The sequence below is a fragment of the Dermacentor andersoni genome, chromosome 5, assembly GCF_023375885.2.
Source record: "Dermacentor andersoni chromosome 5, qqDerAnde1_hic_scaffold, whole genome shotgun sequence".
NCBI classification, from domain to species: domain Eukaryota; kingdom Metazoa; phylum Arthropoda; class Arachnida; order Ixodida; family Ixodidae; genus Dermacentor; species Dermacentor andersoni.
Genome location: NC_092818.1, coordinates 194,614,463 through 194,758,641, shown reverse-complemented (window position 1 = coordinate 194,758,641; position 144,179 = coordinate 194,614,463). Strand labels below are relative to the sequence as shown.

Genomic DNA, 144,179 nt, shown 5'->3' with positions numbered 1-144,179 from the left:
ATGACTGCTGGCATCTCTACTGGATCAAATGCATTTTCGTAATCCATGAAAGCCATATAGAAACGCTGTTTGTACTCTGCGGATTTCTCGATTTCCTGAATAATGACATGAATGCGATCCATTGTAGAGTATACCTTCCTGAAACCAGCCTGTTCTCTTGGTTGAGTAAAGTCCAGTGTTTCCCTTATTCTATTGGAAATTATCTTGGTGAATATTTTATATAATACTGGAAATAAGCTAATTGGCCTATAATTTTTCAATTCTTTAACGTCTCCCTTTTTGTGGATCAGTATAATGTTTGCATTCTTCCAGTTTTCTGGGACCCTTGCAGTGGATAGACACTTTGTATAGAAAGCCGCCACTTTTCCAAGCATTATGTCTCCTCCATCTTTGAATTAATCGACTGTTATTCCATCTTCTCCTGTCGCTTTTCCCCGTTTCGTGTCTTGCGAGGCCCTTCTGACTCATCGCTATTTCTAGGAGGAGTTTCTGTACCCTGTTCATTGCTGTTTCGAACGGAGTTCTCCTAAGTCCTCTGGGTACTGTACAGGTCAGTATAGAATTCTTCCGCTGTTTTTACTATACCTTCGAGATGGCTGGTGATATTACCCTACTTTTCTTTCAGTGCATATATCTTAGTTTTTCCTATGCCAAGTTTCCATCTCACTGATTTCATGCTGCGTCCATTTTTTACAGCTTCCTCAGTCTTTCTGACATTATACTTTAGAATATTCCTTATTTTCTCCTTGTTGATCAGTTTTGGCACTTCCGCAAATTCTATCTTATCTCTTGAGTTGGACACTTTCATTCTTTGTCGTTTCTTTATTAGGTTCTTTGTTACTTGGGAAAGCTTGCCTACTGGTTGCCTTGGTGCCTTACCTCCCACTTCAATTGCTGCCTTTGACGCCAGCCTAGTTACGGTTTCATTCATAACCTCGGTGTCATCTTCATCTCTTCGTTTTAAGGCTGCATATTTGTTTGCAAGTACCAGCCTTAATTTGTATTCTTTTATCCTTACTGCATCTAAGTTGTCCTGTTTCTTCTTGACCAATTTTACTCTTTCTCTGTTCAAATTGAGGTGAATCCTAGCCCTCACTATCCTACGATCACTGCACTTTGCTCTACCTAACACTTCACCCAGCGCTACTCTGGGATCGGCAAAAAGTATGAAATCAATTTCATTTCTTGTTTCACCATTAGGACTTTGCCAGGTCCGCTTTCTCTTGCTACACTTCCCGAAGAAAGTGTTCATTATTCGCAACTTATTCCTTTCCGCGAGTTATACCAGCACCTCACCTCTAGCGTTCCTAGAATCGACGCCATAGTTGCCAATTGCTTGTTCACCAGACTGCTTCTTCCATACTTTTGCATTGAAGTCGCCCATTACTAGGGCATAGTGAGTTTGCACTTTTGTGATCGCTAGTTCAACATTTTCATAAAACCGATACACTGTATCATCATCATGACTGGATGTTGGAGCGTAAGCTTGTACTACTTTTAATCTATACCTCTCATTAAGTTTGATTACGGCTACTTCTACCCTCTCATTAATGCTGAAGAATTCGTCAATGTTGCCCGCTATGTCCTTCTCGATTAGGAATCCTACCCCGTATTGCTTCTTATCTGGGAGACCTCTAGCAGAGGACATGGCCATTAGCCAGCCCTGGATCAGCTTCACCAGTTCTAATCTCACTAAAGACAATGATATCCCAAACAATATCTGATAGTTCCTCAAAGAGTTCTGCTAAGCTAGCCTCACTCGACAGCTTGTGCACTTACCCACAATATCTTTTGTAGAGGAACTGGGTGAGGACAGCGTTAAATAATGACACGAGTGCTAACGTATATATTCTGGCCGCTTCATCTACCTTGCTGCATATAACTGAACTCTAGTGCTGCGCTTTGTTGCACTGCTGCTACCCGACAATCCATGCCAGAATATGCCGACCAGAAAACCTGTGTTGAGTGGTAGCAGCGCAAGCTTGGCAGCACACGCCAATCCTTAGCTGCCCGCATAAGCAGATGCAGAGATTCAGACGGAAGGGTGTAATTAATGTATCGACAGCATTTGTGTAGTGACCTCTAGTATTGCCGCTACATATTGCAATCTGTTTTCACAATTAAAAGAAGGCTACATCTCTCCTGCCTTATGGCGAAAATATTTTTCTCGCATGGACAGTGTATCGTGCGAAGTTGATTCCATCCTCTTGAGAATGACAGGCCTCAGTAAAGCTGCACGCGAGCTTCATTGCATGTACAAATCTTTAACAATGGCCGCGGGCTGCACGCACTATGTCGAAGAGCATGCAGTCGCGCGAGTACCCATCGTGTTCAATGGAGGCCTGCCCGCAGTGCGGCGCACACGCTGCGTGATTCCAGGCGGAAGCGTCGGCGTCGAGCGACGAGTTATGCCTCCACTGTGTGAGCTCACCTATGCGGAAAAACGCATAATTTGCCGACGTTCACAACACATGTGTGTAGACATTATGGTTAGGCAACAAAACATATGACAAAGACCTGGACCACTTGTGTTATATGAGACGATGAATTTTCGCTCTTCGTGCTTTATTGGCAACAAACTCGCAGTGAACGTCAATAGTTCGTCTTTTTCATTAGATAGAATCGATTGAAACTTGCAAATGTAGTCCAAGCGGCCTACTAGAGCAGTCATCTATACAACAGCGCTCCTTGACAATATTGTTGTCTTTGATTCAAGAACGAGACCGTTCTCATTACTTTCTGCCTTATTTCGATATAGCGGGCAATGCAGGCTCTGTGTTCATCCAGTCGCAACTTAATTTACTTTTCCTTAATATAATCATTTCCACTTACCATGGCCAAGTACACGTCACATGGAAATTGTTTACTTAATGAAGCCAAGAGAGAGAACATTGCATGCCTTTAAAAGGTGGGTGGCTTTTACGTACTACGAGGTGCAGCGACATACACCGGATTCGGGAGCTTCGTGTGTTCTATAAATCTCTTACGATGCCCCTGATAACGTGCTACACGTTTCTGCATGTCTTTGTTTCCCGATTGACTGACTACATGTCCGCGATTCGTCTTTACGCTTTTCAGCTGCCTTCAACATCTATTCCGCAATGCCTCACGTGCGTTCTTTCGATCTGCAATGTTTGCAGGATTTGTGATCACCGCCTCGGTAGCTGCAATCGTCAGATGCGCACGGCCTACGTCCCATCACGAGCGCTGGGTATTCTCAGCGCATGCGGCTACGTTACGTCGTGATTATGCAATCGGTTGACTGAGCGTTTCAAAACTGATAGCGTCCAACTGTGACCGCGACTACGGCGCCCGCTCATTTAATTATTCAATTTTCCCTAATAACGGCGTTGGCTTTTGCCAAGGTAACGTCTCACACAGGCGCAAATCGAAATTTTTCTCATTTTCAGGTAGTCTCTCCGGTTTCCGATCAGTAAAGAAGTGAAAGAATAAATAAATAAATAAATAAATAAATAAATAAATAAATAGGTTATAAATAGTTTGTAAAACGAACGTATTTGCCTAAGAGGCCCGCTTTTCCCCACAATGCTTCTTGCTGAGCAGCTGATTTTAACAACATTGTAATTTACGCACGAGCATACACCTTAAAAACCGTGTGACACCTTCAAACTCCGCTTACTCCCTGGATATCGGTGAAAATGTGTATAATTTAGGATGATTGATGGTCTCTTGAAAGTTACGTACAGAACGCAGGAACGCTGTGCTTTCGAAACAAGTGAACTGTTATGAATGACATTTACAACGTTCGAAATAAAAAAAAAAGGTAAGCTTCTAGTGATCGTGTAGCGCACTAAGAGGGCGTAAAAAATGTTAAGAAAGAAGAACGCTAAGTAAAACTCTCGACTTACCCAACAAAAACCGATGCCGCCACATTGTGAAGCAGACACGTTTGAGAGATTAAAGCGCACAAAACTGATAAAAGGGGTATCAGTACATATTTTGTGAATGGGAGTTTTCGAAATTCGCGTAATTGAGACAGCAGTTTCACCTAATCTATGGTATTATACATTAATTCTGTCCAATTATTTACATCGCCTGTACATAGCCTCTGTTTGCTACACTGCAGTACCTATTTAGTTCCGCCATTACAAACTTGTAAACTTGATGGTTCTTCCTTCTTGATTTTGTAAATTTCGTTCTTCTTTCAGGAGATCTAACTGTGAAACTAAAATATTTCCAGACAGTCCAAGAATTTCATGTTTGTCTTTAACGCAACGAACCTTATTCAATGACGTTTCCGCGCTTCGCATGTATTTGAACAAAATGGACTTGACAAACAAAGCAGCTGAAGCCTCTCGACAGACGTGTACGTAGCGAGGCCAACGTAGTCCGACGCTCGTTATTGTACTCGGAGGCAGGGGTTGAATCAAACAGTGAGGCGTGAATGAGACTGCGCAAGACTGCTTTGTTCCAGAGGCTACACGCACGCCTCGTGGTCATTCAGGAGAGACAGCTCTTCACCGGACGCATCAAGCGTAATGGAGCCAAGGTCATTATGCAGGAAGGCTAAAGCAAGTTCACCGGACCCTGGCCAAACCTTTTAGCAATTGGAACACTTAGATTCACGTCGCGTGATTTTTAAAAGGACACTAAAAAGAAACCCATAATGAGTTTATCAAGCGATACCATAGTTCTTCGGAATTCTATCTTCGTTGCGTTCCGTGCAACAGGTTGACTTTGAGAAAAGAAATCGCTGCGGAGCCTTCGGCTAAACCTAGAGAGTTGGTGTCGCTCTCCGTCACGAAGCTTGTAGAGCTGACCGCTCCGTAGCGATGTAACTAAACGTCTTTGTTCATCGTTACGTCGGGACTCGTGGGCCGCTGCAAAGTGGAGTCTGCCGCATGATCCTGCCAACTCGGTGACCGTCTGTAATACCGGCCACTATTGGAAAAAACTCAAGGCCCTCAACCAAATTCTACTTTGGCAGTCGGTATACCTTGCTCTCTTTAAATGTGACAAATCTCATTCAAATCGTTTCAGTGGTTCTCTATTGAGCAAATGTAATTCTGCATCTTACATGTATTTAAATGGGGAGATGGGAGCTAATGTCTCTGAACTTCAACTCGAGATCTCTTATCTAAATTCATAGAAATAGAGAAATCGTTTTTCTCGGCAACCACTGCATTGATTTTGATGAGATTTGTTGCACTTAAAAGCAAAAGCAAAATGTAAAATCTAGTAGCTGTAGATAATAGACTTTCAATTTATGCCATTTTATTATATTGCAATTGCAAAATTAAAAAAGAAAAAATTAATGTATCAAGTTTACAGATGTGTAATTCTATAATGAAAAATTAACTATTCATCATCATCATCATCAGCCTGGTTATGCCCACTGCAGGGCAAAGGCCTCTCCCATACTTCTCCAACTACCCCGGTCATGTAGTAATTGTGGCCATGTTGTCCCTGCAAACTTCTTAATCTCATCCGCCCACCTAACCTTCTGCCGCCCTCTGCTACGCTTTCCTTCCCTTGGAATCCATTCCGTAACTCTTAATGACCATCGGTTATCTTCCCTCCTCATTACGTGTACTGCCCATGCCCATTTCTTTTTCTTGATTTCAACTAAGATATCATTAACTCGCGTTTGTTCCCTCACCCAATCTGCTCTTTTCTTATCCCTTAACGTTACACCTATCATTTTTCTTTCCATAGCTCGTTGCGTCGTCCTCAATTTAAGTAGAACCCTTTTCGTAAGCCTCCAGGTTTCTGCCCCGTACGTGAGTACTGGTAAGACACAGCTGTTATAAACTTTTCTCTTGAGGGATAATGGCAACCTGCTGTTCATGATCTGAGAATGCTGGCCAAACGCACCCCAGCCCATTCTTATTCTTCTGATTATTTCAGACTCATGATCCGGATCCGCAGTCACTACCTGTCCTAAGTAGATGTATTCCCTTACCACTTCCAGTGCCTCACTACCTATTGTAGACTGCTGTTCCCTTCCGAGACTGTTAAACATTACTTTAGTTTTCTGCAGATTAATCTTTAGACCCACCCTTCGGCTTTGCCTCTCCAGGTCAGTGAGCATGCATTGCAGTTGGTCTCCTGAGTTACTAAACAAGGCAATATCATCAGCGAATCGCAAGTTACTAAGGTATTCTCCATTAACTCTTATCCCCAATTCTTCCCAATCCAGGTCTTTGAATACCTCCTGTAAACACGCTGTGAATAGCATCGGAGAGATTGTATCTCCCTGCCTGACGCCTTTCTTTATTGGGATTTTGTTGTTTTCTTTATGAAGGACTACAGTGGCTGTGGAGCCGCTATAGATATCTTTCAGTATTTTTACATACTGCTCGTCTACACCCTGATTCCGCAATGCCTCCATGACTGCTGAGGTTTTGACTGAATCAAACGCTTTCTCGTAATCAATGAAAGCTATATATAAAGGTTGGTTATATTCCGCACATTTTTCTATCACCTGATTGATAGTGTGAATATGGTCTATTGTTGAGTAGCCTTTACGGAACCCTGCCTGGTCCTTTGGTTGACGGAAGTCTAAGGTGTTCCCGATTCTATTTGCAATTACCTTAGTAAATACTTTGCAGGCAACGGACAGTAAACTGACCGGTCTATAATTTTTCAAGTCTTTGGCGTCCCCTTTCTTATGGATTAGGATTATGTTAGCGTTTTTCCAAGATTCCGGTACGCTCGAAGTCCTGAGGCATTGCGTATACAGGGTGGCCAGTTTCTCTAGAACAATCTGCCCACCATCCTTCAACAAATCTGCTGTTACCTGATCCTCCCCAGCTGCCTTCCCACTTTGAATAGCTTCCAAGGCTTTCTTTACTTAAGTAAAGAAGTAATATTACAATTCTGTAAACTGCACCTAATACTACATCCAAGGAGGACAAAATTCATGTAGTATACACCGCTCTCATATGAGCCACAAATTTGTGAGTAAGGCAACTGCGAAACTCTAGTAAGCATTGTAACAGTTTGCTGCCGACGACGATGAAGTGTTTGCAAGCCAGAATGCTATTTCTCTAGGCAAGGGTGACGACCTTATCATACACTTCTGCCTTTCATTTATTAACGGTTTATTTCTCATCTTCGATTATTCATTTATGTTCCTTTTTATTACTTAGTTATTTATTAACTAATTTATTTCATTTTTCGATCATATTACTAAGTGGTTCGGGGCCTATCCCCCCACAGTGGGTTTGTGCCATTAACTGAGGCATCATCATCATCATCATCCCCTGTGATCATTGGCGCAAATTGCTTCAGATAGTAATTAATTATTTAAATAACTATTAAATAATTCAGACAGCTTTATTAATTTCAGCAGATTAAAGAAACTCTGACACATGACTTGATCGGATCAGCAATGGGATAATGAAGAAGAAATGGTCATAAATTTATTTTCTGTTTTAAAAGATTCCGCAAGAAAATCTCAATTCACTGTGCACTCCACTAAAAGCGGGTCTTCTAACCCTTGGTGGGGTTAGAAGACCCGCATTGAAATGAAAGTGGATGAAAAAATAACTTGCCGCAGGTGGGGAACGATCCGACAACCTTCGCACAACCTTGCGAAGGTTGTGGGATTTCTCCACCTGCGGCAAGTTGTTTTTTCATCGACTTTCATTTCCAATAATTTATCGCTTCTTTTTTTAATTTATTAGCCACAAGTAATTTCCCCTACGTTGTCCTTGATGTCAGTGTTTGTTGGCATCTGATAACACATCTAAACTGGTATTTTTCCATTCGGCTACCTGACTTCACACCTATCTTTCAGGCCGAATTATTGACAATTGCCTTAGCTTCACGCAAATTACCATCATCTCTGTCATCAGCCGTAATCTTTTAACTGATTGCCTGTCTGTCTGCTCTCCACTAACCACATCCAAATTGTCAGATTCCTTAGAAACTTTCTATTATCTTCTCCCAAGACATTTACGTCTCGTTCGTTTAATGTGGGCGCCAGGCCACAAAGGTCTAGCCTTAAACGATTATGCAGGTGCACTAGCAGTAGCATCCCACGATGGTCCTATAATCCCCATTTTACCTACGTCAGCAATACACTACTTAATATCGCGCAAGCATCGTTGGCAACATCTGATTTTCTGCATCTCAATTTTCCTTGGAATAACAAATGGTGATCCTCTAGGAAAATTGAAGTAACGATTACAAGACTACGGTGCCGAGTCCCCCCGCTAAACTTTTACCTTCACAGGTCTGGCCTGGCTATATCGCCTTTGTTCCCTTAATGCAATGAGAGTAAATCTCAGACTAACCCCAGTCCCCCCCCTTCCTCAGACGCCGCCAGGAAGCAAGGAATGGCCGCCGTCTGAGGAAGGGGGGGACTGGGGGTTAGTCTCCCGACCCCACCACCCCTAGACCCCATCAAGGACATAATAAAGTTATCTCTCTCTCTCTCTCTCTGCAACACTTCTTTTTGACTTGCCACCATTTTATTATTCAACGGAAAATATTTTTGGAAGACCCCTTCTAAAAGCTTGTCTTGAATTTGACTATTCCTGTAATTCTTTCCTTTGGGGCTGCCGTAATATGTCACAGCCACAGGAACGTTCGTGAAGCCCTCTGCATCTGTCTGCGTGAGACAAAACGAATTGCATGCTAGAATTCTTCTTCATAATTATATATGTAACACTTAGATAATTGATTATTCATATCCGTAACAGTAGATATTTTAAATCCCATCTGCAAGATGCTTATTAGATTTCACCCTAATTTATTAAAAAGAATTTATAATAGTTCTTTCACCACCCGATTCATGGCCGATCGCCCAGAGTGGGTTTATTTATTTATTTATTTATTTATTTATTTATTTTATTGTCATACTCTGAACGCCCGGGGGCATTACAGAGAGGAGTGGGGATAATTACAAACACATTCGTTAACAATATTCTTGAAGTTTGTGGTGTCAGAAATGGCAGTGATGGAGGCAGGGAGGCGGTTCCAGTCATTCGTCGTTCTTGGTAAAAAGGAATCAAAATAAACGTTGGCGCGACAAGTTGGAACTTCAACCTTAAAACGATGATCCGTGCGTGACGATATGTATGATGGCGAGGAGATTAGTTCATCCTTAAGTGTTTCGTTAGTGTAAAAAATCTTATGAAAAAAGCATAGGCGAAAGTATTTACGACGTAACTCTAGGTTAGGCAAGTCAAGGGTTAGTTTCATTGACGAGACACTTGCATGACGAGAATAAATCGAAAGAATAAAACGAGCAGCTCGGTTTTGAATGGATTCGATGGTATTTTTTAGCTTTAGAGTAAAAGGGTCGAAAATGGAACATGCATGTTCAAGTTTAGGCCTCACTAAAGATTTGTACAGAAGTAACTTGACAGCTGCAGTTGCCGACGAAAAATTACGCCGTAAAAACCCAAGCATGTGATTAGCGTCACCGTAAATGTAATTTATATGAATGTTCCATGTAAGATTGTGTTATGTAGATACCAAGATATCTGTATGATTTTTACAGGTATGTTGTTAATATTGTACGTAGGAAGGGTGGTATTTCTGACAGCACGGGAGACACGCATCGCCTTACATTTATTAGAATTGTGCTTCGTTTGGGATCTATAACACCATGATGTTACTATGCCAATGTCTGATTGAAGAGTATCGCAGTCACCAGAGTTAGAAATGACACGATAGAGAACACAGTCATGGGCGAATAACTTAATTGATGATTTAATTTGGTCTGGGAGGTCATATTTATAAATTAAAAATAATAATGGTCCCAGAACCGACCCTTGCGGTACACCGGAGGTTACTCGACCAGTGGAAGAGAAGCATTCGTTAGCATAAACAAATTGGGAACGGTTAGACAAAAAAACACTTGAACCAAGCAAGCACGTTAGGATCAATGTTGAGGTTACATAATTTAGTTAAAAGTAATTCGTGTGAAACAGTATCGAATGCTTTGGCGAAGTCTAAAAAAATGCAGTCAATAATAATGTTAGCATCCATCGCCTGGAATAAATCATTAGTGAATGACAAAAGCTATGTTTCGCAGAAATAGTGTTTTCTAAATCTGTGTTGGTAGGGGGTGAAAAATAAGTTTGACTCAAGAAATGAAACCAGTTGTGAGTAAGTTATGTGCTCCATTAATTTGCAGGGAACGCTGGTTAGGGATATAGGTCTGTAATTAAGTGGCGAGTACCGACTGCCGGACTTATGTACGGGAATCACCATCCCTGCCTTCCAGTCGTTCGAAAGGATGGTGCTTTAAAGTGACTGAGCAAAGATTTCGCTCAGAATTATAGATGAATAAGTAATAGTTCCCTTAAGAAATTTCGAGTTGATACCATCTACTCCACTGCATGCAGAAACTTTTGAGGTCTGTATCAACTTTACAACGCCATCAAGGTCAATGGTAATAGGAAGCATTGGAAAATAATGCACATCAGAAAAAACAGCACTTGCGCACAGCACAGAATCCGAAAATACAGAGATGAACGCGTGATCCAATACTTCACAACAGACACTGAGATCGACAGGTTCGTTGTTAAGATCACACAGTTCAATGGCACTAGATTTTTCACCGTTGACCACACTCCGAAATTTCTGTGGGTTGTCTTTCAAGAAAGAAGGCAAATTGGGCTCATAAAATGTTGTTTTAGACTCTGCTACAGCATTCTTGTAGTCGCTCAGTGCTATTGTGTAAGCATTCCAACGCTCATGATCGACAGTTATTTTTGCTCGTCGGAAAAGCCTTTTTTTTGTTCAGTAAACGTTTAAGACGCGAGTTTGACCAAGGTGCGCGAGAATTAGAATAATACGTTTTTGCTGGATGTACCGGTTAATCAAGGAGTTGGCTTTTTCTTTGAATACTGACCAGTTTTCTTCAACCGATCGAGAGTGGAATCTTGGAATGTAGTCAGTGATGAAAGTTTCTAGTTCGTCATTAATTGCGGCAAAATCAGCATTTCTGTAATCACGAATACCTTTGACGAGGTAACAGATGGGATGGTTAACTGCAAATTACACTGGATTATACAATGGTCGCTAATACCCGGTAGGTAAGTTAGAGGCGAAACAAATTCCGGGGATGTAGTGAGGATTAAATCTAGGATATTAGCCGAGTGTGCAGAACATCGAGTAGGCTTCAAAACAAGCTGGTGCCGGTTAAAATCGAGGCAAAGGCTGATGAATTCGGAATATTCAGAACAGCACTCTTGGGTTGAAGGGGGATCAGTATGCCAGTTAATGCCAAGAAAGTTAAAGTCCCCGAGGAGTATTAGTGGCGTGGAAGGGAACCGTAAAATTAGACTATTTAAGGCATCTTGAAGGTCTGAACAAAATGTGTTAGGTGAGGAAGGGGGCCTGTAAACGACACAAATGATAAAATTTTTGCGTTCGAAGCCTACGTGCGTGCACACTAGCTCTAATGGTGACGCAAGCTCAATTGCAGCAGTGGTAACCGAATTCCGAACACCGATAAGTACACCGCCACCACACCGCACATCACGGTCATGTCAATAGAAACGGTAAACACCTTCGCATTCCAAAATTTCACGGTCTTCAATTGCTTCGTATGGGAGTTCACAACTCCTGGGAAGAACTCGCGGAAGCGCACCTCATCAGCCAGATCGAGAGACTCAAGCTCGCGACCGCAGGCCGAGCCGTCCTCCGACGCAAGGGATACGTAACCAACCTAGAACATGATGGCGAACGTAAGGAAAAGATCACGTCGAAGCTCCGAGAATGTCTATAAGTTCTTCAGATACCTCGAAACATGCATCCAGAACAACATCGAGGCAGATGGCTCGCCAGGGTAAACGCCATCAGACACAAGCACCGTAACGACTCGCAGGCGCGCTACGTGGACGCTGCCAAGTATCCGGGCCGAAATGGCTTCGCCATCAGCGTCACAGACCACAAGGGTACGACACTGGCGTTGGCGACCATTCTCGCCAAACGCGCCTACACAGCTGAGGAGGCCGCTATACACTCGCCACCCATACAAGCGAGGATGCCACAGTGGTCTTCACCGACTCTCAAACAGCGGCACGTAACTATAGATGAAGGGCAGGATTTCCATAAAAGCGATCAACATACTGAAACGTGGCGACACTCCTCCCCCATACACCTGCATCATGTGGGTTCCGGGACACGAGGGACTCGAGGGGAATGAAGCGGCACACACCGCGGCCCGCGCAAGCGTCAACCGGGCCTCCCCGCACACGATTCTAGGCATGTCCCACCCACCCAAATCAGCGGAGGAAACTGAAACAATACCGCTAACTTACCAAGCACTACTGCAGCACTATCGGCTTGGACGCAGGGTATACCCTCCACCACATCCAAAGCTAACGAGAAACGAAGGCACCGACTACAGGCGACTCCAGAGCAATACCTTTACCCATGGAAGCTTACTGCATCATTTCCACCCGATGCTATACAGCTACACCTGTCAACACTGCAACGTGCCAGACAGCCTGGCGCACCTCCTACTGCAATGCAAGAAAACCCGAGAAACCATCACAGCGGAACAACTAATAGCAGCAGACGCAGACCCAAACGTCCTCGCTGAAACGAGGGAGGCTGCGATCTCCAAGTCGGACCTGGTGGACCAGCGCGAACTCATCGCCCGGGCCCGGAGGCTGATCCAAGCCAGAGGGTTCCAGGAATAAGGGACCCTCCCACCACGACTGACAAGTCACTGCTTCAAATAAAGGTTTCATTCTCTCTCTTCTCTCAATTTTGCTAGAAAGCCATGTCTCTGTCAAGATAACAATATCGGCACTGCACGTGTCGACGACAGAAGATAAAGCATCCCGTTTGTTGCATACGCTGCGAATATTTGAATACAAAAGGGAAATATTTTTTTTTGCCACTGGGCCATGACTCCGCTATGTTTGTGAATTGCTAGGGCCATCAGAAGGTGAATTTGGAACAGAATTTGTTGAACGAAGCCCGTTCTGTGTGGATTTCGCAGACTCGATCAGTTACCGGACAGTAAACGTAAGTTTTTTTGTCGATTTGTAGACGGTTAAGGCGTAGCATATATTTCTGTCCGCTAGCCTTTCCGAATTCAATCAACTTCTTATGTGACAAGCGTGTGGCGCGGCAGAAGTCTTCGCTAACAGAAATGCCAGAGCCTTTGAATTTTTTTTCGCTCAGTGAAAACCTTTTTCTTAAGCTTTGAGGGCGAGAATTTCACGATTATGGGCCGGTGTTTATTTACTGCGTATACGAACCGAGCCTGTGGGCACAGGAAATGGCTTCGTCTATTAAAGTTATCCGTAGTAAACTGGTAAAGCAGTTTCGAATTTTAGTTTTAGATTCGGACCAGTTCTCAGCTGGGACGTCAGGAATCCCGTAGAATATAAGGTTGCCACGGCGAGAGCGGTCTTCCAGCCCGTCCAACCGAGGAGTTATTGCTGCAGTTTGGTCTCGCACAGCTTCATCGACTACTCTCGGTAGATCAGCACCATTCTGATTTCCTTCACATGAGTCCACCAGGGATTCAACTGTTGCGAGCTTACTCGCTAAGCTGGAAACGTTTTCCTCAAGTTTTTGCTGATTAGCTCGGACCTCTGATAGCATCCCTATTACCTCGGTATCGCGTGCGTCACTTTTCGCCGACAAGGCGGCAATGGCGTCTAGAATCGCCTTTTCAGGACCATGGTTCGGTTCCACATTCCCAGCTAACATAAGCAATTTAACAACATATATACACTCAAAAAATCACAAAGAATCACCAGTGGGTCTGGGAAGAGCAGCAGACAGATATTACTGGATCGCTTAGCATGCAACGACGGGTGTTTACCAACTTGTACAAGAAACAAGAACGGATTTTTAAGCAGCTGCATGGCTGCCGCTCCGTCCAGCCCACTGCTCCATGCGCCATTGCGCCATTTTATTAGGGAAGAAGAACAAGATCTTCTTCTTTAGCTCAGCTGTTTTCGCCTGATTTCTGCGTATATCTTGGGGGAGTCGCCATGCATGGGTTCCGGCACGGGTGCAAGTTGACGTCCCCGCGCCTCTGCGGATTACAGCCGTCTTGCTTCGGGACCCACTTTACCCACCACAGTGCCAGGCTCTCGCTTCACTTTCGGGAAGAGTCAAGCAGTGAATAGCTCCACCGGCTGCACACGAAGTGGGGTCCGCCAACTTGTTTGCACGTCCCGTCGGGAAGCTGTTGCGGCCCATAGAAAGCGACGCACCCGATGCCATTGCACTTCAAAGAAAGCAGATGCATCTGTGACGAGCGCGCCACATCCTACAACTCCACCTCCTCTGCCCCCTAGTCCTGGCGGAGTCGAGTTTAACTCTAACAACAAGGTCGTGCCGGACAGCACCAAACTGAAGCTTGGCCCACGCAATCAAAGCTACTGCCACCGCCACAACTGAAGCCATAGCCGGTGCCTCAGTCGAAGCGACAGTTAAAGCCACAGCCGAAACCACAGCTTGGCCTCCTCCTTAAGAGGAAGCTTTAGCTCGGGTGCTCCTAAATAAATACATTGTAGAAGGTGAACTCGTTTTTCTCGGCAACCACTACACCAAATTTGATTAGATTTATTGAATTTAAAAGAAAAACTTGAATTCTACTGACTTCTGGTTTCGAATTTTTAATTTAGGTTGTAAATTCTTTATTAAAAATTGGCAAAAATCGCACATACTGTAGGAGTTGAGGAGGACGTCGGGATGAAAAACTTGGGAGGTTTATTTACATTATTTACAGTGAGAGTCAATTAACAGTCTTAGAGTCATTACGGGCCGGCAGCAACTCGGACGCTTCGGCCCGTGGCAAGAAGCTCGAAAGAGATGAATCAAGGAATGCTCTAGGAATGCTCTACGAATGCTCTCTTGCTGCTCCCGGTCTGTGTCTTTTAAGCCCTTCGGTGTCTCGAAGACACGTCACGTTCGGCCAATGGGAGAGCCCGCTCAGGTGACGCCATTTTCGGCCAATCGGCGAGCCCGCTCGGGTTTCGTCATTTTCGGCCAATGGTAGACGCCCGTGCTATGGAGTCACACCCGGCGAAGAGAGTCGCTGCTCCTGTGTTTGTCTGAGGGATTTCTTCTGCCTGCGGTCTTGCCTTGCTGACTTGCAATGCGCCGTCACAATACATGGATGGGGGCGACGCCGCCAGGTTTTCACGGCGGATTACAGCCGTCTTGCTTCGGGACCCACTTTACCCGCCACAGTGCCAGGCTCTCGCTTCACTTTCGGGAAGAGTCAAGCGGTGAATAGCTCCTCCGGCTGCACACGAAGTGGGGTCCGCCAACTTGTTTGCACGTGCCGTGCCTCAGGAATGTGGTATCCGTGTTTCTGCGCTCCTTAATTAGCTGTGGTGCGATTCGATGTGGTCTGGGAAACTCGAAGTAAGCTCAGGAAACGGTCCCGTATCTAACAATTCCCAGAAAACGAAACTATCATGTTTAAAACTCTAACTCAACAATGAAAAATAATATCACAATTCTGTGAATCGCATATAATAGTACATCTACAGCGGACAAAATTGATATGTTACACATGAATGTGAAAATATTTTGTATTATGGAAATATGGTTTTTTTCAGAACCCTTGTACCCCGCGTAACCAATTCACGTAAGATACAAATTGACATACCAAATTCGTCCGCTTCGACTCTTATAATAGATGCCGTTCACAGAACCGTGATATCTATTCTTGATGCAGAGCTATAGCTATTAGTTTGTAAACGTCGTGCTTCTATTTTTTTCGCACTTTCGAATTTTTCGATATATTTTAAACAAAATCCAGGCCCTAAATTGAAATTCCGCGTCCAACAGATACTAGAATTTAACTTTCGCTCTCAAATGCAACAAATTTCATTAAAGGCGATCAAGGGGTTATCTCGGAAAAGCGTTTCTGCGTTTTACATGTATTTGAATAGGTCGCGTCGGAGTTGTGCCCGAGCTAAAGCTTCCTCTTAAAAAATTTGTCGAGGGATCAAATGCATGAATAATAACTGCATTGCCATTGCCAAAGATGCTGCAAACGAATTCTTGAATGCTACGCACTGTCAAAACAAGTAAAATACGTATTTATTCATAAAAAAATATACTCCTATGTGCCAACATTGTGTCCAAAATAACTGATATCAATGCTTCCATGTATTTGTCTATTTAATAAGTAAATAAAACATCACACGAACTTTACAACTATATCAGTTCTAAACCAGCAAAGCAGTGCATGCCACTGATATGAAAAATGTAAAGGCCATGAAATGAACAAGTTAAGAATAAATATGTTAATGAGACTGTAATTCAATAACCTTGTTTACATTTTTGTACATGTGGAACGGCCAGTGAAAAATATAAATGAAGCTGTCATTTATGCCAATGTATTACGCACGAGCAGCTGTCACCGGTCGTGTATCGTGAGTAATGGCACCAAAATTATTGTCCCAACAGAGAGCACGTATACAAAGCCGTTGTGCAAAATATACAAGGGCGAGTCAAACCAAAGTGAGCCAATGCGAATATATGAGAAACGGGACACTTTATTTAAAAGTAGTCTCCATAAGCATTTAGAGATTTGTCCCATTGACTAACGAGTCGCGTGATTCCCGTCTCATAAAACTCCTTCGGTTTCTGCTTCAAAAAGTCTGCAACTGACTCTTTCACGTCATCGTCCGGCACGAATCTGTTTCTCTTTAGCTGTTTTTTCATTTGTCCCAAAATGTGGATGTCGCAAGGCGACAGGTCTCAGTTGTATAGCGGGTGTTGCAGCGTTTCCCATTTGAACTTTGCCAGTTTTGTATTAACCACATCAGTGACGTTGGGACGGGCATTGTAGTGGAACATATAAAAATTAAATTATGGGGTTTTATGTATGGTATGGTATGAATAACTTTATTTAGGTCCTGAGGGATCAGTCTGGGACTGATGCGGGCCGCTTCCACGTCGGTACAGAGAGTCCGAGCCCCTCTGCCGTCACACGGGCCCTCTGGACAGCCCTGAGTTGGTCCGCCAGCACTTCACTGTGCAGCATCCGCTGCCACCACTGTTCACCTCGAGAACCATCACCGGCCAACGCCAAGCAGCGCGCCAAAATCCCTTTCTGATTATGAGGCACGCCGTAGTGGAGGACTCCGGAAATTTCGACCACCTGGGGTTCTTTAACGTGCACCTAAATGGGAGTACACGGGTGTTCTCGCATTTCGCCCCTATCGAAATGCGGCCGCCGTGGCCGGGATTCGATCCCGCGACCTCGTGCTCAGCAGCCCAACACCATATCCAGGTCGTGGAACAACATGACACCATTCGTCAATTTTCCACGTCGTTTGTTCTTGATTGCTACATGCAGCCGATCCGGCGATTCCAAATATCGGAAACAATTGATAGTCTCTCAAGATTTAGCAAATTCTATCAGTAATGGCCCTTGACGATCGCAAAAAAAAAAAAAAAAAAAAAAAACGTCAACAACACCTTTCCGCCGGAAATGACGGTCTTTACTTTCTTTGTGGGAGGTGAATTCGATTTGTTACACTGTGAGCTTTGCCGTCGTGTTTCAGGCTCGTAGTAGTGGCACCATGGTTCGTCCCCGACCACAATTGCAGGCAAGAAGTCGTCACGACCCTCATTGCGATACCGGATCAGATGAGTCAAGGCAGCGCAGAACAGCTCCGTCTTGTGGCGGTGGTTCAAATTCTTGGGCATCTATTGCGCACACAAGAGCCGATAACCGAGATGCTCATGAATTATGGCGTGAACCGAACCGTGACTGATGTTCACACACACTGGCAGTTCATCAATCCTTGTCCTCCGTTCTTGTCTCCTCAGCTCATCAACCTTTCCAATTTCGTTGGTGGTGATTGCATGATGGCTTTGGCCCGGTCTTAAATCGTCTTTGCAACTTTCACGTCCGTCTTTCAACCGTTTACTCCAACGCTTCACAGCGGCCAATGAAATGCGATGTTCAACATACACGGCGGCCATACGGCGACTAATTTCTTTTTGGGAAACACCTTCAGCTGTCGAAAACCTCAAGGCACCACACTGCTCAACTTCTGAAGCGTCCATTACGTCACCCAACCATGTTCAACCCAATTTATGAGAGCATTAAAGAACATTTACCCTCACACCTGCGTGTCACTTTTGTAAATGAGAGATGCCTGTGTGCTACGCGCATGCCTCGCAGATAATGAACCGAACCATTATTACGCGGGATGGGTAGGCTCAATTTCGCTTGACTCGCCCTCATTCATCAGAAATGCGAAGATACAATGGAATATACAAATGCTTGATAAAGGGCAAAAAATTGTCACTGGAAAGAAAGTTCACTGCACGTATACACAAAACCTCGCAACAAGATATATTTAAATATACAGATAAGTCTCCAATAAATCTACGTGTCTAAAGAAAAATATCACTGTATATAATGGGTCAAACAAGGCAAATGAACATGTTGCCCAATCACAGATTAACAGAATCCTAGATCCCGCCCCCTTTCCCTCCACTCCCCCTGATGTATCGCGCGCGACGAAACGCGGCACGCTTTCTCCCCGCTCTTCTCCTTTGCGCACACCAGACTGAGCCACCACTGTCGTTCACCCATTCCACCCCACACCCCCCTACGCTTTCACTCGCGCATACAGCATGCGGCGCGCGGTCAAGATGTTATCGCCCTTGGACTTCATACGAAACATGAGGGCAACGGCGACAGCAGGAATGCGGAGTGTCCACATAATTGCTATCCCAATAATGTAATAAGAGTATCCGGCAAATGAAGCGTCCCGTGGACGTTTATTTTCAGCAAAACAAAAAGTAAGAAAATCGAACTTTGACCATGCGACAAATCGCTGCGCCGCAACAATGTTTCTTTCTTCCTTTTGTGGGGCGGGAGCACCGAAATAAAAAAAAAAACGCAAAGGAATGTAAGTTGGCCACAACCCAATGCCTACTTTGGGCACCTAATGTGGCTACCGAAGGAATATCGAAGAAGACGTGAGACGCTTGGTCCACCGAGAACCATGCGCATAGTGCTCGGTATCCTGCAGCGGCGAGACCAGACTTTCCAGAGAGGTTGCGCTCAAGCGAACGCGCTGCAAATCCACCGAGTCCTCCCAGTGATGGTGGTGAGCGACCATTGTTTCTTTTACTCGTCTGCTAGCGAGAAGGCGTCCAAAACTCTGCAAGGCGAAAATCCACTCGGCCAGAGAAAACCAAACCCCAAGTGCGCCGCGCGGTGGTCGGGGCAACACAAAAAAAAAAAAAAAAAACGCTTGCGCGCTGGCCGGTTCTCCCAGCCCGCGGGTAGGGTAGCAAGAATTAAAAAAATTGAAGAGGCTCAATGTGTCCTCGTGAATAAAAGTCAAACTAGAAAAAAACAAAAACGTAGTTACCGTGGTTGGCTTTAGTGTCTTGACACGGATGCCTTGGCGCAGGTGAAAAGAATGTTGATATTTTTTTCAGTGGCATGACGGCACAAATGAACCACCACAAAGCTTCGTCTCATCAGACCACGCGGCGTGCTTTGTAAACTTGTCTAATAGTGTGTTGATTTGGCTTGTCTCGTTGTATGTTCCGATGTACGACTTTAGGAAAGTCAATGCACCTTTGGCGTCAAATGTTTATAACAACATTAAACCCACAAAGTTCCACAATTTAAAATCTGCAGCACAACTTTGGAAATGTCAATGCCCCTTTCACATCAAAATTTTATTAGAACTTTATACCCATAAAGTTTCGGAATTGACATCCATGCGCTCCGTAGATTCCGCGCGATTCCGTGGTGAGCCCGTTCGCCATCCAAACGACCTTGAAACTTTGTGCTCGGATGGGGCTGCTTGCGTTATGTGACTCCCGGTACATGAGCGTTGCCGCGAAATCCAGCCCGAGTTAGCAATGTTCACGGTGAAATGTCTTTACGAGCGTGAAAAAGACATTCTAGACAAAATCCAGAATGATTTCCGGCGCCGGGGGTTGCTTTGGTCGACGGTGCATCGACAGCACGAAAAAATTTCGGGGGGGGGGGGGGCGGGGGGGAGGCTGAAGTCCCATAAGCCCCCGCCCCCCTGGTTACGCCCCTGATGCTTACAGGGTTTGAACAAGTTCCCTACCGAATGTTCTTGAAAGAAAAAAAGCGATGTAAAGGTTATATTTAATAGGATGTATAATGATATGTAATATATGTGCACTGGGCTTGACAACCAGCACTCCCACCAGTGTCGTGGCCTAGTAGAACGCAAGTGATACTCGACATGCAAATTAAACTGCTTTGTGTTTTTAAAGCGAAACTTTCTTTGCCTACTTTCCTGGGTTTGGCGCAGATGCCTCGCTGATGTTGGGTCGGTCGCTGTCTCGGCAAATATATTTGTGTATCATCAGCATTGTCATTATTAAAATTATTATTATTATGGCGAAAGCCTTAAACGGCTCATAGGACGAAAATTTGACTGTCCGGCGATATGGCACCAAAAGTGATGTAAATAAGCTAATGAGCTAAAAAGCTTAATTAGATAATTTTGTTAATTAGTCGATATATATATATATATATATACAGGGTGATACTAAGAACGGGTGGATGCCTAATTTTTTCATATATATATATATATATATATATATATATATATATATATATATATATATATATATATATATATATATATTTATTTATTTATTTATTTATATGGACCGCTATATAGAAATTCTGCACCCGCTTTCTCGAAGCGCGACTGAACCTCTAAACGCATATAAGTTACAGCAAAGTGCTGATTCACAATGGGCTAGCTGCTGGCTCGAGCTGTTGGTGTGGTCCTGGTGTTTTTTTTTTTTGTTTTTTTTACGCGCATTCTTTTCTCGTCCAGTACGCTGCGTGTGTCATAGCGCGAATTATGCATCTTGAAGGTCCGTACGCCACGCGGTGTAAAACTCTGAAATAAAGGCGATGTCCGGAAGTGCTGGGATTTTGTGCTTGCTTACTGTCGACCGATATGCATCCCATGTCTACGTGTATCGCTTCAATTGAAAATTCTCTATGGTTTCCTAATTGTAATCTACTTTTTTTTCGTTTACTTCAAGCTTTGACAGTATTTCTGGTCTTAAAGGGACACCAAAGGCAAATATGAAGTCAAGCTAAAGTGATAGATTAGTGCTCGAGAATCTCTAAGGCGTCGATATTATCGCGACCAGAGCCTTAATAATCGAGAAACTGAGGTGAATGCAGGACATGATTAGAGAGTCCCTCGGGACATTCAAGTACTTGCCCGATGACGAAAGCACTTCTTAGTTAAATTCTGTCACCAGTACTCAACCACTCTTTGCACAAATCATCCTTGTATTGTAATATAAGACGAAATAAAATGCTACTTGTGCAGTTCTATTTCATCTTTAGAAAAAGGAGCTAAGTGACATTATCCTTGAAAACGACGCGGGCGGTCGAAAGGCTTCGTTTTCGCTCGACTCCGAGCCGCCCACGCTTTCGCGTTTCAGCAGTTTCGTTATCGCGTAGTGCTGCGCTGGTTTTGCTGGCTCGCGAACATCGCACGGACTGCAAGTAGCAAAGAATTCAACTTCCATGTTATGTCGCGGGATGCCCGAACGGTCTACGCCGCTCATGACGCCACTTGACCAAAAAGCAGCTGCAGCGGCGAATTCACCGCTCTGCCATGCTCTGCCTTGGCTCAATGCCGCCGTCTGTCGGGCGCCGTTTTACTCACCGACGGCAGCAAAAGGTGGTAATGGCGTATGCAACGTCACCACTCCCCCAGTTGGGTGGCGGGAGATCTGAATTTCGAAAAAGGTAATCAGACCCTTCAGATGAATTTTTTTTTTCGTAAACTAAGTCCTTCCTTGGCCAAAACAAACGTTGCGAGGTTTCTGGAATGGAATTTAAACAATCCACGTCGACTTAGTATTTGCCTTTAGTGTCCCTTTAAACATCGCGGTGCATCTCCGAACGCGAGCCACGGTATCGTTTCACTTTTCCATAGTCCTCCGACTACTTGTACTTTTTAGCCCTCATAATGATTTGTGCAGCCCTTCTATTGCCTTTTACAACAAGTGCATCTCCGCGGCTTCTCAAATACATCGCTAGGTTATATCACCAACATGATATGTGCAAATTAATTCTAGAGGAAGGGTGTCCAGCAAAATAAATTTAGGGTGTAGGTGTGCAAGTCCATATTAACACCCATCTATGTGGGTGTTGGAAGGGTGTACACCCTATTATTGCTAGTGTGTATGGAAGGCAGGTTCGGCAGTACACGCCTTCAATTACTACTATGTACAGCGATCCACGCGTAACTCTCGCGTGTGCCAGAAGGTTCAAGCTCGGCTACCAAACGCACCGTCGAACAGCCGGCCTTGAAGCTTCGATGGGCACACACGCACGTATACGTGTGGATCACATTACATATTAGTAATTCACGGTGTATATTGCAAAACCTGTCTTCGCTGCACATATACAACCTAGCAAATGTCACTTTTGAGCATGTATATCAACACCAACGGTTATCACGATTTCCAGATCCACATAAAATGCAACACAGACTGGTACGATATATGGCATTTTCAAGAAAAATGTAAATATATTTATTGCATGCTGCAATACAGAGTACAATATATACATAAATCACATGAAATATAAACATGCACAATCACCAAACACATCGGTAAGTACAAGAACATGTACATTTCCCACAAAGGTATCTAAAATATATGTATTGTTATGGACGTTATAGTGCTCTCTTAAACGATCATTTAGGCACCTGCCTGTCCGTCCAACATATTTACTGCCTCAAAATAGGGGAATATGGTAAACCAAATTCGTTGCACATATCACAAAACGTTTTCTGTGCCCGACAGAGCAAGAACTCTGACGTGATTTGGGCGCGTTTACACACTTACAGAGAGTTAACGGAGAGTTACAGAGAGTTACAGAGAGTTAACGGAAACATTGGAGGATAGCGATAGTCATATCATAGAAGAAAAAAGCAGTGCTACATTTTAGATAGCGATAGTCATATTTAGAAGTAAGAAGCAGTGCTACATTTTCAGTAAGACTAAAATTTCACGCAAGGACCTCATTAAGAACAGAACAGCATTTGTCATGTGGGATCGATTCGCCAGTAGTATCAAAAAGGGTTAGTTTGTCATCATCATCAAAGTGTCATCATCCTCAAAGTGTGTGTGTGTGCGTGTGTGTGTGGGTGTGTGTGTGTGTGTGTGTGTGTGTGTGTGTGGACTAAGCATACTCGGAAGCGTGTTAATTAGGAAGTAGTCTTTAGCTGATTTGACAGCGTTGAGATAATCATCAGCGACGCGGTGGTAGGGTAACTATGATTGCTGTTAGAAGAATGCTTAGGGGATCAAAAACGATGCTTCTTTTTCTACTATTAGAAAGCCATTTAATATGCACATTATACCCCGGCGCCTTCGGGTTATGGGTAATAGTATGAGCAAGAACACATTTGTCTGCTAAATCACAAACCTTATAAACAAGCGTATTCTAATTAGTTTCTATACTACGATCGTGAAACCCGGATAGAAATATTTCAAGGAAAGCACAAAGCTCGTAATTGAGGAATGAAAGTGTGTTTTATTGTAGTTTCTAATGGCTTTGATTTTCTTAACTGACTTCCTGTGTAACAAGTTAATGTCAAACGTAAGCAATGAGGAGTCACTTAAGCTTGATCGATAAGTCATGTATCTCAGATAGAAAGTCAGGATACTACGATCGTGAAACCCGGAAAGAAATATTTCAAGGAAAGCACAAAGCTCGTAATTAAGGAATGAAAGTGTGTTTTATTGTAGTTTCTAATGGCTTTGATTTTCTTAACTGACTTCCTGTGTAACAAGTTAATGTCAAACGTAAGCAATGAGGAGTCACTTAAGCTTGATCGATAAGTCATGTATCTCAGATAGAAAGTCAGGACCAGCACTTAGTACGAGGTCAAGGGTGTTAGAAGTACTGTCCTTTATTTTAGTCGGCGGTGTGACAAGCTGTACGAGCGAAAAAAGAGTGCACATGTCCACAAACTCTGTTGCTAATGGTGACGCTGGACGGACAATTACTGGTTCATCAGAACATAAAATTCTGGGGAAATTGATATATTCGAGCAAAAAGAAAGGTAACGATGAGGGGCTAATTGACAGTGTGTTAATTTTATCATAAAGATTGTTTGTGAAACATGGTGAAGAGTTAGGGGATGGTAACGAACCCCCAATACAATTGTAACATTTCGAATTTTTACTGTGACAAACACATTCTCGGTATCGTTGTTTGTGCAAATTCAATGTGATGGGAGGTCATTATGTAGGGTCAGTAAGATGCCGCCTCCCTGTCTTGAAATGCGGTCCCACCAATGAATATAACAATGTGGCGCTTGAAAGACATCATGATTGTGAATGTAGCACGTAGCCATGAGTCTGTTACAGCGATGATGATAGGCTTACAAGCATGAATACCAGATGATGAAGAATCACGTTTGTCTAAAACACCGCGAATGTTAGTAAAACGCCCTGATAGATCAGGCAAAATAGGTCCACTACCCCTCACTATTTCTTATGTTCTGATACGCGCCTTGTCAGAAGACTCGGCACTTACCGATGATGAAAGGTAAGGGTTCGTCTCAATATCAGTTGCTGAAAGTGATGTGCGCGTAGTTCTGAGTGCCTTTGCTGTTCATGTTGGAGTATCATATAAGTAATGTTTCCTTTTGATCGTTCATTTTTTATGATGAAGCTGGAAAGGCGCTGTTCCTGGCTGTGTTCTGGCAAAGTCAATAAGCTTTTTACGGACGGCGCGTGTAGACCGCGAGGAGTCTTCGCTTGCACAATATTGGTACACGCGTGTGGTATTTGATTGTTTGAACGAGGCGCGTAGGCGCCATCACTCGAGAAAAGCGGAAGAAGAACGAACTGGGCTCGCACTGTGAATCTAACCTCACTATTTCTTATGTTCTGGTTACTGGAGCCGTGTCGTTGATAATAAGCGCATGCCCACTGAAATAGTCATTGCTACTTGTTTCGTGTTGTTCACGTAAAGAATACGATCGAGCCAAGTGTCAGTCAACACAGAACCCCCTTGCTTTATTTGCTCAACTATATATACGTTGTGGGCAGGAGAGGGAACACGTTTAAGATAGCTTTCGAGGGCATGTTCGTTGGTTCGATCGTTAGTGGGCATGCGCAGTAATGCCGAGTTGAACATGATGTGCATATCTTTATAAAACACGATACATCCTCTTTTCTGTATAAACACGAAAGTGAAAATATTATCGAAAGGTATTGCGAGGGGTTACGAACATTGCTTAAAATTGCTGCCGTATTGGAGGCGCTGTGGTGGTCTTCTTTGCCGTGTTGATCTCCTCAAAAGCGGACCTGTCTCATTTGATATCGCCGGTGCACCTCCGTTTGACGACGTATGTTCGTTTACAATGCCGTCGTTGTCGCTTTCGTCGTCCGTGGAATCTCCGGTGGATGACTCCATGCTGAAAGGTTCGGCTGTCGCAAGAAGGTGCTGCCGGTTCCGACGCAGAATTTTGCCGTCTTCTGTCTCTACTCGGTAGGACCTTGGTTGCTCCGCTCGCATCACTCTGGCTTTGGTATCCCATCGGTCTCCGCGCACTCGTACGACTTGTCCTTTCTGTAAAGGAGCCAGGGAGCGTCTCGGCTGTTCCGCCTGTCGATGCTTCCTCACAGACGTGCTGGGTACTTCCGCAAAATCCGGCAATGGTGTTCGAAGCCGTCGACCACATAGCAGTTCACCCGGCGATCTGCCGTCTTCCAGAGGACATGACCTGTAACTGAGCAATCCGAGCCAGAAGTCCTCTCTTCCTTCGGTTGTCTTTTTAAGGATTCTTTTTACCACCTGAACCCCTTTCTCGGCCAAGCCATTTGAGCGTGGAAACCGCGGGCTTGAAGTGACGTGCTTGAAATCGTATCTTTCTGAAAAGAGCAGAAACTCGCGGCTGGAGAATTGCGGTCCGTTGTCAGTGCACACTTCTTTTGGTATGCCGTGTCTAGCAAGTATTGCGCTTAGTTTATCAATCACACCGGCTGCTGACGTGTCCTGCAACTGCTCAACCTCGGGAAAACTAGACAACGCATCATACGCAGACAGATACGATTTTCCAGCGTACTGGAAGATGTCAACACCAATCCTGCACCAGGCATGCGCAGGCACTGGGCGGATAAGAAGGGGTTCGCTGCGTTGCTTGTAAGCGTGCTTCTGGCATACTGAGCATTTTTTAATCACATTTTCGACATCAGGGTTCATACCGGGCCAGAAAACCAAACGACGCGCACGTTCTTTGCACTTATTTAGTCCCATGTGGCCTTCATGGATTCTTCTTAACATTTCTTGGCGCATGCTGGTTGGCACCACGACCTTGCACCCTTTTAGTAGCACCCCACTTCTGACACCATGTTTCGTGTTGTTCACGTAAAGAAACGATCGAGCCAAGTGTCAGTCAACACAGAACCCCGTTGCTTTATTTGCTCCCCTCTCCTGCGTTGTGGGCAGGAGAGGGAACACGTTTAAGAGAAGTTCAAATCCTTGAAATAAATGATAGACGTCGATACTCTCGTTGTGAGGCCATTGGAGAAATTCAGAGCAGGACTCGGGGGTATGCTGGTATAACGGCACGTCAAACGATGTGTATGCAAAACTCAATCTCTGAGGCTGTTGCAGCTTCCGTAGAAAAGGCGCTGGAGAAAGCAATGGAGCGCATCATGACAAATCTCACCGACTCCCTTGTTCATGTGCTGTCCCCACAACTAGCTCCGTGGCTTCAACTAAGTAATAATGCCCATATTGAGGATCCGGTGTCGGATCTACCGCGGAGTCCACCAATTGAAATATCAACCGCGCAGCCATTCACAAATAACGAGTCATCAAAGCCATCAACTTCTGAGAAAATCGACCAAATCTGTCTCTCCGACACAGATGGGATGGAAAATCAAGATGTAGATATGGACCCCCGATCTCTTAAACGACAAGGTCACCGACAGAGAAAAAAACCTAGTTCTCCCACCAACTCCAAGGCAAAAAAGTACGTTACAGAGATTCCGACTAAGAAGGACTTCTTAAAAGAGAGCGTTTTAGGCCAAGCAGTTTCTACTGCTCGGATTTATTCACCATAGGAACTTTAACAGTAATTCAGTGGAACTGTCGTTCCATACTTACCGCAGCAACAGGTTTATTATATCTTATTTCTAAATATTCTCCAGATATTATTATTTTACAGGAAACTTGGCTTGTTGCTGGTCAGACTTTTCATCTCAATATTTTCCGTTGTTTTCGATTGGATCGCCTATCCCGAGGCGGTGGTTTAGTTTTGTTTGTCTCATCAAAAATCTGCCATAGAGCTACTATAACATACCAGATAATGTCCCCAGACTGTGAAATCATAGCACTGGAAATAATACTCCCTGGTTGCACACCTTTTTCTATAGTTAACACGTACTTCCCCGTTGGAGTGCAAGATACCCGCTATCTGGATACCTCTATTGCACGCAGTCAGAAGAGCATCATCCTGGTGGGGAGATTTTAATTCTCATCATGTATCGTGGGGTTTCCGAACGGACACTTGTGGCAAAAGCTTGTGGGATTGGGTCTTAACGAATCAGTTCCTTTGCTTAAATTTGAGAGCACATGCTTTCGTTCGGGGTCAGTCGCGATCTACCCTAGATCTTACGTTTGCTACCTCGAGCATGTCTGTCACCTCCTGGAAGACTGTAGACTCCGGAACTAATAGTGATCACCTCCCTATAATTTTTGAACTGCTTACCCCGTTAACTAGTTTAGATAGTAATGTGCGCTCTATTGTTAATTACGAAAAGTTTAAAAATGCATTAAAATCAGCTTTACAAGCTCAGGAGGGCATGGAGAGGGATATTAAAGCAATGAGCCTATGTTCCATTCTAAAACAGTCATCAAAAAAGCTCAGCTTGTTGTTCAATCTACTAATGGTGGATCATATTGTCCCTGGTGGAATTCTGACGGCGAGCGAGATTTTAGACATAGAAAAGCAGCGTGGAAGAAACTTTTATTTAACCAAAATCCTGTTATTTGGGCTAATTATACATATATAGCTACTACATTTAAACGAACAGTCTCAAAACCTGAGGAGGATTATGATTCCAAGCACTACACATACCTTTGGAAATCTTGCAATAAAAAGGCCCTGTTTAAATGTCTTCGATCTCGTAAAGTTATACCGGCGCCCGTGAATGTTGATTCTGGCGTTCTATCAGCAAAAGAAGTATCGGAATCACTTGAAAAAATTGCTCAAGGACTTTCGCGACGTTTCAAACGTAAATTGCCCTTAGTCCCAAAGAAACCTCCCTTGGCAGACGACTTTGAAACAGTAACAGCGACAGAGATTGAAAGCATTATTAGTTCGTTGCCAGCGTCAGCCCCCGGTCCAGATGGAATTACAACAGGAGTGCTAAACGTTTTATTTGATTATGCACCTCAGTACCTCCTAAACATAATAAATTTGTCTCTCAAGAATGCATGGGTTCCAAGAGAGTGGAGAGCAGCTAAAATTATACCACTATTAAAGAAAAAATCAGCTGGACTTGACTTAGACAGCATAAGACCAATTTCTCTTACTTCCAATGTCGTCAAATTAATAGAAAGCGTTCTTCACGGCCGTATAACAAATTTTATGCAGGATGATACCCTTCTCAGTCCTTGCCAGATTGGATTTCGTTCCGGCCACTCCATATGGTGCGCCCATGTAGATTTAGAGAGCCGCATTAAACTTGCTCGCCGCAAACGAGAATACGCAGCTTTGGTGACGCTAGATGTATAAAAAGCATACGACTGTGTAGAACATTGTATTATATTCGATAAACTTCAGTCTACAAATTTCCCAAAACATATAACCACTTGGATCTATGAATTTATAAGAGATAGAGAGTTTTATTGCTATCAACACGGTATTTCGACGTCCAAACACAAGCAGACATGAGGTGTACCACAGGGTTCCGTTCTTTCTCCTATAATATTTAACATTTTGCTAAGCACAATTCCTTTGTGTCCGGAAGTACATGTTTATGTTTACGCGGACGATATCGCATTTTTTACGTCCGCAAATAATATACAATCACTACAACAGTTGTTGCAGAATTACTTAGGAATGCTGGAGACATGGCTAGAGGGGTTATGTATGTCGTTAAATATTAGCAAAAGTGCGGTATTAGTATTCCCATTAACTGCACAGGTGCATATATCTTTACAATACCGACAGGAAATCATTCCTCAAGTTGACGAAGTCAAGTACCTTGGTGTCATTTACGATGGCAAACTCACCTGGCACAGTCACATTGAACATATTAAAACAAAGGCAGAACGGGCCGTAGCTATGCTCCGCCGGCTCAGCCACCGTCGCTCTGGACTACGCAGGGATACCTTACTGATGATCTATAAAATGTATGTTCGGCCCATATTAGAATTCGGCTGCGTGATATATCCCGGTGGCCCCGCTTACAAAATTAAACCTCTCATACTTTTAGAAAAAGAAGCTCTACGGTCATGCCTTGAGCTACCTAGATTTGTTGCCAACGCTGCTTTATATCAGGAAGCTCATATAACCACCCTAGATTGCAGATTCCGCATACTTACGGTTCAGACATTTTTAAAAATTTATGACTATTTAAAAAGACGTACGCAATATGCTTTTATCACTGAACCTTCTGAGTTTTTCCAAGTATCGTGGTCGAGATTCCACAGTCCTCAGACAGTATTCGTACAAGCACAGTTACAAAAATTAGATGTGTCCATACGCCAAGTTTACCATTCAAATGATGTCCTTACAGACCTCAAAATTGAGTTCGAGGACATATTTCCTAATCATGCTAAACTATTACCAAGGCGAGATTTATCTTACAGTATCTTACAGGGCCACCTACACCAGCTAACCACTGACAATGTAATAGCTACTGACGCTTCCGTTTGAAATGAGAAGGCAGGAGTGGGGATCTTCGCTGAATCTCTTCAATGGGCTTACTCCCTTCGCCTTCCGGACTTCACACCTATATTTCAGGCAGAATTATTAGCGATTATATTAGCGTTACGAAAACTCCCCAAAAAGACCCATTAGCTGTTATCGTGACCGACTCGCTATCTGTATGCACAACACTAACTGCATCTTTAAATTCAGCAATTCAAAGAACATTTCGTTCGATGGTACCTCTGTACTTACGAAAAGTATGTTTGCTTTGGGTACCGGGACATCATGGGTTGCACTTGAATCAAATGGCTGATTCACTCGCACGAGCATCCCTGAACGGCCCTATCATATCTGTTTTGCCGACATCAGCTTATGTCACCGCGGCTAGGTACAGAAATTTCGCTATATCTCAAAATTCTGCAATATCCATGCTAACACCGTGTTCTGAATTCCACCATTTTGGCTTCCCATGGAATATTAATTGGTGTCCTTAAAGCAATTGGAAGTATCTTTTACAAAATTGAGATGTCGTATACCTCCTCTAAATTTTTACTTACACAGGTCTGGTCTCGCTATGTCCCCTCTATGTTCTTTTTGCAGTGCACCTGAAACTATCGAACATTATTTTCTCTCATGCCGCCGCTTTCTAATACAAAGAAAACTATTAGAATACTCATTTACCAAACTTGGCCTATCGCTAACCTCGCGAAGCATTCTTTATTTGGGGCGACTTCACTGTGATCCAGCCACAGGGATGCTTTTCTTGCAGTTTACAATTTTATTACAGACACAAAAAGAATACCTTGCTGATTTTCTACAATTATCCATAGTTTCTATTATTTCATTTCTTTACGCTAACTTATTTTATGAAAATTCTTAACAATATTTTCATTGCAATTCTCAATTACAGTTCTATCGTCCCACGCTCCACTAAACAAATCTAGTTTCTCTATACTTCTAACCATCCGGAAAACCGCCTGCTTCTTGGCCAATCCCCCATAGTGGGTACGCGCCACTGTTGAGGACACAAGACAAGACAAGAACCTAACCGGTCAGCGCTGCAACCACTGTTGTAAATATAACCTGTAAATAGTTGCTCGTCTTACTGACTCGTCCTTCGCGTAACACTGTGGTGGACGTGGAACGTTCCCCGTCCTCGCCACGGAGCTCCCAAACGGCCGCACCGTCGTCTTCTCAGCTGTGGCTTCCGATGAAACCACTCTGTCGCCACCTACACCTGCGGCGCCAACCGCAACGTACGTTACGGGTCTTAGTCTCCGTGATCCTGGGACATTATCCGCCCAAAAATGACGTTGACGTCGACGACTGGCCCAGCATATATGAGCGTGTTAGCCAAAGCCACCACTGGAACCCTACCGTCATGCTTGCCAATGTGATATTTTATCTGGACGGGATACCGCGTGTCTATTTTCGCACCTATGAGGTTGAGCTCTCCAGTTGGGACATTTTCAAAGAGAGGCTTCGCGACCTATTCGGCAACCCGTCAGGTCGCCAACAGGCTACGCGAAAAGAGCTTGCCACCCGTGTCCAGTCGTCGACCGAATCGTGTGTCTCCTACATAAGGAAATGCACGCGCTTTGCCGGAAAGTCGACGAGCACATGACAGAGGGTGACAAGGTGGGCCATATCCTGAAAGGCATCACGGACGATGCCTTTAATTTGCTCGTCTATAACGACGTTTCTACCGTCGACGCCATCGTCAAAGAATGCCGCCGCTTCGAGGTAGCCAAAAGCCGCCGCGTCGTCCCACAGTTTTCCCGGCTCCCAAACACCTCTGCCACGTCCTCTTGCTCCGCTCTTACCGCCACACGACCATTTCAAGATAACGTTACACGTATCGTTCGCCGTGAGATTGGAGCGGCGAGTCTGGCCCCCCTTCATACACGACCCCTTGACGGTACCTTTGACCAAGCGCCCCCCCCCCCCTTACTTCCATTATTCAAGCAGTTGTGCGGCAAGAAATTGCAAACCTTGGCATCCCTACCGTCTGCTGTCTCCCGACCTGATTCGGCACCCATTCCCATGTCCACACCCTGTAATGACCAGTATTTCGCTCCCAGACCACGCAGTCCTGCTGAATGGCGAACTCCAGACGACAAACCGATCTGCTTCCGCTGCCACCGCGTTGGTCATGTATCCCGCCACTACCGCACCACCTGGATGCCGCCGTACTGGAGCTCATTCCCTGCTCCTTGCCCATACGTCGACGCTCTCCGTTATTCACCTCGCCGTTTGTACCCTACTTCTGATGCCCTTGACAGCCGCTCCTCCGTGCGATCGCTGTCGCCTCAGCGCCGTCGCTCCCTGTCGCCCCAACCTCGCCGCTTTTCCTCGCCAAACCGACGGACGGAAAACTAGGCCATGCAGCTCTTGGAGGTAGTGCTGCATCACGTTCGTCCTGTCCAAATCCTCCGTTGACGCTCCTCACCAACAAGATCCTAATTGAAGTAGACGTAGATGGTGTTCCGTTGACGGCATTAATTGATATTGGAGCCCAAGTGTCCATAATGAGCGCTAACCTATGTCGTCGCCTCAAAAAAGTTCTTCCGCCTGCCATCACTCGAGCCGTACGCGTCGCCAATGGCGCCGCTGTTGCCGTCAGGGGTATGTGCACTGCTCGCATAGGAATAGCTGGCCGCCAAGTTCCAGTCCTGTTCACCGTGCTGACCAGTTGCCCTCATGACCTAATCTTCGGGCTCGACTTTCTGACGACGCATTCTGCCCTCATCGACTGTTGCACCGGTACGCTGTGCCTCAAGCTTCCTCTTCTTTCAGACGTTCGTCCCGAACAACAGAACACCCTCTGCACTACAACGTTTGTTCGCTTACCTCCAAAATCTCTAACCTTCGTCGAATTGGCCTCAACGGCAACCGTGCCTTATGGCAACTATGTCGTCGCACCTATTCGCGATGTCCTCCTGGCGCGCGACATCTCTGTGCCACACTCCGTCATAACCCTTGCCGCTAATCGGATGTCTCTTCCCGTTATCAATTTTGGCTTGACCAAGCAAGTGTTACCTGAAGGCATAGCGGTGGCCACGCTCCGGTGAGTGACAGACGATAACGTCACTACTTTTGCAGCCGACGCGTCTCCAGATTTTCCTGATTACCCACAGGATGCCTTGAACTTCGACGGCCCATTACGTCCCATGGCCGCTCCGCACCTCGCACCTGACCAAGCAGCCGCCCTATATCGCATTTTGCTTTCCTACCGCGACATATTTGACACTGCCAATCGACCACTTGGTCAGACGTCCCTTGTTAAGCATCCGATAAACACTAGTGATGCTGTTCCCATACACCGCCGACCGTATCGTGTGTCCATGGCAGAGCGGCAAGTTATTCAGCAGGAAGTAAACAAGATGCTCGCCAGAGGCATTGTTAAGGCCTCGTCGAGTCCTTGGGCGTCGCGGGTCGTGCTCGTCAACAAGAAAGATGGCACGTGGCGTTTCTGCGTTGATTACCGCCACCTAAACCGAATTACTAAAAAGGACGTTTACCCTTTACCACGAATCGACGACGCTCTTGATTGTCTTCACGGTGTCAAATACTTTTCGTCCATCGACCTTCGATCTGGTTATTGGCAGATTTCCGTCGGTGAGGAAGACCAAGAAAAGGCCGCTTTCGTGACTAGAGATGGCCTCTACCAATTCAAGGTTATGCCGTTCGGTTTATGCAATGCCCCCGCCAAATTCGAACGGATGATGGACTCTCTGCTTCAAGGTTTCAAATGGTCAACTTGCCTTTGTTAGCTCGACGACGTCCTTGTGTTTTCTCCTACTTTTGAGACGCACCTTGAGTGCGTCGCAGCTATCCTTGACGTCTTCCTCAAGGCTTGGCTCGAATCAAACTCATCGACGTGCCACTTCGGGCGCCGACAGATTACGGTGCTAGGCCATCTCGTCGATGCTTCTGGAGTACAACCCGACCCGGAGAAGGTTCGAGCAGTAAAGGCTTTTCCTATACTTCAGTCTGTCAAAGACGTCTGGAGTTTTTTGGGGCTCTGTTCTTATTTCAGACGGTTCATGAAAGATTTTGCAGCAAGCGCTCGACCACTCACTGAACTTCTGAAGAAAGACGCGCCTTTTATGTGGGGTTCCCCTCAGGCTGTCGTGTTTTCACGCCTTATCACGAGTCTCACCAGTCCAATGGTCTTGGCCCACTTTGACCCGTCCGCACCTACAGAGGTGCGAGCCGATGCCAGTGGGCATGGGATCGGCGCCGTCTTATCGCAACGCCGACACAGACACGACAGCGTTATAGCCTACGCTAGCCGGCTCCTGACAACTGCAGAGCGCAACTATTCAATTACCGAGCGCGAATGTCTTGCTCTCGTCTGGGCTGTTTCAAAGTTCCACCCATATTTATATGGCAAGCCCTTCTCAGTAATCACAGACCATCATGCGCTTCGTCGCTCAAGGATCCCACTGGCCGGCTCGGTCGCCGGGCCCTCCGACTACAAGAATGTCCTTACACAGTGACTTACAAGTCGGGACGCCAACACCAGGACGCAGATTGCCTCTGTCGCTACCCAGTCGAAGACGCGACCTCTACGTCTGATACTGACATTAACGCCTATGTTTTCTCTGTTTTTCCACTGCTCCATGTCGCCGACGAGCAGTGCCGTGACCCGTCCTTGCGTATCATCATTGACCGCCTGGAATCGTCACTTGCCGACAGTTCCCTTCGCTTATTCACACTTGAAGATGGCGTACTCTTCCGCCACAACGCTCACCCCGATGGCCCTGCATTACTCCTTGTGATCCCTAAACACCTTCGCTTGGCTGTTCTCAACGAACTTCACGACCTCCCCACTGCCGGTCACCTGGGTGTGTCACGTACCTACGACCGGATCCGCGACGCTTCTTTTGGCCAGGGCTTGCTCGCTCCGCTCGAAGATACGTAGCTGCGTGTGAGAAATGCCAGCGACGCAAGGCATCATCAACGCTCCCTGCTGGGTATACCTTCAACCACTCGACATTCCCGCGGAACCATTCTTTCGGGTTGGTTTGGACTTACTTGGCCCTTTTCCTGTTTCTACCTCCGGGAACAGGTGGATCGCTGTGGCCACGGATTACGCCACGCTCTACGCCATCACCCGAGCGCTTCCTACAAGCTGCGCCATAGATGTAGCCGATTTTCTTCTATGTGACGTGATTTTATTAAATGGAGCAACGCGACAACTTCTCAGAGACCGTGGCCGGACATTCCTATCAAAAGTTATCGCGGACATCCTGCAGTCCTATGCCACGAGGCAGAAGCTATCCACGTCATACTATCCGCAAGCAAATGGCCTCACGGAGCGTCTCAATCGCACTCCCACAGACATGCTCGCGAAATATGCCTCTTCAGACCACACTGACGGGGACCTCGCTCTACCGTTTGTCACACTTTCTTATAATTGCTCGCGCCACGACACAGCCGGTTATTCCCCATTTTTCCTTCTGTTTGGCCGAGAACCAGCACTGCCCCTCGACACAACCGTCCCTGTTCACTGGGCACCGGCCAGTGAATATGCACTTGACGCCATCGCCCGCTGTGCCTACGCAAGAGAAATTACCCGTGACCGCCTTCTGAAATCCCAAGAGAGTCAAAGGCGTTTGTACGACCGGCGACACCGAGTCGTGCACTTCCCGCCTGGTTCTTTGGTGCTTCTATGGTGTCCGTCGCGTCAGGTCGGCCTGTCAGAAAAACTGCTGTCTCGTTACACAGGCCCATACCGAGTGCTTCGTGCCGTGGCTCCCGTCACCTACGAGATCGCCCCTGACGCCCCATCTGCTTCCCAGTCCAGTGATATCGTGCACGTTACACGACTAGTTGAAGCAGTGTCACCATCCCAGTGATGGCATTTAGACGCTCCGGGACGTCGCTTTTGCCGCCGGGGAGTTATGCTACACGCGTGTGGTGTTTGATTGATTGAACAATGCGCGTGGGTGCTATCACTCGAGAAAAGAGGAGGAAGAACGAACTGGGCTCGCGCTGTAAATATAACCGGTCAGAGCTGCAACCGTTGTTGTAAATATAACCTGTAAATAGTTGCTCGTCTTACAGACTCGTCCTTCGCGTAACAATATTTTTCTCATTTAGCTTGCATTGAACAAGTGTTACAGATTCATTTTGTTTTAAATCTTAAGTGCGAGCTCAACAATTATTGGGGGCGAGCTCCACCACTGGAAATGCTGTCGCAACCATCGGCATGAAGTGGCATGAGGGATCACGTGTACACAGCGGCCGCGTCGGCTGCTTCGGGAGTGCCGAAGCGAGCTGAAAACGAAAGTTTAAAGTCCCAGCTGCGCTGCGTTTCTGGTTAAGTGGTGAGGCTTTACCGCCTTGGGTGTCTGTTTGACAACATCTGAAAGTACTATAATAGGTAGTGGCTGCCTTTGGAGGCGTGCAGCATGGTAGGCTACTGCTCGGTGCCGCAGTGCCGGACGTACGCAATGGAGCCCGGTGTCAGCCTTATTCACACGTAGCCGCAGGACAAGGAGCTGCGTGAAGCTTGGCTCGCGAAACTTAGAACCGGCAGACAGCCATCGGCTACAAATCGGGTATGCAGCAAGCACAGACGCGAGGAAGATTTCTTCTACGGCGCCGGGACTGCGATGTTCGGTGAGTAGCAGAAAACGCGCACTGAGACGCTCGCCCGCGCCCGCTGCCCACATGTCATGATGGTTTGCTCTATGAACTTGTTGATGCTAGATAATGGCAAGTTCACTGGAACGGAAAGGGAGCGGTAAAACGCATATTAAAGGAAGGCATGTCATATGGTCATGTTTGTGTTATGAATCAATGCACTGGATCACGAAAAAAAAAAAGCAGGGAGAAATCACGCGCTGAAAAGACCGATAAACATACAGTGCGACGCAGCTTGAGAAATAGTATGTTAAATACTTTAGCTTCAAATGGTTATGAAAATTTAATCCGTACGCCAACAAGGATTACATTCGAAAGTGAAACATTGTTGGACTTGCTCATTACAAATGCTGACACTGAAAATGCTACTGCTGGGGTGATGTCACACGATCTTAGTGATCACCTTCCAGTATTTTTTTTATAAGAAAACACAACTTTAGAAAGAACAGGAAGCATGAGTATATCCTATCTCAAAGTATTACTCAAACACGTCTAGACAGCTTCAGAGACGAACTTCTACGGTGCGACATTAAACAAATTTTAGAAATAGATAACATTGAAATCGCGAATGGCAAGCTTATTGATGAAGTCTCTCGAATATATAAGAACCATTTTCCAGAAAAAAAGCTCAGGCTCGGTAAAAAGTTAAGGAAGCCGTGGATAACCCCCGAATTGCTAAAACGAATTAATTATAAAAATGCGCTCTATCCCAAGTTCGTCAAGACTAAGGATCCACGTATATTAAGGAATACAAGTCGTATAGAAACAAGCTAAATAAGGAACTAAAATTGCATAGGAAGTCCTTTTTTCATGCAGAATTCGAGGGTTGTTTGAACAAACCTGATACTTTATGGAAAAAGTTAAATCATGTCTTAAATCGTCGAAAATCAGCTCCGCGAATACAAACTCTAATACTTGGTGGAAATGAAGTATCGGGAAGTTCTCTTGCAAATGTTTTTAATCTTTACCTTGTAAACTTTTCTGGTGGTAGTGCGTCGTCTGATATTAGTGAATTTATGCCAAACAGAAATTCATCTTCACTCTTTCTTCACCCCTTTACTGAGCACGAGGTGACATCAGTTTTCCTTTCAGTAAAAAATAGCTCAAGTTGCGATGCAGAAGGCATGCAGGTTCGCCCTATTAAGTATGTGCTTGATATCATTTCCCCGTACATTACCTATATTTTTAATTTGTCTTTGTCAAGCGCTATCTTTCCTAAACGGATGCAAATAGCCAGAGTGTCGGTATTGTTCAAGAAAGGTGACGTTAATGATACTAAAAATTACAGACCCATTTCTATATTACCTGTTTTTTCGAAGGGTCTAGAAAAACTAATACTACTGCAGGTTTCAAAGTTTTTTTACAAGCACAGCCTAATTTCTCCAGCCCAGTTTGGATTTAGAAGACGACGGTCTACAGAATTGGCACTACTCCATCAAAAAGAAATTATTTTATCGCAATTTGAAATTAAGAACATTGTCGTTGGTATATATATTGATTTTACTAAAGCATTTGATTGCATCCTTCACTCGGTTCTACTTGATAAGCTTGAAACCTACGGTATTCGAGGGCACTGTGGAAGCCTTATAATATCTTATCTTGATAATCGCTATCAATATGTTGAAATAAACAATAGCCGCTCAAATTTGAAACATATCACCAGAGGCGTTCCTCAGGGTCGTATTCTTGGCCCGTTCCTGTTTATCGTATATATAAATGACTTAGTAAATATCTATAAAGATGCGAAATACGTAGTGTACGCAGACGATGCCAGTATATTTTTTTCATCACCTGACTCTAGTAGCCTTGAGAATAAAGCTAACACTGCTCTGAAAATTCTTCAGGTATGGTCAAAACAAAACTGTCTACAAATCAATATAAACAAAACAAAAGCAATTATCTTTAGGCCCAAATCTAAGCAAATAATCAGTTCCATCAACCTTGTTGATGACGATGTAAACATAGAAATTGTAGATAGCTTTAAAATACTTGGAGTTATTTTCACACAAAATATGCTTTGGGACATGCACATAGAATCAATATTGGGCAAATTATCTCGTGTAGTTGGCATGATGGTGCGGCTGCGACCTCTTTTACCTTACAGAATCAAGGTTCTTGTTTATAACACCCTATTTTTTTCTGCACTTTATTACTGTCTGCTCGTGTGGAGCACCACATCACGTACGAATCTAGAAAAGATACATATACTTCAGAAAAAAAATTTGCGAGTACTATTTAACCTGCCTTACAATGCCCACACATCAGACTTATTTCCGAAAGCAAATATAATACCCGTGTTTAACCTTTACAATTACAAGTTAAGTCAAGCTTTCAAACGGGAGGTAAAAGAGAACTTAAATTTTCTTCATCAGTTATCTAATCTCACCAGGAACACACATTCTTACATCACAAGTTGTACGGAACAGTGGAAGGTAGTCACTCCACGTGCCAATTATTCTACACAAAAGATATCATACACACTACCAAAACTTTTAAATTTGTTTCTGAAATCAAGTCTTGATATTTATATAACTGATGTACGAGCTTTACGTGAACACTTTGTCACTCAATCTTTCTTAAATAATTGAAGAGCGTTTTTCAGGTAATTTGTGTTTTCGCGTTTATTTTTTTTGCATATTTCATGTGTAGTCAATTGCTATGTATATATATACGAGGTGTGACACAAAAGAAACGAGACTAAGTGTGTAGCTTGAAAAAAGAGTGGAGTTGGCAACAACTGGTTTGGTGACGTAATCCCACACACCTCCTCTATTCATGCGTCCAGTTTCGACGGAATCAATCACGCCATTTGGGAGTGCTGCGTCATTGAGTGAACATGTGCAACTGCATTATGCCGGAAAAATGTCTGATGTAAAAACCTAACAGGGAATCAACATCAAGTTTCTTGCGAAACTTAAAAAATCAGCCACGGAAACATTTCAAATAATAACCAAGGCTTATGGAGATGTAACTTTGTCTCGTCCACGTGTGTTTGAATGGCATAAGCGGTTTTCAGGGGGAAGGGACAGCGTGGAAGATGACGAACATGCTGGGCGCCCAAGGTCAGCGATTACAGTCCAAAACATTGCCAAAGTTCGTGATGTGATCAGTGGTGACTGAAGATTAAGTGTTCGTGCAGTGGCGGAGTCGGTTCACTTGGATAGGAAAGCTGTTCGACGCATTATAACGGACGAATTACACATGAGGAAGATTTGTGCGAAGGTTGTTCCAAAAGTTCCGTCCGTTGACCAAAAAGAGTGCCATAAAGACGTGTGTGTGGACATGTTAGAACGCATTGCTAACGAGCCAGATTTGTTGGAATTTGTTGTAACATGTGATGAGACATGTATTTTTACCTGTGACCCAGAAAGTAAGTGCCAGTCAATGCAGTGGAGAACTCCAGGGTCCCCAAGACAAAAAAGCACGCATGTCAAAAAAAATTCAAGGCAATGTTAATTGTCTTCTTCGACATTAATGGAATTGTAATGATTGAGTGGGTTCCCAGTGGTCAGACTGTTAATCAACACTACTACACTGAAGTACTAAAAAGACTTTGTGAAAAAATTAGGAAAGAAAGGTCACGGTTGTGGAGTGATGAATGGCTGTTGCACCAGGGCAATGCACCCGCTCACACGGCCCTATCTGTGAAGCAGTTTCTGACCAGCAAAAACATTACTGTGATGGGGCATCCTCCTTATTCAGCTTATTTGGCTCCATGCGACTTTGTTTTACTTCCTAAAGTTAAATCTTCTTAAAGGGAAACCATTTTAGCTCAGTTGAAGAGGTTCAGGCAAAAACGGAGAATCTCCTGAAGGGCCTTCCAAGAACCTCGTTCCAGACCGGTTACCAGCAATGGCAGCACCGAATGCAGAAGTGTGTGAATGCTGAAGGGGACCACTTTGAAGGTGATAATGTCACAGAGAACTGATTCAGTTAGTACAATAAGTTATTGGACCAGTCTCGTTTTTTTTGTGTCACACCTCGTATATCTCCTGTTCAATCGCTGTTTGCCTTCTAAAGGAGGCTGCGGGCTGTAGTCAAGTCGCTTGCCTCTAAGCGACTTTTACCCGCAGACTCCTCCGTCACTGATGGAAATAAAGAAGTTATTATTATTATTATTATTATTATTATTATTATTATTATTATTATTATTATTATTATTATTATTATTATTATTATTACTATTAAATGTCCAAGAATTTAGAAGACAAAGAAAAAAAGATTAAATCTTCCCGACGGCACATCACAGTCGCCGTAGGCATCGAAGTCTCTATAATGAAATGATTTTTGAACAGTTCTGATAGGATCCACGCAACAATGGTTGCTAGTGTACAGTCAAATGCTCATATGCTGCGGCATAAAGCTCACGGCACGGTGCGAAAACGCGCTCACAGCGAAAGCGAAACGTTGTGCGCGGACATGCATGTAGACGCGCAGTCGGTCGCAGCGAACCCGTGCGATCGCTGCATTTAGGCTTCATTCTGTTAGACTCCATTTGGTTGTACAGACAGCCCACTATAAGCACATATTTCCCATAGCTAACTCTCAGCGTTTACCTACCTTTCAAGCAAGATGCCGGTTCGGAAGATTCCATCGCGGCGACCGCGCGCAGTGGCGTTCACTGTACGTATTCGGTAAAGTGATGGCGTCTGTAAACGATTCTGTGCTTTCCGTTTGCCCACGATTATTATATCGGCAATCAAAAACTTCCCTCGTTTTCAGAGTACTTGCATAAATGTCCAGGAGGGCTGCCGCGTGGTGTTTTTATTGGGCGCCGTAAGCGAAACCTATGAGGAGCGCGCCGCGTTAACCCTCATACTACGCAAGGGAGACGCTTCCGATAGATGGCGACTCTAGAGGCGGACGCTCCTGTGCTCGAGGCTTCAGCGACGTCGTTCGTAGCTAAGTGCTCTTTTATCTTTATTAGCTAGTGTTTCGAAGTGTTTTCTTTTGCATGGCGTAGGGGCGCAAATTTTGAATTCTTGGTAAGAGTAGTAAACGCACCGGCTTTGTCTAGGTCTGGCGGCTCCCCCGTTAGGCCTAGGTGGTAGGCGGGACCTATTTGATAGGCTTATTTCTTTCAGCTAGCTCTTCGGATTCTTACCTGGGGTAGGGAGTGCTAATTTTTTTATTTTTGTTTGGGATAGCGGTCGAGGTCGGCTTTGCTCGAGTGATTTGGCGAACTTGCTCATTGGGCCTAGGGACGTAGGCCAAGCGATGAAACCGAAGAACGTGAAGGCCGCGGAGGACGGGAAGAAAGTGCAGTGCGACGAGTGCCAGCGATGGTGCTTCCTCGACGAGACTAAATTCCAGAATTTAGCAGACGCGGAGGGGTCTAGCTTCACGTGCAGGTCGTGCGAGGGTGTCAGGGAAGCCGTCGAAAAACTGGATGGGACTTGGGCGGCTAAGTTCGAAGAGTTAAAGGCAGACCTGAGGGAAGAGCAGGAGAAGCGGGTAGCACTGCAGGCGAAAGTTGACAATTTCGTCAAGGTGGAGGCGGCCCAGGCCGCGCAGTTAGTAAGAACCGTGGCCGAGCTTGAGGAAGAGAAAGAAAGGAGCGCCGAACTGGAAAAGCGGCTCGATGCGCTTGAGACGCGGGCAGCGGAGAATGTCGGGTCAGAACATCAAAGCGGTGGCAAAAACTCAGAAAGTAGGGTAGACCCTACAGGCGAAGTGGGAGGCAGGGAGCCAGAGCAAGCGGTCGTCAGCTCGCCGCCGGTGAATCGGCGTAGTTATAGCGAAGCAGCGCAACACGCTCCGAGTGAGGCCACGCTGCAGCCACAGAGGTGCCGGCGGGCCCGAAGAGAAGGGCAGCGGACACAGGCTGGAGGCGAACGGTTCGCACGCAGAAGGGTCCTGGTGATAGGGGCGTCCAACGTGGGGAGGGCCGAACAAGGCGTGATGGCGAGAGTGAAGGCGGACGGGCGAGTACAAGTGGAGGCGCAAGCGGGAGCAACGACCAAGGCGTGGGAAGTGGTAGGGGACAGCACGGAGAATTACAGCTTGGTGATTATGCATGCTGGGCTCAATGACGTGCTTAAGGAGAGAAGCCAGGACCTTGAGAGGCACATTGAGACTGGGCTGAGTAAGCTTAGAGAGGCCTCCGGGAGAGTGCATGTGACCATATGCACTATCCCAGAGGTCCAGGGCCAGACTTACCAGAAAGAAAGGAGGGTGGTTGGGGCAAGTCGGGTCGTTAGGAGTCTGAGCGGACAACTCGGGCACAGCGTGATGGAGGTCAACAGGGACGTGTACGGAGCCGGCTCCTGGCCTTTTGTGCAGGATGGCATTCACTACAGTGGTGCCACTGGCAAAAGGATAGGGGGCAGGATGGGTCGCTAGGCAACAGCTGTTTTAGGGGGACCCAGATCCCTGAAAGAACTAGTGTAGGCGTGGACGATTCGAGGCAGGAGCCAGAAACAAGCAAGCATCGATACCGTAGGAGAGGCGACAGGAATAAGCACCAGAGCCAAATTAAGTCAGACATAGGGTTCATTAATGTGCAAGGTGGCAGAAATAGGCTAAAATGGGAGGAAATCGAAGAGCAACTAAGGCAGGAGAACTTAATGGTTTATGGGTTTGTAAAGACACATCTTAGGGACATGTAACAACTGCCCTGTAACCCTGATTATGCATGGGAATATTGCAACAGAGTGTAGGGTAGCAGAAAGGGCGGGGGAATTGGAGCACTCATTCATAAAAATACAAATAGGCAAAGGGTCAAACAGGAATGCAAGGAGCATTTATGGCTAAAAAGAAAAGTAGCAGGGGCGAAACACTTCTAGGATTTGTATACTTTTGGACAGGATCAAATGCTAAAGAGGAAAACAAAAAAATGTTGGACTGTACAGCAGCGGACATCAATGAGCTAGGAAAAGGATGTGAGATAATTGTAGTAGGATACATGAATGCGCATGTTGAAGATATGGATGGGTACACAGACTCCACAGGTAACATGCTGCTGGATATGTGTGAGAGGCATAACTTAGTTGTCTGTAACTCTACTGAGAAGTGTGACGGGATCATAACATGGGAGGTGGGGGGTCGACACTCGACAATAGATTATGCGTTAATGTCACATATGATGTGCGATAGATTAGAAGCCATGATTATAGATGAACAAGGCTCCAGAAGTATAGGTAGCGACCATAAACGTATCAAGTTGAGTTTTAAGAGGGAAACTAAAGAACGAACGACGCGTGAGAAAATGCCATATGGGATTTTTTACTCAGAAGACCAAGTGGAAATAGCGGCCAAACAAATTGAAGAGGAAATATCAGAGGGTACTGAAACTGATTGGACTTACCCAAAGTTAATGAGACTATTTGAGCGTGAGCTAGGTAAGGCGCGAGTCAGGAAAACAAGGCAAGGGATACGAAAACTCAAGAGCTGGTGGGAGGACGAGGTTAAGAAGGCCAGAAAGAAACGTCAGGAAGCCTCCAGGGAACACAGATATTCCAAAAGTAAAGGAGAACCTGAAGCAGAAGTAGAGAGGAAATGGGTAAACTACATAAAATGCAGAAGGGAAGCATCCTATTTCATCAACGAGAAAATCAAGACAAAAGGTTCCCAATGGCTGTCAGAAATAGACGATGAAAAAGATAAACAGGCAGCTAGGAAATTCTGGCAACATCTGAACTCCTTGGGTAATAGGACAAGCCTAGAGCAGAGGTATATAGTAACAGCTCAAGGTACTCGGTTAGAAGGAGAGGAGGCAATGGAGCATATAGGAACCATGATGAGGGAAAAATTTACAGAACAGAGAAACGGTACATGCAGTATTTCGGAGAGGGATAGCCCGGTCAATCCACTGCTTTCGCTTGAACAAAGAGAGTGGGAAAGGGCCGAGAAGAAGGTACCAAGTAGCACATCGGCAGGCCCGGGTGGTTTTCCAATTATGGAATTATGGAATTTTCCAATTAGGGAAAGGGGCACAAAGCTGACATAAATAACTACCGGCCTATAACAGCGACGTCAGTGGTTTACAGGGTGGTTATGCAGATTATAAAGGACAGACTGCAGGCATGGGTAGAGAACGAGGGGGTGCTTGGAGAGCTACAATATGGGTTCCGGAAGCATAGGAGGCTAAAAGACAATCTGTTCTCAATAACAGTGCATTGAAATAGCTGAAAAGGAACACAGACCTCTATGACTGGCTTTTTTGGATATCAAGGGAGCCTATGACAGTGTACTTCAAGAGGGCTTGTGGGGCATTCTGGAAACTTTAGGAGTGCAAGATGGAGTAACCAATTTCTTAAAAGATGTAACCGGGTGATTATACAATGGGAAAAGCAGGTTTCGGAGCCTGTAATGATTCGGTGAGGGCTTAGGCTGGGGTGTCCATTGTCACCTCTGATGTTTATGCTGTACCTACAAGGTTTAGAGGTCAAAATACAGCAAAGCAGGCTCGGCTTCAACCTATCATTTTTCAAACAAGGAAAATTGATTGAACAGTCATTACCAGGACTGATGTACGCGGATGATATTGTATTAATGGCTGACAATACAGAAGATCTGCAGGGATTGATGGACATATGTGGTACAGAAGGAGACATATTAGGCTTGAAGTTTAGCAAAGAAAAATCAGCAGTCATGATTTTTAATGATAACATTTGCGGTGAGCATAGAATACAGGAGGCCACGCTTGAGATATTCGATAAGTACAAGTATCTTGGGGTGTGGATAAATAATGGAATTAAGTATCTGACAGAGTACGAAAATATGTAACGGCTAAAGGTAACAGAAGTGCAGCGATTATGAAGAGTAGGGCACTGTGGAACTACAATAGGTACGAGATAGTACGAGGGATATGGAAGGGGGGAATAGAAGTGCAGCGATTATGAAGAGTAGGGCACTGTGGAACAATAGGTCAATAGGTACGAGGTAGTACGAGGGATATGGAAGGGGGTAATGGTGCCAGGCCTGGCTTTTGCCAACGCAGTTCTATGTATGAGAGCAGAGACCCGGCAACAGTTGGAAACTAGGCAACGTGGTGTGGGTAGGCTCGCTCTGGGAGCACATGGCAAGACACTAAATCTTGGGGTGCAGGGGGATCTGGGATGGTCTTCTTTCGAGGGCAGAGAGGCTAGTAGCAAAGTAGCATTTGAGGAGCGATTGAGAAAAATGGGGGAAATGCGGTGGGCTGGGAAGGTTTTCAGTTACGTATACACGAGGAATGTTGACACAAGGTGGAGGAAGCGAACTAGAAAATTGTCAGGCAAATACTTGGACAGCAGTGGGGGGACAGGTAAGGAATAATCCGTCAAGAAAAAGGTTAAGGAGACAGAGAGGGGTATGTGGAAAACAGATGCAAACCAAGTCAGCATTAGAGACATACAGGACGTTTAAGCAAGAAATAGCCAAAGAAAATATTTACGATAACTCTAAGGGAAGCTCATTGTTGTTTGAGGCCAGGACAGGTGTACCGCGGACTAAAACGTACCGAGCCAGATACCAGGAGATAGATTTGTTGTGCGGGGCGTGTGGAGAGGAGGAAACGGCTGAACACCTGATACTTGCTTGTAAACAACTTCACCCTGCAGTTGAATGTAACAGGGAACTATTCAAAGCTTTGGGTTTTAAAGACAGTGAAAGTAAAATAGACTTTGAACAGGTAGAAATAACTAAACGGAGGCTATCTGATTGGTGGATAATATCAGCGCAAAAGTAAAGGAGTAAATACATGGGTATGCATGCATATAGTACCATTCAAGGCTAGGTGGCGCGCGCCGCCGCCGCCCGATTCAAAGGGTTGAGCCTCAATCATCCATCCATCTATCCGACTCCGTAAGTCTTCACCCCCAATAGATAGACGACTGCTGGTCCCAGGCAATGGGCGCGCTCGATTGCTGTATGCGGCGGTGAGCAAGACACGTCGCGCAAGCAGTCTTTAATTTGCATTTCAGATTGTTCGCATGATTCATGACAGTCGGGTAAGAACTGGGAGAATCGCTTAAGGAACGGAAACACTAGAGTCGAGGAAATCCGGAATCAGCCCAGCTGGCCTCTTGGTAAAAGAAAGACAAAAAAAGGCGTGTAAAGCAAAGTCCACGTCAAAGATTACACCGTCGACGTACATGCGCGTAAAAAAAAAAAAAAAAAACGAAGAATAAAGAAGACGCGAATGAAACATCTCGCATGAATAATAGAGGGTCTGGAAAAACAACGCATTACTTCTTACGCCATCTGCTGAGTATTCGCTAACTTAAATGCGCGCGCGGGATATTTCGAATGTTCCCGCACGCCGCACGCCTTCGTCGCGCGCGTCGAGTTTGCGTGCTATATTTAAGCCACTCTTCAGGTAGGCTTGCACATTTTTTTTTCATAAAGCTAGCGCTCAGAATATGCCTTTTGATGGACACATAGGAACTTATTTAACAATATTTTACTTTTAGACGCAGGACACAAGCAGCTGTAAATTTGGTATCTCAGGGAGTGACCTTTTAGATTACAGTGACTTTTTCAGGGAATCTGCTGTTGCTTATTTCACCTTATTTAGGAACTAGTTTGTATTAACTTGCTCGAAGCAAGTATTCCAGGCGTCCTTTCGCCATCACAAGACTTTAAACGGAACGTTCGAAGACCGATGAGTGAAGATTTTGCGTGAACAGAATTGATTTTTCGTAAATTTGATGCAACATTCGTTAAATTGTAAAATGAGCCCAGATTCTTAAAACTTACGAAAAAGTCGGAAGAATTGATAGGGCTGCCGCACTGAGTTCTTGTTACTCCTCAGTTCCCCTTTGTAACGGCTCAATCGCTTATCAGGGCATTCAGGCCGCTCTCGCATAATTCAACCTGGGCGCATTATGACCTACCAAACTTGGCAGATGGCATGAAGGAGCCGTCGAGCCGGCAGTCATCGATTGTAATTACCGCGGCTCGCAGCTGCGCGCGCGGCGAATAAGGAAACGATGATCGCTCGGCGAGGGCGGGAACCTGCCTGCTCTCGTGTCGTGGCCGGATACTGGCTCTTCAAGGTCGGCCTGGCTGCGGCTGTGCGCGCGAGGCTGGAACGGCGGTGGCGGCAGCAGCGGCACACGCCGAGTCTGCTGCAGCAGGCGGCCACGCAAGCCACTCGCTCTTCGAAGCAGCTAGCAGCGAGTCGCTTGATCGCAGGAGTTGCCGCCGCCGCCGGAGACGCCGTTTCCCCCAGGTGTTGCCATGCAGGCCTGCCTAGGTGAGCCGTGCAACTCTTTCCCGACTCGGTCGTGTCGCGGTGACGTCACGGGTGATGCCATCGACGAAAGCATCGGATATTTGCGAGGGAATCAACAGTGGACCGTCTCCCCTTTGCCGGCGTAGTTGAGCGAGAGGGAAAACAAAATGGTTACTTGCGGCTGCTCGAGCGGCCGGAAACAAGAACTTTGCCTTGCCTATGTGTCGACACCGTCCACTGCACGAGCTGTGTGGGTTACGCAAGGCGTCGAAAGTGAGGCTTATTATGAATGGGAGATCCGACCTCTGCATCGGACGAATGTATGATCGAGTTGATTATGTAGGCGCGCCATCGGCAGGATGCGGGTCACGCTAGATGGCATATGCTGAAATAAATCATACTATGTTAAATTTCGCGCTCTTGACCAGCGCAGTCAGTTTAACGGGTTGAAGGAAATGTGGTATATTCACGTGTCGCTCATCGTAACCCCGGAATTCTCGTACGAGCGTCGCAGAATTTCGGCCAAGTGGAATCGAAAAAAGGTAACTTTTTCTCGTCGGCGACAGGCATTTTTAAGGTGTTAACAAGATGCCAGGAAATTCCGGCGAGGTGTGGCTGTAGTCGGTTCGCATGGTACTCAACTGCGCTCCTCATTCGAAAATCCCAGTCGAGATATCCTGAAGAGTACATTTGAGCATCTTTTTCCGTACTTTTCGTGTGAAGTAATACATGATCAAAAGTAATTTTCGTTGTTAAATCTGATTAGTCACTAGGTGTGTAGTGACGATGTACTTAACGAGGGAAAAAATCCCTTATTATTATTTCATGAGCCAGATTGCTGTTTTCCCAAACTTATTTACCTTCCACACTGTACTGCACCGAATGGCGTGAGAATGTCTGACCTAGTTTGGAAAAGAACCAACCCGAACGTCACTTGATGTACATCGATATCAGCTTTTGTTTTCTAGAAAACTGATTTCAGCACATGCCTCGTGCAGCGAAGTATGTTTACTAGCACTCTTGCATCTGTCGCATAATTAATATTAATATCGGATACTCTCTAGAGAATGAAGCCGAATATGATCCGACAAGTATGAGCCCTATAGGGTTTCTAAACATTCTTCAGGGGGCATTTGTCTCATTCTGACGGCCAGACGTCATACCAGGCAAATCATTGCGCTTTACGGCACCTAAGTGCAACCGTATCCTTGAACCCCACTATCGACCTGCTTTGTGCAGTCTGCGATCAAATTCTTTCATGAGCTGTTTTCCAATTGCCGCAGAAGCGCGTACGGCAGCTCCAACCTCCACGACCACAGGAAGAGCTACGTTAACATATTAAATAAGCATTTCCATTTTGTGCTGTCATGTTCAAGCAACTTTGTCCAAACGGGCGTTATATTTCACGGCGCCGTTCTCAAACTTACTTCTGGTTGTTTATGTTCTAACACAATAAATCCTCAAAAGAAAGTGCAGCGAAACGTACACGAAGTCTGTAGTATGCCAGCGCGTTTGTGTCAGGGCGAAGCCAACGTACTCTTCAGTCGGTCATTAGATGCAGGGCTAAATTAGGATATCCTAAATCTACCTCTACATAAAAATGCATAATTTCACCGTGGAGTCATCTAAGTAGCTGTAGCATTATAGCCGAAAGATATCATCAAAGTCAATTCGCTTCGCTTGTACGGCGTCCTTCGTAGCTCAAGTCTCGCTTCCTGGCATAAAGCGAAAGCAATCGTCTCTTTGAAGCACGAACGGACAAGCTTTTCATGGGCTCTGTGTGGTCTCATCCCAAGCCATTTTCGTAAGTTCTGTACCCGTCAAAGATTTTGCTGCGTGAGAAGTGTATAGTGACAGGGGATAAAAAAACTGGAAAGAGATTTATGTGCAACAAACTTGTAACACAAATGGTAGGCGCCGATTTTTATAGGCTTTCAAACACTGCTGTTGCGGTACTTGAAAAATTAAGGGAATATATGCACTGCCATGTAAAATCGTATGACAGAATACTACTGGCCGGGGACATTAATTTACCAAGCATTGATTGGCACACCTTTTCATTGCATTCTGCTCACAGTGTTGATAACACAATGTTTGATATTGTATTCACGTTTGACTTACTGCAAATGGTAAATAATTTCACGAGAGTACAAGGAGCCGTAGGCTCAATTCTAGACTTATTTTTGTAAGTGGCGCCATCCGAAATGCGATAACCTGTGAAGTCACAAACGTCATTTCTGATCACAAAGCTGTCCTGTTGAGCTTGTCAAATGTCTACCCTGATCGCCAAAACAGTGTTCATTTGTTTCAAATTTTTCTTGTGCTGATGATGAATCTATTCACGATATGCTTGCATTTTACTTCGATGACTTAAGAAACAGCACTTGTAATATAAATGACTTATGGCTTTCCTTTAGGGGAATTTTCTCTAAATTTATCCACCGTTTTGTTCCCAAAATTGCAAAAACATCTATGCACTGTAACCCATGGATTTCTCGTGAGACGTTACGCTTACAGCGAAGGCTTAAAAGGTTAAAAACGAAATCACGAACAAATGTAACCTTAAAATCTACTGTGGACGGCACTTCAGAACAACTCAAACAAAATATAATTTGCGACAAAGAAAAAAATTACGGTACGATCCTGCCTTCGCTTATTAAAGCGTCTTCCGAGAGATTCTGGCGCCAAATCACACCTAAATCTTCTTCCACCAGTGAGTTCATGATAGACGGCAAATGTGTAAGTGATGAGACTGTCGTTTGTTCTGCTTTTAACAAATTCTTCCAGTCGGTATTTACCAAAGATAATGGTTGCCTTCCCAACTTTTCTATATCGCTTCCTGTTATTTCTGAGAGCGGCGTTTTTAACTTGCTCTTGAACGTTGATACTAAAAAGTCATCAGGACCAGATAATATACTAATAATATAATATACTAGATAATATAAGCGTTATGCGGAATGGTGTGCTAAGTATCTGTACGTCGTATTCACCAGATCTTTACGCGATGGTTCACTACCGGATGACTGGAGGACGGCCAAAATCAAACCTTTACATAAATCCGGGAAAAAAGCACACATAGAGAATTACCGACCAAGATATCTTACGTCTATATCATGCAACATTTTAGAGCATATAATTCATAAACATATATTAGGTTTCTTAGAAGAACACAAGGTACTTGCAGATGTCCAACATGGTTTCAGACATAGGTTATCTACATGTACTCAATTAGTTGAGACTGTGCACGATCTCGCACAGGCGATTAATGAAGAGAAGCAAACATATATTGTGTTCATGAATTTTCGCAAAGCATTTGACAAGGTGTCACATAACGAATTAATTCATAAATTAGGGTATCATAAAAAATGAACAGATACTTACTTGGACCAGAGCCTACCTTACTAACAGACACCAATTCGTCATCTTAAACAATACTTCTTCTAACAATGCGGAGGTTGCGTCTGGAGTCCCCCATGGTATCCGTTTTGGGACTTTTATTTCTACTATTTATTAATGACATAGTCGTACAACTTTCAGTTTCCGTGAAACTTTATGCAGATGACTGTATTTTGTATAAAAAGATATCTTCTGTTGATGATCCGGTGCGTCTAAATAATGACCTGGCAAAGGTCATTGCTTGGTGCGAACAATGGCAAATGTCTATTAATGTTGAAAAACAGTTTTTATGAGAATCACACAAAAGGAAAAACCTCTTCAATTTGCATATAGTGTTGACAACGTATCTCTATTAGAGGTAACAGAGTACAAATATTTGGGCCTATGGATAACCAAAGAGCATTCCTGGACGAAGCACATAGATAGTGTTATTGCAAATTCTTTGCGTAAACTGTTTTTCTTGAGGCGCTCACTGAAATCATCTACGCCTAGTGTTCGTTTATTGGCGTACAATTCCTACATTCGTCCGTTGTTGGAATATGCCGTAATTATTTGAGACCCATTCACTTTAACCAATATTTAAAAAGTGGTACGTGCACGGCATAAGGTAGTTAGGTTTGTTTTCAATTCATAGGGCCGTGCGTCTGTTAGTGAGCCCGTAAGACGCAGTAGATTACCCCCGGTGACTGTGCCCAACCGTATCTGCAGATTAAAGTTCCTCTTTCACCTTGTAAATAGCCAATATAAGGTTAACACCTCCAAGTTCTTTACTTACTCATCAGGTTATAACACGAGACGAAGGCATACTTTATCAATAACCCCCTTGAACGCACGGAATAACTGTTTCAAATATTCTTTTTTTCCTATAGGACAATAACAGACTGGAATAATCTTAATTCTGAGATTTTTACCCAGAATTCCTTATCAATGTTTGAAAAATGCTTGCAAATGTTATGAATTTGTGTGCGTTATTTGCTTGTATGTTTTGATGTATTCTTCACCAATGTTTGAAAAATGCCTGCATACCGCATGAATTTTGTATGTGTTTACATGCTTGCATATTTCTGTGTATACCCACCCTAATATGATCTGATTTCAGATCGCAGTATCTATAAATAAATAAAGAAATAGTATAGCACTGGCGCTACGAAACCGAATACTCCAATTATACAAGAACACCACAAGTATGCGTAGCGGGGAGGCAAATATTTAAAGTATAGTGGTCTATAGGAATACAGAATAGCTAGAGAATTGGTCTGACAGAAAAATATCACTGCGAAAACTCGATCTCTAGTGGAGCTTGTCAGACAGTGCGTGAGCATTCGTCCTAGTCGCTATTATTGTTACGTTGTAGTGACCGTCAAGAACACAGTAGGAAAACTGAATGGCTAAACTTTCACTGGGCGAACTTGTGTCCTCAAAAGCAAGGGACAATGAAACCACAACGAAAGCGGCGAACACAGTCGGCAATCGTCGGAAATCTGATCTGCCGGTCAAGCCACAGAGAAAGACATCGTCAAGCGCGTTGGCTTTTATACATGAGTCATCAAAAGTTCCAGAGTAATCGCTGGTGCCCGCGTGTCTTCCACAATGTACTACACAATTCGCCTCGCGCGTACAATCAAATTACACTAGGTTCGGTAAGAACAGACGACGCATGGAACCATCGATAACGTTCCAGTAAGCTCCAATCACCCAGGCGCGGCTTGAGTTGAGCGATGACTTAATTTGTAAGTATAGGTGAAAGGATAAATAAGTACACGTGTCAATATATATGTATATATATGTACTGATACGCAGTCGGCAGAAGCTCTGATAGATACCCCCATAGGACCCCTTGGAGCGCATCGTGTCAAGCGTTACAGACAGGCGGATGGACGGATTTCCGAAGGAAGTAGCCCTACAAAGCTTACGTAATAAACTCCTGATCATAAAGGGCAATGTGGGCGAAAATTGCCAGGAGGACGTTATTTAGCACGGCATGGTGTCGGGTACAGGACACGCTGTCAGGTAAATGTTGACGTCACGCGGGCGATAGGTGTGCGCACGCGTGCACACACACACAAAAAAACGAGGGAAATAATTAAATTACGGGGTTTTACGTGCCAAAACGACCATCTGATTGTGAAGCACGCCGTAGTGAGGGGCTCTGGAAATTTGGACCACTTGGGGTTCTTTAACGTGCACCTAAATATAAGTACACGAGTGTTTTCGCATTTCGCCCCCATTGAAATGCGGCCGCCGTGGCTGTAAAATAGAGAAAAGGTTTCAAAGCTAAGATGCAGAAAGGTTAAGGGAGATGGTTAAAACTTGTCATCATAAGAACCACTAAGAAGTAAGTTTCCTTTTTCCGTTCGTCTATCTTCTTGCTTACTCGTACCAATAGACGGCTTCGCCGTCAGTCATGCTTAACGTGGGGCCTTGCGCTTTCTGCTTCTTCTTTTGTTTCTTTTGTCGTCATCCTGACAGATGGTTTTCCTGCCATATTTCCCGCAGGAAACAGCCGCGCAAAATGTGCATGACGTCTACGCAGCTCAGCAGTTATGCCCGTATAATAGCACACGGCACTTTCACGCGTTGTGAACGTATACTCGACACAGCTGCCATTGTCTGGGGCGAGGATGGCACTGCGACAGGCGTATATTAAAAAAAAAATGAAAGGCGTTCACCTTCACATCCACACTGACGTGGTGTCACAGCTGTACGGTACTGGCGTAGCAAACCGAGCAGACGGGCGGAGCAACTGCGTTCGAAGGCAGTTTCGTTTGAATGGCATGATGGGGTCAATTAAAGATGCCAAAGCTCTCATACGACAACGATATTTTTCTTTTACAGCGAAGCTATTTATGCGGACCCTTTGCCGTCATTGTCGGACTTCGCTAAAGAGGGGCCATGTGACCTGACGGCAGAGGAAAACGAGAGCTCAACAGGGGGAAAGGGATTGGAGTGACCCTTTCCCCCCGTGAGAATGCTATCTTATACGTGAATTTCATACGGTTGTCACACGGTGCATTTTCGGCGATCGAGCCAGATCGGCATCTAATTTATCGAAGATTGATTCCACCCTGCCGCGAAAGAAAATGTTATGCTGGCGTTTCGCAGCCGACGAACAGTGCCCGGCTATTGAAACGCGATACTAGGAGTGTGTGGCTGCCGGAACTTCTTGCGCCAGAAAGAAGTGCCGGCCACCACGTCAATCGTGAAAGCAATCCAACCAATCGCCAAAAGGATTGCAGCGCCCGCATAACCAGGGGTGGCCTTTGCGCGCAATATACGGAGCTTTGAATTTTTGCTTTCACACATTCCATCCCAGCTACAACTATGGGAAGACCATGAGTAGTGCGTACTCCTGGGGAAGACGCTGCCTGCCCCAAAAGCGAAAATGAGGTGAAAGAATGGTGAAACAAAAGATTCACAATATAGACTGCTTGCGAAGTTTGACTTGCATGGGGTAACACTCGGTGTAACTAACACAACTCCGTTATTCGACCATCTTCACGGACTGGAAGGGGCGGTGATATATTTAATTAAGAACTCTCACCCCGAAAACTGACAATGGTCATGTTGCTGAAACAAATAGCTTATTCTCGCCCAATTCTATATATTTATCTCTGTTATCCGGCTTTTCGAAAAACGAATATAAAGATAATAGAGCCCGTTACAATATTATTCCGAATCAGAACGTTTAAAAAGCCAGAGTGTTTGTCAGTTATTTATTAGCCATTGTTAGCCATATTATTAACTATGCTTTTCGTAAATTTGCCGTTTGCATTTGGCTGTTTATGTTGTTGATATCGTCATTGTCGTTTTTGTTTTACACAACCAAACTAAATTTACTTTATTGTACCTTCAAAAGCAAAGGTATTATAGAGGGGGGTGGATAAAAAGAACACAGAAACAACAAAATAAGGCAGTAAGTGCTAATGATTAAGGTCAAGTGAAGCCTGGAGCGATAATGTCGGTTATGGCGATACGATACTTTGCGTTGTCATCAATCGCAATAACCGTGCATGGAAGGTGGTTTCATTCTTGGAAAGTTCTGGGAATGAAATACACATAAGGATAGGCTCTAGTGCGACACTTCAAAATTCTTTTAACGAAAAAAAGTTTCCAGCGTCCTCACTGATCGAAAAAACGCACGACACATTCCTACTTCTCAAGACCATCACTTGCCCTGTATTCTTCTATACGTATATTTTTTTTCTCCCGGATGTTCACAGTCATCCACCCCGAAGGACTGCCGTAACAGGTGTATCGGTGCTCGCGAGGCAATGTCCTTGAGAAAGGTCGGTCATTGGCGCGAGGATGCGGTAACGCGCTGAGCCCGGTACCTTTCCGCGGAGCCACGCGGTCCGCCCCTCTCGCTGTTTCTTCCAAGTTATTCCCGTGACGCTACAGGTCGGAAACACCGCCGTGCGTACCGTGGTCACGTAACGTGCAGACTGTAATTGGGTCTTTGCGACCAGCGCCGGTTTTCGGTTTGCGCGTAGAGAGCTTCGGCACTCACCTCCTCGGAATGACCTGCTGTGCCGCGATTTTGTAGCGAAGCCTTTCTTTCTGCTATTCCTTTTCACGCAGTTCGCGCTTCGTCAGCAGTCAGAGTGACGCACCGCCCTCGTTATCAACGGCATCAGACGGCCGTGTGCGTTGGATGATAAGAGTGCATGGGTTCGAGCGGGAGGCATCGTGACAGAATCGTGGCGCTGGTGAATCGGGCTATGAAGCGGATGGCTCTCTTGAAACATGCTCAGATAATTGACGCGGGCTTAAAGATAGTTCAACGGAAGCCCCGAATCTCATTCGAGGAGCCTATTCGTTGTTCGACTCTGTTCAACTAAAATAACGTACAACTTACGCACGGTTTCATGTAGAAAGATGACTGACCGAAGAAAAACGAAAAAAAAAATACGGATCGTCACTCATCGGTCATGAAAATGCTTGGCGCTGTGCAACGATGGAGACAGTTTTTGTTTTTGTTTCAGACGGCAGCTGTAGATCTACATGTCTGGTCGAGCGGAGGCCAAATTGAAATTTGTCTATACGAAAGATTCATCCACCTCCACACGTGAGCGCTCAACTAAAAAAAGCAAATAGCAACCCGACTTTGTAGTTTAGCTCTATAAACGCATGTTATCGCTCTTCCATGATCAAGTCCGCAATGCGGGCGATTTTTTTCATTAATTTAGCGCACTCCACTCGCCTTAGAACCAAAGCAGACGCGACACGCTGTGCAAGGCACTGCTATAGAGGCGGACTGTACGTAACGAATGAGATGCGACTAATTAGTTGTCATCAATTACATCTTAAGATACTTTTGTTATTTCACGATTACTTTGTTTACACGGCAAAGCTCCCATGTAATTCAATTACTTCTTTTAGTAACCAATTACATTTAGCCAGTTACCTAATTGATGAGGAAGCTATAACAAGCGAGTCAGCTTTGATATCCTGAATTTGGCGGAAACTACTGTAGAACAAACGAGATCGCGCCTCGCAGCAGCCTCGCGAATGCGCATGTTCGGACAGGCAAACCAGAGGGCTCAGTATTTGTTTCTTCATCTTAACGTTCTGCGAGATGCTGGCTGATGAATTGAACAGGTGTCGATATGTCTCGAGAGCGAAGGCCACTTATATGACATTAATGCCAGATAATCCATAAGGAACCATTTTTTTTTTCAGCTTTTGATTGGCCCGACCGGGAGCGTCTTCTCCAAGTCCCAGCAATGATGAAGCGCTGCGCTTCATATAGAGGTTGTCCCACATAACTTGAGCTGAAGTTTTAAAAATGAAAGGCATTCGAGACAAGAGTTGAACCGAATACATGATGTTGACACTGGCCTAGAGTTACTCAGGCTGTTTTTTATTTTCCCCTTTACTAATGGGCTAGTTATGTTTAATTAATCATCTTTTTAAGTATTGGCTGCGTGCAGACCCCAAATGTGATATGCATAGTTGTAGAGCACCTTGAGAAACCTTTCAATAAATTGTTTCCGACACGATATACTTCACGTGGTCCTTTTTTCCGCGTTCCAAAGCCCGCGAAGTGTGAAAAAATACCACGTGATGGGGCGCTTGTGCACTGTTATTGTGCTGCTCTCAAGCGTACGATGGATGAACAAGGTCGGCTGCAGCGAGACTGGTTCGTGACAGGGCATTTGCACCGTCACGCGATAAGAGCCGCATGCCCAGATACCTACACCAGGCATAACGCCATCGCAGCCATAGCATAAATCCATCGCAATTACCTATGCGTGTAACGAAACCGGTCGTATCAATTTTTTTCCTGTCTTTTTTTCCACCAATACTCTAAACGTTTTGCTTATCTCGACTGCTGACCGGTTGGTACTTCTGTCCACTTTAAATCCATGCGCTCCTAGAATGTGCACATTGCCTCCGTGTCTTACTGCATGAATCCATTCGAATTCCATTAGGATGTGCCGAGTGGTCTCCGGATATTTGCTGCAGCATACACATGTCTCATCTTGTTGCGAATATTTGCTCCCGTATGTTTTTGTCCTTAGGCAACGAGCTCGAGCCTAGAATAGCCAGTGCTATTTGTGTTATCGTACAGAATTTCCCTTCTAATTTATTTATTTCCGTTCTTGTTAAACTCCATGGTACTTTTTTATTTCCATTCTTTCCATCCAATTCGCTGTGTCTGTTTCGCTCACTTTCTTTCTGATGACTCCTGGTTGCCTATATACACTTTCTATTACCTTGTACTTGGTTACCAACTTTCTTGACCTCTTCCTCCATTCTATGTCAACGCTTTACAAATACAGATACTTGTGCACTCTGGGCGCCCATTTATTTTCATCCATGATGCTGAGCCTTTCTTTGCTCTGCGCTTCTCTGACTTCAAAAGAGGTCAAGGAGGAGGAGGAGTAGATTTTAATGAAGATAAAGGAGGAGAGGTCGGCTTGGAGAGCGTGTTTCTAGCCTGCTACTCCTCACTGGGGAAATGGGAAGGGGGAAATACAGGTAAGAGTAGGTGGCAGGTGATTATGTTATGGTACAATGAGCTACTATATACACGTTGTCCAATATGCGGATGTGCACTGTAGACATAATACACGCAAAAGTGATCTTGTCCACACAAAAAGTTATCGCGGAAACACATTTCGCGCTGCCTGCACGTCTCACAGGTTCCAGATCCGATAGTCTAAACCAGCCTCACCTAGAAAGTTCAAGAGTGACTTTATGAAACGTTGGGCACGGTCAACTCTTCTTCACGCGCCCAAAATATTTTCTTCCGAAAAGGGGCGGGAGTCCAAGCAGTAAACACTAGACTTCAATGTTCTTCGTTCGGCCGCATATTGAAAGCACACGCAAAGTACGTGAGCTATTGTCTCGGGAGTGTGACAGACAAGTCAGGGTTCCGTGCTTGTCCGATCTTGTGAAGATATCAGTGAGTGTACGCCACTCCCAGCCGTAATCGATGGTTGAGTGTTTCCTGGCCTCTCTGCACCCGAGGTGGAAGCCGAAATCGTACGCCAGCGTCAAGTCTATGGAGGCACTCTTGCTGATGTTCGGGGTTGTCCCATTGTCACGGCATAGAGGTTTTGATGGGGTTATGGAGTAAGGCGTTGATGTCATACGGGAAAAATGAATATTTATAATGGTTCCGTCAGTGTGCGCCTTCTTTGCTTCCGCGTCAGCCTGTTCATTTCCAGCTATTCCACAATGCCTAGGAATCCACTGCAGCACGATGGTATGCCCGCATTGAGACGCCTCAGCAAGCAAACACTTGATATTATAAACCAGAGGACTATATGAGGTTCTGTGATTCATATAATTGCTGATGAGTTGCAGTGCTTATTTTGAGTCACAGAACACTTTCCACTTCTCGAGGCGTTGTTGTAGGATGCAGCGAATTGGTTCTCAAATTCCGGTCAATTCAGCGGCTGTAGACGACGTCCTGTGTCCTATCTTGAACCGTTGTGCGATCTCCTTTCCAGGTACCGTGTAAGCCGCCGTGGTAGAGGTCTGTGTCACAGAACCATCTACAAAAACATGTTCGGTATATCCAAACATGTAAGCAATGTAGGATAACGCGAAATTCTTGAGCCCAGCAAGCGGCATTTTCGACTTATTCGTTATTCCGGCGATTGAGAGTCTCACCGTTGGCTTTGCCATCGTCCAGAGTGGAACTTTTGGCATGCCATGCGGTTCAAAGCCCTACGGCAACAAGTCTTGCTTCGACAACACGGCTTCTGAGTAGGCGGCGACAGGCCGTATGCTTGTGACGTTCGTCATGGATGATTCCTGTGTCTAGACAGTTGCCTTAGATGCACTCGCAATGGCTCATGTTGCAGATAAACTCCAGCTTGGCACGCGCGTGCCTCTGCAATAGTACCCCAAGTAGACGCACATCGTGGTTGTCCTAGGCAAATTTTCAGTGCACGAGCCTGAGCACTTTCAAGTCTGCGTACTAACCCGAGAAAGTACAGGCGAACTGTAACGGAGGTAGCCAACAAGATGTGCCTGGTAGAGCTGCAGAAGAGATGATTTGGATGGCCCCCACAATTTTCCAGACATATGTCGAATGATTTGAGTAAAGCTGTCCAGCTTTTTTCTTAATGCAGAGATGTGATTCGGCCAAGATAAGTCACGGTCGATGATGACTCCGAGAAACTTGCACTGGGTTACCGAAGGTATAATCTTCTCATCAATCATAACGGGGTAGCAGGCCATTGACCTCCGTGTAAATGCCATGGTTACACTTTTTGTCGGTGAGAGCTGCAGTCCGCGACTGTTTAGGTGTGTCGACGTTATTGACACCGCATGCTGCAGTTTCGTTTGCACTTGCAAGCTCGTTAAGCTCGTGGTCCATATACAGATTTCATCTGCGTACACAGAGACCGAGACTGTGCCTGCGAGTTCTTTGACGAGTCCAAGGAGAACGAGATTAAATAAAGTTGGGCTGAGTACACCTCCTTGAGGCACCTCACGATAGATGGGATGGTTCCTTGTTTCACCGTCTAGAGTTGTAATAAATATCGATATCTCTTGAAGATAGCATACGGCCACCTATACGACCATGCATACGGCCACCGATGGCATATTGTTCAAGGGCATTTAACCCTTTCGCTGTCACTGACGTACCGGTACGTCATCGCGCTTCCCCCCCACGGTGTCACTGACGTACCGGTACGTTCTCTATCGTGCGTTCAAAATTTCGCGCCTGAGCGCAAAAACAGGCGCTCCTGGATTGTCCACGCCATCTGTTAACTCTTTCTACAAGTTCGTATATTCGCTCCGACCTGTGTTAACCCATGTATTGAAGAGTACGGTACGACTGCCACTCCCCACTTTCTCTTTGCTGAGTGGCGCGGTGGCTCCGCGTTCGCTGGATCATGCGTCGCGCGCGTGTGGTTATGGGTTCAAGGGTTGTTCTGTAATCTCCGCTGGTTTGAAGGTTTTTATTTTTCTTCTGATGGTGTGCCTGCTACGGCGCGTCAAGTTCAGGTGCACGTGCCGTTGCCTCTCCAAAAAGGGTGACTCGATTGCTGCTTTCGCTCTCTCGCCGCACCCTTGCTTCCGACCTGCAGCAGTAAACGTAAAGCCCTTCGAACTTTGTTTAGCCTTTTTTCATCTCCCTCTGTCTTCTTGATCACGCAACGTCCCATTTCTCTCCGTTGCGCGGGCGACTGAAAGCGCATCTTCCCTGCGCGCGGTTACTTTCGGATGGCTCGGCGCGCGGGACCTTCGTCTGCTCATGGGAGCGGTGGCTGAATTCCGATTCAGAATACGAGCCAAGCTCGGATTCGGACTCGGACAAAGTCGCTTGAGACGAAGAGGGTTCCGCATCGTCAGATTCGGATGTTGAACAGATTTTATAGTCAGGTTGATGATGATGATGATGTTTACTAACAACAGCTGCAGAACACTGAAATGTGCATATTGCATTGACTATGTTATTTGTATACCAATCATAATCAAAAATAAATTGCTATGTTCATTCCCTGTTATGCTCGTTCCCTGAAACCAAGCCGACACTGGGGGTGCGTCACAGCCAGAAATGTCCGACAGCGAAAGGGTTAAAATAGCACTATGTAGAACATTGTCAAAAGCACCCTTGATATCAAGAAGGACAGCAGCCGTAAATCGACGGCGACGTTTCTGATGTTCAACGGTTGTTACTAGGTCAATAACGCTGTCGATTGGCGACCTACCCTTTCGGAAACCTGTCAACGCGTCTGGATGCATAATACGCTTCTCTAAAAACCACTCGAGGGGCGTGAAGACCATGCGACTATGCAACTGGCAAGCGCCACAGGTCTGTAGGAAAGCGTAGCATGGATTGCCTTGCCTGGTTTCAATAATGCCACGATCTCGCTTGTCTTCCAGTGTGCGGGCATAGTTCCCGAGGACCAAGAGAGATTGTATAAAGGTAGGAGCTCTTCAGTCGCTCGAGGGCCTAGATGGCGCAAGCTAGAATAGGTAATGCCATCATGCCCAGGCCTACTTGAGTGTCTTCAAGAGGAAATCACTGCACGCAGCTCTTGCAGCGTGAATGGGAGACCGAGACGATCGTCCATTGTTGGAGGAGCCCACCTGAGTAGTGAAGCTAGTGCTGTTGTAGATCCTGAGAGGCACACGCGGAAATCTTCCGCGATTTCCTTCTCACTGCGCGTCTGGATGATAGCCAAGGCTCGGAAGGGACGTAGTTGTTGTGAAGAAGATCGTATAAGGCTCGTACAACATGCCATATTGTGGACAACGGTTTTCTCGTGCCCAGGCTGGTGCAAAAGGACCTCCAAAGTTGTCTGTCGAGCTTGTCTAAGCATTTTTGAACCTTTCTTTTTGCACACGGCGTGACGTCCTCAAGTCTGATATCAGTTTATTTCGCTTGTATTTCCGCTCGGCGCGACGTCGGACTGCCCGCAGCTCTTCATATATAACGTCAACGGATGTTCTTGAATTTGTTGTTTGGATGATGCGTGTTGTTGCGTGCATTGCTGTGGTAATGCGCTCTTCAATCTCTTTCGGAGAAATTATACAGTTGCAGGATTTTTCCAGCTTGTTTTGAAAAGCATCCCAGTCAGTGCGTCGCGTATGAGAACTTGGGAGTCTTGTAAACCATCTCAGTTTTACATAAGTGGGTAGGTGATCACGGCCATACGTTTCAGCATCTGTGCACCATGCAGCAGAAGACAAAAGGTATCCTGAAGTGATAGCTAAATCGAGACTGCTGCTGTACGTTGTACCACGGAGAAATGTTGGTGAGCCGTCGCTCAGGATGTCAAGACCATTGCTGGTTGTGAAGTCAAGAAGTTGTCTTCCTCGAACATTTGTGACCCTACTACCTCAAAGATGGCGGCGCGCGTTGAAGTCACCTACATTAATATAAGGTCCTTGGCTGGAATCAAGAACAAGGTTTAGGTGTCCAGAGTCAAATCTTCCCCTGGGAGAAATATAGCCACCGATGATGGAGATTGTCCGGCGCTTTAGCTTCAGCGTTATTGAAAAGTACTCGTTGCTGTTATGCAACGAGCATAACAGCAACGAGTATGTGCTGTTATGGAACTTGGTTTGATTTAGCGAATGCGCGAGGTCACATCGCACGCATAGTAAAACTTTGCTAGGATGTCCACTGGTCTCAGACGCGAATTGTTCGTATCCAGAGAATCTAAATGGCGATGTCATATTCGGCTCGCATATCGCGATAACTAGAAATCGATGCTTGAGCACTCTCTGTTTAAAATATCCCAAGCAACCCCGTAGACCTCGTGCGTTCCACTGAAATATTACGGAACGGTTTATCCTTTCCTCAAGTAATAACCTTGAAGGTGATGATGCCATTGTGTTTACTAGCTTTTATATAGCAGCAAGCACTGGTTCTAGTGCGTCGAGAATATGCACCGCAGCCTTGGCAACGGGCGTTTTAGCTCCTATAAGCAGCATTCGCACGGAACGAACAAAATAAATGTGCAAGGATTGCCTTGATTTGCCCGTGCAGCGATGGAGCCCCTGTCAACATGCACTGCCTCATTTGCTGTTTTACCTGGTTGTGGTTTTACCGTAAGCCTTAACTTCCAACCCTGACAAGATCTCTGACTTGAAGCACAGAATGGCATTTGCGAACGTTGACGTTGCCACCATTACTCCTATCCAGGTTCCACGCACCACCTCATATTTATTGTGGCCCCAAAGTTCTCCGTTTCGTTATTGCTGCATGCAGCTTCCTCTTTATTTTCAGATTTTCTTGGTGGGTGCTTGAGTATGTCTTTCCTTCGCTGATGTATACGCCGATGTGCACGCCGATGTATACGCCGCTGATGTATGCCGAGGCATTTATATTGCTTGACTGTAGGTATGGCTTGCTGTTGAACTGACATCACGTGGCTAAGCTCGCGGCGCACCGCGTGGTGGTAGAGCCTGCAAATTGAACCAGATGTGTCGACTGAGTAGGTTCGTTCCATATTATATTTATAGTAGGACAGTCCGAAGATCGAATATGTCACCTTGCGTTATACAACAGAACGCCAGAGCCATTGTGGCTTGCGACCCGCGCTTTCGTATTCTATGGAAATATATAAATTATTGCATTCATATTTGGGCATAACTGACGCAGCTTAAGCTTTCCTAACATTAGGTTTGCTAATGCCGTCATATTCTATTGCCATAAGCGATAAAGTAAAAGAAAACATGCAATGTTGCCTAGAAGAAGGGGTGAAATGGCCCTTAAGGTTTCTCTAACCCAAACTGAATGTCTATAACCTTGTCGAGTTGGCGCGAGTACAAATATGGAGGCATTATATTCATGCTCACTGTCGTCTCTCGTAGACAGCGTGTTGTTACAAGCTGAACGTGACGCCGACACCCGCATATACGAAGGAGGCGCAAAAATAGAAGCCGGAGAGTGGTTATGTCAAATATGCGTTGTATATTGCAGGGACACTAAATAGAGAAATGATTACACCTGTATGAGAAAATTACCTATTTACCATACCAAAGGCGCCACTGTTACTGCGAGAAGGCGCTTGGTGAGCCAGAAAAGGCGCAAAAAGGAAAGACAGAGGGCGACGCCACGTTGAAGTTCCCGCATCAGATTGCCGTGACGTCGTTGATTTTGACGCCGTCTGCTTGGACCTTGTTAATTCTTTATCGGTAAGAATGAACTGCATTGTGTAACTTCTTTATGTGTTCTCGGATAATTCGAAGCACTTGTTTTTACATATGCAACTGTACACACGTTCGTTTTCTGTCGGTTCCTGGACTCATGTACAAAAGTTTATGTTAATGCTAGCTGACTGCTTTCTTTTGCTGTACTTTTGTGTCACATTTTGCACAAGCTTTCTGACAATATCTTTCTCTGCCAAGCGAGAGGAGTAGCCGGTGCCACCTAAAGGCGCCAACCTCTCCTATTACAATATTTCGAAAAAGAACCAAGAAAAAAATGCCTAAGCTTTAACATGACAAGTTTTGGGGACCTTTACGGAGCCAACGCTGCTCAAATACGAAAAAAAAAAGATAGTTCGAAATTCCCGACCTCACACTGACATCAAGAATGGGCAGACGCTATGCTGTTTCTTCCTTTTCTTTCGGCGCGAAATTCAATTAACGGAACTTTCACCTTAATTTTCTCTTCTAAAGTGAATTCATTATTGCTAAATTCATGAAATTAGAGTTATTCAAGTAATACTTTATGAGGGTAAAGCGATTTAATGTTCCTTGTTTTTGTCCCTTTAATATACCCCCAGACCTGTGCAAATCATTGTATCCTCAATATTCATTTCCGTAGTCGGATTGCAAGCGACCTGATTAAACATGTTTTGTCACCGTGTTCGGCCTTGAAATTTCTGTACGTTATCTGTTGGCTCCGCAGTTACGGTCAAAGCTTGAAAGGGTATCCGTGCGATTTGTACGACGCCGACGGCGTTAATAGGGGTAATATTGATGTGAGTAACATTGCAGCCTCGCCAGTTCACCTATGTGGAATTATTTGCACGCTTCATGCGATTCTGGACGTGGTTCAACCCTTGATTCATGACTTTTTGCGTCGCTTACTTCCCGTTTGACTTTTCTCACCACTGATTTACTTTTTCTTTTTTTCTCTTGTTTCTCTTGTGTTTTTCGCGTATGGCTTCAATAAGGAGTGAAGCGGTACACAATCGGAGTTTTGACAGCTGACATTTTCTCCCTCCTGACGCCGAGTTACTCTTTAGTGTTAAGCAAATGCCAAAGCTTCACGAAGGAGCAGTTTGATCGAAAACAACTTCTGAGACGGCAACCTTCCAGGCCACCCACATAAGATAGAGTCTCACAAGGTTATCGCATTTGCAAAAACGCGGGCTGCAGAAAAGGTGCAACTTTATCAATAAGGCAACGATTAGTTTATTGATTTTATAGGGACACACACCTCTGGTGGTGCTTCAATGGCGACGGCGTTCTTCTTCAGAGCAAGAAATCGCGACTTAGATTCCCGGCCCCAGCGGCCACATTTAGGCGGATTCGAAATGCAAAAGCACTCATACAACGCGCTTAGGAAGCACGTTAAGGAGCCTCCGATGGTCGAAGTTATTCAGTAGCCCTCCATAACGGCGTCCTTCATAACTGGCTGTTTATTTTCGTAACGTTAAGTACCACAGAAAGCATTGACATTAGGGACTTAATTTCATCAGTATACCGCTCTAAAGACTTGCATAGTTCGCAATTTGTACTGGGCCCATTCAGAAATGGCTTCGTAAATGCCCACTGAAAACGTTTCTAATCGGCGTGCTCTACTTAAATGGTTTGTGTATGGCACAATACTTCCATGTTTATGGTATACTTCTTACGTACATTACGTGGAATTGCAACAGAATCCAATTCCGTAACCACAGAGTGCAAAACACATGGAGGTATACTGCAGAAGAGTACGCATTTGGGCTGGTTGGTTCATGATTACGAGCAATAAAAACAGCGCTAAACAACAGGACGAGTGAAGGGACACAGACAACAGCGCTGTGTATATTGTACATGGAGGTATATTAGCAAAGTGGATTGTTGGGGCAGCTTTACATATTTGTAATTTAAATTGACAGCGAACATAAATTGACAGCAGCAAGAAATGACACAGGAAAGCTTCTCCTTTCCTGAGCCTTCTCCCTTTCCGTTACCCCCTGTCATTGCTTCGTGGCTATGGTGTTGGGCTGGTAAGCACGAGGTCGCGTGATCGTATCCCGGCCACGGCGGCCGCATTTCGATGCGCGCGAAATGCGAAAACACCCGTGTACTTAGATTTAGGTGCACGTTAAAGAACCTCAGGGGGTCCAGATTATTCTGGAGTCCCTCACTATGGCGTGTCTCGTAACCAGATCGTGGTTTTTGCACGTAAAACCCCATAGTTGTTTCCCTTCCCGTTGATCTGTTCTCATTTTAAACTTCCAATGCGATCGTACACCGGGTGGCATACACCGGGTGGCATAGACGTTTCAGTATAATTACTTTATTATTGGACCTGTGCATGAGCTAGAATTATCGACAGGCACGCTTAACCGCGAATATGTAAACCGTGCAACGTGCGAAAAATTTTTTGAGACGAGTCCAGCCCAGATTCTCCCTCCCCTATGTGTAAACAGCTGTTATAGTAACGTACTTCAACTTAGATGCCAACACTAGCCTATTCGGAAATTCCAGGATTATCAGTGCAGTAGATACTTCCATTTACGTCGTGCTTCGTGAATGTGAAACTCGACGATTTCCGCTACGAACCTAATATAGAAATAACTGAATGTGTGTCAGATATTGTGAACAACCTGAAAAGAAAAAAGAACGCTGTGGAGGCCTTTGCAAGACTCCAACAAGTGTTTAAAGAGGTGTGTGCTGCGCACGGTTGATCATGTGACACCCTTATAGTTCACGGCCAGAAAACTACAGCTACGGCCGTACCGACGGCAGGAGAAGTCGAAATGACGCACGTCAGTTGACGCCAAGAGAATTCTACACGGTGAATTCTTCCTCATAAACCGAACACTGGTTTCCTCATAGTGAACCACTGTCAGGAAGTGACGTATATATAGCGCTCAGAACATTGTGCGACAACAGGATTTGCTGTTGCACCAGGCGCGACAAAGCACCGTACCCCTCACCATTATCGTCGCCATAGATTTCATTACTAAAGCCAACGTAGCCGCCGGCTCCAACGCTTTGTGCTCGCTTGACATTGCTTCGCATATCTATTTTGCGCTCGCCCTTCTGCAAATGATGATGTTCAAAGTACCTTCATTTTGGCACCGTTGAGTCGATCGAGAACCAGCAATGCTCGCCACCCTCGTAAAGAAAGGCATTTCCAGCGCCTTTACAGAAACAAAAGACTCGCTCGCTGGATTGGCGAAAGCGTGCGATTGGCCTGCTCATCCAGGTATATGGCAGCGAAATTGCCGAGGCTGCTATTTTGTATAGACGAGAGTTCCAGTCGTATATATAGATGTAAAATCACAACTCTATCTTTATCTGAAATTTACGAAAGCTGGACTGAACTGAAGCAAACTGAATTGGCCTTGTGTGAATTTTGCGTCCTTCTTTGTTGGTCGGCGTTGAAACAGCAAATTCTCGGTTGCCGTCAGAAGCCGATACTGTGGAGTTCTGTTCACATCGTGCTGGTGGCTTTTTCTTCCCGTACCAGAACTATCGCTGATATTTTCCAGCTTTGTTACTTGAAGAATTTTCTAACTTCTTTCTGCTCTCGCGAAGCAAGCCTTTCCTGGGTGACATTAAATCTGATAACCTCCCAAGAAAGGTTATTGCGAATTATTAGCTTCTTGTAGTGTCCTCGTCGACGTTATCGTACGCAACTCAAGATAACTGCAGTGTGCCACCCCGAAGATAACTTCTGAAGAAAGAAGACTGGGCAGAGTTGTGTTCATGACTGTACGCAGTCTGTTTTGAGGAGCCTTTGCTCTGCCTTACCTGGGGATTCTAAACTTCAGTCTCAGGAACCATTCCATCTTGTGTTTCGATGGGGGACAAATGTTTGTGTGTTAGGCAGTTGCACGGAGAGGCTGCTTTTAGATTTTTACATTAACGCAATTTCTAAAGGTTAACGGCAGCCAGATCCCATGCAAATAACCCGTGTTTAATTTAACACTAAGCTGGATTAGTAGGCAACGCTTTTTCAATACAGTAACGGACAGTCACACCGACAGCAAAGAACTGAAGAAACAGAAAAGACGCCACATAGAGAGACGAGCACCGACGCCACATTGAGGCTCCGGCACTCGCTCCCGGTGACATCATAAACTTTAACCGCGTTTTTCAAATAGGCGTTTATTGAGAAAAATGATTACACCACGTTCTAAAGGAACAACAAAAAAATTCTGGAGTCCGCGTCCCAAAACCAGGATATGATTATGAGTCATGCAGTAGCGCGAGACTCCGGAACTACTTGCGGTTATGTAACGTCCACCCAAAATAAACACACGAGCATCTTTGCATTTCGTCTCATCGAAATATGGCCGCCGTGGCCCCGATAGAATCTGCGACTTCATCAGCACCACACACTGGCCTACAACGACGTGTGGAAACTTACCAAGCAGACGCACCAAACTGCGGGAAATAAAGGCATAGGAGCCTTTGCTTTACTGCTTTAATAAAAGTGCCACTTTTTTCACTGCGTGATTCCGCAGAGAAGAGAGCCGACTACCGGCATATTCGTAGGCATATCTCTTTCTACACTACTACTCCTCAGCCTCACGTTGTTTATGCTTTGCATGCTGGTACAGTCGATGCGTCCGCCACTTCTACACACGTCATGGCTCGTGAGAGACAACCTTTGTAGGTCGAGTGCCAATGTGCGCAGCAAATATTTAAGCTTACTACTGGCTGACGTGTGCGCGGCGGCAACGCCTGCTGTGAAATAGCGGGCGACCTTTATTAGCTCTGCACTCGCCGCGGTCGCTTAAAGGCTACGGCGTTGCGCTACTAAGCACGAGGTCGCGGAATCGAATCGCAGCCGCGGCGGCCGCATTTCGATAAGGGCAAAATGCAAAAAAACGCCGGTGATCTTAGATTTAGGTGCCCTATAAAAATCCAGGTGGTCAGAATTAGTCCGAAGTCCCCCACTCTTAATCAGATCGGGGTTTTCACACGCAATACCCCAGGATTTAAATGAACTTTTCAGCTATATGTTCCAAGCGTAAAATCATTTTCGCTGCAGCATGCCACTTTCATTGAATATCAAAGTTGCAATTTTAGGACCACTAGATTTCGTTAAACCCCTTAACTGCCACTACAAATTTCGATAACAAGAAAAATGAACGATCGAATTTTTTTTTACACCTGCATACGTTTGCACCATCTTTTTCTAAACAAGTATGATACCAGGGATGCCTATTGATATTTTACCGGTCTTGATGAAAAAAAAAAATAGCAAAAGTCATTGTGTATCAGTTGTTTGTCAAAATTACAAGAAGCTGCACATTTACACGTGTGAAAGAATTGCTGAAAGTTCACGACGAGTTTACTCGTTATCGACACCAGAGGACGCTCGTTGTGATGACGAGTCCCCTAGGGGAACATCAGAAGAGCATCGCCGTCGTTAACCGAAAAAGGAGGAAAGCAAGAAAAAGAGCTCGCCATGCAATAGGCTACATAAACATGCAGGGCGGCAGAAGAAAGGAAAAGTGGGCAGAGATTGAGGAGCAGTTACATAGAGAACAAATAGGGGTGTATGCGGTTACAGAAACGCACCTTAGAGACTTAAAGAGCCGCCAGTTATTGAGAATTATGTTTGGGAAGGGTGCAACAGATATAAGTTGGAAAGAAAGGGAGGGGGAGTCGGAATGCTCATCCATCAGGGAGCCAAATGGAAAAGAGTAAATTCACAATGTCAAGAGTATCTTTGGTTATCAGGTACAATGAGTGGGAAAGAAACTTGGCTGGGCGTTACGTATTTGTGGACCGGAAAAAATTGCACAGAGAAGAATAAAAAGTTAGTGGAATGCATAAGCGCTGATATTAAGGGTTTCGGCCAGCATGATGCTGAAATTATCCTATTAGGTGACATGAATGCCCACAGACAGGATTTAGATGGCTATACCGACAATAACGGGAAGTCAATGCTAAACCTTTGTGAGCGACATAACCTTGTTATCGTGAATACAGGGCCTAAGTGTGAAAAACAGATCACGTGGGAAGTGGGAAACTGGCAATCGACCATTGATTACTGTCTGCTGACAGAAGGAATTCATGATAAGTTGACAGAAATGGTCATCGTTGACGAAGGGTTTAGCAGCATAGGGAGTGACCATAAACGCATCATTTTGAAAATGGGATATGTAGTTGGGAAAGAGAGCAAGGAGAGCAAAATGACCAGTCAAAATTTGAACGCTGAACAAATAGCAAATATAGTCACTAGAGTTGAGGAAGAACTTGGCAAATGACCAAGTAAAGAGTGGGAATATGGTGAGCTTCTCAGTGTAATAACGACAGAAATACGGAAAGAGAAACAACATGTTCGTTGGAAAGGAAAAAAAGAAACCGAAAAGCTGGTGGAACAAGGAGATACGGGAAGCGATCACCGAACGACAGAAAGCATCTCGAGAGCACAGGCAGGCAAAGAAGGCGCAGTTGCCGCAGGATGAAGTAACCAGTAAATGGGAAATGTACCGGGAGAAAAAGTCTATGGCTCAAATACTGGTGCAAGCAAAATTAAAAGGTGAAAGTGAACGTTGGTTGTCAGAAATACGTGAGAAAAAGAAGGCCGCACCTAGAATATTTTGGAACCAAATAAAATTATTAGGCAGGAAGGAAGGCAGGACGAAGATGAAAACAGACTGGAAGGAGAAGCGACAATAAATTACATCCGAAGAGTAACAGCCGAATCTTTCCAAGGCAATGACGAGGTTGTATTTGAACAAAAAAAGAGCATGAAAGAGACCCAAGTGGAAAAGGAGCTGGTGCTGACAAATTTAAACTGGAAGAAAGTGAAAGAGAAAATTCCTAAGCGCACAACCACAGGGCTAGACGGGGTTCCCGTTAAGCTGATAAATGAACTAGGACCAAAAAGTAAGGAAGCTCTGGTGAAAGCAGCGGAAAAAACTTTCAAAGATAGACGAATACCAGACAGTTGGCGACAAAGTAGAATAAATTTAATTTATAAAGGTAATGGGGAGAAATACAGAATTCACTCGCATAGACCGTTGACCATTACATCGGTAATATACAGGCTAGCAATGCAGGCAATCAAATTAAAGCTTCAAGCATGGGAAGAGAATAATGGCATTTTGGGAGAGCTTCAGAATGGCTTCAGAGTAGGTAGGCGTTTGGATGATAACTTGTTTGTTCTTACTCAGTGTATTGAAATATCAAAAGCAGAAAGCAGACCGTTGTATGTGGCCTTTTTAGACATTACAGGAGCCTACGACAACGTAGACCGCAATATATTGTGGGATATTCTGTAAGGGGAAGGCTTAGGTAACGATTGTCTACAGCTATTGAGAGATATTTACCTAGAAAATACCGTTTGCATTGTATCGGAAGGGATGAGGAGCGAGGAGAAAGTTCACATCAACAAGGGTCTGTGGCAGGGTGCCCGTTATCCCCGCTGCTGTTTATGATGTACATGGTGAGAATGGAGAGGGCGCTAGAAGGAAGTAATATCGGGTATAATCTCTCATACAAACAGGCGGGTAGAGTAGTAGAGCAGCAACTCCCAGGTTTATTTTATGCGGATGACATTGTGTTGCTAGCTAACAAGCAAAGTGATTTGCAACGGCTGGCTAATATTTGTGGACAGGAAGGCAACAATTTAGGCTTGAAATTTAGTGTTAGAAAATCAGGTCTTGTGGTATTCAATGAAAACACGAAACAGACAGTGGAGATACAGGGCCAAGAAATACCTCGGGTAACAGAATATAAATACCTTGGTATATGGATAAACGAATTCAATAGATATATGGAAACACAGGAAAAAACCATAACAGTAAAGGGGAAGAGAAATGCAGCCATAATGAAGCACAGAGCGCTATGGGGATACAATAGGTACGAGATCCTCTGAGGTATGTGGAAAGGTGTAATGGTTCCAGGACTTACTTTTGGAAATGCGGTTGTTTGCTTTAAATCAGGGGTACAATCAGGACTCGACGGGAACCAAAAGTCAGTGGGTCGCCTCGCATTGGGCGGTCACAGGAAGACTACAAATGAAGCTATGCAGGGTGATATGGGCTGGACTAGCTTTGAAGTGAGGGAAGCTCGCAGTAAAATTGAGTATGAAGAACGGCTGAGGAATATGGAAGAAAGTGAATGGGCTGGGAGAGGGTTGAGGTATCTGTACAGGAAAAACATTTATTCACAGGGGAGGAAAAGAACTAGGAAGCTTATCAGCAAGTATGCGGCCTGTAGGGTGGGCAACACAGCAATAAAGAAGGTCAAGCGGAAAGTCAGACTGAAATAATCTCATGGGTGGCGGCAATGGAAAAGAAACCTCCCATGAGTAACTACTTAAGAGGAAAAAACGAAATCAGGAAAGAAACCATTTATGATAACTCAAAGGGAAGCTCATTACTTTTCGAAGCGAGATCTGGATGCCTTAGAACACGCACCTATAAAGCGAGATATAAGAAGGAAGAAGAAGCATGTTCTTGCTGCTGTAAAACTAGGAAAACTATGGAGCATGTTTTATTAGAATGTGAAGGCCCAGCGGTAGATTTAGGCGCCACTGGCCTCCTTGAAGCTCTTGGGTACAGTGAGAGCAGTGGAAAAGTAAACACGTCCGCAATAGAGGTTAGTAAGAGGCAATTGGAGGATTATTGGAAGTAGGGAAACGACAAAAAACGGAGACGTACAAAAAAAAGCACAGTTCGCAATAGAGGATCAGAAAATTTGGTTGTGGGAGTTCATCGTGTTTTTTTTTTCTTTTTTTATTGTTTCAGCTAGGTAGGACACTAGGCAGTATAAGAGCAAGAGCTTGGTGGCGCAACCTACCACCCCGTTTCAAAGGGGACGCTCATAACATCCATCCATCCATCCATCCATCCATCCATCCATCCATCCATCCATCCATCCATCCATCCATCCATCCATCCATCCAGTTATCTCGCCATCGGCAGTTGAAGGGTTGATGGATCTATAATTACACTAAAAGAGCGCTTTCGTTGAGTTGGGCAGGAAGGCGGTCGGGCGGGTAGGCGAACGGACGGACGGACGGACGGACGGATGGATGGATGGATGGATGGATGGATGGATGGATGGATGGATGGATGGATGAATGGATGGATGGATGGATGGATGGATGGATGGATGGATGGATGGATGGATGGATGGATGGATGGATGGATGAATGGAAACTTTAATAATGTTAAGATGTGCCGCTAGGTTAGTGAAATCAAAACGTTTCGCTGTCGTAACCTTCAGTCATCATCAAGAGGATCGGGATTACGTATAATTCTATTACAACTCCTTTTTTTTCCTTTTCGCACAATAGGTGTTTCAGCCCGCTTCGTGCAGAGGTGAAACCCCCGGGTGGCTGTTTTCTGAAACCGTCGCAGACGTTTTCTAGTCCACCAAGTAATATTTGTCTGAACAGTACAGAGGCCAAAGGCGTTGTCAACTATTTCTCTCATAGGATTCCACAAATCCGGCCTTCTGAAGCAAGCTTTAGGACAGAAAGTTACATTACGGAAGGTCGAGTTTTTTATGATCACGCGTAAGCTTAATTTTCACTTACTCCGTATCGTTTCCATTAAAATTTATTGCAGGGCTCTCACCCAATGAGTGCGTCATACCAACTATGGATCATACCCAATGTAATTAATTGCATCAATAAAGGAACCAAAAAAAAATATTTTAGAGGTGAAATTAAAGGTTGCCAAAGTTATAATTCCATTTATTTCTTTTCATTTCATTTATTGATACTGCTAGCACAATGTCAAGCCATTAAAGAAACATGGAATGGGCGAGCGTATCAAAGGGCGTTATGTAATACAAAAAGAAACGAAATAAAAGAAATCATGTCGGGAGAGTAACACTGACGCGATCGTGGAATTCTTGTGCACTGAGGACATGATGATGTTATTGGTTCGGTTCATGACGCCATACGTAGTTTCTAGCCAGGAAAAAACACCTTCCGATAGTGGGTATGGATGTACCACAGGTTCCGATGTCATCAACATACGTCTCTTATGTAAATCGCAAGAACTACAGCAGCAGCAGCAGCAGAACATCACTGCTGCACCTAAAGGGATGCCGGATAACGTCCATTTGTCGTCCCAGTTTCAACTGCTTGTCTTGTCACGTCGCGGCTTGGTGCTTTAGTCGACAAGGAAGGGAACGTCAAGCGAAGCGGGACAAAGTGCAATTTTGGAAATTCCAATAGCAATAACACAACTTCATTGTTATAATATTATTAATGTCGTTATTCAAAATTTATTTTACACATTTCTTACGTCTACCTTTTATTTTACGTATCTTTAACATTAAGTTCAGGCAACTATTCCTTTCTATGCGAGGCTGACTAACTTATTATACACTACTTAATTTCATTTAGTTTCGCTTTCTTTCTTATCCTCGGTTAATTTTATTTTTAAATCATTTTACCACCCGGTTCGTGGCCTATCCCCCACAGTGGGTTTGTGCCATTGAATAAGGTATCACCATCATCATAAAAGTGCGTGTCACAGTTGGCAGGAAAGCAACTAGACCCAGACCTACTTGCCATCATGCGCGCAGTACTTCAGGTTGCAGGTACGATCGCATTTTTTAAGATCTCTTTTACGGTCTATAATAAACATGACCACAACCTGCTGGTTGAAACGAAAAGTTAAACGGATTTGCGTCATACACCACCGTCACAATGTGTGTAAGCAATCACCCAGCATTGCCGCGCTAGGCTTTATTGTTTTTTTCGTGGGGTTGTGACTAACGAAAAATCGAGCCCCTCGTATCACCTTATTCATGCGTACTAGAAGCATGTTGCAAGGGAAAAAATACGACAACGACTTTACTGACGTCTTCTCTATCTGGAGCTGGTCCGCAGGGTGCTTTGCTTTGCTAGATGGGGTCGGGGTCGCAGTCTTGTTGGAGTGGTTTTGTTGTTATTGTGCCCAAATGAAGACCGGTGGGGTGGAAAGCCTGTGACATTGCTGAAGGGCTAGTTGACGACTGAATGTGGGCCGAGTGGGACACAGAGGAAAGTGGTTCGCGGAACGTCGCCCTGCGAGGGGGGAGCTTGCGCAACTGGCCGGTTGGCTCGCAACAGCTAGGTTTTCGGCGAGTGGAACGGGGCTAGCAGATGCTGGACCATCGGCACATCGTCTGAGGGGGGGAGGTTCCATCAGTAGATAGGAATCTTGTGACGTTAGCCGGCAGGTTCGTGGACAGCTGAGGTTTGGAAGAACTGGACGTGCAACTTGTTGGCTGGATTTTCATGCAACTGCATTCTTTCCAAAAAGTGGAAAAAACGTTTGCCCTTCTGAAACACAATCTCTGCAAATGACTTGCCATTGCCGCAACGCCCTGAAAAATCGGATGAAGACCATCAACTGTGAGAACGCGCGTAGAGGACAAGCAGTCGTAGCCGATGAAGTAAACGATGAACTACACGACACTCCTAGTTAGCGTCCAGTTTTTCCGAAAAATAGTATTTTATGCAACGCATTTTCAACTTATGCGATTGCTTTATTTGGTTCCAAATAGGCCCAGCCATTGCCTTTTAAGGAGGACACTTATGCGCTTCACAGATATCTGAAAGAGAGAGTAAATTGAGTCTTCCTCTGTTTTGTCTGTTTGTCTCGCAGAGCACCAGCACAGTTGTATACAGTTTGGCAATGGCATGCATGAACGCTGTCCTATACATAGAAATTGTCTCTTGACGTTAATCACATCTGTTTTAGTGTACCTTCAAATACGGGACCTAATTTGCTGTTTGTTGTTGTTTCGTTCTGAAATCTAAAGCGTGAGGGCACGGAAAGCGCCTGCTCTAAGCTCACAATGTATCTCAAATGAACAGGACGTGACGGTTATGTTGGATTGCTTTACACAGGCTACAGATGCTTCGTGTGTATGCACAGAAGAATGGCTCATTTCGTGGTGGAGATTGTTGCTCGAAGCAAAAGTGCGGTCGAAACTACGGGACCTGGTGCAAGCTTTCTCAGTGATCCTCGCGTCAACGCGCTCCTTTACATAGCAATGACAGCATCTAAGCCACCGCTTACCGACTGTCCAAGCAAAATCAAACACAATGTCCTGTCTGCTGGTCCGCATTTAGTGCCATGTTCGAGACCTTTAAATAAACCTAGTAATTACAAAGTTGCCAGAAAAGAAAAAGGGTGTTTCCCGCCAACATGACTAGTTTTTGTTCTGCTGCGTCTAGTCTTTTCATTTCAGTTGTGGTCATTGCCTATCCCTTGCAGTTTGGGGGGCGATACGGACAGGCCGCCATTGGAATATGAACCTGGCAACGTTTAACGTTAGAACGTTATCTAGTGAGGCGAGTCTAGCAGTGCTATTGGAGGAATTAGAGGGCAGTAAATGGGATATAATAGGGCTCAGTGAAGTTAGGAGGCCAAAAGAAGCATATACAGTGCTAAAAAGCGGGCACGTCCTGTGCTACCGGGGATTAACAGAGAGACGAGAACTAGGAGTCGGATTCCTTATTAATAAGAACATAGCTGGTAACATACAGGAATTCTATAGCATTAACGAGAGGGTGGCATGTCTTGTTGTGAAACTTAATATGAGGTACAAAATGAAGGTTGTACAGGTCTACGCCCCTACATCTAGTCATGATGACCAGGAAGTCGAAAGCTTCTATGAAGACGTGGAATCGGCGATGGGTAAAGTCAAAACAAAATACAGTATACTGATGGGCGATTTCAATGCCAGGGTAGGCAAGAAGCAGGCCGGAGACAAGTCAGTGGGGGAATATGGCATAGGCTCTAGGAATAGCAGAGGAGAGTTATTAGTAGAGTTTGCAGAACAGAATAATATGCGGATAATGAATACCTTTTTCCGCAAGCGGGTTGGCCGAAAGTGGACGTGGAGGAGCCCGAATGGTGAGACTAGAAATGAAATCGACTTCATACTCTGCGCGAACCCTGGCATCATACAAGATGTGGACGTGCTCGGCAAGGTGCGCTGCAGTGACCATAGGAGGGTAAGAACTCGAATTATCCTAGGCTTGAGGAGGGAACTGAAGAAACTGGCACATAACAAGCCGATCAATGAGTTAGCGGTAAGAGGGAAACTAGAGGAATTCCGGATCAAGCTACAGAACAGGTATTCGGCTTTAACCCAGGAAGAGGACCATAGTGTTGAAGCAATGAACCACAATCTTATGGGGATCATTAAGGAGTGCGCAATAGAAGTCGGTGGTAACGCCGTTAAACAGGAAACCAGTAAGCTATCACAGGAGACGAAAGATCTGATCAAGAAACGCCAATGTATGAAAGCCTCTAACCCTACAGCTAGAATAGAACTGGCAGAACTTTCTAAGTTAATCAACAAGCGTAAGACAGCGGACATAAGGAACTATAATATGGATAGAGTTGAACAGGCTCTCAGAAACGGAGGAAGCCTAAAAGCAGTGAAGAAGAAACTAGGAATAGGCAAGAATCAGATATGTGCGTTAAGAGACAAAGCCGGCAATATCGTTACTAATATGGATGAGATAGTTCAAGTGGCTGAAGAGTTTTATAGAGATTTATACAGTACCAGTACCAGTAACACCCACTACAATAAGGTGAGAGAGAATAGGCTAGAGGAACTTGAAATCCCACAAGTAACACCGGAAGAGGTAAAGAACGCCTTGGGAGCTATGCAAAGGGGGAAGGCAGCTGGGGAGGATCAGGTAACAGCAGATTTGTTGAAGGATGGTGGGAACACTGTCCTAGAAAGATTGGCCGCCCTATATACACAATGCCTCATGACCTCGAACGTACCGGAATCTTGGAAGAACGCTAACATAATCCTAATCCATAAGAAAGGGGACGCCAAAGACTTGAAAAATTATAGACCGATCAGCTTACTGTCCGTTGCCTACAAAGTATTTACTAAGGTAAGCGCAAATAGAATCAGGAATACCTTAGATTTCTGTCAACCAAAGGACCAGGCAGGATTCCGTAAAGGCTACTCAACAATAGACCATATTCACACTATCAATCAGGCGATAGAGAAATGTGCGGAATATAACCAACCCTTATATATAGCCTTTATTGATTACGAAAAAGCATTTGATTCAGTCGAAACCTCAGCAGTCATGAAGGCACTACGGAATCAGGGTGTAGATGAGCCATATGTAAAGATACTGGAAGATATCTATAGCGGTTCCACAGCCACCGTAATCCTCCACAAAGAAAGCAACAAAATCCCAATAAAGAAAGGCGTCAGACAGGGAGATACGATATCTCCAATGCTATTCACAGCATGTTTACAGGAGGTATTCAGAGACCAGGAGTGGGAAGAATTGGGGATAAAAGTTGATGGAGAATACCGTAGCAACTTGCGATTCGCTGATGATATTGCCTTGCTTAGTAACTCAGGAGACCAATTGCAATGCATGCTCACTGACCTGGAGAGGGAAAGCAGAAGGGTGGGTCTGAAAATTAATCTACAGAAAACTAAAGTAATGTTTAACAGTCTCGGGAGAGAACAGCAGTTTACGATAGGTAGCGAGGCACTGGAAGTGGTAAGGGAATACATCTACTTAGGGCAGGTAGTGACCACGGATCCAGATCATGAGACTGAAATAACCAGAAGAATAAGAATGGGCTGGGGTGCGTTTGGCAGGCATTCTCAAATCATGAACAGCAGGTTGCCACTATCCCTCAAGAGGAAAGTGTATAACAGCTGTGTCTTACCAGTACTCACCTACGGAGCAGAAACCTGGAGGCTTACGAAAAGGGTTCTGCTGAAATTGAGGACGACGCAGCGAGCTATGGAAAGAAGAATGATAGGTGTAACGTTGAGGGATAAGAAAAGAGCAGATTGGGCGAGGGGACAAACGCGGGTAAATGACATCTTAGTTGAAATCAAGAAAAAGAAATGGGCATGGGCCGGACATGTAATGAGGAGAGAAGATAACCGATGGTCATTAAGGGTTACGGACTGGATTCCAAGGGAAGGGAAGCGTAGTAGGGGGCGGCAGAAAGTTAGGTGGGCGGATGACATTAAGACGTTTGCAGGGACAACATGGCCACAATTAGTACATGACCGGGGTAGTTGGAGAAGTATGGGAGAGGCCTTTGCCCTGCAGTGGGCGTAACTAGGCTGATGATGATGACTTCGTACCAGACTGCTTTTTTTAAATTATTCCATGTCCTCTGCATAATTGATTATTGAAAAGCGAAGTTAATTGGCTCTGTAACAGTAAGTCGCGATAAACTGACAATTAATTTAGTACATCTATACACCTTCCACAACATTACCTGTCAACTTCATTCGGCACTGGGATGGGATGACCGACAAGATAGTTCTCTGAAGTTACTTGGTGTATTCCTCGTCCGTCGATACCTTGAGAACAAATATCCAAACATTTACCGTTGCCACGACGTTAAATTTAGGGAGGCAGTTATACCAACATCTGATAAAATATTTTGCTTAACTGTACGTTTTCCCTGTTCAGAAAGAAAGCTGTAGTTTATCAAAAAAATGCAGAGAGGTCGGTCTATAGCGCATTCGTCTAGCCAGACATTCTTCACTGGCGGAAAGGGAAAAGAGATGAAAGACATTACATGTAACGAAGAGGAAATTGTGCAGAGGCGCAGTATATGCTCGTACATGACAAGCGGACCTATTAAAAGCAAAGAGTCCGCTTAAGAAAAAAAACGAGATGTGGTCTGAATTGCTAGAAACTACATTTACAATCCAGTCGTGCTGAGAATTGTTTTTAAATGTATGTATGTATGTATGTATGTATGTATGTATGTATGTATGTATGTATGTATGTATGTATGTATGTATGTATGTATGTATGTATGTATGTATGTATGTATGTATGTATGTATTCGTCTTATTCATTCATTTGGTTTACAGCACGGAAAGCCGACAAAAGGAATACGTTAGACACTTTTCGAGCCGGAATAGCGATGCTTTAGTACGGCCTCCCGTGTGGAAGACGCTTTAGTCCTGTTGGCGTTCCGTTGCAAACATTGTATCCGCCATTATTGGAGCAGTCGCCCTCTGCGCTTATCGGACAAGCAACCGCATGCCGGTCAGAGACAAGCTGCGCTGAAGCGCGTTGCTAGCCACTTGAGAGTCACGTGCTATGGTCTCGATGAAACCGCACTGCTCTCTGTCGCAACCACAGAGACTCGGTCGCTACCCGTCATGACAGTTCTTGTTGACTAGAGAGAAAAAAAAAGTTTTTGAAGGTAATGTTAGCCGTTCTCAAGTTGTCTCGAGCGTGATCTGGCACACGCAACTTCAGTGCTATCTGAAAATAAATAAATAAATAAAACATAACCTGTGTGGTATCGCGTGCTTTTTGAAATTCACTGTCTCAAATATGTGGTCATTTAGCGGTGTTTCCGTTGAATGCGTTTGCATAATTCCTATGGATCAAGAGAAGAGCCAGTGCTAAATGGAGTGAGTTAGTAGCTCTGGGAATAACACAAATACGTTTACTTCCGGCACTGACGTGTTCAAGATATTTATTTCATCATCATCATCATCAGCCTAGTTACGCCCACTGCAGGGCAAAGGCCTCTCCCATACTTCTCCAACTACCCCGGTCATGTGCTAATTGTGGCCATGTTGTCCCTGCAAACGTCTTAATGTCATCCGCCCACCTAACTTTCTGCCGCCCCCTACTACGCTTCCCTTCCCTTGGAATCCACTCCGTAACCCTTAATGACCATCGGTTATCTTCCCTCCTCATTACATGTCCGGCCCATGCATGCCCATTTCTTTGTCTTGATTTCAACTAAGATGTCATTTACCCGCGTTTGTTCCCTCACCCAATCTGCTCTTTTCTTATCCCTTAACGTTACACCTATCATTCTTTTTCCATAGCTCGTTGCGTCGTCCTCAATTTCAGCAGAACCCTTTTCGTAAGCCTCTAGGTTTCTGCCCCGTAGGTGAGTACTGGCAAGACACAGCTGTTATACGCTTTTCTTTTGAGAGATAATGGCAACCTGCTGTTCATGATCTGATAATGCTTGCCAAACGCACCCCAGCCCATTCTTATTCTTCTGATTATTTCAATCTCATGATCCGGATCCGCGGTCACTACCGGCCCTAAGTAGGTATTCCCTTACGACTTCCAGTGCCTCGCTACCTATCGTAAACTGCTGTTCTCTTCCGAGACTGTTAAACATTACTTTAATTTTCTGCAGATTAATTTTTAGACCCACACTTCTGCTTTGCCTCTCCATGTCAGTGAGCATGCATTGCAATTGGTCTCCTGAGTTACTAAGCAAGGCAATATCATCGGCGAATCGCAAGTTACCAAAGTATTCTCCATTAACTCTTATCCCCAATCCTTCCCAATCAAGGTCCCTGAATACCTCCTGTAAACACGCTTTGAATAGCATTGGAGAGATCGTACCTCCCTGCCTGACGCCCTTCTTTATTGGAATTTTGTTGCTTTCTTTATGGAGGACTACGGTGGCTGTGGAGCCGCTATAGATGTCTTTTAGTATTTTTACATACGGCTCGTCTACACCCTGATTCCGTAATGCCTCCAAGACTGCTGAGGTTTTGACTGAATCAAACGCTTTCTCGTAATCAATGAACACCCGCCGTGGTTGCTCAGTGGCTATGGTGTTAGGCTGCTGAGCACGAGGTCGCGGGATCGAACCCCGGCCATGGCGGCCGCATTTCGACGGGGGCGAAATGCGAAAACACCCGTGTACTTAGATTTAGGTGCACGTTAAAGAACCCCTGGTGGTCGAAATTTCCGGAGTCCCCCACTACGGCGTGCCTCATAATCAGAAAGTGGTTTTGGCACGTAAAACCCCACAATTAATTAGTAATCAATGAACGCTATATATAAGGGTTGGTTATATTCCGCTCATTTCTCTATCACCTGATTGATAGTGTGAATACGGTCTATTGCTGAGTAACCTTTACGAAATCCTGCCTGGTCCTTTGGTTGACAGAAATCTAAGGTATTCCTGATTCTATTTGCGATTACCTTAGTAAATACATTGTAGGCAACGGACAGTAAGCTGATCGGTCTACAATTTTTCAAGTCCTTGGCGTCCCCTTTCTTATGGATTAGGATTATGTTAGCGTTCTTCCAAGATTCCGGTACGTTCGAGGTCATGAGGCATTGTGTATATAGGGCGGCCAATCTTTCTAGGACAGTGTTCCCACCATCCTTCAACAAATCTGCTGTTACCTGATCCTCCCCAGCTGCCTTCCCCCTTTGCATAGCTCCCAAGGCGTTCTTTACCTCTTCCGGTGTTACTCGTGGGATTTCAAGTTCCTCTAGTTTATTCTCTCTCACCTTATCGTCGTGGGTGTTACTTGTACTGTATAAATCTCTATAAAACTCTTCAGCCACTTGAACTATCTCATCCATATTAGTAACGATATTGCCGGCTTTGTCTCTTAACGCACACATCTGATTCTTGCCTATTCCTAGTTTCTTCTTCACTGCTTTTAGGCTTCCTCCGTTCCTGAGAGCCTGTTCAATTCTATCCATATTATAGTTCCTTATGTCCGCTGTCTTACGCTTGTTGATTAACTTAGAAAGTTCTGCCAGTTCTATTCTAGCTGTAGGGTTAGAGGCTTTCATACATTGGCGTTTCTTGATCAGATCTTTCGTCTCCTGCGATAGCTTACTGGTTTCCTGTTTAACGGCGTTACCACCGACTTCTATTGCGCACTCCTTAATGATCCCCATAAGATTGTGGTTCATTGCTTCAACACTATGGTCCTCTTCCTGGGTTAAAGCCGAATACCTGTTCTGTAGCTTGATCCGGAATTCCTCTAGTTTCCCTCTTACCGCCAACTCATTGATTGGCTTCTTATGTACCAGTTTCTTCTCTTCCCTCCTCAAGTCAAGGCTAATTCGAGTTCTTACCATCCTATGGTCACTGCAGCGCACCTTGCCGAGCACGTCTACATCTTGTATGATGCCAGGGTTCGCGCAGAGTATGAAGTCGATTTCATTTCTAGTCTCACCATTCGGGCTCCTCCACGTCCACTTTCGGCCAACCCGCTTGCGGAAAAAGGTATTCATTATCCGCATATTATTCTGTTCTGCAAACTCTACTAATAACTCCCCTCTGCTATTCCTAGAGCCTATGCCATATTCTCCCACTGACTTGTCTCCGGCCTGCTTCTTGCCTACCCTGGCATTGAAATCGCCCATCAGTATACTGTATTTTGTTTTGACTTTACCCATCGCCGATTCCACGTCTTCATAGAAGCTTTCGACTTCCTGGTCATCATGACTAGATGTAGGGGCGTAGACCTGTACAACCTTTATTTTGTACCTCTTATTAAGTTTCACCACAAGACATGCCACCCTCTCGTTAATGCTATAGAATTCCTGTATGTTACCAGCTATCTTCTTATTAATCAGGAATCCGACTCCTAGTTCTCGTCTCTCTGCTAAGCCCCGGTAGCACAGGACGTGCCCGCTTTTTAGCACTGTATATGCTTCTTTTGGCCTCCTAACTTCACTGAGCCCTATTATATCCCATTTACTGCCCTCTAATTCCTCCAATAGCACTGCTAGACTCGCCTCACTAGATAACGTTCTAGCGTTAAACGTTGCCAGGTTCATATTCCAATGGCGGCCTGTCCGGTGAACGAGCTCGTGGCTGAGTGGTAGCGTCTCCGCCTCACATTTATTGAATAACATTTAAATAATTCATCGAAATAATTTGCATTAATGTCCATAGCGAGCCCAGGCCATTCATTGCAAATGACATAACGCTGCAAATAAGCAAAATATTATGGAACGCATGAGCGTACAGCTCTTTCAACTGGCTTAACTAAGCGCTTTACTAAAACAAAGCCCTGTGAGGGAATTTATCATTTTAAAGTGTGAGATGCTTCCCCTAGACGCAACAGAATGTTTTAGACAGAATCACAGACCACCCAAAGCGCGGCGCATCGTGTCGTTTTGTCCGTAACTTGGCACCTATTCGCTTCAGCAATCTTTTCGGCATCAGGCGCAGTTCACATCGCGTGCATTTTTGTTTGCTCATCGATGGAGAATTAGAACATGTATAGCTTGTTTCATTGAATGGTACGCGGCGCTTTGTCAAAAGCATTGACTTCAGTCCGAGCACATGGCGCCGTGTTGTGATCACGACTGCTTGTAAGCGAAGCTATGCTGGGTATGCCTTCTACTTTATCTACTGCTTAGACCTTTGTGTCCCTGTCGCAAACAATGGAGCCTTGCCAGCTGTCACTGTCATGAGAGACGTGTGCAAAAAAAAAAAAGTATGTGCACCACCGGGGCAGTATTCCTAAACTCGGACAACAATGGCTGTTTTGGCATTGGCTGTTACCAAGAATGGGGCGTTGTGAAGTCCCAAAGTTGCCTTATACCCTAACCCCCTTGTTACGTCCCTGTTAGCGGTCAGTTCATTCGATTGGCCGGCCAGCTACAGTGACTCCAAGGGAAATCATTATGCAGACATGGGGGAGTGGGGCTGGATGAATGGCGGATCGTACGCGGGCCCATTTTCTCCGTCCTGGTGAGGTGGCAAGAAGTAATGGAAGAGCTTAAAGCCCACAATTTGAGCGAGTAGAAGAGACCCTCAAAGAACAGCAAAGCTATATGTAAATGGGACGGAGATTATGGAAGCAGAAAGAATGCATATAATAAAAAAAAATCCCCTACGATTACGATACTCCCTGATGCTAATTTTGAACGCAGCTGTTTAGGCGTTTGGAATTCGCGATATACTGTGGCAAAGAAATTGAATCTGAAGGGCAGCGTCCTCTCGGCGGCAGCGCTGAGCCTCTGCTCGTCTAGCAGCCGCGGCAGACGAAGCACTTCCACGGATTGTGTCGCTCATTGTTCAGAAAGAACTAGCTGACACTATTTTGTATCCCCTTCAGTCACGAACTACGTTCTACTGTCGATAAATGTGGGAAATATGCATAATTTTATGCCAAGGTGCTGGAGGCTTCATAGAAAGTAAGTCAAGGTGGGATGAGAATAACTCTGCATTTTGTAGACAGCCACCATAACTACATAGTGATTAATTATTAATTTATTGTACAGTCAGTCATGCAGCGTTTCTTCATTAAAAATAATGAATCACCCGCTCGAATTACAAGCACAGGTTAATTATTGGGTGGAAGCATTGCAAGGAGGGAAAAAAATCTTTCGCAATTACTGCCAAAACGCTCCACTTCAAATGTCCCGTCAAACACGCTAGTGCCTTCACCAAAGCGGTCGTCTGAAGCAATAAAATTCACTCAGAAGTGAAATGGGTGTACTTTAGGGGAGCCGAATGTTCAATTTACTCAAAGCTTAATGCTCGTTGTCTATTCCTTGCAACCACTCCAAAGTAATGGCAAAAGTAATGGCTTTTTTCACTGGTCGATTCGGAGCAGGATTTCTCGCTCCGCGGCAACGAATCCGAATTTCACGGGTCGATCTGGAGCGGGTTCGCGCGTTCCACTGGTCGTTTGGGATCAACTCGCTCCGCGCCGGATCGCTCTCACTTCCTCCGCCGCCGAGGCGCGGATTCGGGCGGAAATAGCTCGCGTCACTTCCGTCTTCAAGCGAAATCGGTACCCGGTTGCTTCGCAAAATGGCCGCGTTTGGTGCTGCTGCAGAGCTCGCGTTTAGCGATGAGAGCTCGGACGACAGCGATTACGAAGTGACGCAGGTGCTGTGCGAAGCCTTCTATGCACGTTGCCCATGCACAATCCTTGCGGGCGCGACATGGAGTGATGGACTCTGTGACTGCCGCGGTCAAATTACGCACGGGGGACGGCGACTTTAGTTGCCGTGGAAACGTACAGAGTGGAAGTCGGGCATGGTTTCCGGAACCGGTTTGTGTCACGCGTACGCAGACTTCCCGTGTGGTCCTTCGTGGAGCGTTTTTGCGCTCCACTGGCCGATTCGGATTTGTGAAACCCGAGAGCTCGCTCGAGGATTTCGGCGGCCGCTACAGATCGACTTGTGAAAAACGCCATAAGTCCCGTGCACAAACGTGTACGCCGTGACTGCAGGGGGGTATTGTGGTTATATTGTCACGTGGTAGTAACAGGGAAGAACGATAGAGTGTCGAAACTGTGAGTTACAAATTGAGCTCTTTATTTGTCGAAATTGTGCCCGACAGAACAAGTAACACTCAAGCACAACGATAGCGACGAGCAGAGTCGACGATCGTCAAAAATGTGACCTGTGGGTTAAGCGCATCGGTTTTTATACATGACTCGTCGAAGATTCCAGTGTAATCACTAGTGCCAGCGTGGCTTCCAGAAAGTACTTTACTATTCACATCGTATATACAATCAGATTGCAATTACTGTGGCGCCATCTCTTAGTATCGCGCAGCACTCTGCTTTCCTCCTCACCATTTCGCTATACTCTCCTCCTCTGATTTCTGTCTCATGCTTTCACTGTAGCCTCCTTCTCCGCTGCGCTCCACGTCCGCTCTTTCATCCTTCGCTGTACTCGTTCGTTCGGTTACCAGCGAAGCCGAGGGACGCCAACGCTCAACGCAGGAACGGGCGCCTAAAAGCTGCGCTCTAAAACAGCAGGCTCAATCGTAGAAGTGACGCATGGTTGCGGAAAATTACGTGACTAATGAGCGGACTAGTCGTTGTTCGCTATGTATAAAACCCGTATGCATCTTAGCAAATAACTAGCATAGAAAGTTTGTGTAGCAGCAACTGTTTCGGCGTATGTTCATCACCAAAACCTTTACCGCAACACATACTATACATTCAGTGCAATGACGAAGTTGAATACCTGGTCAACATAGGGCTCGCTGCTAAGCAGAAAGTCGCGGGATCAAATCCCGGCCACGGTGACATTTCGATGGGGGCGAAATGCAAGAACACCCGTGTACTTAGATTTAGGTGCACGCTATATAACTGCAGGTGATCAAAATTAATCTGGAGTCCCTACTATGGCGTGCTCTATTATCAGATCGTTGTGTTGACACGTAAAAGCCCATAATTGTTTTAACATATGGCTGCAGCTCACGGCATAAAAGACAGTGTGAAACTGAGAGAGTACACAATAAATGGTTGCGCATCGTCACCTCGGCTATGTTCCCTCCGGACCAACCATCAGACGCTAAACGCTTTCAAATGATGAAAGTATAAGCGTCACAATTGAGGGAGAAGCTATATATCAGCCTCACAGATAAACTTCAGAAGGATCCGAGACACCTGTGCTCTAAAGGACTCTGTGGCTGTACTACATCATCTATGCTGGCCCGAGGGGAGCGCATGTGCGCTTCAGCTCATCACGTGTACTACGTACTTGCTGACTGAGTGTGCGCAAGGATTTGGAAACTGACCAAGCGTGTAGGTCAGGTGACAGAAGGAAGAAGATGGTCTCTACAGCTTACGGCGAATGGCCATTTGCGAAGACCACCATGGCGAGATGGCGCTGCTATATAACGCCGCGTGCGCGTCACGCCAACATAGATCTACATACACACGCACACAGATGTCGACGTCGCGTCGCGCTGTTATCCGCCTTTGAGCGACTCCAGTACAGTGTAACAAATAATGTTTCGCGTCGCTGTAGCAAAATGCACTCAACAGCGACAGAAATAGTCATGTCACGCGACGTCGTGCTGGCGCTCGAGCCGACGTTGTGCGTAACGATGTAGTAGTGCGTGAGTTTGCACGACGCTCATTTACTTGTAGCCTTGCATGGCTGGCGTGACGGGTGCAAGGTGCACCAAAATATCTGCAATGTTGTTTAAAAAGCCGCTGAAAATCCTGTGCATAGTTCTGAACACCAACACGTTTCGAGTGCGAACAGCTCTTATAGCAGCACCCTCATTGCGCGGAATGCCTTCGCGCCACAGAGCCCCCTCTGGAACTTTCCCTTTGCAATATACTCGAAAGCGTGCTGTGCAATCGAACGACTCCTTTAAAGAGAAATACCTTGCTGCTATGCCGGTAATGGAAGCATAGCACAGCCGGCTGCGTCTGATTAAATGTAGGCTTCCTTACTCTTCACTGGCGACGATCTCGTTCACTTTCGACAACGCGTTTTACGTGTCGGAACCACAACCCGATTATGAGGTAGGCCGTAGTGCGGGGCTCCGGATCAATTTTGACCACCTGGTTGTCTTTAAGGTGCACTCGTGCTGCACCGTACAAGGGAATGCGGCCACCGCGGCCTGTAATCGAACCCGCGTCCTCGAGCTCACCAGCGCAACGTCATAGTCACCGCGGCGGTAACTCGCTCGGTGCAAGGAATGTTCAAGTGGAATTCTAGGCTTTGTGTAGGGGAATGGAGGCTCTCTTCGCCGTCTTTTCAGGCATTGAAGTCCAATGGCGTGGTGCATTGTGACGTCTGTGAAAGCTCGAGAAGGGATCCTCCATTAGTACGTCGGAGAATAGTTCTGCCTGGGTAACTTCCCCCTAATTAGATAGAACTCCTCTTGGGTACACTAAAAAAAAATTTGTGAGTGACTCAGCAGCATGATTGACTTCTGATAATTTGGCAACAGCATCATTTATCACAATTCTTTAAATTGCACCTAATAGGACAAGCTAACAAAGCCAACATATTGCTTTACTGTGTGTACGTATTTGTTATTTCGGTAATACAAGTTTCGCAAAAGTTGCAGTCTGAAGACATCAGTGTGGCTTGAAGCCAATAAAAATGAATCATATATGTCGTATTTTAACCGCATGTGAGGTGCTGCCTAAGGGTTTAAAAGGCTTCCTTCTTCTGTCGAGTTGTAAATTTTTGTACAATATTTCCTGCTATTTTCACACACACACGCACGCACACACGCACGCGAGAGCGCGCACTCGTACGCACGCACGCACGTAAAGCCATAGTATCAAATTTATCGTAGTAAAACGCACTTCCTTTGCTGCGATGTGTTACCTATCTAAGAGGTTCAAGAGGGGGGAACTTTGGGCCAGTTGGTCCGACATGCTTAAAGAGGAAAAGAACCGCGACTTCAGACGGGACGTCCGTTCACTCCTTCACGTCCCGCCGGAAGTCGCGGTTCTTTTCCTCTTTAAACTATCTAAGGGGGCTCACATAGAATTATCGATTAACACGGTCCTTGATTAAAGGCTGCAAACTGGCCCTTTGTAGACGCAGTGTAGACTCTAAAAAAAGATTGTCCCATCATGGTCGTATCTTATCCCCAAGCGATAATCATAATCTGTCTTCCCTGCGTTTACTTTCTTGAAAATTCTGCGCTCGCTGCGTCCCTTTCAAAAATGCTATGTCAGTCTGATAACGGGCATGCCGTTTATGACCGATGGGACTATTCTAAGAGACCACCTAGTGGACATGTTCGTTTCTTCTGGTGCTGAAGTGCTGATTGGCTGTGGGCGTCTGTCTCCTTCTGGCGCGTACCCCAGCCCAGCAAATAAGAACTACAGCATCAGAGGAGGTGGACGTGTTCACTATGGGTGGACACTTGCGAAACAAACCCCGCTCGCCCTTGGAAGTACTGGGCGCACAGCGTCAAAGAAAGAAAAGACACGCAAGGCAAATGACGATTATTGTTTGGGGACAAGATAATCCCCAGAGGGTTCAAACTTTTCTTAGAGTATTTGATCGCATCCTACTGCCTATCCTCATCATCAGTCCTCATACCCCTTTTTTCTTTCCTTTCGGTCTGAGCAGAATAGCACGTTAGAGGACCTCAGGCCAACCTCTCTGCGCTTTCTCGAAGAAATTCTCCTCTTTCTGCCTCTTCGAGAAGCCAGGCATACGTACAGGCCTCTATGGGCGTGCACATAGTGAGCCTCGCCGGCACGTATAATGACGCATTGACAAATACAACGACGCATTGTACACGAGAAAAAAGTGTCTTCTTTCGCCATGCCTGTCGGCACTACGACATGAAACACAGGAGATCGCAGTTATCTCGATGGCTCAAAAACGTAAGGAATTAACTCGCCAAGTGAAAAGCCATCTTTTAGCATGTCTGTTGAGCAAAAGTGAGAGCTGATGGCCAGAGATGAGCCCAGGGACGCCGTAGCAGGCTACTGTCGCTGCATGAGTCGTAGTAATCATTGTCAAGCAGCGCACGGACCTTGTACCAATGTTATGGGCTTCGACTGGTGTGTTTCGAGCTACCATTAGGTTGAAGAGCGCGGCGGATGAATGGACGGCTGCTCCTTAAACGCTAATCGATAAACGACTCGTTCAACGCGGGGCCATCGTCATCAGCAGCCGAAGCCGTAAGAAGGCATGCAGGCCACATTCTCAGGCTTCTCAATATTCATAGCGTAAAGCACGAGGGCAACTACACGAGGAGCCGAGAAAAAAGGAAAAGAGCGACACAGCACCACACATGTTTTATGCGTTAATATCTCCCTCTGTCTTTTTGTTACTTTGTTTGTTTTTGTACATTTAACCCGGAAGACCACTTCTGTACGAAGCGCTTGGCCAGCAAGCTTGCAGTCCGGGGGTTCCCCACTAGTTTTCGCAACCAACGATTCTCTCAACACGAAACCGTTACTTTGCTACATGCTTTGAGCAAAGTCGTATAGAGAACATCCGGCGCCGTCCATTGTGCAGTACACTTCCATGTTTTGCATACCTTATCGCTCGTTCTCGGTACGCTGCCGGGGAAAGTGATCTGCGGTCAGGCGCCGTCACCGGCCTTTCCGCATTCCGCAGCGCAAAGCAGGCCAGCGCTGTATCTGTCGGCGCTCCGATAGCCGCAACTCTATCGGCGTCCGCCGAAGCTGCGTGGCGCGCCCGCCGCGCACGCATCGCGCCACTAGGCCGGCCGCCACTTATCTGCGACGTCGACTGTGTCAGTGAGCAGCTGCTTGCCGACAGCCATGGCGCCGGTTCAGCCGAAGGGTGAGTGGCTGGTCACAGGATCTACGCCTCCGCTTGTAGGTTCCTGCCGCCGTGCATATAGCGACTGAGAACACCTGGAGCCCGGAATTTCCCCGCTCACGCCTACGATTGTTTCCCTGGGTGCGCGAGGTCTTGCTTGTCTTCACGCGGCAGTGCGCGTGACAGTTGACGCGGGCAGTAATACACGCTCGCGGAAACGGCACCAGTAGCGATTGGGCGTGCTTCTTGCGGGGCGAATTGCGCACAGCTTGCATGGCATGCTGTCTGGATAAACGAAAATTCGCGTTTCTCTTCTGGGACGTTTCGCGCAAAAATTATTTGCATTCGATGGTTGCAGAGGGTCTGCAAAGAGCAGCAGAAAATAAATGAAATGTGATCGACCATGTTCGTAACAAGAAATGTAGCACAGAATTACGAAGTTGGTAGTTGTCGTTTGACATTACATTAAGATCAGGTCGGAGCAGTGGTGGGTGCGACCTTCTTTAGACAATCGAGCAGCGGAGCTATCAGAGCGTTGGAAGATTAGCGTGCGTTCGCCTCGGCTGCCCTTTTCGCTACGTAGGATACGATTCTGTTCACTTGACAATGCATGCCTGACGGAAAAACCAGGACAAGCTACGCGGGAAAGAAAAGGGGGTGGAGGCGCACAACTGGAGTGCATAGTGCGTGCTCCTCAGGAAGAACTAAAACTTATGGTAGTACATTGTAATGGTTTCTACCGCGTTGCGACTTGGTTTGCAGTGACGTGGTGCCGTCTTAAAACTGGAGCCAGGGAAAGCCTGCTCGAGCCGAACGCTCAGCGGCTGCTCCCAGTGCAATCGCAGAAGTCGCGTGACCGCAGTTCTGTCAGATCTTGGTCGCGCTCCCGGCTTGAAAGTACGAGCGCCTCCGACCGCTCTACGGTAGAACGAACCAGACGAATGTTAGAAGTTAAACTGCCCCGCCAGAGCAATAGCGCTTGAATAATTCGAATGCACAACCACTTTCCGGCATTGTGCTCCTTCGTAATCGATCAGAATATCGGCGGCCCCCGATTTCTTTCTAAGCTACACTGCTTTCTTCATGTCACTTAACGTCACTCCTAAAATTTTCCGTTTTTTCGCTCGCTGCGCTGTTCTTAAATTCTTCTCAAGCTTCGTTGCTAGCCTCCGAGCTTCTGCTTCATATGTTAGTACCGGTAAAATGCAATGATTGCACACTTTTCTTTTCACTAATAGCGGAAAGCTGCCGATCATCGTTGGGTAATGCCTGCACGTGGTAATGCAGTCACGTTTACTAACACGTAAATGTTTCATATGTCTGCAGCGGTGCCGCACAAATGCGAATACCTCGGTACGATAACCGTGTACACGGACCTCGATACGCATGCACGAAAACGACTTTTGCAAAAGGACTTTTTTTTTTCGTTTTTTACGCGTAACCAATGCTTTCTCAATGTAGAGCCTAGAAGTTCGTGGCACATACCAATTCTGGGGGATTGGCCAGAAACGGCTAGTTCAGTATAAAATAGGAAAGAAAAAGGAAGTAAAACAAAATTTGAGATTTGGCAGACTAGAATCAAGATTTACGTAGGTTGTAGGTAATGATTTTATGAAAATGAAGAATTGGTGTCGAAGTATTGTCTTCGCTTTGTTTTCTTCGCTTGCCAAATGTGGCGACATCACGTCACGGGGCTGTGCCACATCAAATTAGATTGGCGAAATAGTGCCGATCATTCGTCTGTATAGCTGACATGGAACCTTGCACCGTTAAACATTCTGTACACATTTTTTCCCCCGCATTGTCGCAAATGAACCACAAAATATATTTAAAAATGTCGTGCAATACATTGCTGCTCTTAATATGGCTGCATTCAGGCGCAATTATCTTAGGACGAGAAATACTGTACTACTTTCTAGCTGTGTCCTTGAAACTTCCCTAACGTCTCGACTAATATACGCTTTATTCATTAGCGTACGAATATTTAAGCCAGAGATAAAGGATGAAAGCCATTACAAATAAGAGAAATATGCAGAATTTGACGAACTGGACTGTTCGGTGAAATTCCAGGCAGCAGGCTATATCTACAGATATAGGCGATCTGCGGGTATAAATTTTGTCCTTTAGGTAGTGTGATGTTCTAGCCTATTTACAGAAACTTGTAAATTAAATGGCTTAATATGCGTATTCATGCATCCCACTAACATTAAGCTTGACTCCTTACAATGATTACACTGATATCCGCATGTCCCTTAAGAAGAGCCACAGATTTTGGCGACTGAAGCCGCTGTGCCATGTACGACTGTCCATTTATTGCGATATCAATTGTGCTATGGAGTGCTAGAGCACTGCAAATGTGCGGAAACTTAAGATGCGCGCGCCGTCGCCGTCGTTTTACGCCGTGCTGCTTCGGGTGCAACGACGCATGCGTGGCCTGCCTTGCCGACTCAGCGGCTATGGCGACGTGGTTGAGCACAGCTCGCTCGCGGCTTCGATTCCGTGACTCGGCGGACACATTCCGATGGGGACCCAGTGCAAAAACGCGCTCGCGTAGCGTCGTTTGGGTGTGCGTGGTCAAAATTATTCCTTCCCCCCCCCCCCCCCCCCCCGCCACCCTCTCTACCACGGTGTCACTCGTGTTGCTCTGGAACGTTAACTCAACCAATCAATAATGACCTATTGCGTTTCAAAGAAATACCTTCGGTCAGGCTTTACGACTGACCCGAGTTAAGTCTCACCTGAGATTGTCGGTGCATGATTAACGTAGCGAAAAGGTAAAGGTTACGGTTTACAAGGGAAAGAAAGCAATACAACACACAGCTGAATATCCAGTGAACGTTCCCCGTGTCTTGAATAATGATTTCAGTTATAAGCCATATGTCGCCTTTTGTCTGTCCTGTCCAAGGCTGGTAAATTTCCGTAATCTTAGGCAACCTGAGTTGTAATGAGTGGTGAGCTCTGATATGCCCTCGCTTTTATTTTTTGCAAGATATGACGTACGTATAGGGTGCAATAAAAGATAAATATGAGGCAAAAGCAGCCCAGACTCATTCCGTTGCTTCTCATATCGAAGTCGATTATGTGCAAGTGTGGTTCGGTTTCTTAGAGCGCAACTTCGCAGCGACAATTTCGCGTGTTCGTGACGAATTGCGCCCCGACATGGGAAGGTTTTAAAATCCCCCACAGTTTCAGTTTATAGTGCGGCTTCAAGCGGCTGCTCTTGCGTGCGGAGTGCAGCCATATAACTGGGTCTCTGTTCCGTTTCTTAAAGCAGCACTGGGGCTGTACTGTATCGCATGTTATCGAAAAGTAGTTTTGATGTCGATCCCGTCCGATCTGTGCACTGGAGTCGACCGTCATTGCCTTCTTTTTGATACAGCTCTTGTCTCTTTTCATTACGACACAAAACGTATCTGTTTCCTCTCTCCAACACTCCTGAAACATTCGGTGACTTCGACCGTTTCACGGACACGTCGCGGTGCTCGGTAGCTCATAGTGGCTATGGCGTTGCGCAGCTATAAGCACAAGGTCGGGGGTTATATTTACCGCCGCGACGGCCGCATTTTAAGAATGCTAGTGTGATTAAATTTAGGTGCACGTTAACGAAGCCGAAATCCACCACTGCCGCGGAAAGAAAACTAGGCAAGTTGGTTTGTAGCTAGTAGCAAACGGTGTACTGAAAGCGAAGACGAAGGAAGGCGTAAACCCAACTCCCGCGCTTGTGCTGTCTACGCGTTCCTTCTTTTTCAGTGCGCTGTCTGTTGTTAACCATCCTCTAGTACACGACGGGCCTCAACCACTTTGGGATTTTGGCTCGTAAAACCCCAGAATTCAAGCTAATTTCAGTTTAACAGTTTCGCGGATGTTACTGTTTCAAACTCTCATCTTTCCTTGCCAATCCACATGGCCATCTAAGCATCATTATTGCATGTGCTTTCATCATAAAGTAAGTATTCATTCGAAGCACCCGAGTTGTACAGAGCGTTCGCGGCGTACACGAAGTAAAACAATCAAGAGCGGTGTGCCCCCACACGAACGGATTTCATTTTCTGCCGGTGAATTGTCGATTCAACGCGTATTTAGTGCTTTACGGCACAAAGTGCGAGAAAGCAATGCGAGGCCAAATAACAAAATAGTAGGTTGGTCGGCGCACAACCCGCAGATGCAAAAGATAGTGCATGAAAAACTCTGGCGCGCCTGACAAGGAATGCAGAACAGGCAGTAAGAAATCCAAACACAACTTTTGGGACACAATTTCTGACACAATTTCTGAAACTTGGCTTTCAGATGCAGATAATGATTTATTTGGCTTTCCCTCTTATGCTTCGGAGTATTGCTACCGCCCTCATCAAAGCTACGGAGGTGTCGCTGTTTTTATATCTTCAAATGTGCGTTACAAACGAAGACATGACATATCATTTTCAATGCCAAATTGTGAAGCTGTGTGGATCGAACTGGAAGATGCGAACCAGACAATTGTCGGTTGCCTGTATCGCTCACCTTCAACTTCCATATCTGCTTTTTGCAATGACCTGAACGCTATACTTGGTAACTTGTCTTCAGAAAAGAACAATGTTGTGCTTCTTGGTGACATTAACATCAATCTTCTGGATGACTGCAGCTCTGCTACTACTGCCTACACTAACTGCCTTCATGGATTTGGCTTCGAATCATTGGTTTCGCTTCCAACTAGATGTAATTTAGGGGCTTCGGCCACCTTAATAGATCACATATTTTCCAACCTTATGTGTCCTCCAGTTTGCGGTATACTTGAAATTAACATCACTGACCATTTTCCTGTCTTTTTTAAACTTCCTTATCAATTACATAAACCTTGTCATGAATTCTATAAAGCCGTGATTAATAAAGACGACTTCATCGCTCGCGTTGGTGAGCTAAATTGGTGTTCTGTGTTTTCAGAATCAAACGCTGAATTTGCATTTAATGACTTCTCGGAGAACATAAAGAAATGTATAGTTCATTCTACAAGCTTTGTAAAATGCAGAAGACATGTCCCAGCTTTACAGAACCCTTGGTTAACCAATGGTCTACTCACTAGCCTACGTAAAAAAGATAACCTGTACCGGAAAGTTAAACACCGCCCTTTTAACATTCGACTCAAAACTCGCTATAAGATCTATTGTAACCTGCTAAACCGGCTGCTCAGGGTGGCCAAAAGAAAATATTATGAATTAAGAATAGCTGAAGCCGGCGCAGATTCAAAACGGCAGTGGAATGTAATAAATTCCTTCTTGAAATCGAGGGTTCGACGGAAGCCCGTCTGGTCGGGATGAAGCATTGAAGAAATAAAACGAAGGACACCGACCAACATAGAAGTGCTAAAAAATGAAAAAAATCTAAAAGATGTTTCGGCTTCGCTACGGAAGCCTTGTTCACAATGGGATGACGGAAGGTTCATGGAAGCTTATGTATGCTTTAGAACTTCTAAATTCCTTCTTGAACCGAACCCATCGGGCTAAACCAATAAGCACACTTCATTCATCAGACGCCACGTATGAACAAGCAGATGAAATCGCGAACGCATTTAATGGGTCCTTTGTGACCATTCCTCTGATCATACCACTGATAATCAACTATCATTTCAGCGATGCTTACAATCATTGTACCTATTTCCAACTGGCCCAGATGAAATAATTAATATCATACAAAATTTAAAGGTTACAGGAGCAGGTCTGGACGAAATCGGTTCTATTAATATTAAATTAGTAGCTCATCTTATCGCTCGCCCGTTATCTCATGTTATCAATTTGATCTTTAGGACTGGAGTATTTCCTAGTCAACTAAAAAAAGCAAAAATTATTCCAGTATTTAAAAAGGGTGACCGCTCCTACATTTGTAATTATCGCCCTATTGCTATTCTTCCTTTCTGTAGCAAGATTATCGAAAAAGGTATTGAAAAACGCTTAACCAAATACTTCTCAAAATTTAACATTCTTTCGCCAAATCAATTTGGCTTCAGGGTAGGATCCTCGACTGATTGTGCTATACTTTCTTTCACGGATAAAATAAAAGGCGCTATAGATGCCGGTTTCTACGCAGGATCTATTTTTATAGACTTATCCAAAGCATTTGAATCAATAAACCACGTCATCTTACTTACTAAACTACGAGCAGTAGGCATCGATGGCCCAGCATTAGCACTTATAAAAAGTTACCTAACAGATAGACAACAAGCTGTGTATTTTAGTTCCTCACTTTCTAATTTCAGAATAACCAATAAAGGGGTCCCGCAGGGGTCTGTACTTGGCCCGCTACTATTCCTGCTTTATATAAATGATTTACCCGGTTGTTTAACAGAAACTGAGGCCTTTCTTTACGCCGATGACACTACATTACTTGCAACCGATCGTTCACTAACTTCCCTGACTACTAAGCTAAACACTGATCTGAAAAATATTTTAACGTGGTGCCAGGTTAACTCGCTAAGCATAAATCCTACCAAAACGTCTTTTATGCTTTTTCATTCGAATCACAGGACACCTAAACTCTCTTAACATCAGTGCAGTTAATGAATGCTCATTTCCTGCAATAATTCTTGACTCAAACTTAAAATTTACGAAGCATATCGCCTATTTGAAGCGCAAAATTTCTCCCGGTATTAGAATTTTACTTATATCTAGATATTATTTTAGCAAACCAACATTGCTGACCTTGTATTATTCTTTTATTCACAGCCATCTTAATTATTGCATTAGAGCATGGGGTAACACATATCCAACTCATATAGCACCACTACAGCATTTGCAGAATCAAGCCATCCGGATATTGTCACTCAGCTCATTCAACTGCAGTGCTTCTGATATGCTTTTCAACCACAGAATACTTTCAGTAAAAAATATTGTTAAATATAAGTTAGCCATAACGTTATTTAAGGTAATACGTAATCCTTCTCCAGTAAATGTATTTTCTGCGGCTACTTTGGTTAACTTGAACCGCACAAGGTTTGCAGCTAACAACAATTTCTTATTGCCACTAATACATACTAATTATGGAAAACAATCTGGATATTTCGCAGCATTATCCACTTGGAACAGCCTCCCATTAAATGTCAAGCACTCTTCGTCTTTGAGTTTCTTCAAGAAAACATTATTCACTTTTCTACTAGATAGCCAAAATAATCCATATATCTAAGCTATTCACTTCACTCCTGCTCATTTCCTTGCCGTTTTTTTTCTCTTTTTTCCTTAGTTATTTTTTTCTCTCATTTATAGCCTTGATAAGTATTTTGGTTTGTTCTGTTGCGAATGCCTTAAACTACTGTTTTAATTGTACGACTAGCTATTGACTTTATATTACTTTACAGTTTGTACATATACTTTGAATAATCTTCCTCATAGTGACTACTGTATTGCTGTTTTATGCCTTGTATTTCCTTTAATGTATATATTTTCTGACAGGAGATCCCCTTTCAGCCACATGCTCTGGGACCTCCTTCTGTATACTTATGTAAACATGTATGTCTCCTCCTTATTAAAGAAATAAACTGAAAACTGAAACAAAGTTTTCACGAGCAGTGAGGCCTCCGAACCAGTCTGTTGTCTAGCTGGGCGACCTTGTGGGGATGGTAACGTGCCGAAGGAATAGTTGTCATCTGTGAGCAAAGCGAAGCATCTTGAGCAGCCTCGAAGGTATAGAAGAGAAAAAAAAAACCAAATCGCGTGCTGTGTGCTTTTCAGCTGATGATCGCGCGCTTGCGTTTCCATTGTTGTTACAACTTCTGGAAAGCCGCGCGACACGTCGACACTTCGGTCTCTTGTCTTTTTTACAAGAGCGTCGTAGAAGCGTTCGCTTGAGAAATTGGACAAGGCCAGCCCAGCTATCTCGAACAAAATTAATTTTCAATGCCCGGATGTGCTGCTTGCTTTCGTGTTGGTGCTGACATCGTTTGTCAAATGTTCCTAAAGCAGTCCACATCTGCGGCCATGGCCATGAGCGCTACTGGCTAACACATCCAAAGCTGATCATGTACACATACGTGCATACACAAATATCCAAGAAAATGGACGAGAGAATGGTCGCCACAATTGCTGTAAAAATCCGCGCGCACAATGTGGAAGATGTGTCTTCGGCTCCCACCTGTGGCAAGTTATTTCTTCAAGTTGCATTTCTCTTAGTCATATTATTTCTACATTTCATTAAAACATAACGATTAATATCCCCTGTGCTTTCCCTGTTTTCATTCTGTTGCTTTACATGGTTATGAGTGAAAAAAATTGAGCCGCTTGGATCGCCTCATTCTTCCTGATGAAACTGCTGCACGAGTGACAAGATTTGCCATCTTGTCCTATTTCAGAGATCTTCAAGCACGCCTGAGACTTTAAAGCTCAGTCTGTTGAGGAGAACTTAAAATCTTAATTTTTAGGACTGGCGCAAATAAGCTTCCAAAGTTGCAAGTACGCTTCCTGGCTGAGTCAGTCGATCACACCACGTCATAAAACATATCGACAAAAGCTCTACAATACGACGGCAACTTGAAATGTGCTTTAAAAAAATAAACGCGGCAAACGAGAAACTGAGCGACTTGAGACAGTTTCGTTAATTAGGTCGTGCGAAGAGCATCTAAAAACATCCTGGTGTTAACATCGCCGAAAACGTAGAGGAGACACGAGACGAGAGGACGACACCACAAGCGCTGACTAAAACAAATCTAAAAATCTAAATCTCTAAGAACAGTCGCTAAATGCGCAGTTGTTGCCAGAGCACAACGCCGCCCCCTCCCTCCTTCCCATCACCCAACGGCCTTTCGCGCGGCGGAAAACGGCGCGTTTCCTCTCCGCTTTCTTCCTTCTCGTGCGCCAGATTGAGCCGCGATCATCGTGTTCCCTCGCGTGCTTTCCCTCGTGCATACAGCATATCGACGTGTGGCGACAGTGTTGTCGCGCTTGGACTTTATACGGAACATCACGGCGACGACAAAAAGATGCGCCTGGAATGTCCATATAATTGCTATCGCAATAAAACAAAAGGAAGACCGCACTACGAATGTACTCTGCAGACCAAATCACCACGTGAACCGGCAGCCTTGAAACAACCGTTATTGGGTCACTACGCCTAAAAAGAGACGCTGCTTATCACTTAACAACACCGACTGCATACTGACTCAATTTTCTTTAAGCTTTCCTATGTCGCCTGCTTCAACCATTTCCCTCGGGGTCATCTCGGCGCACCTGCGCGGAATTGAAGTCTGCTCAAAGCCCCTGTTCCTCAGACCGTTTGCAGTCCCGGCAATGTGTGCCTAAGTGCCTGGAGGCAGTAGTGACGTTATTGTTGGGCTCCCTGAGCCTTTCATTTAAACATCTGCCAGTTTGGCCCATGAAGGCATGGCCACAGGGCAAGGGAATCGGGTAGACCACCTTTTGTGTGCCTGGAACAAACTGCCGCTGGCGCCTGATAGTGCAGTTTCTATTCTGACTGTTTACTTATAGCATTTCATTAACCGCTTCCTGAGAGCTTTGCTTCACATAGATACCAACATGTGCGTTGAATCTGCATATTTTTTAATATTTAGCCTACTCTGTTCTTTGGCGACTGGGTATGCCCCACGTGACACAAAGGGTACACTTGCATTTACTTGTATTACATGTGTACTTACCGATCTGTCGCTTACTTCTTTCTGCCTAAAACTCCTCACCATTCCTCCATCAACAAACATCAAGCATCACCTTCGGCTTCTCGACATCGCTGCGTCGACGTATCATAGTGAATCCATATGAACTGCTATTTGCATTCCGAAGTAGTTTGTGAATGGTGTGCAGTGCATAAACGTCAACATTGCATGAAAATAGTTATGAATTGTGCAGTTCATAACCACAAACAAAGCAGAATATTAGACATTTTGGAGAATGGAAAGCGATAAAGAGAGTTGTACGTATATCATTTATTTGTATCGCATTTAATTAGCCGCTTCAGATTAGCTTCGCTTCACATGGACTGCAATATGTGCGTTGGATCTGCATAACTTTCTTTCTCTCTTTGACAAAGAGTCACACTTTCGTTTGAATTTTCAGTTGTTCTCCCGGCATACGTGTAATAATGTGTAATATTTTGTCGGCGCGATATTCCCTGGTTTATTTATGTACCACACTTGATTGCAGCGGGCAAACATTGTGAAGGTCTCTTTAAGCTATATGCGTCGGCATGGGCAATGAATGTGTAAGCCTCATTGAAGCTTCTCAGAGCAAATAATTTGATGTGGAATGCAAACAAGAATAAACGCTCTGATCGAATGGCTAGTGACCAGTCCGTAGCGCTACGTTGCGCCTACTCTGTAGACAGGATGATTGATTCTTTTATTATTATTGTTGCGTAGGCGAGTGCTCGCCACAAATTTCGTGGACCAAATACTGCACTCATGAAACCGAGAACATCGTGTTTCCGGACAAGGACAGCGTCTGCGCCTGGCAGCTGGGAAAGTCAGTCGCAGAATCTCCACACCAACATATCACCAGGTGGGCACTGTACTATCGCTTTCACACTCTGAACGACTAAATTTCTTTGAAAATTTCTCTGAATTTCATTGGCTGCGCGTCCTGATCGTCTGTTTTCTAGAAACAGGGGGTAAACCGTCTTTGTTAACTGTCTCAACGCTGACGCGCTTTCTTTAATGTCACACGTTCATATTGTCTTAAGCGCAACGAGACATGACTTAACGAAGCTGTGAAAGGGTCTAGTTCGGGCGCGTTTGTTATAAACATGCGCATTTTAAGATACCTGATCATACGAGGATTTTGGAACGATGCATACGCTGCGACGTGCCTCGCACTGTATGCGTCGCTTTGTTTCCGTCGAGTCGGGTGTTTAAAACAGCGCACTTTTGAAATAACCAGAAATGTGTTATATGCGGCAATTAAACCATGACATTTCCGCACAAAAATGCACAACTTTATCACTTCATTTGATAGTAGCCAGGAAAAAGGAACCATGTCAAAGATTAGCTCACGGAAATTGCTGCATTAAGTGTTTTCTAACCGCGCTGTAATAGTTCTTTTACATGCTCAATAATGAATCATCATTACTAGGAATAATTTAAACTAATTAACTAGTTGAGAGCCTTACGACATATTACAAGTGGCTTAAAGCCACTGCAAACGGAATTCTGTGGATCTCAGCTGCGTACGATGTGCCCCTTTTTTCTATAGAAGTATGGTCAGAGTGATGTGACATATTTTGTCCATAGAGCTGTAAAATACTTTCGATCCGCCCTTTTCCTAATGTATATGTTGCAAAAAAATATTGAAATAAATAATTCGGGAAGAACTCATCTACGATGACAATCCAAGTGTGCGAATAGCCGAAACGAGTCATGTACGACGCACGTGCTGCAGGCGGGCTCCCCTCTCGCACCGCTGCGGGCGCCATCTAACTGCGCCGCCGTGAAGTATGCGTGCGCATACCCAGAGGCACATTTACAGTGACTCAAGCTGGAATCAAAGAGGTTTATTGAACAACGGCACATACTCAGTGGGGCATGCCCGCGTGAACGGCCCGTATTTTAGACTGCCATGCCTTCGGGATCGGCCCACACTTTTGGTGAAATAGCTATATATACCCGAAAAAAAAAACTGACTTTTCAATACCCGGAATGTTATTCGCATCAAAATAATTAGTCGCCACGAAAAGATTGCCTTCGCAAAATAGTTTAGACAAAGCGTGCAGGGCTTTTCTGTATTTCAGTAAGCATGCAGCCAGTCAATTTACGGCGTGACTTTTTGTCGACTAATATTGGTAGACATAGTGCAGATCAGCTGTCTTAATGTCTATGGTATCAAATAGTGCAAGGAAACCATTTTGTTAACGAATTTTGTGTTTAGATAGTTTATAGACACATAGCATAAAGGACAAGCTGTAAGAAGACGAAGCAGTTCACAAGACGTATATGGACATTTTTGTTTCGTCTGGTTTTATTTTTATAAGGGTGAGCGTGCTTCACTCTGCACAGCGATGCCGTTACTAGGAATCGAAATTAACCGTATTCACAAATGACACAGGAACACTCTGCGCTTTTTAGCCATCCTACGACCGCCATGTTGGACCACTGTTGCACTTTTTTTTTTTTCACAGAACACCAAAGCCCAAGGTCTACCCAGATATCCTCCATCATGTGGGAGAAACACCAATGGTTCGAATCAACAGAATTAATAAGGAGTATGGCTTGGAATGCGAACTGTGTAAGTACCTCAGTAAGCAACGTAAGACGAATTAAGACGGGTTGAAGCTGCATCGCGTATAGTTATCATTTTTTAGTTCATTCATTTATATATACTTCAAATAGAATGTGTCGGAAAAAAACTGCGCTTCACAAAAGTTCCTCCCCGTTCGGTAGCTCGAAATTGCAGCTGCAGGCTCAGAGAGCGAGTGCAACATAACGCAACAACTCGTATGGGCGAATGGATAAAGGAGCATGGATAACACGGTACATGTAATTAAATGCAATTACTAAAACTTGAGCTTCATGAAGAAATTCTTCGATGAGAAAGCTAAGAAAATGTTCATTTTAAACGCTGGGATAGCTGGTACACATGTCTGCTGGCCCTCTGGCCTACGAAGCGGGTAACCAAGTGGAATTTCCTCCCTCAGTAGTGGTCGCCATCATTTTCAGGGACGCTTGCTTTCTCTAACGGTTAGAGCCAAATGCATTCATGTCACATCGTACCTTGCGCTAAGCGAATTCAGCGTTCATTGCATCAAAGCCTGCAGACACACAATATTGGAGAATGGAAGTTTCCTAGAGCGGAATGGTTAATTTTCTAGGACAGAACTTTGTAGCTGCACAGTTCAGGCTAGCCTGAACGGTGTGCCACTTTTTGTAAGTGTTCCGACCGATGTACTCCCATGCGCAGTGGCTAAATGCGAGTTCTTCAACCCTGGGGGTAGCATCAAGGATCGCATCGGGCTGCGAATGGTGGAGGAGGCCGAGCGTGATGGTATTCTCAAACCTGGCTCAGTCATCATCGAGCCCACCTCGGGGAACACAGGTAACGGAGTGCCTCTCATGTCCCACTGAACGCGCTGTTATTCAGTATACCGCGGTACAATTAGTACGCCGCCATGACGCGCGCTTATATTCGGACTCGCGGGCCGAAATCTCGCTACGGCTTTCAAACGTACTCGCCACGGTAGCCGTGTACACGACTATGGCATTGCAGTGCTGAGCTTGAGGTAGCAGGTTCCATCTCGGCCACTGCGGCCGCATTTTCAAGGGGGCGAAATGCAAAAGTGCTCGTGTACTTATAGTTTGGTGAACGTAAAAGAACCGCAGGTAGTCAAAATATTTCTGGAGTCCCCCACTACAGCATGCCTGATAATCATCGGGGTTTTGGCACGTAATACCTAGAAGTTAATTTTTCGTTCCGCAACGTTGATAACAGAATAATACATTTCCAGTGTGCAGTGAAGGTGCCACACACTTTGACTATGCGGTAAAAATTTAAAACCGTGCTTGCTTATTATTCACGGAGTTGTACAGGGACAAATTCATGGAATATCGGCGTTCGCTTAGTTCTCGAAGCCCTTTTTTTCTTTACCTCTCTATCTAATACAGGCGATTTATTTACGAATCGGTAGGAAAACGCGACATTCTTCACTGCGACCACAGTACTCGACGGCACACCGATTGTTTATCGCGTGTCAGAGGGTCGAAGACTGGGCTCGCTGCTCTGGTTGCGTAGTGAAATCGAACAACGCGAAGCAACGATCGAGGCACAGACAGAAAAAATGGTCGTCCACTTTCCCTCTTGCGTTTTAGTTATTCGTTTTAGGCATTTGTTATTCTGTTTGCCTGGGCGAAACGTTTCTTTTTAAGCAAACGCTCATTTCACTTATTACGAGGAAAACGTTATCGATACGTCTCACAGTTCTGCGGGGGTTCCTGAATTATCTTCAGCGTAGAACTGCATGGGGTCTGTTTCATTTACAATCGTGCCTAAATCGTTCACTACAGTATGTGCGCCTCCATGCCGCCTGCAGTGAGCACTCCGTTATGTACGTTATGTGGTTAGCACGTTTGTATTCCTCACGCACACGCGCACACGCACACACGCACGCACGCACGCACGCACGCACGCACTAAAACGTGTTTTCGTGCCACCTGTGCTGTCCCCTTGCGCAGGCATCGGTCTGGCGATGGCAGCGGCCATTCGGGGATACCGCTGCATCATCGTGCTGCCGGAGAAGATGAGCCGAGAGAAGGTGGACGTGCTGCGTGCGCTGGGCGCAGAGATTGTGCGCACGCCCACCAGTGCGCGCTACGATTCGCCCGAGTCGCACATCTCGGTCGCCTTCAGCCTCTGCCGCGAAATCCCGGGCGCCGTCATCCTCGATCAGGTTTGGAGACCGTCTGACTTGTTCTCTCTCCTTTTTTTTGGCGATGGTAAATATCCTGACACTCCTGCAGCCACAATCATGGCGGGCGTTAGCGTCACGTCCCGATAGGCTGACGCTGACGTCTATTTATTTATTTATTTATTTATTTATTTATTTATTTATTTATTTATTTATTTATTTATTTTTAATTGCTTATTTACTTCTTCTACTGCGACAACATTCAACCAAGAGCCCGAAGCAGGGTTGCGGAGTGCCAGAGCTGCGAATTCCTCTTCTCTGTGCAGTACCGGAACCCCGGCAACCCCTTGGCGCACTACGACACGACGGCCGAGGAGATCCTGGACCAGTGCGGCGGCCACGTGGACATGGTGGTCATGGGTGCAGGAACCGGCGGCACGGCCACCGGCGTTGCAAGAAAGCTCAAGGAGCGCCTCCCCAACGTTCAGGTAGACAGGATGAGCGGTGAAGAGTGGATGCATTTTTTTTCTTTGCTTCATTGGGCATGCTTCGATTGCATGTCCGACGGACGGAAGATGAGGTAATTGTTGCCGCTTATTACTGCATGTTCAAAAAAAAAAAAAGAAAATCTCTAAACCAGTCAACATCTATTCCACGGCCGCCCAAAATGCCCGTGAAAATTCCGACATGGGAGCAACCAGCGGCGAGCCGAGGACCCCAACGGGTTTCTGCCGGCTAGTCCCTCAGGACCTCAATGTCTGTCTGTCTGTCTGTCTGTCTGTCTGTCTGTCTGTCTGTCTGTCTGTCTGTCTGTCTGTCTGTCTGTGTCTGTCTGTGTCTGTCTGTGTCTGTCTGTCTGTGTCTGTCTGTGTCTGTCTGTCTGTCTGTCTGTGTCTGTCTGTGTCTGTCTGTGTCTGTCTGTGTCTGTCTGTCTGTCTCTGTCTGTCTGTCTCTGTCTGTCTGTCTCTGTCTGTCTGTCTCTGTCTGTCTGTCTCTGTCTGTCTGTCTCTGTATGTCTGTCTCTGTATGTCTGTCTCTGTCTGTCTGTCTCTGTCTGTCTGTCTCTGTCTGTCTGTCTGTCTCTGTCTGTCTGTCTGTCTCTGTCTGTCTGTCTGTCTGTCTGTCTCTGTCTGTCTGTCTCTGTCTGTCTGTCTCTGTCTGTCTGTCTGTCTGTCTGTCTCTGTCTGTCTGTCTCTGTCTGTCTGTCTGTCTGTCTCTGTCTGTCTGTCTGTCTGTCTGTCTGTCTGTCTGTCTGTCTGTCTGTCTGTCTGTCTGTCTCTGTCTGTCTCTGTCTGTCTGTCTGTCTGTCTGTCTGTCTGTCTCTGTCTGTCTCTGTCTGTCTGTCTGTCTCTGTCTGTCTGTCTGTCTGTCTGTCTGTCTGTCTCTGTCTGTCTGTCTGTCTGTCTGTCTCTGTCTGTCTGTCTGTCTGTCTGTCTGTCTGTCTGTCTGTCTGTCTGTCTGTCTGTCTGTCTGTCTGTCTGTCTGTCTGTCTGTCTGTCTGTCTGTCTGTCTGTCTGTCTGTCTGTCTGTCTGTCTGTCTGTCTGTAAACCAGTGACCCGACTTATCATGAGTATAACTTGTCCCTAATATGAAATAATAAGCTATTCAATGCAGTACCGACTGGCCGACGTGTTTTCTATTGTTGGCGGCGCCTGAAAATAACAAAGTTTATTAGGGCAATCTAACCTTATTCTCTCAAACTCGTGGATATACTTGAGCTGAATGAATACAATGTGGTTCCATTACAACACATCATAACACAGGCTATCTTTATCTGAAAGCCTAGATAATTACCGAGCGAAATGAGCAATATCTACTGTAATCTCTGGGATTTTCGTGGAATTTTAATTATGCTTGTGTCGCATTCCACGTTCCACGCGGAACTTGAAGGCTGAAGAACGCGGGCATTGCGGTGTAGCAATAACTTTAGATGCGACTTGTAAAATCTTCATTATATTTGCAATGTGCCGTTCAGAATAGCCAAGATCATATGGAGTTCTTATGCGCATCTGGTGACCTGTGTTTCGAAAAGAATACGACAAAGCAACGTTAGAAGTTACCTGAACCGCAGTGATCGATCAGCAGCTGATGTTTGTTGCAGCATACGGGCACTCGAGTCGTGCTAGTGCCGCCAGCGCACCGTGCTGTCCTGCAGGTGCGGCGGTGCATGCGCGGCCCGCACGCCGTGCGGAGGAGGTGACGTAATCTAAAGCCAGGGCGAGCCGAGAAGGCTGGCGGCTCGATGCGAGATGTCTGCGCCCATTGCTGGAGGCCACGTTGTGTGCTGAACTTTGGTGGCGCGGCACAGTTAGTGATGAAGGGACGTTCGCTATGGAACAAATACGCGCGCTTCCCGCTGCCGGCGCTCTTCATCGCGCTTCACCGCTGTAATCGCGGCTACTCGCGTTTATTGAGGAAAATATGTTCATGTGTATATTTTCTTGTTTGTTAGTAGGCGATTGTTTGCTGTTGTAAATCTTAACACAGTTACGGTTGGCCTATGGCACCACGTGCCGAAAGAAATTTCACCCGACCTTTCCTCGCCATGCCTCGTCGAAATGAGGCGCGACTGCTCCTTCTACGGTTGGCATGCAGCACCACGTGCGGAAAGGAATTTCTCTCACCCGACCTTCACACACCTTGCCTCGTCGAAATGAAGCGTGACTTCCTAATTCGCCTTGACCATTTCGAGTGTCTGCCGGTCTGGCGGAAGCCCCGCAGTCTTTACAGGCCTCTTTTGTGTGTGTGTGCGTGTGAGACTTTAGAGGGACCGCTTCCTCGAACGGCCAAATTCTACAGGAGTATTTCCACGAACCAGCAATGCGCAAAAGAGACGGACAAGCGTCTACAATTTCAGGAGGCGGGACGGGCTCCTCCTCGCAGCAGGCCTTCTTTGCCGGTCACGTGAGGTCGACGGAGGCAAGATCCCTCCCACGATTGTAGAGAGCCTATTTAAGGGGCTCCGAAATGTACTTTTGATCACTTCATTCTCTTCCCATCATCTTTCACCAACCTTTGAATAAACCGTGCAAGTTTCGCACTAGAAATCGTCTCGCCCTTGCTTGGTCACCATGATCTACCGGATGCCTGCAGCCCGCCGACGAAGCCACGCTACCCAATAAGTAACGTAGGTCGAGCTTCGATAGGCAGGCGCCGCTACAACTCGGCAGCAGTACGATACGCTACCCTGGAGTACGCAACACCACCAAACAGAAAGAGAAGACAACGAAGTAGGAAGAGCAGCGCCGACTGAACGGAAGCTGCTGGAACTATTCATATTCTTCCCCTTGCGAATAAATGGGTCCTTCTCTAACCACGTCGCTTCTTAGGTTTCGAACATTACTACATTTATACTGCCCATCATAAAGCCTTACTTCATGTTTATAGTGTAATACTTGTCTTTATCGCTTTCAAATCTTCAGCTTTTGGACGTAACAGCGACTCTTTAAGTAAGCTTTCTCACGTGGACGCCTTCACAGGAAATATGAGAATAAAGGAAAAATGAGACATCCTCCCAATCGCAGCGATTCCTACAAAGGAAACCCATGCGGGTTCACCGAAAGAAACGCCTCGCAGTTGCAGAAAAATTCGTCCCGGACCAGGACGAATTTCTGTTCAACAGCGAGGAGTTTCTTTCGATGCACCCGTATGGGTCTCCTTTGTAGCAATTGCTGCGATTGGGTGGATGTCTCATTTTCTTTTTATTAATTTTCTTCGCCTTACGGGTTTCCGCAGAACAATTACGTCAAATATGAAAATATCAGTACTCTGAATTCAAAATATGTTCTTACAAGCATCTTTACACGTTGCAGATTGTGGCCGTTGATCCGCATGGCTCGGAGTTGGCCGTCGATGCTGAGCCCAACGATCCTTCTGTGACGATGTACGAGGTCGAAGGCATCGGCTATGACTTCGTGCCGACAGTCCTCGACAGAAGCGTAAGAATTTGTTTTCTTCTTCGGCGATGTCAATGTGGTATAGGACCTGTAACCGTGGCTATAGAGGGTGTCAGGAGGTGGAGTAGAAGTAGAGCGGCAACACCGGCTTAGCGCCTAGCACAGGAGGGAAAGGGATCCGCTTACATGCACAAAAAGCCCTCTAACAAGTATACACAAGTATATGAATAGAGTGAATATATCCCGAAAAGGCGCCCCCGAAGTAGCGCAACATCCCAAAGGCCTACCACTGTCAACCTGCAAAGGAAGAACTTGATATGTTCCTCGCTTCCAGCTTTCTTAGCGGCCACCGACTACACATGCGACCTTCTGCTACGTTCGCCTTTGAACGATCCATTCGTTATGGCCACCTTTCCACCCCTCGCATTTTTTTTCACCGGATTTTTCAGCTTGCGAGCCCATCCCCCTTTTACTTATTACAGCTAATTGACAAGTGGTACAAGTGCAACGACAAGGATTCCTTCCTCATGGCCCGAAAGCTGATCCGACATGAGGGTCTCCTTTGCGGTGAGTGTGGGTGCGCTTTCTCCACGGCTGCGTAATTACGCCTGCATGACGTCTGGGGTAAAATGTATACCATTAAGCAGAAAAGCACCCCAGTCTTCGATAATATAACGCAGCGAAACGCAGAATTGTAATTAGACCGAGGCGAATGAGAGCTGACTTATTAAATTTGATGAAATCGGTTTCCGATAACGGTAGAAACAATTTCCCCTTAGGTCTTCTATTGTGTTGTTAATTAAAATTTTCACAAATTTTATGACCCAATGCATTGTAACACTATATTTTAACATTTTTTAACAATTCGTTGTTTGGAAGTAAGGCGCTTCAAGAGGATTATACGCAAGACGCGTTCGAATGCTTCAAAGAAGCGGCGCGCTAGCTTGGCCGAGTCAAAAGAGGCATAAAACGAAGCTTACCTGCGGGCGCGCGTTTGAACTTGAACGTATCTGTACACCTAGGCATGCTGCTCTACCACACTGAACGCGCCATACTTGTTTAGGCAAGTAAAACAATGGTAAGTGCGACAAGCGTGCAGGCGCCTAGCTCGCCCCGACGTCTCGACTTCGTCACCTCCTTCGTTACGCGACGCCTTGCGTTAAAATGGCTTACACGCACACGAGGGAAACTGGGCAAGGCAACGCGCTGGCTCTCGACTAATGTTATTGACACCATCGTATCACAAAAAGATCAGAAACAAGATAAAACTACAGGCAAAAATTCTGTCTTGTCCTTTTTTCCTCCTTTACGTGTTTCCTTGCGCTGTTGAGCAACAATAGATTCATATCGACTAGCTAATATTAAAGGTTTGCAAGAGCACTTTCTAGACAACTTTGCTGTCCTCTTTATAGAGGCGCGCTATGCGAATCCCATCTGCTTCAAAACATCGCACTCTTGTGAGAAACATTTTGCGACCATTTGACACGTGCATGAGGAGTTCTCGTATGCAATGCACTGTGCCATGTAAGCCAGAACATTGAGACATGAAAGGACGGATAATGTTTCTGCTAGGTACTTCTCGCCTGAACGTCGGATCAGAAAGGTACAGCGGTGCCTTTTTTTTTTCTCTCGCGTGTCAGTGTGAATCAGTATGAAATCAATATGATAACCATTACAACACTCACGCACATTTTTTCTGTCTGCATGAGTCACCACTGACGTCTGTCCATTTCATATTTAGGCTGTTTCTACATAAGAATTAACCCTTTACTGCACGATTTTTTGCTTCCTCAAAATATTATTCATGGAGTTGTAGGGAAGCATAACAGTACCTGTACTCCCATGGAAACTTACTTTAGCGAATGTCTGTGGTTTCAATTTGCAGAAAAAGGGTATGTTGCATATTTGCAACAATGGGCAAATAAAGAAGAAGTTGAAAGGAAAAGATAGATTTAGTGCGATTCATACTCAGATGCTTATTTGCACGAGACAATCATTGGTGCACCTACGATTTAGTGTGGAACAAAGAAAAGCACTTGTACATGCTTGTGCAGCACAGGTGGTTCCCACACTTCCTGCAGTACGTCATGCAGATTCCCGTGCAGCCAGGAAACAATGCAGTGTTTTCGGGTTATTGTCAAAATGTAGAACATCGAAGCACAGACGTAAAGCTGTGCCCGTGACGACGTGACACGGCAACGTGTGGAGGCACAGCGTACTTTTGAAAAGAATGAAATTCGACCAGAGAACATCTTGTCCACATATTGAATCGAAACGGACTTACACTTGTGGCTGTCGTGACTAATTGAATAGTCACTGCCTTCACTATCAGGAGGAATTGCTGGGCCATACCAGCGTTTCGCAGCCATTTCACTATTCCGAAGAAAATAAACCATGTACACGTTGTTGCATTTGTGCAACATAGCAACGTTCTGTCGCCAGGAACAAACTATTCCGAAATGACAATGTTTTATTGAACCTACAGAGTCAGAAGGATGTAGAGCATAGCGTAAGAATTTTTTTTTTTGCGCTTTGTCTTATGGAGAAATACATTTACAATTTGTAAAACTTACCTATATCACTGCTCGCGGGCGCGCGCAGCCTCCGCCACGTTTGTTTTGGTAGAAGATGCGATGGATTAGCACAGATTGCAGCACAAGGTGCCGCGTTTTACAGAACAATGTTGCGGATATGCAACAACGTGTACAGACAGCTCCAAACTGACTTTGCTTCGGTTTTTAACGACGTTCATCAGAATGTTGCGTAAATGCAACAAGGTGCAGTAAAGGGTTAAACTAGTACATGTTTCCTGGCAGGAGCAAGCAAGGCAAATATTGCAGACCGTGAGGAAATGGGGGCCACGTTTTGTTTGACGTGCACCGAAAGTTTGAATTATGTAGGTTATTTGTAGTGGCTCTGAAAGTAATTGCTCAACACTCGTTTTCTCCCAACTTTTGTGCATTATGCAAGGAATTCAGTTTTTTTTTCTTGTTCTTCGGTAAGCTATGCGAGGCACGGTGTTTATATTTTATCGTAGCGGGAAGCATGTTCTGAGTGACGATCGATAAATGCTTCATATGTTCATTACAACCTTTGTAGAAAGTTACGTATTCAGGCGATCCAGGGTGTCATATACTGCCGTTATTTGAAGTGTTTTTCAGACTCCCAAAACAACTGCAAGATATGCGAACTGCAAGTTTCATCAAACTAGGGAAAATTTTAATTGGACTGTGTTGCGAAATTTTCGCGTTCCTACTTTAACTTGAAGCGTTGCAGATAATTACTGAACCCTCGTTTATTCCCCATTTTCGTGCATGATCAAACGAGGTTCGTAGTTATTTTCTCGGTGTCGCCTGTAAACTAAACAGAGCACTTTGTTTATATTTGGGGAAATCTACGAGAACGGTATGAGTAATGTGTAGGCAATGTTCCAAATTGATGGGTTAAATACGATTTTAAAATAAATTAAGTGTGCAGTTTGTTCGGAGAGTCATTAGTGAGCTTTACGAGGAACGTAATACACCGCTACACTACCATAATTGCAACTACAAGCGAAGTCAAATTTTGCGAATAGTTGAAGCGCTACGCCAAGTCTATGTGATATGTTAAATGCGTGTTTTGTTCTAATACTGGTTTTGCAAGACATTCTTAAGCAAGTGTGCGATAGTATCACGTCGCCGTTATCAGCTACGCTTCCCAGTGTCTCAAGAGAGCTTTGCGTTTCAGAAACATTATACTTAGAAAGAATGAGCCGCATCTTAAGTACAATGTGTCGCGAAGTTCTTACGTTTCTGGTTATTTCGAAGCCTTATGAAAAATTGTTGTGTAAGGTCCAGGTAATAGGTGATGTGCAGGCAAAGTTCAAAAGTGGGTTGGGGTAATTCGGGTGGTTGGAATAAATTACGTTTGCAACTGCTCTAGAACTTCCTTAGCAGTTTTGAGTCTAGCGATCTTGTTGCCAGGTTTCGTGGTTTGTCTGTTTAGTGACTAAATTTTCTACTTAGTGACAGGTGAATTTTTTTGCCGACACGACACAACATTTGGCGATATTTTAGCGACTTCTAAATTGGAAAAGTTGCTTCGGAAATGGCTTTCTAGAACGCGCTATTTTGGTAAAAATACAAGTATGGGGCCCAGATTGCCTCAACTGTACGTGAACTCTGAAACAATGATGAAGCAATGATTGTCTTCACATCAATGGTGATGACATCGTGCTTGTCCTCTTAACAGGTGTTCTTAAAGGTTGTCTAAAATGTCTTCACATTATTCTCTCAAAATGCACTTCTTTAATTTTACAAATCCCGTTTGAATGGCTCTTAACCCTGCTGGTTTCACTAAACTTGTTCGATTGCTCAACGTTCGCAACCGTAGAAGTGACTTAATTTACTGAAACTGATTGCAATAACGTGTATGGTGAGATTTAGGACGCAACAGGTGCACAGTCAGACAGATTGACTGTCGTACGTATTGGGTGGCTGGTCTCGTTCACGTCAATGTCAATGCACCGCTTTCGTCTCTCACGGCCTTCGGACCAATCAGTACTGCACGACGTTTTCAGGTGAATCAAGGGGCCGAAGCGTCTGGGCAGACGCGCGCCTCTGGAGTCACCAGACGCGCGCTCCAGATCAGGCGCGTATACGTACATAAAAAAACCACACGGTTGTCGTGACCGTGTTAGCAATGTACTGCCAAGGTCATGTCGGGCAACAATGGCCTTACATATGTCCGACACGGGTCCTCTTTCAGTGCCACTTTGGGGTTCTGACACAGGTGAACAGCGAAAAGAGGAAAGTTGGGCGTAATGGTTGTAATGCACGCTTTGAGGCATCATTTTCGAGGTAAGGCATTGGACCAAAACTGCTAGGTGTCAAAACTCTGCGTATCGTTTCACTGCAGAACAGTCGCGCATAACGTGCACCTGGCCTTCTGGCAAATATCGGGCAAGCAGGTGCTGCAGGCACAGTACTTGCTCCACGCGATTGCAGCAGCAGATAATCGTAGTGGCGTTAAAGCTGTACTTCTACGGGAAAAAAGAAAATATTGTTGTGCAATTCCTTTAACGCTGTATGTGGTCCGGATTTTTATGTCGAGCTTGTGTATGCTTTCCCGCAGGTGGCAGCAGCGGGTCGGCGATGAGCGTGGCCGTGGTGGCGGCCAAGTCCCTGAAGGCTGGCCAGAAGTGCGTAGTAATCCTGCCCGACGGAGTGCGCAACTACATGACCAAGTTCCTCTCGGATGGCTGGATGGCTGAGCGCGGCTTCATCTCGCTCTATTCTGAAATGAGCACGAAGCATTGGTGAGCTGACCACGCTTGCCCGCCTACAAATGGCCGAGTCGAAAGTTGCATTCCGCAGTCTTTCCTCCCCTTTGTCTCCTCCTCCTGTATTCCGCAGGATCTTGGCCACTGGACTAGCAGCCATAATTTACACCTTTACGTCTGTCTGTCGCTAGGAAACAACCTGCGGTTATCTTTGATGTACATGCTAAACTCGTAATACTTGCGTAACCGTGACGTTACCAGGATTGCTGGAATGATTTGTAAAGAGCTCTAACGGAAAGTTAAACGGCGTGGAACAAAGACAGGGGCAAGAGTATAGGCGTATATAGAACACACACGAATGTTCGCGCCAGTGCACTGAACCTGAGCTATGACCCAACTAGCCCAGACTGAATTTTGATCTGTAAACTGACGCAATCCAGCAGAAGGTCATCACGAATTAATTGCGTTTTCTGAATACATGCGAATAACCAGGCTCGTTCGAAGAAATGGTAAAACGTGAGATAATAGGGAGGACGTTGTCGCTGAAGGAGCTTTCGTTATCTTGCCGTCTACTGGATTGTCCGGTTCGAGTGTCGCTGAGCGCAACTATTTCGCTCACAGATAGAACGACGCGCAAGGTATAGAGCTGCGACATTGAGATAGCAGGCTGATAGCCTATGTGCTCAATGGAGAGCAGCTGCAGGCAAGCATACACTTCATGCATTCAGCCTCCCTACCTTTCCCTCTTCGTTTCTCTCTCTCTCTCTCTGTCTGTCTCTCATGCATTCAGTTTATCGTCGCTGCATGCCTTACAGTAGAAATATTCGCGTATACTAGCATAACGCCAAAGCTCTTCCTGTTCGTGCCTTTGGTTGACTAGTTAAGACTTCGCCACTTTGCTCGATGGTATAGATGATGCATATGATGTTCATCTCGTATCAGTAGGCCATTCAATATTTGTTAGTATCGTCATGATTACTCTTCATTGCACTTTAATATTGTCACGCTGTAGAGCCCAGCGACAAATCGTTAAGTTTAAAAAGTAAAACATGATAATTTCGTAGTTCAGGTGAGTACACCTAAAGCGTGTCGTCGTATATTCACCGTGCTTCAGATGACCCGACGCCAGCGATTTGAGCCAGACGTCGGCATAAGAAAGCCCGTCGAGACAGCGTTTTCATGGCTGCGCCAATAACTCTTCGCGCAGACGGCTTGACCCAGCGCGACAGTACACTCGTTCAAGCATCGACCATTTATATATCAGCCTTGCAAGCTGAGTCAACCCACTTTCTCCGAGTTAATGTGCACATGTGTCCGAACTGCAGGAATACAACTTTGCTCGCACGCAGGTGGTGGAACCAGACGGTGCGTTCTCTGCGGCTGCGCATACCGCTGACAGTGACGCCCGGCGTGAGCTGCCAGGATGCCGTGGAACTCATGAGCGCCGAAGGCATTGACCAGGTCCCCGTCGTCGAGGAAAGCGGGTCAGCCATCGAATTGTTCTTTTTGTCGAATAAATTGGATGCGTCTAGCGGACAGGAACCACAACGTCCTGCATGCAGCTGTTGCAGAATCCAGGCTTCTGGATACGCTTTCCAACTGCATTCATTGCTTCGTTCAGTACTTTCGCAGAACCTGCACGCCGTTCCTTTAATAGCTGCTCCACGCAATCGCTGTTAGCCTACCTCATACATCGTTTTATTTCTGGTTCCCTCACTGCTCGTGCTACATATGGCTCGTTCAGACATAAAACCTGTGGTCTACTGGCCACATTACCGTGCTATTTGTTTAACGGTGCAAGGCAACGTTTTTATTTTATTTTATGCAGCCACTTTACGAACCTAGTTCTTTTCTACTTTTATTTTCTTTTTCAGAGCTGTGCTCGGAATGGTCTCACTAGGAAACTTAATGTCTAAGATACTGGCACGGCGTATCGACGCCACGACCCCTGTAGCAAAGGCTGCCTATGACCAGTTCAGAAAGGCAAGTTAACACTTCGAAATTTGCTTACTGTGCGTGTTTTTAACATCCAGCTACAGTGGCAAGTACTTTTTACCGGGACAACTTAGTACTCAAATCTTTAAGATATGTCTTGTTGCTAGCAAACGTGTTTTTTACTTAACACCGGGGTCTGACTAAAGCGCAGATTTGCTATAGTGTATTGCATATAACACATGCTTTTTCACGTGCTTCGTTATTATGGAAAGATAAACGTAAGGACCGAAATAGCGGCACGGAAGCTATACTTTTAGCATACAGTTAAGAGAAACGTCAGGTTGATTCCGTAGGTTATACTGACTTTGTCAAAGTAAATGTGATTAATATTTCTTGTTGGATGTCATAGTGTAGATGGTGATGGTAAAACAGCGCTCAAGAAAGGCTATAGCACAAAGAAAAGGCAGACGTAACACGCGTAGTTTTATACTAGACATTAAGCTGACAATTGTGGCAAGTTAGGCGGGTCGATAAATTTGCATGGTGATTGGGAAACAGCGCTCAGAAAAAGACGAGTACAAAGAAATGGTAGACGTAACTTGGGTTGGGATAACCTTGTAAAACAGCGCTCAAAAAATACCAAGACAATCACCATGCAACTTTACTAACCAACCCAACTTGCCGCACTTGTCATAGTTTAGTCTAAATGTGTGCATCAAAACTGATGTGTGCAGTAAGCATCGTCGTTTTCCATTTACTTACTAAGATGCGCAAGTGCGTTATAGCCAATACTGAGACTTGCATTTCAAAATTATGTCGACACAGTGCTACAGTGCGTTTGCGCTCAATCGGGACCGCGGTGTGTAGTTCCTTGCGGTGCAAGATGATGTTAGCGGGGAGGAAGAGTGCACTGTATTAGCTGCTAGTTGACCATATATACTGCGCTGTACGTATATCTCGTAGACAGTCTTCCGATTTTTTTCTTTAGCGTAAGTACAATCGCCGTGACATCAGTATTCACTACTTAGCATTCGCGTGCTGCCTCTATTGGCACTATCTACTGGTATCTTAGAATTTCCTGGTATCTTAGAAGATATGCTTAGGTAGTGGCTAAAACATAAGGACGCCTTCCAGGTAACCCTGGACACGACGCTGGGCGTGCTGTCCACGATGCTCGAACACGGCCACTTCGCCCTGGTCGTCGCGGAGCAAGTGCAAGGTGACTCAGTACTCGTTGTATCGTCTAAGGGTGCAAGACACTAGGCTTAAGTCCCTGCATAGGCATCTTGAACGGTCACCTACCGTTCGTCTTTTCTTTTTCCACAATGTGGCACTGTAGTGTGTTCTTGGCAGTATACTGATATAACGATATCTAGTATGCTTTCAGTTATCACAGAAACCTCTGGCGTGGCGCTGGCAGTGTTACACCACTGCGAATATTTTCGCACCATGCGTAAGTTGTGTATGAGAGAGGCAATTTCATTGGCAAGGGAAAGGCAGGGAGGTTAAGTCGGTTCCCTGCGCGTGGAAAAGGTAAAAATGAAGAAGGAGAGAAAGAAATGTTCACTGCGTGCATGCGCGCAGACGCGGTCATCGCAAACTGCGCTGGCTGTTTTCTGGTTGAGTAGACGAAAGCATAGAAGGCTTATAATCGTGCGTTGATTGATCGATTTCGAGGAAAAGTAAGCTAGGCACGTATATTCTGCAGCTCGCATCAACTCAATTTGTACGAAAAATATGGCAAAAAATTGTGTTATACAAAAATTACAGTATGCGCGCTTCAAGAGAAGGCGAACTTTGGCAGGTTGGTATACATGCGGGTGCTAAATAAAGTAGAATTGCACGGCACAGGACACACGGAAGGAGCGGAAAAAGTGCCGATTGCCAAGCAAATTTTAATGCGCACAAGGAAACGCGTAAGGATAAAGGTGCCGAAAATGGGGAAAAGCGAGGACGAAACAGGCGAATGAAATAGAAGAGGGCGCCTATCATATATACACTCGAAAGCGACGACGTTTCCTTGGCGAGTAGCGACGCCGACGGCGCACTCAGGCACGTCACCTTTCCTGTCAATGCAAAAGGCGCAGCATATTTCACGTGCACATTGGTCTTAGCAGCGGATTAGCATCATGCACTGCAAACAGTGCCGCACAATCACATCGCGAGCAATGCGGTCGTGGGTGGCTTAACTACACTTCCTTTCATCACATTGGCACGTTCACTGAGGTGGTCGCACAACGACCAGCAAAAAAGAAGGGGGGGGGGGGGGGGGAGGTTGCGGCAGTAGTCAAAATTTTTTTGTGTGTGTATTATTATATTTGCGTTGGCTGCTATCCTTTGTGCCACACATTGGAGAATGTCTTTTGCCGAAAAAAGCTACTTTGCAGGCCTTCTCCGCTACCTTTATTTTATGCGATGTGACACACTGTAAGGAATGACAGTGGTGCCGGCAACAACGAAGTTTCTATTTTTATTGGTTCTCGCCATTTTATGCGTGCCAGCAGCCATTGTTACGCCATTCGTAGCATATACGCAGCTCTGATTCGAAGTTTCGGCGCACAGTGCGAAGCCAATGCTTATATTATGCACGCACGACTTGGTTAGAGCAGGCTTAATACATGACATGGCGTACCATATTTCACAACTTTAGAATGCTTAGGGGAAAGGTTGAACAAATACTAGTATTTGTTTTATTCTAGCTTTGGGACTGAAGAATTCAAAGGAAAATGGGAGAGGGGGGGGGGGGGGTTGGAGGCGTTAAGGTACACTGAAAGGTTGCCTTAAAAACAGCACCCATTTTATAGACATTACTTTAACTTTCCTGGACTGCCATGTTGCCTGAGATCATCGAAACCTTTGCTCAACTATTTCTCCAAGCATTCTAAAATTCTAATGAAACGACCGCGTGCCCGCACGTGTCCATGATTTGCGGTTTGGCACTGCCTTCCTTTGAGCATGCGCAGATGAGTATTGTCTTCCTTTTTTTCCGCCATTGTGCAACCCTTCACTTGATAGTCGGCGTTTGCGCTGTCCTTTTTGTTCCGCTTCTGTCCATGTTTGCACTCCTTAATTTCAGTAATATGAAACTTCTATGTTTCAAAACCTCAGTTCGTTCTCAGTGGGAAACGTGGTGTCTAGTTGTACATGTTTTGTGCGATAATTAAACCTGTCACTTATCTGTACACATCCGAGCTGAGTGTCACGTTGGTTGCATTCATATAAAAACTTTAAGAAGAATCTACATATATGTGAAAACTTTCGGCAGTGTCTGTTTATTGCTGGCTATCTGAAAAGCATATGTCAAAGCAGGCTGAGAGCATGTCGCTAAGAATAGGAGCTAAAAGCCAGTCAATGCATACTTCATATCTTTGTCTAAAAATTGACCATAGTGTACTAGGAAAATTCACTGAAAGAAGAAGATGCAAATTTCTAGAAAGTTTGAGTGGAACTGCATGGCGCAGGATTTATGGAACTGTACGCACCTGAAGCCGTCGGTACACTGGCTCACCTCCGCGCAAACCAGTTTGTGCAGTAACGAATAATAAGGGTATCTAACGTCGACGAAAGAGCAGCTAACTTTTGGTGGAAACTCATTCTAAAGAAATGCATTATTTGGAGCTTTCTGATGAGACATGGATTGTTCGCATGAATGACGGAAAGCGAGTGTTACCCGGACCTTCATACAAGGCGCTGCGAAGTGTCTACGTCTTTTCACACGATGACGTGAAACGGTACCTCATCATTGTGCGTCTTCGCTGTGAAGAACATGGAAGCGCTCGTGCCCTTGCACTGACCTATACAGGGCGCTGACTGCTTGTGACGTCGCCTACGCCTTGACCGCTTGGTGTCCTCTAGCACCCACGGACATAGGTCGGGCAAGCTTGGCCACCATGGCACGCCAACTTCCTCGACGCGCGTAGACACTTGGTGGCTGTAGAAGCAGACTGTTTGATTTTCCCTTTATTGATTACTTCTCTCCACCTTGTGGGTTTCCGCAGAACCACTACGTCAAACACTTGCCTTTGCTTCGTGTGTTGTCGACAAATTCGACTTCGCTCTGCCATCTGCTAGCCGCCTGGTTAGCTCAGATGGTAGAGCGGCTGCCCCGGAAAGGCGGCGGTCCCGGGTTCGAGTCCCGGACCAGGACGAATTTTTCTTCAACTCTGAGGCTTTTCTTTCGAGGAGCCCGTTTGGGTTTCCTTTGTAGCACTTGCTACGAACGGGTGGATGTATGATTTTCCCTTTATTAATCATCATAATAATAATAATAATAATAATCATCATCAGCCTGGTTACGCCCACTGCAGGGCAAAGGTCTCTCCCATACTTCTCCAACAACCCCGGTCATGTACTAATTTAAGGAAGCAGTCGAACACACGGTACCTCGACACCTTTGAAGGCGATCGCCCAGCAAGCGATGTCTTCCACCGATATTCTGGCAATGTACGTTTACTTCGAAATCCCGCTGAAGCATTCCAACGCGTGTAAATGTTATCTCTCTTCGTTACTCGCAATGACCACGACGGCATTTTCCTTTTGAGCGCGATTTCAGAAAGCCAGAGAACCAGTGATTCTGCATGGTTGCCGTCTCAGCGCCGTTTTACTCCTCCGTGGTTGCCACGGCCAAGTGAGTGACGAACGAGAGACCATGGCGTAACCCTTATTACTATATCGTCTCTAAGCTATTTATCGAAACAGGCGTTAGTGCGGGGCCGCAGTTCTTGTGAGCGGTGAACTACTAATTTCTCAGAAGAATTCGAGATTACAGAAAAAAAACAGCTACTTTAACTCAGTCACAGCGGAACGCCGCCGTTGCAAATAATAACGTTTCGATCCTCGTATAGAATCTGTATCTTTGAGCGGCAGCAAAGGGTGGGGGAAAGGGTTTGCTTACAGTAATCTTAAAATAGTGGTTGATAGCTCTTTTTGCTATGCCTGCCAAGCAAGACACGCAGCCACCCGCCGCGGTGACTATAGCGTTCAACAGCTGAGCGCGAGGTCACGTATTCGACTCCTGCAGGCCGCGGCGGCCGCATTCCGATGCAGTCAGCGCGCAAAAAACGCTCAAGCTTATATGAGCTTTGCGAGAACGTTATCAAGCCCTGGGCGCAGAAAAATTAATTCAGGGCCCTCCATAACGGCGTCTTTTCTAATCCGTGTGCTGCATTGGGGCGCTAAAGGCCATCAATAAAGCTTTGCTATGTGGAACCACACAGAGTGTCGGCTGCACACTTCGATGACAGCACTAAAATCCCTTTCTTACGACACTGGCTTCCCACGGCATACATGGATGAACGTTCTGGATGAACGTGCAAGAAAAGCACATAGGCTATGAGAAGTACCGTAGCTGGGGACTTCGGATTATGTTTCCTCATTTGATGTTCTGTAACTTGCAACTAAAGCCCTGTAACTCTGCGATTTGCGTTGAATCCCCGTTGGAATGCGATCATCAAATCGAATGCGCTTTTTTGTACTCAGCCGCAGGCCGCCATCGCCACTGAATGACCGCCAGAAGGCCCTGTTGCCTGTAACTGAAAATGATCGATGTGGTGTACAGTAATAGCCAGAACGTGTACCTTTGCACGAAACCTTCCGACTAGAGAGATTACTTTAACAATCGAATCAATATTTAGCTATAGTAGCTTGTAGTTGATATTTCTCGTCCCTTTGGAACGTTTCGCGGGTCACGTTCTCGAACCAATAACTTTCTGAACTTTGAGCACCTTCGTTGCTAACGACGAAAGCCAACTCATATAGCTGTCATTTCAATACGAAACACGTGTCACGCGTATCACACGTGGATTTCCTCCCGTCCGCTTTGTGTTATGAGGCGCAGCTAGCTATATATTCAGTGGCGTAGCTCCGGTGTCATATATCTTCAGATATATGACACCCCTGGCTTGACTGGCAGTAACCAGTCCGGTAATGCTCCGGTAACCAGCAGCACGAGCTCATGTATCAGATGTGTAGTGCCGCAGAATTGTCGGCTGCAGCTTTATCAACATCCTACGTAATAATTGCACGAATGTGCGGGCTCAAAATTTTGAGTTGCCAAGTTGTTGCTAAACTGCTCGCCTTAGCGGAACGTTTCATGTGCGGTGCGTTTGTGCGGTGCGCTCATGTCACACCATGGTTTGTGTGTCGTGAGTATGCAAACAGTATTCCATTTATCAGTTTTGTATCATTCGTATTAGTTTTGTATCAGTTTCGCGGTGTTGAATAAAAACACTGTCTCCTAGTCATAGCTAAACAGCCTCTTTGTCATATTGTTGTCACGGGGGCGTCCTACAGGACAGGGTATTGAGCGCTATTCTCTTTAACCTAACTATGGATGGCCTTGTTGAAATATTACCCAAGGCAATTCACCTATCAATGTACGCTGATGATGTTTGTCTTTGGCTTTCTGCGGTGACTCGTCTTCAAGTGCGCGCAAGAATTTAGCGGGCAGCCAACCTAACCTGTTCGTATCTCCACAAACAAGGCTTTAGTGTGTCTATCGAAAAATGCGCATTAATCGCGTTTACTCACAAACCCATGGCACCGTACCCTGTTTCTCTCCATGGCCAGACTATCACATACTAGAAGTCTCACCACTTCTTAGATGTGATTATTGACAGAGACCTTTTATGGAGCCCCCACTGCATCTACCTGAAGGCGAGACTAATTTCGATTTTACATATGGTGAAGTTCCTATGCGGAAAAACCTGGGGCACGTCTCTACTGTCCATGATGCAGCTGTACCGAACACTGTTTCTGGTCTTTTTACGGTACAGCTTACCGGTTTTGGCGAACACATGCAAAACAAACATCCGTACCCTCGTAGTTTGTAAGGCCAGGATCTACGAACATGTCTTGGACTGCTACGATGCGCCTCGATTCGTGTAACAATCATGATTGCTAGAGACTACTTGGTTCCAACATATATAACGATTGACAACCTTAGAGCACATATTCGGCATCTGTGTTGCGTACCCACTTGTTATATTGCTACTTTGCCCGCACAAGGACCTCAAGCCACATTTTCCAAACTTGTTGCTACACATCAAGGCTACCTTCCGTCGGGCTTTACGCCAGCAGCAAGACCAGTGTTACCCCTCTGGTGCCTACGATAGCCACAAGTACGCCTCACGATTCCGGGAACTACGAATAAGACCCGTAGTACAACAGTGGCTCTACGTCAATTCACACTGTCATTACTGAACGAGGCACACGAACAAAGAACGCACATTTACACCGATGGATGTGTCTCAGCCACCAGCTTCACAGGCGCTGTTATCTTCCCGGCCTTACAAGTCATAATTACGTTTAAGGTGTCCCGTATAACGACCTCTGTGGCAACGAAACTTGCCGCTCTACGTGCTGCTGTTAATTACACCGCACAAGTAAAACCTCGAAAGTTGGTTGCTTTTTTGTAACTCCCAGGCAACCCTTCAGAGTCTGCAGTCAGTGTTACGACGCAAGACCCATGAACAACTGGTGTCTGAGACCAAAGAGTTTCTCCATCAAGCCCTCATAAACGGACATGACATCATCTTCCAATGACTTCCGGGGCACTTCGGCATCATCGGAAATGACCTTGCTGATGATGCCACCCGGTCAGTCCATAAAGAAACCCGGAAGCTTCCTATACCCTTATCAAGGACAGACGCTGCGAAGAGTCGTTTACTTGCTCAAACCGAGACTGAAACTTTGTGGAAAACCCAGATTTCCTCCAATTGCCGTCTCCACCGGCTGGATTCTACATTGAAGCTGCAGATTCCATCGAACTTCTCCCGCCGTGATGCAACTTTACTGTGCCGCACCTGGTTAGGGGAGGCTTTCACGAAAGCCTACTCATTCCTTACTGGAATGACCGACACACCGATTTGTGGCTCGTTCAAATGTGAAGACGATCGCGCACGTGTTGCGTTTTTGTTCTCTATGAGATCGAACGCGACGTTCCTCGGAGGGAGTTAAACAGACTAGATAGCAAACCATTTTCAGAGACTAAGATTCTCGGACCATGGCCCCGCGCGTCGCAGCCTTACAAAGCGACGCAGGCGCTGCTACGTTTCATGAAACTGACTGGCCTCAGTGACAGATTATAGGCGTGAAGTTATGGACAATCGCACGTATTCACACTGATAGTAACTTCTTCCCTCGCTCTCCTTTCTTTTCTTTCCGTAAACCCCTTCTTCTGTGTAGGGTCTGTAGGCGGCTGTGCTGGTGCGGAAACATAAACCCCTCTGCTCCCCGGAAATTTTCGGTATACTCGCCTTCCTAACTACACCCCCCGGGTGGGTGACAGAAGACCCATGGGCCCCGGGTGCCAGACGACCAAGCTACGCCACTGTATATATTATCAATGATTTTAGCAGAAAACAGAACATCAGATTATTTTCCTTCGCTTCTTTCGACGGACCATTGACTTGGCACCTGTTACTAATAGATTACTTAGAAATAGCGTAGGCGGTAGGCTACTTGCTGTTCAAATAGTTGAATGCAGTTTAACGACCCGACGCTGCACATTGGATATTGACGGACGCCGTAGTATACAGCTCCGGATTCCTCGTTTCCACATGCACACAATACACGAGCATTCCTTGCGTACTGCCGCCATCAGGGGGGATCGGATGCCGTGACTGGCAATCGAAGCAGTGATATTGTGTTCCACAAGGGGATCCCGTGATGTGTATTACGCGCTATTGCTTGATCTAACGCGCCAAGAGTTATACTGAGCGATGAAAGCAATGCGTAACCCCTTTTGCGGCTTTGTCGGCGCCGTTAACCAGTTCGCCTTTCAAGACTGGTTGATTGCGGTCTCGAGTAATCCGAACGTCGAGAAAAGTCCGATTTACTCAACGCAAAAAGCAGGAAAAACAAGATGTCTTATATCAGGCGTTTTCTCCTTGTTTCAGTGGCTACAGGTGCGTCAACTACGAAGGAGGTTGTCATTGGCATTGTTACCAACATAGATCTTCTGCGGTTCATCACCAAAGGATCCAAGCCGAAGTCTGACAACAGCATCAACGGTGACAAGAGGATGACGGAGTAAAGCAGTCACTTCGAATAAAGTTAGCGTCCCCTTGCCTTCAGCATTCGTAAAGTCCCCGCTCACCCGACACCCATTTTTTTCTCTATTGTATACGTAATCAGCTCGCTAAGTTTAATTTCACGCTTCTAATTCAAATTAACGTCATGCATTGTCTTCCACCAGTATACGTATATAAAAAATCCAGTGTGATAGACTGGGCTGAATGGACAGAATGGTAAGAAAAAAAAGTTTGCTCTTCAACCAATGGACCAAGTTCTTGCAAAATAGAACTTTTCATGCTGTACTCTAAATTTACTGGTTTCTTTGGGACCTTACTAGCAGCGACAACAATTTTTAGCTGCATCTGAAATTAACCAAAGCAGTAGAACCACTCAGCGAGCGTTAACAGGGCAGTATACCAGCACCTAGTCAAGGGGTCGGGTATAAAGAAGACGAATACGGCTGATGACTATAGTGGTGGTCTTCTAATTACCGTCGGTCTGAGCTAAGTGTGCCGCAAGCAACTATGACATAAAGCATCTAGGGACTTAACCAATAGCTGCCAAGATGTTTGTGTGTGATGGTTGAACAAGTATGGCACTTGCTTCCGCTCTTCGAGGATCGTTTATACGCAGAAACAGAAGCGCAGGAGTCCTTAAGAACCCTCGAATGCCTGAATGTAGCACAGCACTGAGGCAGCGTGCGAGTGTGTTTAACGAAAGCTCAAAATGTCAACCCTGCTTAACGTAGGGCTTTCTATACTTCAGATAGATGTAGTTTTCCGTGTATCACACAAAATTAACTTGATAAAAGGCGAGAGATCAGCGGTTGTATTATAGTAGCTACGTCCTTTAATCAGGCTTCGACATAGTATGATTTGTGAATATATTTCCCCAGATTTGTAATGCGGCAGTGACACAAACCTAACTAAAGACTGTTAATCCCACTTAGAATAAGTAGCATATACTTTGGATTATCACAATAGTGTCCGTCACATACGTCATGACGTATGGCGGCGGGCACTGTCCTCGGAATCAAAGTGTACGCACTGCCTTCAGGGAATGAAATTTGACGATTCTGACGAACGCCCTTGCATCGGACAACACTAAAGACGTCACACGTACTTTTCGCCATACTCCATACTTGCACGTTTTTGTGCGTGGCGCACTGACAAGTCGACAATTTTTATGGACTCGCTAGCCTCGCACTGAAAATATCATTTTATTCTTAGAGGACTATCGGGAACCCGTTGGTTTTCGGTCGCCATTGCGAGGAATCCGCACAGGTAGGCTCTAGCCCGGCCGAGGCTCTAGTATCTGGTCGCCCGCCCCACCGCGTACTTGTACGGTTTGTGCTTATAACGCGATAGCATGAAGGGCGCAGAAAATGCGGCGTTGGCGTCCATCGTTGGACGTGGACAGATTGCGAATCCATTTCCGAACCACGCATAACCAACCATTCTTCTACCACTAAAGTTGCTCACACCTTTCTTCCATTCTTTACAAAGTTATTCCTCAGAGTTATTCCTCTTTCCTCATTTGCAGACAAACTTTCGTTGGTACCATGGGACACTGTGTATAATATTACAGATGCTTGCGCAGCTTACGAAGAATTCCTTAAAATCCTTAAACCTATATTTACAGAGAACTCTCCTTTTGTACGCTAAAGCAAAAGAGAAAAATTCGTAAGTCCTGGATAACCTCTGACCTGGCAGCAAAAATTCGGGAGAAAAATACAATGTTTAGCAAATTTATTAAGAATAGAGATCCAGACGCACTGAAGAAGTTTAAAACTTTCCGTAACAGTTTAAACAAAGAGTTAAAAAGAGCAAGAAAACATCATTTTAATAATTTATTTACTTCCCTTTCTGGCTGCTCAAATGCTCTCTGGAAGAAGTTGAACTCAGTGTTACAATATAATGTTAAAAACCAATCAGTTCGTGAAATAAAATACAATGGCAACGAGTTGTCAGGGAAGGCGTTAACCAATGCTTTCAATGAGCATATTGTGAACACCGCGGGTCAAATGGCAGCAACGAGTGATTTAAAAAATGTTTACTACAATAACAGTTCAGTGTTCCTTGACCCTGTCACTGAAGCTGAAGTGACAGAGGTAATAATAAGCCTAAATAACAGCAGTGCGTTGGATGTTGACGGGATGCAAGCGAAGCCTTTGAAGCATGCTGCCTCTTTGCTTGCTCCATGCATACGGTACATATTTAACTTATGCCTCGAGCAAGCGATATTTCCACCCCAAATGCAAGTTGCTCGTGTTAAGGTACTCTATAAGAAGGGTGACAAGAACGATATGGGCAATTACCGGCCTGTTTCTATATTGCCCGTGTTTTCAAAGGCCTTTGAAAAGGTAATCCTCAGGAGACTGAAAAAATTCGAACAGAAACACAACATCTTGATTGACTGCCAGTATGGTTTCCGTGAGGGTTTGAGCACTGAATCGGCACTTCTTGCACAAAAAGAGTATATACTAGATCAAATCGAAAAAGAAAATGTAATACTGGGCATTTTTATAGATTTTTCAAGGGCCTTTGACCTTATTAATCATGAACTGCTTATTAGGAAGCTAGAACGATACGGTATGCGAGGTGTTGCTGCTTCTCTAATCTATTCATATTAAAGAAATAGGCAACAAATTGTAGACATAGAAGGCTTTCACTCGGATCCATTAGCAGTTTCTTGCGGTGTGCCTCAAGGCAGCATCTTGGGACCATTTCTTTTCAATCTCTATCTAAATGACATTGTAAGTATTTGTCCAGAAGTAAAATTCGTCATTTATGCAGATGATACTAGTATATTTTTGTCAGCAAAAGAAACCAACGAAATAGTTCGCAACGCCAACGAAATCCTGGGTAAACTTGAAAAGTGGACAGAAGAAAATGCCTTAAAAATAAATGTACAGAAAACAAAGGCAGTTTTGTTTCACGCTAGAAACAAGAAGATAACATTAAATCAAAGGGTTCTGCTTAACTCAACTCCAATTCAAATAGTGCCTTCTATTAAAACACTGGGTGTTGTCTTCCACAATACCTTGTCTTGGGACGAGCACATAGATCAGTTAACAACAAAACTCTCCCAAGTAATCGGCCTCATATATCGGAACGCAAGCATACTACCACGCAGTGTAATGATGCTAATTTACAATACTTTATTTTGTTCCAGACTTAATTATTGTCAACTAGTTTGGGCCTCTACGACGCAAACCAATCTGCAAAAAATCCATGTTTTGCAAAAAAGTTTCTTCGAGTTATTGCAGATGTTCCCAGGTACCATCCATCTGAGCCCTTATTTCGCAGCTACAACATAATGCCAGTAACAAATATTTATGATTATTGCCTGTACAAGCGATATAAACAAGAGATAAAAAATAATACTTGTTTCTTGCGTCAGTTAGCGAAGTTGAAACTTCACTCTACTACATATAATACGCGAAATTCTGAAACATGGGCAATAGATACTTGTAGGACAACATATGGCTTACAAATGTTGAAGAACCGGCTGCCAAGGTTATTGAATACGCTACAGAAAAAAAATATAGAGCCTGACAAAATTACTTTTGCGGACCTTCGAAAATACTTTAGTGCGTAGAAGAAGAAAACAAAAAGGGAAAAAAGAATAGTATAGTTAGTGCATAATTTTGCTGCACTTTTACTGCGGAGTTATCTGCGCTTTCTGCGGTTCATTTTGTGTGCGCTGGTCTCTGGTGGCGTTCTTGTATGGATAAACAGTGTCTTGAAAGCTGAATGTTTGCACTTCATAATTGTATAACTTCAAATTGTATTGTATTAATTGTATTGCAATTGTAGCTGTATTAATTGTATAACTTCAAATTGTATAACATAATTTGTATAACGATGTCTGAATATGGAATGAGTTTTATCTTTTTGTATGTATGGATTTCAGTGAGTGCTGATCATAACTCACATATATTTTATAATATGCTGACTGCTACGTGAAGTTGCCAGTGCGGGGGCCTGCGGCCTTGTCAAGCTGCAATGCGACAGCTTTTTCTGTAGGCCTCCGGCATCGTGTATTTCGGATGCAAATAAAGTTATTATTATTATTATTATTACTATTATTATTATTATTATTATTATTATTATTATTATTATTATTATTGAGAACGGCGCCTGCAAACAAATGTAATGAAAAAAAAAACACCGACAGTGCATATCTTTTATGTTAGCTCTTCTCAGACTGAAATATTAAAAATGCGAAACAATAACAGGAGATCGACCCGCGCAAGAGGCCGCATTTCTACCAAAAAGCTTGCCTTCGTGCAGAGCGTTCGCCGCCAGCGTCTCCCGGTAAACGTTACGGTTACACAAGCTGCAGTTGCCGGGAACCATGAAAAGCAGTGAAGGGTCTTTGAATGCTGTCACGGTCCGCTCTTAAAGGCGAAGCTTAAGGGTCCTCCAAATTTTTTTTGTCAAGCGTTCCTTCTCTGAAATACGACATGCTGACCTACTGCTGAGTGCCGCTATGCAAGCAGTGCCTACGCGGACAGTTCCGACCGTGAGGCAGTCGCTTCAATACGGTAGTCAATGCGCCGACTGCAACTGTGGCCTCAGCCGATGAGTGGCCGTGCCGACAGTTCGCCGTTTCGTATTAGGCTGCAGCAGCGCCGCAGTAGCTGCGTCACTCACCCATAGACCTCGTGCGCTAGGTGGCGTCAGTGCTCTGCAGCAACTAGCACTAACACTGCCTCTGGTGTTGAACCTTGCACTCGTGGCGTCTCTGCGGAATCCATGTGCTCGTATTATATGGCAACATGGAGCGAGCAAGCTATTATGTTGCGGATGTCGCAAAATAACGAACATTGAAGATTACTTATATGAAACCAGTCTGCGGCGCGGCGATGACCTCTGCGCTGGAAGTCACGTGTGACGGAAGAACTTGTGAGTACGGATGACCCCTCCGACAGCGTGGGACGATGCACTGCTCAATTGAGTGCATCGATTACAACCTGCTTTCATAAGTAAGTTTACTTAATTTATTTAGGATCACTTGATCGTCCAACTCTTTGCGAAAAGTCTTCTTTCAACCTCCAGAAACGTTGACGTCAGATGCACATGTGAAGTGGGCTGGCAAGGATTGTGCAAACATGCTCCGGCATCGGCTGTGTTTGTAATTATGTCCGAACACGCTTAATGTGCAGACCTATGGGAGTGGTTGCGGCCGTGTCACTTGCGACATTGCCCTCCAAGGAAACCCTTACATTCTTTTTTTGTAGTATGACAACAGTATGCTTATAACTGTCGTGGCAACTGTACACACAACAGTAAGCAGTGCAATTTTTCTTTTATCGCAACTCAGCGTCGTCCTTGCGAAGCCCCGTGCTTACCGCTGCGCTCATACTGGCCAAGAGTGGCCGGTAAGACTGAAATATTCCGCGCATCTCCGGATTGACGATGTACGGCCGCCTCGAAACAGCAGCGCTCGAGGCCTATAGACCGGAATTTGCAGCGCTTGTAGGAGGCAGCCAATTTTTGACGGGGACTGCGAGAGCAGGCGAAACAAACGGCCGACATAGTTTGCAGCGTCTTCCTCTCGCATATTTGCTGCCAGCTTTCGCTCATCAAAACCTTGTCGTCATCTGCCGCGTCAACATGCAGGCATGAAGCATGCCAAGGTATTCTAGCTATCACGCTGTGGAAAAACAAGGTTGCGTTTGCGGGGCCATATTATCGGAGCAACAGCAAACTCAACGACGCCTGGGCCGCGATATTGCAGCAATGCTTCCATTCAGTTCTATGATACTCTTATCATCCACCGTTCACAGCCGGCTGACACCGTTGAAAACGTGGGCGGAGCGTCGATCTGACTAGTGGCGGAACGCAGACTCAAGCGCGAAAACCTTAATAGGCATTGTTCCCTGTAAAAATGGTGACCCTGAATAAAGAGCGCGCGCGCCCCATGAGCTGCCACGTCGTGTGTTCGGACGCACGTCTGTCCCTCACGATGGGGCGAGAAAAGCTAATGTCGCCTTCTATGTGCACATAGTGTAGCACGTAAAAAAAAATCGTACGCAACTCTTGTCATGCAATATGACCTGCCGCGGTCGCTTAGCGGCTATTGTGTTGCGCTGCTAAACACGAGGTGGCGGGATTAAATCCCGGTTCCAGCGGCAGCATTTAGATTGGAGCTAAAAGAAAAAAAACCGTGCATTGGGGGGCACGTTAAACATCTCCTGGTAGTCAATATTAGCTCTCGCCTATAGCTGCAGCACCGGGCGTTCTATTTGAAAGCGACCAGCTTCAGTTCGCTATTTCGTCCGCCTTCGCGGTGATCGGAGGCTGTCCGCTGAGGGCGCCTGCTGTCGCGCAACCGAGCGAACCGCGCGGCGCAACACGTTCGCATCGCCGTCTGCCGCGCGAAAAGTCCGTGGCATCAGAAGGTTTAGAAGCTGTGGTCGGCGGTGGCACCGTGTTGCGTTTCCTCGCCCTTTTAACGCGACAGCTTTAAGGGGCTCGTGTCGCACAGAATCTGGCGTTGGCGTCCCGCGTCCATGTCGGCAGAAATATTTCCTTACCACGCAGGCCTTCCAGGTAGCGCAAGGAAGTTACTGAACTAATTGAATTTCTCAAGGTAAAATATGTCAGAAAAATCGTAAAGTACGACTTGCACACAACGTACAAACATGATAACGTCACATTGTAATTTGTACATACAAGAAAACATAATTCTGTTGCGCAGAAACTCAAAACACAAACCCCTTTTCCAGCGCTTCTACCAATAGCGGCCATAGCCGCCGAGGTTTGTGCGCGCCGGCGCGAGCAAATCTAAATGGCCATAAAGCGGCAAGCCCGGTTCCTTGCAACACCTCTAGAGAAATGCGGTCATATTGAAACACAGAGCGCTATGGGGACACAATAGGTACGAGGTGCTCCGGAGTATGTGGAAAGGTGTAATGGCTCCAGGACTTACATTTGGAAATGCGGTTGTTTGCTTGAAATCAGGGGTACACTCAGGACTAGATGGCAACCAAAGGTCAGTGGGACGCCTCGCATTGGGCGCTCACGGGTAGACTGCAAATGAAGCTGTGCAGGGTGATACAGGCTGGACAAGTTTTGAAGTGAGGGAAGCTCACAGTAAAATTAATTATGAAGAACGGCTGAGGAATATGGAAGAAAGTAAATAGGCTGAGATAGTTTTCAGGTATTTGTACAGGAATAACATTGATTCACAGTGGAGGAAAAGAACTAGGAAGCTTACCAGCAAGTATGCAGCCTGTATAGTGCAGCATCAAAGAACGTCGAGCGGAAAGTCAGAAATGCTGAGATAATCTTCTGGGTGGTGGCAATGAAAATGAAACATGTCATGAGCAACTACTTAAGAGGAAAAAAACTAAATCAGGAAAGAAACAATTTATGATAACTCAAAGGAAAACTCATTAATTTTCGAAGCGAGATCGGGATGCCCTAGTTGTTGTTGTCCTGAGTGGCCGCGGCACATACCCACAGTGGGGGATTGGCCATGAATCGGGTGGTTAAATTAGGTGCATAAAAATAATAATAATAACAAGGGGAGTTAACAATTTAATTTGAGCATTGGAGTTAAAAAGTAAACGTTTTGAAGAAATAATCAGAAGAAAACCGGGTATAAAAATAGAAAAGAAATAATAAGAAATTTTATAATAGATAAGAAATAAAAGAAAGCTATGGTGGGGAGGGAGAGCGATCAGTCTAACATGGAAATCGATTGGTGTCAATTAAGTAATTTTGGACTGCCAAGCAAACATTTCTGTGACTAAACCCAATAATGCAGGCTCCAAAAGATAGGATCACAGGCATTGATAAATTTAAACCAATAGTGCAATGCGGGATTTCGAGTAGTCGTTTTCTTATAATAGAAAAACGCCTGCAAGACAACAAGAAATGGTCTATTGTCTCCGCTTCGCCACAGAATGAGCATGATGGTGAGTGGACCAGACCAGACCTGTGGAGATAAAAGTTCAACGCCGGTATACGGCAGCGCAGCCTCGTGATGGACACTTCAATTTTCCGTGTTCGGCAAAAATCTCTGTGCCAAGGGCATAGGAGATCTCAGTAATCCACAGAGTTGGTAATTGCGAAGCCTTATACTGCCTGCATAATGACACTCCTGCGAAATCTAGCAGCAGTAACATGAGCAGTCAAAGGGCAGTAAGGGAGAAACGGACCACTTATCGATACCTTGGCTAAATCTGAAATTTCAGACTCTCGAGAGTCTGCAATTTCATTTATAATTAGTCCTTTATGGCTAGGCACCCAAATCAAACGCACGCTTCTCAAGTACCCAGGTACCAATGATTTTTGAAACGTCCTTATCACGCGAGAATCACGAGAAGGAGTAAGGGTTGAGCACAATGATAACGAATCAGTGACTATCACGGCTGACGTAATTGATGGTCCTAGTTTGCGTAATGCCAGTACCACGGCCATGAATTCGGCTAAAAGGGTCGGTATGAAATCTGGCAGCCGAAGAGAAAATGTCCAATCAAGAATCGGGGAAAATATTCCTACACCTGACTTTTCTTCACATTGTGAAGCATCTGTCGCAATTACAATGTTTGTTTGAAGGTTCTTCAGATGATATTGTAATATACCGTCTAAAATACGGTGTGGGAGTAATTCTGCATTATTAGGAAAAATGTCATCGAATTAAATATCCCTTGCAACAGCTCTGTCGCGAATAGGAAGCACATCGCATATGCGCGCGCCCAAAGAGTCAAGTAATTTTTGCACGAATATAATTTGCGGAGTATGTAGTCGCGGCCAGTTGACACCGAAAAACAACGCAGGTCGTGAAATAAAGATTGTTTGGGGATGTCGCAGCGGTGATTCATAAATCCTTAAGAACGTCTGCACTGTCTAAAGCCGCCACCTGTACGAAAGAGGAGGAACACGGGATTCTAGATAAAGAATAGAATTTGCAACAAATTTAGGAAGACCTAAACACAGACGTAATGCTTCTCTTTCTAAGAGGATTAGAGGACGGGACATGTAGGCTGGAGCTCTAGAGAAGAGCACGCAACCAAATTCTAATACAGGGCGAACGTACATACAATATATCATTAGGAGTGTATCTCTTCTCAATCCTATTCGACGACTGCATGCTCAGCCTAAGCAATGTGCCATTTGCACGGGTACTTTTCCAGTCACATGATCTATGTGTGGGCGCCAGTTGAGAAAGGCGTTATAAATAACTCCGAGGTATTTAACAGATTCCCCATGTGGTAGGTCTTGAAGGTGGTAAGACAATGAGATATGCACTATGCCACGTATCGGAAAAACGAGAACAGCACATTTGCTGGCATTGAGTATAAAGTGATTAACATCTAACCACCTCTCCAGAGCACAAAGGTAAATTTGCAGTCTTGGTATAGCATGTGGATGTCGTTTGCAGATGCGAAAAAGCAATATCGTCTGCATAAACATAAGTAGCCACTTCTTGATGCCAAGGTAGTATGCTCATGAGAATATTAAAAAGCACCGGGGAAAGAACTGAGCCTTGCGGTACACCTCTCGTATGTTTGTGCTTAAAAGAAGAAAAGCCACTTTCGTAGCAAAAGAATTCTCTTTCGCCTAAGAAAGACTGAATCCACGCTACTATATACCCAGGAACACCACAGGATGTTAACTGATTGATCAATACAGTGTACTTCACGGTGTCGTATGCTTTAGTGATATCGAGCGTCACTAAGGCAGCGTATTGCTTATGACGTCGAGCGAGTTGTATTCGGCTTTAAGTCGACGTGGGCATGCCAGATGGAGCAGCCGGCCCTGAAACCAATCTGACAGGGACTAAGAATGGAATTATCATTAATAAATTTCATGATACGAAGGTGAAGAAGCCTCTCAATGAATTTTACTACGTTTGATGTAAGCGCAATGGGCCTAATGTTCTCCAATAAATACCTTTTTTCTTGTTTCTTAAGCATCAATATTACCTTGGCAAGCTTCCATTGCAACGGAATCCAAGCATATTTAATTGAATAATTCACCAGGTCTAAAAGAACGTTAGGCGATTCCTGTAACAATATTTTTAACATTGCATTCGTTTCACCATCACGGCCAGGGGCTGAATTCGGCAAGCATAGTGCAGTCTCGTTTAGTTCAGATAAGGAAATTGGAGTAAAGCCAACCGAAGGATCTATTGTAGAATGAATAGCTAGAAGCCGGGCCGCAAATCAATTTTTTAAGCCTTTGGCAATCTCTTTTAGGGAGGCGCTCAATTCTTGCGGGGTCAAAACAATTGAGTCTAATGTTAAGGGTGTTGGTAGTACGTTCCTAGCACGAAGAAATGCAAATAAAGCACGCTTATTTTTTTAATTTGAGAGATAATCTTAATGCCTAATATCGTATTCGTCTTTGGCTCGATTAACAGTACGCTTAAATACACCAGCGTGAAACTGATAATTTTTCCACTTTGTCGGGCACTGATTATCCAGAAGCATTTTCCAAGCGGCTTTTCGTTTTCTACAGTCCCGCGTACACTCATTATTCCACCAACAACAAGCGGTGCCTTTAGCCAATAGGATGACAAATTCAGCTTGCTTCCGGGAATCCTCCATAATTGAGCAAATGGTTGAAGCAATTTTCTTATCATTGGCATTGGCAAGTTTGGAAACGGCTGAGTGCAAGAAAGTCTTAAATTTCGTATGGTTCACAAATGTGCATGCCTGGTATTCTAAAGATGTTATTGGACAAATGATTTCAAATGACACAGGAAGATGATCACTGTTGGTTACTGCGTCAACCGCTACCTACAAAATGTTAGAATGTTGAGCGCTATAAAATATTAAATCCAACACCGAACGAAAGGGACCTCTAGCAAACGTTACCTGTCATGTGTTCTGACATGAAAGGTGACTATCAATAGTCCACTCCCATAGTCGTTTACCACACAAATCTGTTTTTAGCCCCCACGACACGCGATGCGAGTTAAAATCCCCTACAAACAAAATTTCTTTTCTACAGGCAGCCACAGCCCTATCAAGTTGACGTGTACTTTGCACACTGGAGGGGAAATGAGCATCTATAATTGAAAATGAATGGTACCCTGGGAGACATAAATCTATGGCCAAAATTTCGCATTTGGAATCCATGATCTGAAAAGAAATTTTTACCTTGTGACGAACTTTACTGGAAACAAGTGTCAGTATTCCTCCACCTCGCGAGTGTCGATCTAATCGGAAAGACCGAAAACTTTTTAAATGAAAATTTTTCTCTGGTGAAAGCCAAGTTTCTTGAAGAAGTAAGATATCTGGATTGAATTGAATAGATAGGGAAGATAAATCTGTTAAAGCTGAAAATATAGAGCGACAGTTCCACTGCAGTACTTTCAACTGTCCAATGGTGTTGAACCCACAACAGCGGCAACTGCCGCCTTTAGAATACTTTCTGTAAGCATAGGAGATGGTTGACTCTTTTTTATTTTGGTTTCATCATTTTTGCAATTGGGGATCCCATACGTTTGGGAGCTCGAGTGTCAAGTTCCATATCTGTGACACTAACAGTGTCTGGATAAGAGGGCTCACCCTCGCCTGGTTGGACTAGCGGAGTAGTATCTGTGGTGTAAAGCAGTGATTTGGGCTTGTTGGTAAGACATCGTGAGGAGCTCGAGTGACGGTGACGGTGACCACTGGACGTGTGCTCCAGCGTACAGAGACTGCTCTATTGTGAGTAGAGCCCGGGATAGGATAACTCGCGAAATTATAGAAGCAGAAATGATTGATAGGCTTGGGGATAACTGTGTATCAAAACCATCGATTGCCCTTTCCCGCAAAGAGTTATCGTACCTGCGCAATGGTGTGTAAGGAATTTTTGCACACAGCGCATGTATGATGTACGCGAAAAAGTTGTATATATGTATGGGTCCCTTGCTCGAAATAAAGATTGTTGCAAGTTAGCGCCTGTGTGTGTCACGTCTCCCTTTCGTCCTTGTCTTTTTCACGCGCTATAATCCTCACAGTATCTGTGGAATGTTCTGCAAATGTGCAAGGCGTCTCTATCTCGTTGCTAGGCATTCGAGGTGTGGCGTTATATACTGGGCACTGCATTGGTGTCTCAGTGGTCTGCATTATTAGCATCATCTGACTGGAAATGATTTGCGCTAAGCAATCAGAGAGACTGGGTATCAATTTATCCATAGCTTTAGCCATTGCTTTTTTCTACAGCAGAGTCAATTGCTTCTGAGAGATTAAGATCCATGCTTGGAGTTTTCCGTGCTGTAACACCAGAGTATCCGGAGGCCCTGACTTTGATAACTGCAATTGCATCTCTTCGGGAGCAGCTACGGCGGTCGATTATTTCAAGAATTTGCATTTCTTGAGCGCGAGCTGAGCAGTTCGAATAGTCTGCTGGGTGTGCTACCCCACAGAGGCAGCACTTTTGAGATTGAGCAGAGCATTCACTTGAAGAATGACCATCCCCACAGGTGCGGCAACGCAAGCTAGACTTACATCCTCCTGCGCTGTGCCCGTATCTCCAACAATTCTGACACTGGATTGGACGTGACGCAAGTGACTCTACACGGAACACAAGAGGCCACACCTTTATTTCAGATGGATATGATTTGCCCACAAACGTTGAAATTACAGATTCCGTCGGAACCCTCTCGTTATTTACCAGTCGATTGCAACGGTAGATAGCAATGACGCCTGCTGCGGATAGCTTGTCCAGGGTTTCAGTACGACTTAATCGGGAGTCTACGCCCCGTACAAGACCCTTGGTGCACGCAAGGTGAGGCGGAATGAAAGCACTCACCGGGATGGAAGCGAATGAAGTGCATTTCAAGAGGTCTTCAACATAGGTCTGGTCGGGTGAACGACACACTAAACCTCCCCGCCCGAACGCTCGCACGTCAGTGATGGTATGGAAGTGGTTGGACGCGGCCTTAAGTGCCTTCTGGACAGCTTGTGGATTCGTGAACCTGATGGAACCTCCATTGATAGGCACACGCGCAAGAAGAATGATGCTGACGCCACTGCGAAAAAATAAATCTATAGGCAATTCATTAGGTGGCAGGGATCTGACCTGGCGGATCGCGCCTGTCCAGGAGAACTGGTCGACATCAGTCCAAGACGGCTGACGCAAGGAATGCCAATCAACCAGGAACTAAAATAAGGTTAGTGAGGCACCTGAAACTACCCGATACTCAGCCAAAACACTACTGCAGGTCAACAAAACGGTCGCTCTGTGGAGGCCAGCAGATCCGAACGAGCTCGACTCCGCGAACCGCGCTGCGGATATAAGAAGGAAGAAGCAGTACGTGATTGCTGCGGTAGAGCTAGGTAAATGCTGGAGCATGTGTCATTAGAATGTGAAGATATCTGCCCAGCGGTCGATTTAGGAATCACTGGCCTCCTTGAAACCCTTGGGTTCAGCGAGAGCAGGGGGAAAGTAAACATGTCCGCAGTAGAAATTGGTGAGAGGCGATTGGAAGATTTGTGGAAGAAAAGTAGGGAAACGACAAAAAACGGAGACGTACAAAAACGCACTTCCCGATAGAAAATTTGATTATGGAAATCATCGTGGGTTTTCGTTTTCCTTTTCTTTCTTTTTCTTTTTTAACATAGGTAAGACATCAGGCAATACAATAACCAGAGCTTGGTGGCCCAACCCATCGCCCCGTTCCAAAGAGGACGCTCATAACACCCATTTATCCATCCATCCGTGAGAAGAGATTCACCCGGAAAGAACCGTAGGTAACGTACACCCTTGCGTACACCTTCCAGAAGCGCTTGGGTTTAAAGTGGACGGAAGCATCAACCGGTCAGCAGTCCAGATAAGCAAGAGTCTTTTAGAGTATTGGTGGAAATAAAGCAGGGAAGATATTGATACGACCGGATCTCTTACAGCCATGGCTAGCAGTACAAGGTACATATTGAAGGGAGAAAAGATTAAGGAAATATACACAAAAATGCTGTATAAAAACATGTATAGCTACCGGATTAAATCAAGCAGGCTAGGTGACTATTTTTCACCGCGCCGTTTCAAAGGGATGGAATTAAATCATCATCACCACCATCATCACCATCATCATCAGCGTTGCGGCCCACGCAAGATGCCGTGTTTCTACCAGAAAGCTCGCCTTCGTACATAGCGTTTACCGCCAGCATACCCTGGTAGACATTGCGCTTACATAAGCTGCAGTTACCGGGAAGCGTGGGAAGCACTCGGGGATCTTCGAGCGCCATCGCGTTCCACTCTTAAAGGCAACGCTTAAGCGTCCTCCAGGTTTTTGGGCTCACGGTTTCGAGACGAGTTGGTCGCCTAAATCCGCTGTGCCGCTCTTGTCGAGATGCGTCGCTTCGTCTTGCTGGCGACTTACCACAGCTTCGCTTAGACCAACTCCCACGGTGTGTGGCGTCTGTACTGTTATTTTAAAGCGAGTGGTCGGAACAGTAGTTGACGTCGCCCGGCGGAGTATATGAGCGGAGAAGGAAGTGCAGGTTCGCAGCCCTTGTCGCGCTTTCGCAATCCCGTTGTCGTCATGCCGTCTTGGTCATGCTACCGTTGTCATCGCGCCGTCATTCTATCGCCGTCACACCTTCATCGTATGCAGAGCCCGGCCACCAACGTGACACCGGCATCATGTCGTCTACCAAAAGTTGTCGACAATAATTTGCGCTGCCATCATCAAGCACATTTTTTCTACGTCATCACTGTGCTTGGGAACTATTGGTAGTATGTGCCTTTGACTAATGCAGCCCGCATAATATTTATTCGTTCAGTTCGAAAATCCGGCCTCTTCGGTGGTTTCTGCAAGATTTCTTTTCTTCGTTTAAGATCGTGAATCCCCCTTTGTGGATTTGCCCTTTATTTGTTGTTAACTATGTACTTTTGTGTCAAAAAGGTTGCTCACTTTTCTTTCGAAGACCTTCTGCAGCGTTGAAATTTAGGCAGTATTGACGCTCTGCGAATTTCCGCCGAGATGACCGGACAACGCAACCATATAATTGTCGTCAGCTTGCGAACATCTTTACATACGCAATAGAGACTGCCTTTGCGAAGGCTCATAAGGATCAATAAAGGCTCATTCATGTCACTTACAAATCTGCAGATCGTTGCTCGCGCCCTCGACTGACTATCAGCACATCATTATTTACTGAAATAGGCAATGGCGCCCCACTGATTGAGGTTCCCATACAGGTCGTCCCTCACCGGTATAATTTCGCTTGCGTTGGTCGATCACGTCTGGCATTGTCTCCTTTAGACTATTTCTGAAATGAAATATGAAAAACGGATCTCTTTTCGCTATACTGTCAACGCTTTTCAATTCAGGAAGGCTTTTAGAAGCTTCAGTTCGTCACGCTAGACTGAATTCATACTGTCGAGTCATACTTGTACTTGGGGCTTCGGCGCTTGGGCTCTGGCTACGCGGGTGACTCCTTCTGCACTTCTTGGTTGGAATAACTTGCCGTCTATGACAACTTGCGTATGAAACTCAAGGGGCATTTATCGACTTTATGCACCTTATTACTTACCGAAAACTTCAGTCTGTAATGCACTGTCATCGCTGATACGCAGACAAAATTTGCAATCACTGCAGGGTGCAATATTTCTTTCCCCCAATAGTGTCATGTAATATATTTAGCTCGCTGCATGAGGAAACGCTTGCTGCGCTAAATATTAAGATTTGGATGATTGCTACAACAGTCGATATCGCGTCAAGACCCCGGACGACATGAAGAAAAAATAAATATGCGGATCCAACGCACACAAATCTATATGAAACGAAGCTTTCTTGAAGTTGTTAATTAAATGTTATGAAATTAAATGCGATGCGCACAATAATCTTCATTTTCATCGACCTACAATCTGAGGCGATGTCTATGTTTGTGCGCTATACCTTTCAGAAGTTATGCCGAAATACAAACAGCAGTTCACGTGGATGCGTACTGCGAGACGTCAAGGCAGCGATGTCACAAGGACAAAGGCGATGTGCGACGCTGTTCGAGGAAATACTGAAGTTGACAGGTCTATGCATTTACATTTAAGCAACGCATAGGGTAGAAAACCGGGCGTGCGTCTGGTTGACCTACCTTTCTTTCATTATTTTCCTCCTCATCTCTACTCGAGTCATCAAGTTATCGCTGAAGCTCGTCATGCGCCTTTTCCAGCAACACGAATGGTTTATACTTGTCAACACATTCGGCGTTTTTTAACGTAACATGAGAAGCATCCACAACTACGCCCTTGCGGAAAGAGACTAAAGCAAAATTCACATAGTTGTGCAGCAACATAAAACATTACCGAGCTTTGAATTATGCAAAGAGATGTTATTTACCCTCATTGGCTGCTGACAACACCCAAGACAAAATTATTGGCCAAAGGAATAATAATTGAAAGTGATATCTTCGTGATAACCGCGCAACAAATTAGCAGGTACTATACCAGATTTACACCTCATATCCTCAGCATATTCGCGTGTGTATGCGAAGTGGATCGTGCCATAATAATTTCTGTGCTTCAGCATTCACCATTCGCATTTCACGTTGAAGCAAACATTTAAATTATCCGAGTGACAGCTTGGATCGTCTCTGAACTTACTGCTATCCTATCTGCATTATGTTTTATAGCATCAGTCGAAAATGCGCAAAAATTTGTTATTTTTAACCATTCTCGAGCCCCTCTCCCGTCACTAATGAACATAGACAAAAATTCGTTGAGCACACATTTACTGTATGAAACGCTCAAGGCGCACACAAAAGCAAGTGCAAAGAATCATATTATCATGTTTCAGTGCATACCATGAATCTTCCAATATTCCAGGAAATGCTACAGCGTCTGACGATGCGAAACAGGCCTGCAGTAACGAAGAAACATTCAGCCTCCCCATTTCCTGTAGTGAAATCCGCCTGCTCATAGGAGAGATAACCTGTCGTCTTTGTAGTAGCCCCTGGTTCGTTCAGCAGTCGAGGTGTTTAGTTATTCTTTATAGACACATGTACAAAAACATCAAATTCATTAGATATGACAGAGAACGGATAATGCCAACATTCACTGCACCGCCTGTGACTTGGCGCAGTATATATGCGGCACATTATTACACCGGATAAAATGCGCCTCTAGTTCAGTGTCCATGCGTGCACGCAGATGAAAATGCGCACCATTTCTTCCTCGAGTTCCCAAGGCACGAAGCTCCAAGATGAACACTGACAGCAGATGTAATACCAGATTAGCGAGCATTCTTCATTCTGAAAAACTAAATGTCGCAATTTCGCCCAAAGGCGAGCCACCGATGGCGATAACAAATTATTAAGCAGCGATATGAAGTAAGGATAGCAGTTTTATCAGCCTTATAAAATTGTAAGCATTCGCTTACTAAATAAATTGCCAAGCATTAGGTCACGAGCGCACAGGCAAACATGAACCCATATCACTCGATGACCGCGGGCACTCGCTGTCAAAACGCTGGCGTGAAGAAGAGCGGTAGCAGCAGTGAGCGAATTTACCTTCGTGCTGCCTCTCGCTTCAACTGGAACTAAGCGGCGAGAACACAGTGGACACGAAGCTATCAGCCCTCAGCGCACCCACACTCTGCCCCCAATTGCAGATTGCTTTCAAGATATGGCCCGCGTGGCCTCGCTCAGCCGCCCCATGGGGAACCAGCGCTGGATAGGCGGCGGCGCGTCGAAAAGAGTGCGTTGCACGCCGCCCTGGCGACGAAACGCGGCATATTCCAGCCTCTCGACCAGACGACACACACGTGCGCGGCCGTATTATAGTTCGTATGTTTCCGTTTTCGCGCCGCTTCAAGTCGACAGTTTTCGTAAAGAAGCTAGCGCCATCAAGTGAAGAAATGACGAAAGAAGCTTTTTTAAGCTTTATATATTTTTCACAGTGTGTCGCGGCGAGCACGTGTGTTTTAGTGTGTTTCTTTAACGGTTGCGCCGTGGTCCGTTGCCATGCTTGCGTGGCAGCCTGCCTCGCAAATCTAGCAGTTATGACTGCGGTCGTGCTGCGCTATGGTTTCGGAAGTATTAGTTGGCCTGAAGACATTCCATATTTCTCTGGCTAGACATGAAACATTCTGATGTTGCTTCGCCACAGCAGTCAATGGAGAAGAAAGCTTTATCGCATCAGCTGACTCGCGCAAGCAAAGGTTTGAGTGCTCCGCTGCTGGATCCGTAACAACGCTGCCTACCTTTAGCACTAATTACATAAATTTACCGGATGCATCTCAGCGCCTAGTCCTCATCCGCATGTGCATATTTAAAAACACATAGGCGGCTTAGTCGCGCGTGCGTCGGCAGTATGCGCACACAACTCGTATTACAAGGCAGCTTCCCTACCACATAATTCTTGGCAATGAATGGATAATGTAAACCAAGCACACGCGCGAAATCCGATTTGGAAACCAGCCCGACACCGCTTGACAAGGCGACAAGACGGGAACTTACTCCGCTCGCCTGACTGCTTGAATCCAATGCTGCCTCCGTTCTTGTTCTTAGGCTTCAGATGGAAATACGCAGAAGGATACATCATCCCTCATCACATCAACATCATCCCTTGCGACACTTGTATACTCAACAGTATCGTTGGCGTCCTTTTGTTTTCCTTCGACTTTCGGCGCACGCAACGCCACTACCAGTAGCAATTTTCGTCCGCGGGAGCGGCTGCATTGTGCACGTTCTGACCGCCAGGGCGGCGCTGCAGGCGTCGTGAAAACTCCAGCTCTGGTTCCCCATACGCCGCGGCCGCCGGAGTAGAATGCGACCCCCTCTCCCCCAGGTGATTTGCGCGCGATGTAAGACGGCGCGCTCTCTACCCGCTTTCCTCCCTTGCGCGCGCGAGATCGAGCCAGCATCCTCGGCTCATTCTCGGCTTACCCTCCCAC

The 144,179-nt window shown here is 45.3% G+C and overlaps 1 protein-coding gene and 1 pseudogene across 4 annotated transcripts; both read left to right on the top strand.

Moving 5' to 3' along the window:
* The first annotated feature begins 42,132 nt into the window (after positions 1-42,132).
* On the top strand, positions 42,133-42,914 carry LOC126532244 (uncharacterized; annotated as a pseudogene).
* A 4,628-nt stretch (positions 42,915-47,542) lies between these two features.
* Positions 47,543-129,420, top strand: Cbs (Cystathionine beta-synthase). 4 transcript variants are annotated; one of them, XM_050179509.3, is made up of 14 exons: positions 47,543-47,703; positions 101,262-101,400; positions 103,013-103,119; positions 103,792-103,926; positions 105,060-105,274; positions 105,559-105,720; positions 109,046-109,171; positions 109,612-109,696; positions 114,242-114,425; positions 115,739-115,873; positions 116,264-116,372; positions 117,459-117,543; positions 120,877-120,951; positions 125,222-129,420. In XM_050179509.3, the coding sequence occupies exons 1-14, from the start codon at positions 47,688-47,690 to the stop codon at positions 125,356-125,358; spliced, it is 1,710 nt and encodes a 569-aa protein (XP_050035466.1). In that variant the 5' UTR covers positions 47,543-47,687; the 3' UTR covers positions 125,359-129,420. The 4 variants fall into 4 exon arrangements, with proteins under 4 accessions (XP_050035466.1, XP_050035465.1, XP_050035467.1 ...); XM_050179508.3 differs by lacking the exon at positions 47,543-47,703 and adding an exon at positions 90,846-90,952; XM_050179510.3 differs by lacking the exons at positions 47,543-47,703; positions 120,877-120,951 and adding an exon at positions 90,846-90,952.
* The last annotated feature ends 14,759 nt before the right edge of the window (positions 129,421-144,179 follow it).

Coding starts and splice junctions, on each gene's coding strand:
- Cbs (XM_050179508.3), top strand. CDS start 90,931: ATGGCGCCGGTTCAGCCGAAGG. Junction 90,953..101,261: donor GGCGCCGGTTCAGCCGAAGG/GTGAGTGGCTGG, acceptor ATTGTTGCGTAG/GCGAGTGCTCGCCACAAATT. Junction 105,721..109,045: donor AGCGCCTCCCCAACGTTCAG/GTAGACAGGATG, acceptor TACACGTTGCAG/ATTGTGGCCGTTGATCCGCA.